General features: G+C 37.6%; 16 protein-coding genes and 2 pseudogenes across 24 annotated transcripts in view; 9 read left to right on the forward strand and 9 right to left on the reverse strand.

The window, feature by feature from the left end:
- Positions 1-12,461: 12,461 nt before the first annotated feature.
- On the reverse strand, positions 12,462-14,055 carry LOC141845769 (cyclin-D2-1-like). The gene is made up of 5 exons (XM_074733771.1): positions 13,780-14,055; positions 13,614-13,700; positions 13,232-13,532; positions 13,024-13,151; positions 12,462-12,713 (listed from the first exon to the last, which is right to left on the reverse strand). The coding sequence occupies exons 1-5, from the start codon at positions 14,053-14,055 to the stop codon at positions 12,462-12,464; spliced, it is 1,044 nt and encodes a 347-aa protein (XP_074589872.1).
- A 3,708-nt stretch (positions 14,056-17,763) lies between these two features.
- Positions 17,764-20,199, forward strand: LOC141846634 (protein transport protein SEC13 homolog A-like). 3 transcript variants are annotated; one of them, XM_074734673.1, is made up of 3 exons: positions 17,764-17,873; positions 18,187-18,273; positions 19,112-20,199. In XM_074734673.1, exon 3 carries the CDS (start codon positions 19,142-19,144, stop codon positions 20,048-20,050), a length of 909 nt encoding a protein of 302 aa, XP_074590774.1. In that variant the 5' UTR covers positions 17,764-17,873; positions 18,187-18,273; positions 19,112-19,141; the 3' UTR covers positions 20,051-20,199. The 3 variants fall into 3 exon arrangements, with proteins under 3 accessions (XP_074590774.1, XP_074590773.1, XP_074590775.1); XM_074734672.1 differs by having other exon boundaries at positions 17,770-17,873; positions 18,136-18,273; XM_074734674.1 differs by lacking the exon at positions 18,187-18,273 and having other exon boundaries at positions 17,770-17,873.
- Positions 20,200-21,428: 1,229 nt separating this feature from the next.
- On the reverse strand, positions 21,429-28,027 carry LOC141846187 (dolichyl-diphosphooligosaccharide--protein glycosyltransferase 48 kDa subunit). Its single transcript, XM_074734185.1, has 13 exons — positions 27,664-28,027; positions 27,372-27,508; positions 27,139-27,264; positions 26,567-26,620; positions 26,343-26,456; positions 24,721-24,776; positions 24,607-24,648; positions 23,458-23,533; positions 23,217-23,288; positions 22,989-23,114; positions 22,794-22,898; positions 22,137-22,220; positions 21,429-21,732 (listed from the first exon to the last, which is right to left on the reverse strand). The coding sequence occupies exons 1-13, from the start codon at positions 27,950-27,952 to the stop codon at positions 21,685-21,687; spliced, it is 1,329 nt and encodes a 442-aa protein (XP_074590286.1). The 5' UTR covers positions 27,953-28,027; the 3' UTR covers positions 21,429-21,684.
- Positions 28,028-29,307: 1,280 nt separating this feature from the next.
- On the reverse strand, positions 29,308-32,565 carry LOC141846719 (uncharacterized). Of its 2 annotated transcripts, none has more exons than XM_074734757.1 (4): positions 32,391-32,565; positions 31,035-31,347; positions 30,221-30,445; positions 29,308-29,559 (listed from the first exon to the last, which is right to left on the reverse strand). In XM_074734757.1, exons 2-4 carry the CDS (start codon positions 31,281-31,283, stop codon positions 29,449-29,451), a joined length of 585 nt encoding a protein of 194 aa, XP_074590858.1. In that variant the 5' UTR covers positions 31,284-31,347; positions 32,391-32,565; the 3' UTR covers positions 29,308-29,448. The 2 variants fall into 2 exon arrangements, with proteins under 2 accessions (XP_074590858.1, XP_074590857.1); XM_074734756.1 differs by having other exon boundaries at positions 29,311-29,603.
- A 1,088-nt stretch (positions 32,566-33,653) lies between these two features.
- LOC141846442 (uncharacterized) lies at positions 33,654-36,758 on the forward strand. Of its 2 annotated transcripts, none has more exons than XM_074734488.1 (7): positions 33,654-33,693; positions 33,969-34,019; positions 35,020-35,308; positions 35,472-35,539; positions 35,734-35,938; positions 36,060-36,156; positions 36,412-36,758. In XM_074734488.1, the coding sequence occupies exons 2-7, from the start codon at positions 33,972-33,974 to the stop codon at positions 36,500-36,502; spliced, it is 798 nt and encodes a 265-aa protein (XP_074590589.1). In that variant the 5' UTR covers positions 33,654-33,693; positions 33,969-33,971; the 3' UTR covers positions 36,503-36,758. The 2 variants fall into 2 exon arrangements, with proteins under 2 accessions (XP_074590589.1, XP_074590590.1); XM_074734489.1 differs by lacking the exon at positions 33,654-33,693 and adding an exon at positions 33,716-33,861.
- Positions 36,759-38,130: 1,372 nt separating this feature from the next.
- On the reverse strand, positions 38,131-39,718 carry LOC141846783 (CASP-like protein 2B1). The gene is made up of 3 exons (XM_074734834.1): positions 39,312-39,718; positions 39,088-39,220; positions 38,131-38,627 (listed from the first exon to the last, which is right to left on the reverse strand). The coding sequence occupies exons 1-3, from the start codon at positions 39,533-39,535 to the stop codon at positions 38,364-38,366; spliced, it is 621 nt and encodes a 206-aa protein (XP_074590935.1). The 5' UTR covers positions 39,536-39,718; the 3' UTR covers positions 38,131-38,363.
- A 2,248-nt stretch (positions 39,719-41,966) lies between these two features.
- Positions 41,967-50,745, reverse strand: LOC141846166 (putative LL-diaminopimelate aminotransferase, chloroplastic). Its single transcript, XM_074734164.1, has 10 exons — positions 50,573-50,745; positions 50,412-50,494; positions 48,424-48,491; positions 47,331-47,447; positions 46,759-46,821; positions 45,375-45,479; positions 45,105-45,155; positions 44,528-44,848; positions 42,642-42,848; positions 41,967-42,570 (listed from the first exon to the last, which is right to left on the reverse strand). The coding sequence occupies exons 1-10, from the start codon at positions 50,665-50,667 to the stop codon at positions 42,277-42,279; spliced, it is 1,404 nt and encodes a 467-aa protein (XP_074590265.1). The 5' UTR covers positions 50,668-50,745; the 3' UTR covers positions 41,967-42,276.
- Positions 50,746-53,312: 2,567 nt separating this feature from the next.
- On the forward strand, positions 53,313-54,398 carry LOC141846724 (putative serine/threonine-protein kinase WNK11; annotated as a pseudogene).
- Positions 54,399-56,695: 2,297 nt separating this feature from the next.
- On the forward strand, positions 56,696-68,247 carry LOC141845999 (phenylalanine--tRNA ligase beta subunit, cytoplasmic-like). Its single transcript, XM_074733980.1, has 19 exons — positions 56,696-56,903; positions 56,983-57,038; positions 57,142-57,248; positions 57,669-57,798; positions 57,921-58,036; positions 58,125-58,191; positions 58,612-58,653; positions 59,615-59,656; positions 59,920-59,996; positions 60,233-60,359; positions 60,461-60,628; positions 61,447-61,575; positions 61,689-61,799; positions 63,133-63,267; positions 64,426-64,500; positions 65,343-65,450; positions 66,948-67,034; positions 67,107-67,190; positions 67,964-68,247. Exons 1-19 carry the CDS (start codon positions 56,846-56,848, stop codon positions 68,030-68,032), a joined length of 1,788 nt encoding a protein of 595 aa, XP_074590081.1. The 5' UTR covers positions 56,696-56,845; the 3' UTR covers positions 68,033-68,247.
- A 678-nt stretch (positions 68,248-68,925) lies between these two features.
- Positions 68,926-76,574, forward strand: LOC141845998 (putative cellulose synthase A catalytic subunit 8 [UDP-forming]). Its single transcript, XM_074733978.1, has 15 exons — positions 68,926-69,170; positions 69,349-69,458; positions 69,611-69,803; positions 69,936-70,141; positions 70,230-70,317; positions 70,424-70,601; positions 72,260-72,526; positions 72,627-72,972; positions 73,052-73,189; positions 73,408-73,533; positions 73,661-73,873; positions 73,977-74,238; positions 74,501-74,703; positions 75,408-75,758; positions 75,895-76,574. The coding sequence occupies exons 2-15, from the start codon at positions 69,435-69,437 to the stop codon at positions 76,477-76,479; spliced, it is 3,180 nt and encodes a 1,059-aa protein (XP_074590079.1). The 5' UTR covers positions 68,926-69,170; positions 69,349-69,434; the 3' UTR covers positions 76,480-76,574.
- Positions 76,575-81,375: 4,801 nt separating this feature from the next.
- LOC141846829 (uncharacterized) lies at positions 81,376-81,964 on the forward strand. The gene has a single exon (XM_074734889.1). It carries the CDS (start codon positions 81,401-81,403, stop codon positions 81,839-81,841), a length of 441 nt encoding a protein of 146 aa, XP_074590990.1. The 5' UTR covers positions 81,376-81,400; the 3' UTR covers positions 81,842-81,964.
- Positions 81,965-83,223: 1,259 nt separating this feature from the next.
- Positions 83,224-92,110, reverse strand: LOC141846001 (2-oxoglutarate and iron-dependent oxygenase domain-containing protein CP2-like). 5 transcript variants are annotated; one of them, XM_074733984.1, is made up of 9 exons: positions 91,629-92,110; positions 89,089-89,136; positions 88,003-88,182; positions 87,776-87,926; positions 87,589-87,675; positions 85,083-85,207; positions 84,249-84,367; positions 83,519-83,625; positions 83,224-83,414 (listed from the first exon to the last, which is right to left on the reverse strand). In XM_074733984.1, the coding sequence occupies exons 1-9, from the start codon at positions 91,935-91,937 to the stop codon at positions 83,386-83,388; spliced, it is 1,155 nt and encodes a 384-aa protein (XP_074590085.1). In that variant the 5' UTR covers positions 91,938-92,110; the 3' UTR covers positions 83,224-83,385. The 5 variants fall into 5 exon arrangements, with proteins under 5 accessions (XP_074590085.1, XP_074590084.1, XP_074590082.1 ...); XM_074733983.1 differs by having other exon boundaries at positions 83,519-83,630; positions 87,589-87,663; positions 91,629-92,103; XM_074733981.1 differs by having other exon boundaries at positions 83,519-83,630; positions 91,629-92,098.
- Positions 92,111-93,788: 1,678 nt separating this feature from the next.
- Positions 93,789-97,690, forward strand: LOC141846305 (uncharacterized). The gene is made up of 7 exons (XM_074734321.1): positions 93,789-94,022; positions 94,094-94,177; positions 95,783-95,910; positions 96,461-96,612; positions 96,730-96,877; positions 96,954-97,113; positions 97,199-97,690. The coding sequence occupies exons 2-7, from the start codon at positions 94,165-94,167 to the stop codon at positions 97,291-97,293; spliced, it is 696 nt and encodes a 231-aa protein (XP_074590422.1). The 5' UTR covers positions 93,789-94,022; positions 94,094-94,164; the 3' UTR covers positions 97,294-97,690.
- A 180-nt stretch (positions 97,691-97,870) lies between these two features.
- On the forward strand, positions 97,871-99,083 carry LOC141846496 (uncharacterized). Its single transcript, XM_074734534.1, has 6 exons — positions 97,871-97,889; positions 98,002-98,126; positions 98,325-98,476; positions 98,557-98,704; positions 98,784-98,943; positions 99,030-99,083. The coding sequence occupies exons 1-6, from the start codon at positions 97,871-97,873 to the stop codon at positions 99,056-99,058; spliced, it is 633 nt and encodes a 210-aa protein (XP_074590635.1). The 3' UTR covers positions 99,059-99,083.
- A 1,350-nt stretch (positions 99,084-100,433) lies between these two features.
- On the forward strand, positions 100,434-104,309 carry LOC141846668 (alpha-1,3/1,6-mannosyltransferase ALG2). Its single transcript, XM_074734708.1, has 9 exons — positions 100,434-100,588; positions 100,686-100,801; positions 101,382-101,498; positions 101,922-102,115; positions 102,196-102,301; positions 102,438-102,585; positions 102,730-102,860; positions 103,683-103,849; positions 103,919-104,309. Exons 2-9 carry the CDS (start codon positions 100,732-100,734, stop codon positions 104,210-104,212), a joined length of 1,227 nt encoding a protein of 408 aa, XP_074590809.1. The 5' UTR covers positions 100,434-100,588; positions 100,686-100,731; the 3' UTR covers positions 104,213-104,309.
- LOC141846497 (ARF guanine-nucleotide exchange factor GNL2) lies at positions 104,265-108,548 on the reverse strand. The gene has a single exon (XM_074734535.1). The coding sequence runs from the start codon at positions 108,546-108,548 to the stop codon at positions 104,265-104,267; it is 4,284 nt and encodes a 1,427-aa protein (XP_074590636.1).
- Positions 108,549-114,067: 5,519 nt separating this feature from the next.
- Positions 114,068-116,609, reverse strand: LOC141846200 (LEAF RUST 10 DISEASE-RESISTANCE LOCUS RECEPTOR-LIKE PROTEIN KINASE-like 1.2; annotated as a pseudogene).
- Positions 116,610-138,544: 21,935 nt separating this feature from the next.
- The window catches only part of LOC141846590 (G-type lectin S-receptor-like serine/threonine-protein kinase At1g11300), a 2,580-nt gene continuing 576 nt past the window's right edge, over positions 138,545-140,548 (reverse strand). Inside the window, exons 1-6 of the mRNA XM_074734626.1 lie at positions 140,356-140,548; positions 139,989-140,251; positions 139,704-139,914; positions 139,390-139,627; positions 139,109-139,265; positions 138,545-138,981 (exon numbers count right to left, since the gene is read on the reverse strand). The exon at positions 140,356-140,548 is cut by the window's right edge and continues 576 nt beyond it. Coding sequence (XP_074590727.1) covers positions 138,685-138,981; positions 139,109-139,265; positions 139,390-139,627; positions 139,704-139,914; positions 139,989-140,251; positions 140,356-140,548 — 1,359 coding nt within the window. The 3' untranslated portion in view covers positions 138,545-138,684. The remainder of the gene's footprint in view (positions 138,982-139,108; positions 139,266-139,389; positions 139,628-139,703; positions 139,915-139,988; positions 140,252-140,355) is intronic.

The raw sequence follows: 140,548 nt of genomic DNA on the forward strand, positions 1-140,548 counted from the left end.
ATTTCAAGAGAGGCTCTTCTTTTGTTGTTCAGTTGTCTGAACCCTTGCCCTAGCTTATCTTTCATGTACTCTTTGATTGCAATACTATTTAAAATAATTTTTTGTCATGAGAATCTTTTGTAGGAATCCTGTTTCGACTTAAAATTATATTTCTGCCTTCTTTGAGATGATACCATGAGTTCCTTAGACTCCCTCACTCATGTGGATATAAATTTTTTATTTTTCTAATATCAAATAAGCCATCAGCCGGTTTTGTCCAAAACCGGCTGATGGACTTAAAGACCTCGAATGCACATGATCCGAACACCTTTTTTGCTCCTCTTGCACTCTATAATGTGTACATCAACTCAGAATACATTGCGATACATCGTGTTGGAAGCAGGAATTTTTTTCGCTCGTGCTCGGCATGTGGATTGGGGTGAAAATTTTATTTTTAATTCTACATAGATGATACTTGGTGTTCAAAGACACCAATGAGTTCCTTGGACTCCCTCACTCATGTAGATATAAAATTTTGAATTTTTTATTATCAAAAAAGCCATCAGCCGGTTTTGTCCAAAAGTGGCTGATGGACTTAAAGACCTCTAATGCACATGATCCGAACACCTTTTTTGCTCCTCTTGCACTCTATAATGTGTATATCAACTCAGAATACATTGCGATACATCGTGTTGGAAGCAGGAATTTTTTTCGCTCGTGCTCGGCATGTGGATTGGGGTGAAAATTTTATTTTCAATTCTACATAGATGATACTTGGTGTTCAAAGACACCAATGAGTTCCTTGGACTCCCTCAATCATGTAGATATAAAATTTTGAATTTTTTATTATAAAAAAGCCATCAGCCTGTTTTGTCCAAAAGTGGCTGATGGACTTTAAGACCTCTAATGCACATGATCCGAACACCTTTTTTGCTCCTCTTGCACTCTATAATGTGTATATCAACTCAGAATACATTGCGATACATCGTGTTGGAAGCAGGAATTTTTTTCGCTCGTGCTCGGCATGTGGATTGGGGTGAAAATTTTATTTTCAATTCTACATAGATGATACTTGGTGTTCAAAGACACCAATGAGTTCCTTGGACTCCCTCACTCATGTAGATATAAAATTTTGAATTTTTTATTATCAAAAAAGCCATCAGCCGGTTTTGTCCAAAAGTGGCTGATGGACTTAAAGACCTCTAATGCACATGATCCGAACACCTTTTTTGCTCCTCTTGCACTCTATAATGTGTATATCAACTCAGAATACATTGCGATACATCGTGTTGGAAGCAGGAATTTTTTTCGCTCGTGCTCGGCATGTGGATTGGGGTGAAAATTTTATTTTCAATTCTACATAGATGATACTTGGTGTTCAAAGACACCAATGAGTTCCTTGGACTCCCTCAATCATGTAGATATAAAATTTTGAATTTTTTATTATAAAAAAAGCCATCAGCCTGTTTTGTCCAAAAGTGGCTGATGGACTTTAAGACCTCTAATGCACATGATCCGAACACCTTTTTTGCTCCTCTTGCACTCTATAATGTGTATATCAACTCAGAATACATTGCGATACATCGTGTTGGAAGCAGGAATTTTTTTCGCTCGTGCTCGGCATGTGGATTGGGGTGAAAATTTTATTTTCAATTCTACATAGATGATACTTGGTGTTAAACACCAAGTATCATCTATGTAGAATTAAAAATAAAATTTCCACCCCAATCCACATGCCGAGCACGAGCGAAAAAAATTCCTGCTTCCAACACGATGTATCGCAATGTATTCTGAGTTGATATACACATTATAGAGTGCAAGAGGAGCAAAAAAGGTGTTCGGATCATGTGCATTAGAGGTCTTAAAGTCCATCAGCCACTTTTGGACAAAACAGGCTGATGGCTTTTTTTATAATAAAAAATTCAAAATTTTATATCTACATGATTGAGGAAGTCCAAGGAACTCATTGGTGTCTTTGAACACCAAGTATCATATATGTAGAATTGAAAATAAAATTTTCACCCCAATCCACATGCCGAGCACGAGCGAAAAAAATTCCTGCTTCCAACACGATGTATCGCAATGTATTCTGAGTTGATATACACATTATAGAGTGCAAGAGGAGCAAAAAAGGTGTTCGGATCATGTGCATTAGAGGTCTTTAAGTCCATCAGCCACTTTTGGACAAAACCGGCTGATGGCTTTTTTTATAATAAAAAATTCAAAATTTTATATCTACATGATTGAGGGAGTCCAAGGAACTCATTGGTGTCTTTGAACACCAAGTATCATATATGTAGAATTGAAAATAAAATTTCCACCCCAATCCACATGCCGAGCACGAGCGAAAAAAATTCCTGCTTCCAACACGATGTATCGCAATGTATTCTGAGTTGATATACACATTATAGAGTGCAAGAGGAGCAAAAAAGGTGTTCGGATCATGTGCATTAGAGGTCTTAAAGTCCATCAGCCACTTTTGGACAAAACAGGCTGATGGCTTTTTTATAATAAAAAATTCAAAATTTTATATCTACATGATTGAGGGAGTCCAAGGAACTCATTGGTGTCTTTGAACACCAAGTATCATCTATGTAGAATTGAAAATAAAATTTTCACCCCAATCCACATGCCGAGCACGAGCGAAAAAAATTCCTGCTTCCAACACGATGTATCGCAATGTATTCTGAGTTGATATACACATTATAGAGTGCAAGAGGAGCAAAAAAGGTGTTCGGATCATGTGCATTAGAGGTCTTAAAGTCCATCAGCCACTTTTGGACAAAACCGGCTGATGGCTTTTTTTATAATAAAAAATTCAAAATTTTATATCTACATGATTGAGGGAGTCCAAGGAACTCATTGGTGTCTTTGAACACCAAGTATCATCTATGTAGAATTGAAAATAAAATTTTCACCCCAATCCACATGCCGAGCACGAGCGAAAAAAATTCCTGCTTCCAACACGATGTATCGCAATGTATTCTGAGTTGATATACACATTATAGAGTGCAAGAGGAGCAAAAAAGGTGTTCGGATCATGTGCATTAGAGGTCTTAAAGTCCATCAGCCACTTTTGGACAAAACAGGCTGATGGCTTTTTTATAATAAAAAATTCAAAATTTTATATCTACATGATTGAGGGAGTCCAAGGAACTCATTGGTGTCTTTGAACACCAAGTATCATCTATGTAGAATTGAAAATAAAATTTTCACCCCAATCCACATGCCGAGCACGAGCGAAAAAAATTCCTGCTTCCAACACGATGTATCGCAATGTATTCTGAGTTGATATACACATTATAGAGTGCAAGAGGAGCAAAAAAGGTGTTCGGATCATGTGCATTAGAGGTCTTAAAGTCCATCAGCCACTTTTGGACAAAACAGGCTGATGGCTTTTTTTATAATAAAAAATTCAAAATTTTATATCTACATGATTGAGGGAGTCCAAGGAACTCATTGGTGTCTTTGAACACCAAGTATCATATATGTAGAATTGAAAATAAAATTTTCACCCCAATCCACATGCCGAGCACGAGCGAAAAAAATTCCTGCTTCCAACACGATGTATCGCAATGTATTCTGAGTTGATATACACATTATAGAGTGCAAGAGGAGCAAAAAAGGTGTTCGGATCATGTGCATTAGAGGTCTTAAAGTCCATCAGCCACTTTTGGACAAAACAGGCTGATGGCTTTTTCTATAATAAAAAATTCAAAATTTTATATCTACATGATTGAGGAAGTCCAAGGAACTCATTGGTGTCTTTGAACACCAAGTATCATATATGTAGAATTGAAAATAAAATTTTCACCACAATCCACATGCCGATCACGAGCGAAAAAAATTCCTGCTTCCAACACGATGTATCGCAATGCATTCTGAGTTGATATACACATTATAGAGTGCAAGAGGAGCAAAAAAGATGTTCGGATCATGTGCATTCGAGGTCTTTAAGTCCATCAGCCGATTTTGGACAAAACCGGCTGATGGCTTATTTGATAATAAAAAATTTAAAATTTTATATCTATATGAGTGAGGGAGTCGAAGGAACTCATTGGTGTCTTTGAACACCAAGTATCATCTATGTAGAATTAAAAATAAAATTTCCACCTCAATCCACATGCCAAGCACGAGCGAAAAAAATTCCTACTTCCAACACGATGTATCGCAATGCATTCTGAGTTGATGTACACATTATAGAGTGCAAGAGGAGCAAAAAAGGTGTTCGGATCATGTGCATTCGAGGTCTTTAAGTCCATCAGCCGGTTTTGGACAAAACCGGCTGATGGCTTATTTGATATTAGAAAAATAAAAAATTTATATCCACATGAGTGAGGGAGTCTAAGGAACTCATTGGTGTCTTCAGACACTGGGTATCATCTCAAAGAAGGCAGAAATATAATTTTAAGTCGAAACAGGATTCCTACAAAAGATTCTCATGACAAAAAATTATTTTAAATAGTATTGCAATCAAAGAGTACATGAAAGATAAGCTAGGGCAAGGGTTCAGACAACTGAACAACAAAAGAAGAGCCTCTCTTGAAATGGCTGAAGAGTAGCATTGTTGACTTGAAGAATATTTTGAGGATTTTGGGTAGAGAGGTCGGATTTTTCTTCGTCGGTGTGCTTCGCCTCAGCAGATTTGTCAAGTTCCAGTTTTCCCCCTTCTCCATGGACCTTCTCCTTCCCCTCCGACGGCTCTGACTCGTTTCTAAATAGCTTGTTCTTGAGGATGGCCTCCTCGACGGCGGCTCTGAGCTCCACCAGCGCCTTCCTCTCGGATTCCTTGAGATCCGACAAGAAGTTGCTCTCCTCCCTGAAGGACAAGGCCTTCTCCACAACCGGACCACCTTTCTCATTCTTCACCTCTACTGCAGTCGCATCCTTCTCTGCTTCCTTTTCAACCACAACGGAAGCTCGAATTGAGAATCAGCCGCGCGATTTTGGGAGAGGCGGGATTTTATTTCGGGATTTCGTTTCGGCCACGGTGGAGGATGAACAGTGAAATTCCTCGCCACGTCGGCTGTCGCGCACGAAGTTGCGTAAACTCATCGCGCAGGATATCATTCCTGTATATATATATATATATATATATATATATATAGGGCTTTTGATCAGATTGGGATTAGCTCGGAGGCTACAATATTCCTAGCTTCGTCATTGTTGATGTGCACTCAATCACGGATGTTGTGCGAATGAGAAGACGTATAATATAGCATAATCATGTGTATATTTATCGTGTGTGATACTCATTCACGATTGAATATGGAGGGCGTCTGAATCACTTCCGGACACCTCGATACATACCCGATCGTGAACACCGTGCTCACGGGAAGATGCGTAGTATTATCATAACCGTGTGTGTAGGTAAAAAAATAAAAAACACTTTAAAAAAAAATCAAAACAACAATTCATTATATATTTCATTATGAAAATATATTTATTTTAATATTATGTGTAAAAATAAATAAATTTAACTTTGTTAAAAAATCACTTAATTAAAATTATTTAAATTGAATTAATATTATTATAACATTGTAATAACTAATTAATAGTTATTATATTATAATAATCATTAAATGGTTGATATAATTGTAATATTATATAGGAGCTATTTAAACGGCTATTATAATAATATTATCAAAATTTTGTTTAATTATTTTGATTAAATTTAAATAATTTTGATCATATTAATAAATAATTATTTAATATAAAAATATTCTATGTAAATTAATTTATTTTATACGTTGTAATAACTACTTTATCACTATTACAATGATACTAAAATATGATGAAGGATCTTTTAATGATTTAATAATCAGGTATCTTTTTTATTTTTGCCTATATATAAATTGATAAAATATAAATAAAAATTATAAAAAAATTTGTGGTATTAGTCATGGTGGATGAAAGTTCTTACCTTTAATCAACAAAGGCACATGGCTCATGATACAGATGCTATTTATTTCCTCTGGTGAATAAATAGTCAGAGTAATTAGCAAGTATTTAAACAAGTTGTTAATGTTTTAAGTTTGGGATCGATCCATCGTCAAGGAAGGTGGGCGCATGATATTGTTTATGTAATGATCAGGGATCGATTTCAGAAGATGATGATCTGGGATCGATCTTGTCTTATACCTAATGCTTGTGTACCTAAATGAATTTTCCTCTATATATGTGAAATTGATTTTAGAAGGACCATTGAGATAGCAAATCTACCTTCAAAATTAATGGGACGAAATCTGAATACTTCGTCTTTCAACATGATCTTAGGCCTTAACCATCCTTCACGAAGAACTTCGATGAGTAATCTTGCACATAGAAAATAAAAATGACTATTTATCTTGCATCTCCTTAAAAATAAAATAAAAAAAAGGAATGTGAATCGACAAGCTAGTGAATGACTAAGATTGAGTCTGATCCGCGATCGATGATCTAGTCCTAGTCGTTTGCTAGTGAACAACTAAGATTAAGTCTGAAGCCTAGTTCAGTGCCACTGCACTTTCCCACTCGGCCGACTAGTTCAGTCGACCAAAACTCTGTTTAGGAGGAGAAGAGGGAAGGGAGGGGAGGCGAAGAATAAATAAAGGGAAGAAGAATTTTGATATTTGTTTGGAATGGAGTGAGTTAAAAAGGAGAAGGGGAAAGAAGGATAAACTTTACCCTGCGCTCACAAATAGCTATAATTTCTTACACTCCGATTTGAGATGCAAGAAAAGGAAAAAAAATTCAAAAATATTTTATTTTATTTTTATCTCTATTTTAAAATATTAATTCTTAAATTAACTCATTTGTTTAGGTATTTCGTCTTTGCACCGTCGCATCGTCACCGTTCAACGTCCAACCTCTCTCACTTCACGATGTCGGCGTTTGTCTTCATTGTAAATCTTTTCGAGAACAAGACTTAAGAAAACAGATATAGATAACTCCAATCTTCTTCTTTTTCTCCTCCAAAGACAAGGACTTATCCAAAGAATATGTGTTGTCTATTTTAGGATCTTTTATATCCCAACTTCTAATAGAATTTTACAATTTTTTATCCATCTCCTATATGCATAATCTTTTTTAAGTACTTTGCATATTTAACATTCGTTCTCCTTCCTTTCCTGTCAAACAAAGTAGCATATATTATATTAATAAATTTTTCATCCTTCCAAATAAGAAAAATATAAATCTTTTCTTTTCTTTTTCTTCCGTTGTCTTCTCTTTTGGTTAATGAATCTTTACTCATCCTATCCAAATAGAGCGTAAAAAGAATGCAAATAGACAAGCTCAAAATCATCTTAAACCATACAACAAAAATGATAAATCTCAGTCAGTCTCATAGACTCAATTTCTGGGGGTGCCCGGCCCAGTCCAATGGAAATTTCTCATCGACCATCAGGGTAAATCGGAAAGCGCATACGACGGCCAATCCAGATGCCCAGCATCATTTGATTGCGTTCCCCATTTGGAATAAAATTCTTGTAAATACGTCGTAGCTGGGAATCGAATCGCGGGTCGCTGGGTCACAACCCGAATATCCTACCGTTGCACCATTGCCCCGGGGACCATCTTAAACCATACAAGAAGAGGGGGCCAGGGCACTGGGAGCATTAACCGGTTTGTCTGTGAACAAGTAGAATGAATTATTGTGGACGATGTTGGGGACACAGAGATGCCAATTCCTACCTGATCTTCCAAACAGTATCAATGAATGAATGAATGAAACAGCAGTAGCAGCAGCGGAGCAGTTTGGCTGATCTGTGAAAGATCGGTCAAAATGCTGAAAGGCAGGGCAGAGATCTCGAGGAGGAAGATGTGGGCCTAACCTGCAGTCTTTGTCCCTCAGATTTGGTGTTATGATAAATAAGAATGAATGAAATAGAATCGAACCGAATCGAAAAGTAAGAGGTTCCAGTTTAGTTCGATTTATTTTTCTTAAGCTCGAGCTTAATTTTAGTTAGATTTGAGTTTTAATTTTTAATTTTTAAGTTTGAATTTGATTCATAATAAAATTAAATAATCTAAACAGTTTGAATTCGATTCAAAAAAATAATTCATTTAAAAGTTAAATGAATTTCGTTCGAACTTAACTCATTAACATATAATATTTATAATTCATGTGATATATAATTATGAGATTCTGATATCTTATGTGTGCGATAGAAATATTCTGGGCGCTGAAATAAGAACAATATCATTTTTATTTTTTATTTATTTTTTTTGCTTACAGTTAAGTCATTTAAGATTTTCTTTTTAAGATTTAAGAGTTAGTTATAATATTAAGCAAATAAAAAAAATTTAATTGCTTACGGGATGTATCGAGTTATTATCCTGTATTTCTTATCCCAAACGCCCCATGAGCAACTAAAATTTTTTTATTTAAATTATTTTTATTTAATAATATAATCCAACTCTTAAACCCAAAGTGAAAATCTTAAATAGTTTAACCATAAATAAAAAATAAAAATAATACTGTTCCTATTCCGAACATCTAAAAGTATTCCAAAATCTTCTATCGCGCATCACGCGCGTAGAATATAAACTCATGAATCAAATATTATTAAGCTCGAACTCGGTTCAATAATATTTTTGAATTCGAAATCAAGCTTCGAGTTCGACTTGTTAACTTAATCGAACGATTTTTTTTTAAAATCGAGATCCGAATAGCTAACGAGCAGTGTAACTCGTGTACACCCCTAGCGAGAAATAAATCAAGTCAAATCAAACTTTAAATTGTTTATACTTATATTCATTTAAGCTTTTTGGTTAATTATGTTTTTTGTTTTTTGTTTTTGGTTTCTTGGTTGCCAGGGCAGCAAACTTACACGGAAGGCATCTCTTGAGCTTTTAACCTACTGCAGTAGCAGCCCTGGTGCAGTGGTGTGGGACTATTGCCGGGGGGAAGGTAACTGGGTGACAGCGACCTCCAACCTAACTCGACCCTAGTTTTGGAGGAACTGTCCGTGCTGACAAACCTTCGACCTGTCTCATGGAGCCCGGCTCGGCCGCGTGACTCGGTTCCTCGTCACTAGATCTGCATTGCAAGATTAGTGTTTGGTCTCTTGAGTATCTCTTTAATATAAAATGGAATCTGTCATCTTGAGTATTCAACGGTCCTACACGTCCCACACGTCGGCTTCACAATCATCTGTGAGAAGGTAAATCGAGAAATTACAGTTGACTAAGACGGAGGAGGACAGACTTCATCGAGATTTGACCTTTGCCCACTTCGATAACTCTATTTCATCGTAACCAACTAAATTATACCTCATGAACATCAAGAAAAACATGAATCATCATCTGCCTCTATGTGACGGATCTAATATCCATTATTAAAGTAGGGCCCACATCTCACTAGAACAGTGCACCATGAAACTATTAAAAGGAATAATCCCGATATCAAATAGGTCAATTTTAATCAACGGGTGCTCGGCTTGTTCCTATCTCAAATTTTTTTAAAAAATAATTTAGATATTTAATTTTTACGATTTAATCAATTTTAAAGGTGATTAGTATAGTCTTATGAAAGTTTTTTTAATCGATCATCAGGATCAATTCCAAATGAAGTTAAAATTCAAATTGTGAATACTTTGATAAATTATTGAGTACCTTGCCGCTACATCATTGTGGGAGGAGTATTCTTATCTAAAATTTGATCCTATACAATATGAAATTGATATTGTTGAGGGAAGATTGATTCCTTGTGCTCTGTTTTGTTTAGATGGGGTGAAAGAAGGTTCATTAACAGAAAGAGAAAGAAGGAAAAAGGAAGTATTTATGTTCTCTTTGTTTGTAAGGAACGGAAGGCTCATTAACGTAACATATGGTACCTTATTTGGGAGAAAAGAAAAGGAAATAAAGGTTAAATATATAAAATTTATAAAAAAAAACATTGTAAATTTACTTTCAAAGTCTAACTTAAATCACAAAAATAAAAAAAATAGATCCGCTACATCAATAATTCCCCTAAAGTTGGTCCCACGAATATGGAGGAAGATTCATGTAGATGTATAAGCGTTAGGAGTATAACAGGATCGACCTTAGGTCATCATCTCCTATAGGGATGGCAATTAGACCCGGACCCGATGGGGAAACCGTTCCCCGAACCCATTTTGATCGGGGAATCCCCAAATCCGAGAAAGCGGGGATGGGGATGGGGAATCCCCGAATCTCGGAAAGCGGGGATGGGTCGGGGATAGTATTCCAAATATTCTCCATCCCCATCCCCGAACCCGATCCCGTCCTCCGAACTTATCGGGCCTCCGTCGGATTATGCATTAGTTGGATGTTGTTTTAGAGATAATATTTTGATTTGGAGTTTAATGTTTGGTTTATAATGTTATTTTGTAAGGATTTTATATATATTTATTTAAATTAATATTAAAAAAAACAAGACAGGGATGGGGATGGGTATGGGGATACCCATGGAAATACCCGCGGGGAAAGCCATCCCTGAAACCCACGGGGATCCCCGAAACCCGCTGGATACCCGAAATCCGACGGGGACGGGGATGGTATTTAAATTATGATACCCGACGGGATGGGGACGGGGATGGTATATGAGTTTGGGTTTCGGGGACGGGGATGGAGAAGGCTTCCCCGCGAACCCCCGAACCCGTTGCCATCCCTAATCTCCTATAATCGACCCTGACCATTACGCCAGCAATACCATGTACCCACCGTCTGTGCTACGTCTTGCGGGTTGTCTAACTTAAACATTGGAGGAGTCCACGTCCAAGAGTGCCAATTCTGATGAGTTGGGTCAAAGTCAAAATATTATAAAAATATTTTAATCCGAATTCGACTCATGAATAATTAAATAAAATATTATTAATTTAAATTCACTTTGAATTATCAAAAATTATTAATTCGATAATAATTTTAATTACGAATCAATTATTTTTCGAATCGATTCAAAAAATTCATAAAACATGCTTGATTCAAAAAGGGATGCTAGTGATCCCATTACTTCACTTATTCGGATTTGAATTGAGGGTTTTATGTTGAATTGAGTTTCGGATCAGATTCGAATTGATCTGGATTGATTTGAATTTAAAATTTAAGTAAAATAATAATAATTTATTTTTTCTTGATTATTGAGATTATATTTAATTCGGATTTAAAAATTTTAAATTAACATAAATTGAGATTAAATCAGATTCGAATTTAATTTTTTTTTATAATATTTTTATTTAGATCTGACCGGATGGATCCTCCTACTTGATAGTCTACCTTTGAGGGCCTTGTTGCCTCTGCTGTTGTGTCTGTGAATGAATGACGAGTCAAACAGCTGGAACACACACAACACAATACAATTCTTTCTTTCTTTCTTTCCGTCAAATCAATGCAGAGCCGTCTGCGTGCCCACGTTGCCGCATTCAATTCGACCGGTTCGATTCGTCGAACCGGAAAATCCAACCGCGGCGCGGAGATCGAGAGACGTCCAATCGTACGGCCCGCCGGAGGCGTCCTGCGAACGCGGACGGCCCAGATGCGACAGCTGGTCTCTCGGCAATCATATAATGTAGGTCGCGGGGCCCACAGCCGGTCCGCCACGTGGGAGGCTGCCGCTGGCCCCGGCTACGTTTCCGGTGATTAGGAAACAGAAGAGAGAGATTCGATTTGCACCTCGAATTTATCGATTATTGCAGTCCGCTCCTCTCCTGGGTTAATTTGAATATGATATATTTTTGAAAATTTTTTCTTCACTCTTATTCCTGATAACCCAGGGGAGGAGCGAAGTGCAATTATCGAAAAGTTCGAGGTGCAAATAGAATCTTTTTCTTTTGTTTTTTAGTAAAAATAAAAGGAAATAGAAGAGAAAGATTCGATTTGCACCTCAAACTTATCGATAATTGCACTTCGCTCCTCCCCTGGGTTAATTTGAATATGATATATTTTTGAAAAAAAAAATCACTCTTATTCCTGATAACCTAAGGGAGGAGCGAAGTGCAATTATCGATAAGTTCGAGGTGCAAATGGAATCTTTCTCTTCTATTTCTTTTTTTGCAAAAAAACAAAAAAGAAAGATTCAATTTGCTCCTCAAATTTATCGATAATTGCACTTCGCTCCTCTCCTGGATTAATTTGAAAATGATATGTTTTTGAAATGTTTTTTTCACTCTTAACCCAGGGAGGAGCCAAGTGCAATTATCAATAAGTTCGAGGTGCAAATCGAATCTTTCTCTTCTGTTTCCTTTACTTTTCTGCAAAAAAAAAAAAAAGGAAAAAGATTCGATTTGCACCTCGAACTTATCGATAATTGCACTCCGCTCCTCCCCTGGGTTATCAGGAATAATAAGAGTGGAAAAAATATAAAAAATATACCATATTCAAATTAAATTCGAAATTTTAAAATTTTAAATTCGATATATTTTCGAATCGACTGGAAAAATTGTCAGGAATTTGATCGAAAGCTTTGACAACGACGGCGAGTTTATTAGGAGAAATAGAGATTGATATCGATCCAAAAGGACGAATCTAGTGATCGGCGCTTAAGCTCTCTCTGTACAGTTGCCGCCGATCCGGCGGCGCTTGGGCTGCGGTTCGTCGGCGGGCGCGGCGGAGTCGCAGCTGCTACAGCCGGCGGCGGCGGCGGCGTCGAGGATGGCGACGGGGCTCGCCGACGGAGGCCCCAGCGGCGACGCGGAGGCGGAGCATGGAGGGCTGGGCTTCGACCGGGACGCCGACGGACACGTGTCGGTGAGATAGTCGTCCATGAGCTGGCGACACCGGCTCACCGCTTCCTGCCCTCCAAAGATGTAAAATGGCGTGAGAAAAATTTTAAAATAAAGGGGGGCCAAAAGCGATAATTTATTTTAAATATTTTAAGGTGTTTTTTGCAACTGCACATTTACTGTCCCCAATTGACTAAGGGAAAGTTGGCACGACTCCGCGCCAAATTCGATGTCCGATCACCGCCGGTGACAAACACCGCTGTTTTTTTAATTATTATTATTGTTATTTCATTATTTTTTTAAGGAGAAGAGAGAATAAGGAAGGGGGTGATTGTACCGGGAGTGAAGGGAAGCGGACAGTTAAAAGACAAAAATATACCTGGCTCGCCCACTCGGCGGAACGGCTCGACAAATCGCCGCCGCTCCCGGCGGAGGCGGAGGCGGAGGCCGCGCAGAGAGCGGAGGCCACTGCGATCTCCGACGGCCGGAAGCTCAGGAAATCCACCACTTCGAAAGTAGAACCGATTAGTTTTGCATTCGTAGTATTGCGGATAAAAAAGGAGGATCTTTGTTGATGTTGTGAGTACCACGGAGGGCGGAGAGGACGAGGCCGGCGGCGTGGGAGAGGAGGCGAGGCGCGGCGGAAAGGTGGGGGAGGAAGTCGAAGGGGGTGACGGCGCGCATCCGCCATCCGATGGCCGCCATGAGGAGGAGCTCCATGCGGCGGACGGTGGAGGGGTCGAACACGTAGCCGGGGTCCAGGATCTGGAGGTCGAGCAGCGACGGCACGCGCACCTCCTCCATCTTCGCCGCCACCGACACGCACGCCACAGAGACCAGTTGCATCGGCCACCCTCCGCTGCTGCCGTCGTCCCCTTTCTCCACCGCCTTCCATTTTCGAATGCAATCAAATCGATCGATGTCTCGATCAGTAATTAAGCATAGAGGCAGCCGATTGATCGAACTCACCGGAATCGAATGGGAAGAGAGGAATCGGTCGAGGTAGGTCACAGAGAGGTACGCCGTCGCCGCCCGGAATCGGTAGAACTCGTTCACCTACACAAATCGATTTAGTAATTCAACCCGCATTTTTCAATAGATGGAGATGATCGAGAAGGAGAAGCGGATCGGATGCCTTGAGGATCCACTTGACGGCGTGGTTGCGCGCGGCGGCGAGGAGGGGGCGGGCGACGAAGTGGGCGGCGCCGGGTGGCTCGTGCCCGGCCTCGACGGAGAGGAGAGAGGCCAAGCCACGGCCGTCCACGAGCGCCGCGGCGGCGGCGGAGCGGCATGGCGGGGCCCACTCGTCGTCGGCGGGAGCGGCGGACGGATCCCCCGAGGCCACGTCGCCGGCGTCCTCGAGGCAGAGGAGGTTGGACGAGGCGGAGAGCAGGTCCGACGAGAGGACCATCGTCAGGTGCGTTTCCCTGCGCCGGGAAACGCGAATCCGAGCATGGACGATCGACCAAAAGCGCCGCCGCAGTTTCTCTCTCTACCTCCCCGCCCGACTCTTCCTCAAGCAGGGGAGAGAGAAACGGGGGAGCGATGGTTATAAAGAAAGAGATACACAGCGACTTCCTCTAATATGGCAAAAAATAATAAATAATAATATATATATTACTGAAAATCTAATAAATAAAAAAGATTTTGTTACATTTCCAAACAAAATTAGTTTGCAAAAAAAAACATTTTTGACATGTGTTAATTCTAAAATTATTTTTCCATTTAAAGGTTCGGAAATTGGAAACTCGAGGGGGGTGATTAAGGTAAGTGGCGATGATGGCTGAGCTTTAAACAACAGGGTGTTAATTGAGAGTTATCATTTATAATCATATTATTTGTCTAAAGTTATCGATGATAATTTTATTTGATTCAGATTATGATGAATTTTTAAGTAATACCGTATCACTACAATATCAGTAAATGAGTTATAACTTAGAAATATAATTACCTTGATAGTTTAAGATTTTTTATGATTTTAAAGATTAACAAGATTTTCTATGTGTCAGATCATGCTAGAACTTCTGAATTAGATCTCATGTTGTAATAGTTATGATTATGTATTTATTTTAATAATTTAAAAAATAAAAATATTTTTGAAAATAAAAATAAACATTTTTTTACAATTCTAATAAAAAATAATATTCTTTTGATTATTATTATTTTTTGCCCTATAAATGTTTAGGGAAATACCTTCACTGTTCTGGCACATGCAACGTGCATTAAGTCAATGTTCTAACAATTTAAAAGTTAAAACTTAAAACTGAAGTCAAGTTTCTATTAACTTAAGCAAACATGCAAATCTAAAGAAAGTTATCACTAATTAACAACACTTTATATCATTATAAATGTACTCCTCTTCTTTGGGAACTGTGTTCGTATCAAGAACAGGAGCTATAGATCTATCACTAATTAACTCGATGATTAAATTATACTAAACTGCACTGTTAATTGCAGTACAGCAAAGGCATCTTCAAGTACCTCACTAGTACTGGCCGAGATGTAAAATATTTAAGAGAATTTAAATTTTTTTAAAAATTAATATTTTAGAGATCGTGGATGATTTATCTTCAAGATTAATCGGGTGAAATTCAGATATCTAGATTATTTAAAAAAATATTTATGGACAAGTTTGGTATTTGAGTAAAAAATTATTTATGTTAACTAAATAGGTTTTAGTTTATCAAACTTCTAAATAAATAAAAAATCTTAAAACGGATAAATTTGTAAATTAAATTCAAATTTACTGATGAATCAAATAATATTAAAATATAAAATTTTTAGATACTTGTTACAATTGAGAATTGAATAACATCTATCTTAATAAAAAAATAAATTAAACTTAAATAACCTTTTCAACTGTTTGATTTAGTTTAGATTTAGGATTGCCTTGACTATATTAGATGTTCCAGGGTGAATAGGCCAGCTCATAATAAATTTAAGAAGTGAGATGACGTTTAATGTAGTACTCTAGCATCATTAGTTGTTCAATCATCGAATATATGCACTGTGTGAATTTTAAATTATAATTATTTAGAAAAATACCCTATCTCTTACCATCACACCATATCAGAGCCCCCCACCTCAACAATCCTCTTAGAGTTGGTCCCACGCATATGAAGGGAGATTAATTCAGGTACACAAGCATTGGGCGCATGACGTTTAGATTTGGATTGTTTTTACTAACTTTTTTGTTTATTATTAGGTGTCCTAAGATGAATAGGTCAGTTCACATTGCGCCCATCAAATAAATTTAAGAAGTGAGATGACTCTTGATGTGGTGCTTTAGCATCACTAGTTGTTCAAACGTTGAATGTATGTGTTGTGCGAATTTTAAACCATAATTATTTTTTAAAAATACCCTACTTCTTACCATCACACCATGCCGACCACCCCCCACCTCAATGACCTTCTAAAGTCGGTCCCACGGATATAGAAGAAGGTTAATTATGGTACATAGGCATTAGATGCATAGTGAGGTCATAAATGCAGGTCATCACCTTCTGAGAATCAACTCTTGATCATTACGATAGTAACCACCGTCTACGCTACTTTCTAGGGTGAATAGGTTGTCTCACATTTCGTCCATCAAATAGATTTAAGAAGTGAGGTGGCTCTTGATGTGGTGATTTAACTATCACTAGTTGTTCAAACGTCGAATATATGCATTGTGTGAATTTTAAATCATAATTATTTAGAAAAATATTCTACTTCTTACCATCACATCATGCCGTCCCCCCATCTCAATGGCGGCCTCCTAAAGTCGATCCCACGGATATGGAAGAAGGTTAATTTAGGTACACAGGCGTTAGACGCATAGTGAGATCGTAAATGCAGGTCATCATCACCTTTTGAGGATCAATCCTTGATGATCATGATAGTAATACCATACGCCCACCGTTTACGCTACTCCCTAGGGTGAATAGACCGACTCATATTTCATCCATCGAATAAATTTAAGAAGTGAGGTGGCTTTTGATGTGATGCTCTAGCATCACTAGTTGTTCAAATGTCGAATGTATATGTTGTGTGAATTTTAAACCCTAATTATTTAGAAAAATACTCTACCTCTTACCATCACACCATGTCGAACCCCCCACCTCAATGGCCTCCTAAAGTCGGTCCCACGGATATGGAAGAAGGTTAATTTAGGTACATAGGCATTAAACACATAGTGAAGTCATAAATGCATGTCATCACCTTCTGAGGATCAATCCCTGACGAATATGATAGTAATACCATACGCCCACCGTTTATGCTACTCCCTGGGGTGAATAGGCTGACTCATATTTCGTCTATCAAATAAATTTAAGAAGTGAGGTGGCTTTTGATGTGCATGCTCTAGCATCACTAGTTGTTCAAACGTAGAATATATATGCTATGTGAATTTTAAACCCTAATTATTTAGAAAAATACTCTACCTCTTACCATCACACTATGTCAGGCCCCCCACCTCAACGACCTCTTAGAGCCGATCCCATGGATATGGAGGAAGGTTAATTCAGGCACACAGGCGCTAGACACATGACCAGGGGCGGAGCTATTGGTGGGCCAAACTAGGCCATGGCCCAGTCTTAGGACTTGGTAAAAAAAAAACCTGACGATCCACCGCCTCCTCCTCCCACAGTCCCATAGTCGCGATCGTCGTGGGACTGCAGACGATGACAACGATGCTGGAGACAGCATCAAAGGCATTCGTCTTCGTGAAAGACACCCACTCGTTTCCAGATTTTCCATGCGCTTTCGAAATCGCCGTCTCTTTTCCGGAACCCAGCAAGATTCCGTCCGACGAACCCTGGAACCCTGCAAAACTTTCTTTAATAATTTCTTTAATAATATTAAACTTAAATTATTTTTTATTTTTAAAAATTCCAACTCGATTTTATTTTATTTTGATTATTAATTATTAGAATTAGTGAAGATTAAAGCATTTTGGTATTTATGTAATTCATTATTAGCTTAATTTTATTGATCTCACTGAAATAAATTGAAATCGAATTAAACGATTGAATTAAAACTAAATAAAAAAATAAACAAATAATTAATTTGATTTATCGCTGGCGCATGATAAGGGTATTTATGTAATTTATGGGATAAATAAATATTCTCCGCCGCTAGGGTTCGCAATCCCACCTCTGATTCCTCTTCCATCTCCGGCGAGCGGTGCTTCAAGCTCCCGCTGCAGCTCGAGCGGTTCCTATCTCTTCGTTGCCTGCAAGTACTTCTCCGGTGAGTCATTTTTCTGGGTTAGGTGTCTCTTCCTTATCGAATTCCACTTTGTTGTTGTTGGCTTTTTTTCTCGCACGAAGCATGCTCTACACTTTTCTCTTGTTTCCTTTCTTTTTTTGTGTATTTTTCTTTTAGTGTAAGGTTTTCTTTCTAATCGAAGATGTTTGTGGGATGGATGCGTGCGAGGAAGCTCCAGGATTCGGGCATTCAAATTTGGATCCGCGTTATTTAATAAATGCCTTAATAAAAAGATTTCTTTTAGTTTTCTCTGTGTCCAGATACCTAAATAGATCGATCGCCTCCCCGTCCTCAGATCGCCGGCCGCCTCCGCTGCAGCCGCTTCGACGACGACAGTTCTCGCCGGAAGAATCTTCCCGGATCTCTTTCCCTTATCCGAATCGTAAGTTTTATCTTCCGATCGAGATCTGCTTGTTGCTGTTTTTGTTGTGAGCGTTTTTCCAGATCTTAGTATCGCGATGCGAGGTAATGGCTCGGATTTTGCTCAGATTTGGATGAATATGATCGTTACGTTTTAGATCTGGTTTTGTGTTTTGTAGATCTTGTAAATGATGGAAAGAATCGGAATCTGTTGGACTTGTACGAGATGTAATTTGGGTGATGTGGGCTTGCTAGTTTCTTTGTTCGATTGAATTATGCCTGGCTCTTTTATCTTATGAAACTATTTCAGATCTGTTATCTTGTATTTCTTCTCCTTTGTAGAATTATATGCTGCAGTATTCAGACTGAACTTAAAGTCTAATCTACCGTGTAAAGCACTTGAGCTTTTTTCCTCCCCACCATTATCTTTAATGATCTGTATATATTCTTTTCTTCAAGCCTAGTTTTGATCGGTTGATGTTTATTTTTGAAAAAAAAATGGTCAAATATGATGCCAATCTATCAGTTGTTTCTTTTACCTTACCAATCTTGATTTAAAAATATCATGTTATTGCATCATCAGTTGGATGTTCAAATTTGAATCACGATTTATATTTTCTTTACTCCAGTTGCTTCTAACTATTTGTAGTTTTGCAATATTGTTTTCCTTTTTATGTTCTTTGGCAAAAGATAAAATTAGATAATTTAATTTCTTTAACAGCCAAGGTCAGGTAGTTGGTGTAGTATTATAATTGATTCAGCTAATTGGATTGCATCCCTTTCAAATATAATCTGCTTTGATGATTTAAATGCAATATTGTTGTTACCCCCGTGTCACTTCTAATTCATCAAGCATGCAGCTTTTCAAGAAGTATTCAAGGATTGGAGCAATGCCGGCACAGAAGATAGAGACTGGTCACCAGGATGTTGTCCATGATGTGCAGATGGACTACTACGGCAAGCGTTTGGCAACAGCATCTTCCGATGCTACCATCAAAATTATCGGTGTGAGTGGCTCTTCTCATCAGCAACTTGCAACCCTGAGTGGCCACCAAGGGCCAGTATGGCAGGTGACATGGGCCCATCCAAAATTTGGTTCCTTGATCGCATCTTGTGGCTATGATGGCCAAGTGATCATCTGGAAGGAAGGCAGCAAACCTGATGAGTGGATTCAGGCGCATGTTTTCACAGAGCACAAGAGCTCTGTCAACTCCATTGCATGGGCTCCTCATGAGCTTGGCCTCTGCTTGGCTTGTGGTTCCTCAGATGGGAACATCTCCGTCTTCACTGCACGAACTGATGGTGGCTGGGACACCACAAGGATCGATCAGGCGCACCCAGTGGGTGTCACTTCCGTGACATGGGCTCCAGCTTTGGCCCCGGGTGCTCTTGTTGGTTCCGGGCAGCTTGATCCTGTACAGAAACTTGCATCTGGTGGCTGCGACAACACTGTCAAAGTGTGGAAGCTCTACAATGGTAATTGGAAGATGGACTGTTTTCCTGCTCTCCATATGCATTCTGACTGGGTGAGGGATGTGGCTTGGGCACCAAACTTGGGACTTCCGAAATCCACTATCGCAAGCGCATCGCAGGATGGCACGGTAGTCATATGGACAGTGGGCAAGGAAGGTGATCAATGGGAAGGAAAAGTTTTGAATGACTTTCATACTCCTGTATGGAGAGTATCATGGTCACTCACAGGAAACATATTAGCTGTAGCCGACGGCAACAACAATGTCACATTGTGGAAGGAAGCTGTCGACGGGCAATGGCAGCAGGTGACTACGGTCGAACCATAATGTTTCCGCCATTCCCACTCCTGCCTGGATTGGCTTATCATGCGGCTCTACAGTTTGCGATAAAAATAGTTGCTAGTTTTTCATATCCATGTTGTCTGTTGAAAGCTACTGACCTTTAGCTGCTTCTTCAATATGAAAGTCTTCTTCTGTGTTGTAGGTGTGACTGTGATTTCATATGCTTTGCCTACAGTTTGCTTATTTGGAATATTTTTTGACAAATTATATTATCAGACAACTTATTGTTAACTGTCTTATTCTTCCTTTGTTGTTTTTTTGGAGTTGCATTTCAATTCTTTAATGATTGTCTTGGAAGCTATTTTTTGTTCTTAGGGCTCTTATATTTGTTTTACAAGCGTCAATTCTCACTTGTGCTAATGTAATTTTCTCAATGATGGTTTTTATTGTTAACTTTTGTTTCTCTTCTTTTTTTTTTTTTTTTAAATTGTGGTTGAAAGCTTTAATTTATCTGAATTAGGGATGAGCAATAAGTTTGAAATTGAACAGACTGAATAAAACGAATCGATGATTTAATTAATTTTTTTGTTCAAATTGAATTAATCGAATTTTATCATTAAAATTAAATAAATTGAATCGATATAACTTTACCACTAATATGATAAAATTAAATTTAAAATCAACATCGAATTTAAAAAAGTATTTTTAAAAAATTAGAATTTTAAATTGATCAAATCAAGCTTTCAAAATTAATTAGTTTGGTCGATTAATTATCTCTTACTCATCCCTACTCACAACGTCTTACCACATTCAAGTATACGAGTTGAAATCTTCGGGGTATATCTAAGTTGATTACGATAGAGAAGAGTTGTAGAAGAGGATAAGAGTTCGAATTTCAACGAAACTTTAACAATATCTTCTTCTATTGTGGTCAACTGCAACTTCTTAATTTACTTCCTCACAAATGATCGTAGAAAAAAACTGTTAGAGTAGCGGTTTCAATAAGTCTCAACTACGTGCTTTTTTTATCTTAATGATTAGTACAAAATTTTTAGTCCCAAATTAATGTAATGAATAACCGATGCCAATTGAATAAGTTTAGTAAGGATTGAATACATTAGCAATTCTTTCAGGATTTTGAACGTTAAAGTTCATGTATGTTGCAATTGGCTGATTGATTCAACTTCAAAAGGAGTTCAACTGGATAGGGAATAAAGAAAGATATTCAAAATAAGAGAGACAAAAAAAGAAGGTAAAATAACAGAAACACCATCGTTTAGAAATTACAAGATCGATTACAACTTAAGATCTATATGATTTCTTTAAAATTTAGATAAAAACAGACAAGGAAACAGAGTTTCAACTCCAATCGATTGGGCAATATCTTAATTCAGGAACATAAAAATAAAAAACACTCGTGCACTAGAGAAAATTTTTATTTTCAACTCTTGATTCCAATTAAGATGCTCGAGATGAATAAGAACTACAGAGAAATGTTTATCAGACACCCTAATGCCAACTCCAGTTCAATAAGTAACCGAAAAAAACGCCAGGCAATCCAAAATTGTAGGTCGTCCAAAATACATAGATCTTCGAATGATGCAACAAATGAACCAAGCATCTACTCGCACTCGTCTCGCGCGTTCTTCGACTTAAGTTATCGCATCAATATGGCCAATCTACTTGTTGTAGAGGTAGACAAAGGTGAATATGAAAAATGCAGCCATCTGCCAGAAAAGAGAAGAAATTTTCAGAAGCAAATTAAAATTTCCATTAAATAGACAATCGATAGTTGTGATATCGAATAAAATTAATTAACATTACGATATCCTATAGGCTTGGGGATTGAAAATTTAAGCAGGATTGGCAGATGAGAAATCAAAATAAATGGTGCTACAAATACAAGTTATAAGTACAGTATGAATTGTTGTTAAAATTCTTTTACAATATGAAATGGTTTCAAACAAGATGTAACATATGCCGGTACTACTTGGGATTAAATATGCATGCTGTGCAAACTTTACGCAAGGACAAGTGAAAAGAGTTGTATATCTGTAATTCAATGTTCAAGATGTTTGATGTACAAGCACAATCATTGAAATTTATTGGAAGGAAAGATAAGGAAACTCACAGTTGAAAAAGATGCTCCATAATATGGGAAGGCAGTGGTAATGAATCTCTCGTACTCGTTGTGGCGGAAAGGTCGAACTGGTATCTGCAAAACAGTTACATTTCATTAGATCAAAACAATAACACCATTCTCGATTTTTGGGAGTCCAGACTGGATTATGATTAATTATGGAACAGATTCCAACAGGATATCGACACTAGTATTTCCTGGATTGGCTGCTAGTAGATATTTTTTAGAACAGAGCATTGCCTTAAAGCAGGTGCACATTAAACCACAAGCACCTAAACAATGTCAGACCTAAATTACTTTGCCTTGACTACAAAGTTTTAGGCTAAAAATGGAGCAAAATGAAAGAGTTGACAACTGCTTAATAGCTAAGAAACTCAATGAAACTTTCATCAGAATTTTCTCAAATTCTGTGTTTTACAATCTTTCATGATTAGGAGAAAACATGAATGCTTGGTTTAGCATCAGTGAAGAGTTAAATGTGATTGTAATATCCAATCACATTTCAAATTGTTGTTACGAAACTCAATCCAGTGATTGGCAGAATATGCAAAAAAAAGCCTATGTAGAACATTCGCCTCTTACCATTACAACTGAATTATAGACCAAAAATAAGGGAAAAGTGATACCAATTACAGAGATATGTCATACCTGTTTTGAAAGCGACAAGCTTGTGTATCCAAGTTTCTGGTACTCCACCTTGAATTGAAAAACGCCATAGACATCAGGAACCTTAAACGAGGTTGAATACAGGCCCTGCAATTACAAAAAAAAAATGAAAATGTAAACAGCTTCTTTGGTCATCATTCATGAAGACAAGCGAGAAGACTTTTAACTTAAATATACCTTCTGATCAGTGGATAAGGTTTTTAGTACATAAGGGCTCATCATATAAAACTGAACTTGAACATCATCTGCTACATATGGTTTCCAGCTTGATCCAGACCACTCATAGATTTCTAAGGAATATTCCTTCACCAAAAAATTCATTGAGATAAATACTTGAGCCATACGCTTTCTCCTTCCTGCTAATTGTGCATAAAACAATGGCATTTATGGATAAGAAACAATTACCAAATCATCATTGATCCTGTAGATAGATGGCTCATTTGTTTCTCCAACTTTGTGATGATGCACATTAATAGCCTATGAAAATATTTTCAGATGAAAATAAGGACCCTCAAAAATAAATGATGTCATTACAAGGAGTAAGATAGCTGATATAGATGTTCAACTGCCAGTTCTTCGACGTTTAGCAAAAATTAAAGGAAAAATGTGTTAACTGAAAATTCAGGTAAGATGCTAAATTCTTTACCTTGAGATGGCCTCTTTCATGGAAGACCCATTTGCTAATCTCTGAGAGAAACTGCTGATTACCAGACTTTTCATTCCTGTATCAAAAAGGCAAATCCTTACTCAACAATTCCATCACTTGAATTTTAAAGAAAACTCCTTTCAGGAATTCTCAAACATTCTAAAGAGTATTGATTTAACATCAATGACACCATGTAGAAAACCCATTGAATTATGTTGTGTAATAGGACATTGAACAACATATAACAATAAGGCTGTTTCATTATTGCCAAAATTGTCAATTAAGGGCAGTCAATTGTACAATTGAAACCAAAAAGAATATATGCTAAACTTAAAAGGCTGCTCTCCTGGAAAAACATGGGTAAAACCAATAGGTTCTCATTTCCTAGAATTTGACACCAACTGCTAAATTTTTTTTCAGAAAATTAATTTTGATTTGCAATTAACAAGTTCTTTGGGCATGCAAAATAAACTGTTTGATACAGAAAGATGCTTGACCCTCCCTTAGCATGCCAATACCTAGAATTACCAGCCATTTTAACTGATCATATATGCATAAATTCTAGTGTTGTTCTTGAACATATGCCAATTTCACAATGTTCATCTGACTATGCTGCTTTCAATGAAGATGAATACTTCCTTGTGTGACAAAGCCACAATCACAACCAGCTATGGAAGATAATACTCAAACAAACTTGTATGATTTGAGTCATTTGAGACATGTATGACCATAAAGTTCACACTTTTGACCAAGGTCTTATCTTCACATATTTGTATCCTGATTGAGCAGATACAACAGAACAAAATAATCTTTTTATACAAAAGAATTAACATGGGAAAAGTTTCAATCTGATGCCTTGATTCTTAAAATGCTGACTAATCTCAAGTTGCATTGGCGTATAGCAAATGAAAAACCTTAGCAAAGAATACCTTCATGGTACAAAGGAGAACAATAGAGGGGATTGAGTTCTAGAAAGAACCAGGTAATGCAGTTCCTATCTAATGTGAGAAATTAGTTTGAATAGAAAAGAGAAATTAAGTTTGACAACTATAACAGTAAACTTTAGCCTGAAAAGGGAAGACAACTCTGATTTGCATAGAAATTAGTTCATACAAAGAGCATGACAAATAGAAGGAAAACAAGACTTACTTGATGGAGCTCCCAGCCTTCTGCACACTAGATTTAAGAAAACTGAAGCATAACAAGTTAAATGAGTAAGAAAAATATTAAATGAACCAATAACTAAAAATTTATACATCATACCGATTGCTGAACATATCTAAAGAGCCAGTTATCAAGACACGAGCATTGTTTCTTGCCTGAAGATAAAAAAAAAACAATACAGTTAATATTATATGGCTCTCTGACAATAAAGGATAAGAGATGAAAAGCATCCTTAATGGCCATCAAACAAACCATTAATAAGAAGGAAACATTAGAATCTTTAGAAATGAAAAGCATCAATCTTTATACTAGATAGTAACTTCTGGTAACCAAGTTACCCATCATGTGAAACAGATATCCAAAAGCAGACAAACAAAACTGGTAGTCTCAGATATATTGAACAATCATTCTTGATAGTACATATGATTTCTTGAGGATGTAATTAAAGCAATTCTAAACCAAACATGTAGAAAAATGAGTTACAGAAAGTATTTAGTCAAAAGTGAATTAAGAAAGTGTTGCACATAAGCTAGAGCAATTATCTGAACCAACTAGTAAAAGTAATAATTTCATTATTTATTGAAGCCAAAAATAAGAGACTATAAAAACAAGGAATTCATAATTACTACTTTCACTCAAAATTAATTGGAAAAAGAGACAGCCACCTAAAAGGAAGAAATCCACTCAAGAACCAGCTAAAATCAAAGAAACCAAATGGAAACTAGTCGAGCCAGACTAGTTAACTAATATTCAATGTTAGTAAATTATTTAATATTTACATTTCATCTTTGATTTACTCTACCAACTCTGATTCCAAGTTAGTTTGATGACCAATCTGGATTTAAAATACTAATGACAATTTTTTTTCCAATATGAAGTGCAGAAACTACAAATAGAAGACAAAACTTTGGGCACAAGATTTTATCAAATATCACAAATTATACTATTACTAGCTACCTAGTTTTTCAAATATAAGAATAGGATCAAGTCTTTACTGTTACATTAAAATACTAATTTTTAAAAAGGAGTTTAACTAAGTATATTAGATATCTTAACATTTAACAAGCAACTAGTAAAAGTTTTTAATGTTAAAGTAAAACAAAGTTTTTGTAACTATTTAAACTTTCATGTCTTGCATAGCATACATTAGGAAACTATATAAATATAAATTGTACAATTGTTAGTCAACCTGAAAATTATCATAATAAATAAGTTGGAAATATTTAGCAAAATTAAATATCTAACAAAAAGTTACGACTTATGCTTGTTTTTGTAAAATATCTCACAAAAAAGATATGCCAACTCTTTTTCTATATTTGCTGTTATAACTCTTACCTATACCTAGAAATAGGATCCTAAGATCCCACAAGAATTGCAAGTTTTACAGCCTTATTTCCAAGTATAAAAACAGAAATCTTATCCTTTGGCTTTTACTACTTTCTGAATTCACTTCTCATCCGTTCCTCAAAGTAACAGTAGTAAAGTAATTCACAGTCTGCAAAACATATACTGGTCCACAAGCATATATTGAAATTTTGATTGCCTCTATTGAGCCAAAGACGCCTTCTCAGCCAATATCGAACAAATACAGGTGTTGCAAATTGCTATCATGTCCTAGTCACATGCCTTTCATCCATGGTTATTCAAACCATATGGGCCCTGGTATTACAAATCTATGAACATAAATCAGAGAATATTAGGCATAAATTTGAATACACTACCTGCACAATAGACACTAATGATATTGCAGATCCTGTAAGTGATGGAGGACTTGAAAGCTTAGTTGCTGGGTTTGCAGAATATGCAGCAGGGGAGGCAGAAAGAACTTTCAACACCTGGATCATAGTATGGGGGTCAGAAATCTCTGAACGGTTGGCCATGTAACCAGAGATAAGGCTGACATATGGCAAAAGAGAGAAATCAACAAAACAATTAGAATGATTACCAAGCTATTAGCAGCATTTAGAGAGTGGCCAATGCCTCGGAACAGAACAGGAGCCTGTTCAGATATTTCAGTTGAGAATCAGATAAACACCACTATGTATAATCAAGTTGAGCTCTTATATTGCATTTTTTTAAGTAGCTAGAAGTACCTCAAATAGTAACACTTTTTTCTCCACAAGATCATGGAAGATTATAGTAGAGAAGCATTCATGAGTCTTAAGAATGAAACTTTTTTTTGTCGTTTACTACTGAGCTACATGAATGAGACTTGAGGTTTCTAAGCTTCATAATGCAACTAATTTGGATCACACAGAAAATAATAAAGAGTCGTATGATAAAACATAGTCGGCTGAAACATTTAGCAAGGATATATAGAGAAAACATATAAAATAAGATTTCATCTTTGGATGGCATTCAAAGATCATATGCACAAAAAAACGAAACTTAGAAAGTATACCCAGTGCTATTAAAAACTAGCATGCACAAATTCAGTCAAGAAGTGAAAATTATGGTTCAGCAATTTTCACCTTAATTGAAAAACATAAACAAGAATAAAGAAAGATTCTTTTTTACCTCAATTTTCTTGTCACCCAGAATCGCAGTAGACTCAATGAAAATGTCAGAAGCAATCAGTGTATGATCACCTTCAGTTTCAGAGACTGCATAACTAGTGTGATCAATAACCAAAGCAGCGGGATCCTGAAATGAAACTGAATGATTTAGATGATATGTGTAAACAGAAAAATATGAAAGCGAGAAAAAGCATATATGAATATATAATCTATATATCTCGAATAGCAACTTGCCTCATCAAAATCAACCCCGCACTCAGTTGCGATCTCCCGAATCAGGTCAGAAGCAGACGAGTCTGCCGCTAAGATCAAATCATGCCCTGCATCCACAAACTCGAGAATTCCTGCCAGGTCCAAAGATCCACCAAAACCTACAAAAAAAGACAAACTTTAAGCAGACCTCACATCTGATGCTAAAGACGAATCAAAGGCATTCCATCGATCGAGTCAAATTACAAATCGCAACATCATGCAACATCGTAAAATTAAGAAATCCAATAGATCAATGAGTCCGAGGACATCTTACGTTGGACGGAGGGGGAGAAGAGGAGAAGGCCGTCGTAGAGGTACTGGCCGTACCGGCTAAGCGCGAGCGAGGGGTCATCGGCGAGCTTGAAGTCGAGATCGTAACCACGGGACTGAAGGGCGGAGAAGTAGAGGGAGTGGGAGGACCGGATCGCGAGATCGTCCACCAAGACGAGGAGACGTCGATCGGTGGGGCGCTCGGCGGAGAAAGCGCCGCAGCGGAGAGATAAGAGGGAGACGACGGAGAGCAGGAAGAGGGGAATCGCCGAGGCGGTGAAAGGCTTCGCCATTGTCGCAGACCGCTTCTAGGGTTTTGGGGAGGGCGAAGGAGAACGGCGCAGCGGAGACGACTCGCTCGAGCTGGTCGTCTGGTTAGAAGACCGGAGGGCGGACAAATAGTATGTCCGATCGCGGACAGGAAACAGATAACTGAGGTAGTGTGACGTGTACGGTAAAGATAGTGGCCAACAAACAAGACGTCAAAAATAAATAAAAAATAAAAAATAATAAATCTTGAAAGAGGACAACGTTTTCGTTAATTTTTTTTAAAAATTATTTTACCATTTTGAATTTATATGAAAATTACTGAAGTTAATAAAAATTATGAAATTTAAAGTGCTAAAAGCAAAGGAATAAGTTTTCTAAAATAAATAAAGGGCAAAAATGAAAAGAGCTATACTTGTTAAAATTTAAAAGGACACGTAGTTACTAGTAAACTGTAATTGTTGTTCCCAATAGTGTCGCGGTAGGACATTCAAATTGTCATCCAAGTACTTACAATTCGATCCTTAGTTATGGTGTATTTGCAATAATTTTCCTTCAAATGGGGAGCACAATCACCCAATTTACCCTGATGGCCAGTGAAAAATTTTCGTAGGACCGGACCGATCACCGACAAAGATAGTCAATGGGACTAACTAAGATTTATCATTTTTTAGTAAACCGTAATTATTATCAAAACTCATTCAGAAATCTATATTTGTTATCGAGTATAATTTATCAAATATATTATTTAAAATTATTTTTCATATTATAATAATTATACTTTCATAATTGTTATAACTACATACTATAATTATTGTAGTTATAGCAATTATAATATTGTAATTGTTATAATGTATCAGATCGATTCAAGATTTAAATGAGAAATATAAATGGGATAAGCCTCTTTAAGTAAGTTTAATTAATTACTCTACGTTCTAACAATTTTAATCAAAATTACTATAATTATAATAATTTTATATAGTTGAACAATTTTAACTAAGTCAAACTAATTTTTGATCAAATTGAAACAATTTTAATTAACATTTGACTAGTTTTAATCATGGTTAAAATAACTTCAACTAAAATTACTTATTATTCAATATGTTTATGCTGTTTAGAGAGAAAATTTTATTTAAAATGAATATTAGAAAACACTCAAATGAGCAAATATGAATAGCCACTATAAAAATAAAAGGCAAACAAAAAACACATTTAAGAACAACTCAAATCCATTTTCAGGAAAACAAGTTCGATCTACTTCACACAAGTAAGCATCAGATCATGATCACAAAAGAAGTAGAAGCTGATCTCAAAATTTATATGCCACTGTAAAAGAAAAGGCAGAAAAGCACTTTAAAAAACACATTATTTACTTCACACAAGTAAGCATCAGATTATGATCACAAGAGAAGTAGAAACTGATATCAAAATTTATATGCCACTGATTTTGAACCCAAACCAGTTCATTCGAATAAACAAACTAATTGCTATTAAAAAAAATTGTATTTCTCTACAACTTCTTTTATCTCATAATCCCTTTCCAGATAATGCTTTTGCGTATCTGCGCCATTTGTCCATGGTCCGGATCAATCTGGCACTGGCTTTGGCTCCCCAAAGATATCGGATGTAGTCTCTGGAAAGAAGAGACAGTTCTTGGCCTTTGGTTATGAGTATGTACTGCATGCCGAGAACAATCAAAAATATCATATCGAAAAATTGTATCTGAATGTTTAAAGCAAATCAGCTCATCCAAGAGCTTCCAATAAACCTACAGATACAAGTAGTGTATCACAATACAAGTACATTGATCATATCTCCATATTGAAGGATTTCGTTTAGGAGCTTGGTACTCGGCACATATCCTGATAAAGATGTCCAGGTAGCTAAGCTAAGCTAACAGTAAGTTGATCTTTTATCAAGATACCAGCAGGATCATTTGGGAACAAGCAGACCTTTCATCTATTTTCGAAGAAAAACAAACTTGCATGTTGTGAAGTCCAACAGGCCAATAGGTCATTGTAACTAGAATATGAATCTCATTTGAATTGGACAAATGAATTCAAAAGGGGAGGGGAATCTTCTAAAGATTCCAACATTAGGATCAAGATATTCAAAAACTATTTTTTTTCCTTCAACATTTTGATCACCAGTGGCTATAAGAGAATTCTAGCCTATGATTGATTAAAGCCAATCAAATTATGCAATCGGTAGTTACTATAACAAGGTATTGACAAATAAGTCGTTTGGATACTACAAAAAATCATACAAAGAGAGATAAGCTGTGTAATAATTACCAGGAATATTACACCAATGATTGCCATAATCACTTGAACGAGTTCCTCAACTTGAAATTCTTCGTCCTTCAGGCCACCTGAACCATCACCACCATCCCAGAAAGCCCAAAAAGACTTTCCATGACTGCCATTACCACTAGACTGTTTTTTCTTCTGGTACTCCCTTAAAACATCTTGTACTGTGAGCTCTTTCCTAAAATTGTTTCCGGGTTTCTTTGGTAATTCCTGTGAAGATTGCCAGGTAACTGAAAATTGGCAGATAAAAACTAGATTCCCCAAAGAGACTAACAAAGAAAAAGATGACCTAGAGCTTCATGTTCAACTTAAACATCTTTTTTCCCCTACTTTTCTTAGCCAGGACAGGTAAAAATGTTTAAGCTTAAAACTTGATTTACATGGGTAATTAGATGGATAACAAGAACGAAGAAGTGGAGGTAGAGGAAAACAACACAAGTGTTTAGAAGTGATCCATGATGCATGTCTAATTTTTTTTATTTCTTTCCCTCCTCACCCTCATCTTTCCACTCAAGTAAACCAAGCCTAAAGCATTACTAAGGCATAGTTGAATGGATGAGTTCAAAGCAAAAAGGCTGTAAAATTAGCATCTAGTAAATTTTAAGTAAGTATTTGTTTGGGAGATGGTATATTAATGTGCTTCTTGCCAATGCATATAGAAATTTGAAGAGAAAGACTCCAACGATGATTGGTTGTCAAGCAGTAAGTGCCAGTATATGCCAAGCAATGAAAGCACATGGTAGTGCAACACTAATTACATTTGGATGCAAATTGGAAAAAACTAAAGAAAACAAAATACCTCATTTTCACTCAAAGAGTCTCCTTTTTTGCCAAAAGTAAGTACTGAAGCACACCTTTTATGTTTGAGGGGATTAAAAGTCAACCTTAGGTTTAATTTATCTCGCTGAAATCTGAATGATACAGAAGGAGGTAGACGAGAAGCTCTTAAACACGGACATGCAGAACATAAGTTTTCAACACTTCTCATTGTCACTTCATTCAAGAGGATCCCTCCAGTTGGATACAAAATAGATTGAGCTGCATTCATCTCCTTAACCAGATCACTCCAGTAATATCTTGAATCGTCAAGTAAGCAAAGGTTTGCTTAGTTCCTGAGATTTTGAAATTTAGCATTAACTAGATACAACTTTTGAGCATGAAATAAAGAAAAACTGAACATCAATAAAATTATTGTGACAATATAGATAGTGTAACTCAGCATAAAATAAACAATCTGTAGTGGAAAAAATGGATAAAGCAAGCCCCAAAATACTCAACCAACATTTTTCATTGATCACCACCCCAGAAATATATAATAACTCAACTCAGACTGACAAAAATACATAACGAAGGTATATTAAACTGTTTTAGGAATTGGAATCAACATTTTTTCTATAGAAAAGTCTAAGTATCCTTTTAAGTAAGTCCTTGAATCATAAATTCAATATCCATTAAATTCTGCTGCTATCATTTTTTTCATCTTGCTTCTTTTAATCTCCCTAATATTCAAAAAACATGTCATTTGCATCACATATTAACGTTTTCTGGCCCAACCTGATCAATATTATTTCATGGATTTTTTAGGTTCACTTTAACAGTATGTAGATGAATTGGGTCAAAAAGTAGACTAAGGGAAGTCGTGGTATAGACATGGAATTGGATGTCGACCACCACTCAAGTAAACTCTGTTGAACTAAGATAAATGAACTAATGAACTTTGCTTGTCGGGAAACTGATCGGAGGCCACAAGGTGCTCAAATTGAATTAATTATGATGTTAAAAAGAGATTTATCTAGAATTCATTAGCTTAAATTCAACTCACCAAAACCTAAACCCAACCTATCATAAAAGGAGATGAATATGTCGTTACATTATTTAAAAGTTAAGAGCATTGTCATGAAGTTGATGGTGAAGTAGGATAAAAAAAAATCTTGTGCGAGATACAAAATCAACTCCTAGCCCTAAGCGACTGCGACTGCGACAGCGATATTCTAAGACAATAATTATTCAATTTCAACCAACAAAGTCGCTTCCTTTTCTGTCCCACAAGATTACGCCCAGAAGGAAGTATTGCCATCATGATGCAAACGAAATCGCTCAAGAGAAGTTGGAGACAGGAAGGGAGAAAACAAAGAGCAGAAAGTGAAGGGGGTACCTGTGTCGAGGATTTGAAGGGCGCTTTGAGAGGAGGCCACAGATCAATCGCAGAGGCCAATCGACCGGGGAGGCACGTAGGGATCTACAATCCTTCACGAGCGACGCCGGCGAATTCGCCGTTCCGAAGGAAGCTTTGAAAGATTCGCCGGACGTTGGCACCGTCGAATCGGAAGGGTAATTGCCATTTATTTATCTCTATCAACTTTATTTTTTCTTTAAAAATATATTTTTTTTATCTTTTTTAAATATAAAATATTATATGATAAAATTAGAACGGTCAAACGAATTAATCGTCATGAGCGGATTAATCCATTAAAAATTATATCATATAACTAAGCGAGTTAAAAAATCTCCAACCTAATCTAACTTAAAACGGATTGCGAGTTAGACGGGCTAACTCACGAACTTATCAAAAAATAAAAAATTTTAAAATTTTAAAAATTACAATTTAAATTAATCAAGTTAAAATTTTTAAATTTAAATTGTGATTTAGACGGATCAAAACTATTAATTCATTGAATTTTATATTCTAATTTTAAAATTTAAAATAAATAAATAAATTTTTTCAATCCGCGAAGTCAACCCAAGTCCATCATAGATCAAACCACGCGAGTCGCGAGTTTAGACGGATTAATATATCAGTTGGGATCCTTGAATCGTCACAAATTTGTGACATCTGAATTCGATCATAAAATGAATTGATAAAATTTTAATTTAATCTAAACCTTAAAACAAATCACCCATTCAATACAACCTGGATTTAATCTTAATTTCAAAATCGAACGGTACAGATCCGTCACAAATTTGTGACGAGAATCTATTGTGACAAACAGCTTTTTTTTAATCTATTTAAATTCATCATAAAATGAATTGATAAAATTTTAATTTAATCTATCTAAATTATTTAGCAGAGTGGATCAATCCGATGAATTCAATCCAAATTGACGACTATAAATAAAACTTAGAAAAAACGTCTCTTTTATTAAAAAAATATTAGAAGTTTTTTTTTTTGTTGTATGCACTTTTACCATCATTATAAAATACAATTTTTACTCATTTTAAAAATTAATTTTTATTTGTGTTACAAACTTTAAATACTTTTTGGTTTTATAGCTTATTTATTTATTTACTTATTTATAAATAAATAATTTTAGATTTTATAGCTTATTTACAAACGTTGTTCTATAAATAGCAAACATCATTAAGCTATACGTATTAAGAAAACCTAGTTACCATTTGTAGGCGCAGATCCGCCGGCCGGATCTCGCCGATCGAGCAGAAAGCTCCTCGGCGTGCACTTTGTAAGTCTTCTCCTCTCGATTTCTTCCCCGTCGCACGCTCTCCCTCCTTCCGTTATTGTACAATCATCGTTCTCAAGTCGAGATCAGATTTCCATTTTCAATTCGGCGAGACTTTGGCCGATTCACTAAGATGTCTTCCGGTTCCAAGCGAATAGCTTAGTTTCTACAGTTATGTATTGAATCAAGCAGTTTTGGGGATTTTATTTTGAAGTTTCAATGGATTTTGCTGTTTTAGCTTCTTTTGGAGGATATTAACGTCAGTCGTGCTTTTGCAGGCAATGGATTTGGCTCATGGGATCACGCGGGCCTTAGTTCCTCCTGTACAGGTCAGGAATCTCATTGTTACAAGTTAGTGATTTTAATGTTAAGTGCTCCAGTTCCTGTGTGGTTGTTTACGCTATTCCTCCTTAATTCTGGAGTTGAACTAGTTTTTGATGCTTCAGCATTGAATTTAATGTCTCAGGATAAGGCAATGTTCCTGAATTTAATTGTTTGTACACGCTCTGTGTTTTAAAGGGGAATAGTTTTTTTTTTCCCACTATTTTTGATATTTGGTCTAATTCAGATTCTTATTTACACATAAATCTGATGCAAGGCCTTCAAACTCTATTGTATTGCATTGATTCAACAAACTGCTCCTTATGGAGTTTTATCTTAGTGGTTGTCAAAGGGGTCTCCAACCCGTGTTGAAAAGTAAACTCCAAGTTTGTTTTTTGTTTAAGTGAAGTTTGTTCACAATTTCTGTTTTAGTATGAGAAGTTATCTATCGGAAAATGTCCCATCCCCATGAAGCGTATGGGTAGTTTAATGCCTTGTTCAGATAGTTAATCTTTATCCTAGGCATCTTATATTTTTTAGTGCAACAGTTGCACTTTTAATCTTTTAATGAACTCAGATCGAGTTGTAGTGAAATGTGTATTCCTAGTAATTGCCAGCAAAATGCTTCCCAAGTGGCAAGTTTTGGTTGCTACATTTCTAGTTTTATTTTGTGAAACTGTATTTCAAATAATTCCCCATGTAGTAGATGTCTTGTTGAAGGCCTTGTTCAAATGCATCTATGTTTACCCTAATTGCTTTATGTTATTTTGCCTGTGCAATAGCAGCACTTTAATCATCTACTTAACTCATGGAGTTGAAGTGAAATGCATTAGTCTTCTTTCAATTGAAATCAATAGATTTTTTATCTATCAAATTCATTATTTCCTTTGGGAGTTAAATATCAAATTCTGAGGTAGAGTATCCTCTATTCTTTTCATTTTATTTCTTGTTTGTTTATTCTCTTCACTAGGCCTTGCTGAATAGTGCTTCTCTTTGTCTCTTGGCCAGAAATTCCAGTCATCTATTATTTTGAAGTGGATATTGGGGTTTTGTTGGTACTTACTGCATCTTGTGGTCAGTCTAGTGGACCTGGTCTGCTCCCTGAATCATTTGCTACTTTCCAGCATCATCTCAGCTGGATTGCTAAGGAAGTACCAAAATCTAAAGTTGAACAATCTAAACTGTCTGGCTATTGTTGTTGACAGTGAAGAAGCAGAAGATACGATAAAGATCAAGAAACTTCTATCCTGGCTATCATCTATTGACGTCAAATATATCACGCTTTATGACTTGCAAGGTACATATGCACTTAAGATCACATTATAAAGGTAGATGTTTGTTAATATCCTAATATACTAACATTGCCACACACTTATCAATCTTAATATCCAAATATATTGTTATCTATCGTAATACCTGTTATATTATTAACCTATTTAATTACTGATTCCTTTATGAAGGTGTGTTGAAGAGAACTATTGGAAATGATTTTAAGAGCTTGACAAATACAAGTTTGAGAGAATGCAAGGTACTTTTGAATGAGAATATTTTGTTCCTTTGTTGAACACACAGACGAGACTTTCATTCTAGGCATTGCAACACTAAGCAGCTATTGAGGATTGCATAAAGTGTTGCATGTATCACATGGAAGATCTTATTGAATTGGAGATTACTCTCATCGCCATCATACTTATAAATGATAGCCATTGTTCAATCGTGTAGATTGAAGATGCAAAGAACATACATTCATGTTTTCAGATGTCAAAGATGACTGTCGAGATACTTTCCTTATCCGATGGCAAAGAAGGGGTCGCTAAAGCAGCTAATTTTCTGATTTCTAATTACATGAAAGATGATTCTTTAAGATGCAACGGGACAAAACCAACCTTCTCAGAATCTCAAGTATCCAACGCCCTAAAAGCAATAGGTATGCATTTCCACAGTCAATTCAGATTTTTTTTATAGTATTTTTTCTCTTTTCAATTTTACTGTTTGTGGTCGATGTACATTTTTTGAGTGGAAGGATTTATACTAGAATTTTGTCTTAGGCTACAATGGACCTGACCCTGAACTTCTCCTTGTCTATGGACCTGCCAGATGTCATTTAGGTTTTCCTCCATGGAGATTGCGCTACACAGAGATCATGTAAGTTTCACTTTCATGTTTTGTTTTATAATTCATGTTTATTCTGTGTTGCACTGTCCTTATACTTAACTGTTTGAGCATGTTCTAGATACTTGACAGAAGATTGATTTATGACCTTCAATTCCCTCAACTTTTGCTTTATGTAGCTAATTGATTTTCAAATTTTCAAGGCAAATCAGATTGCCTAATATTTTCTACTTACTTACCTCTCCTCTATCCAGTGAACTGAATGAGTTTACTTCTTGTCTTTTTTAGTCATATGGGTTCACTGAGGTTCCTGAACTATGGTTCTCTCGTGAAGGCTCTGTACGACTTTTCAAAGAAGAACCAGAACTATGGAAAGTAGTTGCACATTGTAAATGTAAAAATAGTTAAAACTTATGAAACACTTAAGTATTTATCCACATTAAGTGTTGTTTACTAAAGTTTGGAAGGTGTAACTATCGGATCATATTTTGTACCCACAAATTTTCTTGGTGTTGCCAAGTTGATAGAAGTTTCAACTGTTCTGCATCTGCATGCAGAATGTATCTTAAGTATTGGTTGATCCAATCATGGTGGTATTTGTTTTTAAATAATACAGTGACTAAATTTGACTTGTATCCCTTTTTAAATAATTTGTACTTGAATATTCACATGCACTTTTTTTCAAACTACGTGCGTTCACATTTTACATTATATAAGAATGGATAAAAAATCAAAAGAGTATCTTAAATTTTACAAATCATCAAAAGGGTCCTCTTTTTCAAAAAAAAAAAAAAATTTAAAAGGGTGTTTCTTCCATGATTTTATTTTAAAAATATCCTTTGATCTTGTGTTGTTGTAGCAGCTACTACTATTATTATAAAAATTACTTAGTAGTTATTATAATATGTAAAAGTTATTATTTAATAGTTGTTGGATAGCTTTTATAATTCAGTAATGACTATAATATATTTAAGGTGAGTTTAAGATTTACAACATATAGAAATTATCCCCTAGCTATTATAATGTTTAGAATGAGTTTATTATATTAAAATATTATATCAAAATATTAAAATTATTTAAATTTCATTAAAATTATTTTGAAACAGGTGTAGAAGTTATTATATAATTGTTATAACTCTAAGGGCATTTACAATTCCTATTCGTTATAACACCCTTTACTTCATTAAAAAGTATGGGGTTCACTGTCACATGTTCATTATAACAATATATCTTTTTCACTTATATTCTTTTTAACATTAACACTCATTATTTATGAGTAAAACCGTCCACTCAATCATTTTAAAATTATATATATTAAATAAATATATTTTTAATAGCCGTTAAAAATTAACTATTTTATTTAATTGTTAATTTTAAAATTTATAATTTTTTAATAAAAATTAAAACTAACCGTTAAAACTAATTGTTTAATAAATATAATTAAAAAAATAAAAAAAATGCATGTGGGGTGGGCTAGCCAGGGGGCTGACCCACACCACTGTCACTTAACGCGAGGGGTTTATAACACCCCTCCACATAGGTGTTTAACACCAAGGGGTATTATAACACCCCCATTAACGTATATGTTGAATGCTCTAAATATAAATTCACTTTAAATATGTTATAATAGCTACTAAATAGATTTTACATGTTGTAATAACTACTTAGTAGTTTCTACATGGTATTTATATTAAATAATAAATTCATTCTAAATACATTATAATAGTTACTGAATAGCTTCTATATGTTGAACAACTACTAATAGTAGCTATAATAACCTTGAAATTGGGTGACCGACCATAAAGGGATTGAGTCCATGAGGTTGATTGAGATTTATCATTTTATAATAACCTTGGATTAAAGAGTATTTCAAGGGGTCAAAGCAAGGGGTCAAAGGTGCGCTCACAAGCCTACCACGCACCTACTTCTCCTTTCGAGTCTATCTACAGTTCAACCCTTTAGATCTCTATCAATATCAATAATTGGTTTCAATGCACATTAGTAAGAATTAGCTAATAACAACAATTCTAACTAATTAATAATAAACCTTCCCAATGAATTAAATGACACTGAGCAGGATCTGAGCTGCTATACCCATGCATTGAAGATGCCATGAACACACCACAGTCTCCACATTTATTACATATTTTGACAGAAAGTCTACAAGGTCTCAAAGTAGAACTACTACATACCAGCCATGAAGTTCAAGGATGGAGATCGATAGCAATGCATGCATCTGTTTACCAACTCGTAGCAGCATCGCTGCTCTTGCTGCCTTTAGATTTGCCATACAAGCGAAAGAGGTTGAAGGCAGACATGGAGGAGACGACGACCATGCAGACGCAGACCAGGACAGCACAAACAAGCCCTTCCTCTCCTCGCTTGCAGAACTTGGCATAAAGGTCGCAGACCTTCATCCACTGCAGCTCCGGCTGGCCGAACTTCCCCAGCACCGACGCTTGCATCGCCGCCGAAACCGCAGCCAAGGTCAGATATGCCATTGCCTGAAGGAAGGGGAAGAAGACCTCGCAGGTTAGTCGAGAAGAATCAATTCATAGTTTTTCTTCCCTATTCATTACACTTACGGATCTTGTTCTACTTAACATTGCTAGAATGTCATTCATTGATTGCATTGAAGTGTGAAGAACAGAATTGTGTTTGAATTTTTGGAGATCTACACAACATAAATGCACCTTTTGCAGAGACACAAAGCAGTAAATGAACAATAAAGGCACTTGGCACTGCAGAGCTACTCAGTCTATGCATGATGATGATGATGATGCACTGAAATTAGATTCAATCGATCTTGGTTGAGGTTTCATTATACAACAATTTATACCTCAAGCTTGAAGTGATTTTAGTTGTGTTTTGTTGCTACTAACAGAATGATATGTTTTGATCATGATTACTGCTAGATCTCCTAGTTCATGTTGTTAGCAAGCTTGAGTAAACTGAGTCAGTCACCTGATCGACAGAGAAGATGGCCCAAGCAAGGGGCATGTCCAGGAGCACACTCCCCTTGGCCATGCTGAACGCGCACCTGAGGACGTGGATCAGGCTGAGGCCTGCGACTACTCCAGTCGTCGCCACCATGAACCTGCATCGCCGGAGACAGTCGAGGAGGAACAGAGAAGAAGAAGAGGAGGAGGAGGAGGAGGAGGAGGAGGAGGAGGAGGAGGGCGGCTTACACTAGAGCCTTCATGTCAGTGAACCTGGCCGTCCTCTGCAGGGAGAAGAACTCCCTGGTCTGGGCGTTGGACGCGGTCAGGGAAGCAGTGAGAACCCCGAAGACAGTGATCGCGCACCGCAGGGCGAGCTCCGCCGCCTTCAGCCGCCTCTCCGTGGCTCGCAGCTCCCCGCCGCCGTAGTACACGGCCACAGTCCCCGGGCTCACTCCACCCACAGGCGACATCTCCTGGCTCTGAAATCCCGGAGAAGACGGCCGGGGAGCAAGAGCCGAGGCTCGGGTTTTATAGAGCGAAAAGCAAAGCCAGGGACAAAAGTTGGCTCACAGTCTCGGCACGGACGAACGTCTATGCGGGACGGGCGCAGGGATGACTGTCCACGCGGTAAAGACAATTTGTCTGACACAGCTCGTGTGAATGCAAGGTGAGTTTACTGGACTGACAGCGGATTACGGTGCGGTAAAATACTTTCATATTTAATTATAATTAATTAAATATTTATAAATTAATTTTTAATTACTGAAATTTGTCAGGCTAATGATCTTACATGATCGATTCTAAGATCATCGATGAGAAGATAAATCAAGAAGATTACAATTATACATCTATATTAATTTGAACGTTAATGTATATCATTTTTAAAAAATATATAATATTTATTTCAATAAAAAGTGGAATCTATCACTCCAGATGATTCTACATGAATGATTTACACTATCGATTATCTATAAAAACTTAAATTAAGAAATTGCAATTGACCATGAAGGAAGATTTACATATCATATACATGTATATTAATACATCTCTGTTATTAACATCTATTTATTTTATTTTTATTATTTATACTTATTATAAGATTATATGTGAATATTATAACACTTATCCATATTGGTTGCACTTACATATTAATATTAATGTGGATATTTTTATAGATTAATTTATTTTAATAAAAAGATAATTATGAAATGTTAATTGTAATAGCGATGTGTTATTTGTATTTTTTAATTTACTTTGATGATTAAAATTAGTAATAGCGATGAAGATTTTATTTTTTTAAATTATTAAAAATAAAATGAGTCAAATCGAGTGAAATTTTATATTATTCAAATTTATTTGATATTAAATAATTAATTTAAATTAAGTTAAAAATAAATCAAGTGAAATGATTGTCCAAAGTTGATAGATAGATTTTGCCACGTGGCCAGTGGTAGGGAGTGTAAATCCTTTATCCGCCGTTTAAATTTGGATATTGTCAAAATAAAAAATAAACACGGGATTTCTTACCTAGTGATTTAGTTTGGAAAATTTTCTTGGTCTTTGAATGTGACTCAAATCGATACAATAGTAGCATAATTCACTCTCTCTTAAAAAAAAAAGTAAAATTAATATTTAAATTTGATTTATTTAAGTATTATCAATTGTCTCGGGATATAGTTGAGTTGGTTACGATGAATACAGTTTATTGAAATGGACAAGAGTCAAATTTTGATAAAGTCGAGATAATACTCTTCTTCTGTCGTGGTTAATTGTAGTTTTCTTATTTACCTTTTGATGATCGTGAGATAGATTGTATAAGACCGCTCAAGTGATAGATTTCATTTTTTATTGAAGTATTATCGATTTACAAATAATTCACCATATCTATTGTATATTGAATTTGCTAAGGAGCAACTGATTCATACATACCTATGAATACAACATTGCTCAAGTCCAACAAGGATTCAATTGTGTGTCATGCCTTTAGTCACTAATTGTGCAATTAAGAAGTTATAAAGAAAAATAAAAAATATTGATGATATAAAATTGTATATGTTTTTAAATTTATTTTGATGGTTGTTGAAATTTTTTATAAAATTAAATTGATCGCATCAAAGATTACTTGCATAGTAAAAATTGAATATCTAAATTATCAAAAAAAAAAACTTGGGGATACTTGTGTGATGGTGAGCACGTTTCTGTGGGAGAGGAATCGATCGGCATTTATGTTGGACAAGAAGGAGAAAGGGGAATTGAATTCACATTTAAGGAGGGACCGTTGGGAGGCTTGAAGAGCGTCACGTGACACAAAGGAGCGTTGCTGAGTCAAATATATGAACGGAAACTTCAATTACGTAGGACACTGGCCTCATTTATATTTGTACGCATTTGACAAGGATTTCCTTGCTGCCAAATCGTCCATTAAATGTCTCTTTAAACTCATTTATTGATAAAATTTTTTTAAAAAATTAAAAATTTACACATTATTTTTTTATTTATGATAATAAATATTTAATTCTTACAAATCGATTAATCCTAGATGTGGACAGTAAATTCAAAAAATACAAATAGATCCTAACAAAGCACCCCAACATCACCAATGATTCAAATCATGAGGACTGAAAATTTACTTATGAGACATAACTGAATTGATTACGACGGAACAAAATTATAAAAGAGGACAATAGTTCAAATCTCGACAAAGCCGAAATAATATCCTCCTCCGTCGTGACCAACTGCAGTTTCTCGATTTACCTCTTCACAGATAATCGTGAGACCGACGAAGTCGATCGTGTGAGACCGCTAAGATAACGGATTCCACCTTTACAGAAGATAAGAGCTGAAAATTTGCACATTAGAACTTAGAAGTAAATGCATACTGCAGGATCAATTGCAATCAGGAACAGGCTAAATAAATGCAGTTCTATGAAGTTCATGCAACTAATTCTCTAACACACATTCAGGAGTCTAAAAAAGGTAACGAACTTAATCCTGGAAATAACAAAGTGCTCATAAATATGAATCTTTCTTCAGCAAATAAAAACATGAACATGATCCGATCTCTTATGCTCATTTTTCAAACCTGATGAACTCTATATTTCATTCCAGAGGTCAGCACAAGGTTCGTCGGACTGCATTATTTGTTCTTAGGGCTCCTTTCGCGGCATCGGAGATGAAGAATGACCGATAAGTTAGCAGAAATACTAAGGTCTCATTGGTAGAGTTGCTTGATTCTTTTGGCAGCTTCCAAAATATTCTCTCTGTGACCAAAAGCACTGACCCTGATAAAGCTCTCCCCTCCCGGTCCAAATCCACTTCCGGGGGTTGTAACCACATGACCCTTCTCAAGAATCTCTGCGAAAACGTCCCATGAGCTTCGACCGGGGAACCGTACCCAGGCGTAGGGAGCATTCTTCCCACCATAAACATTGAAGCCGAGTGAAGTAAAGGTATCGACAATTATCTTGGTATTCTCTTTGTAGAAGTTGATAGTTTTTTGCATGGCCTGAACCAACAAGAGGGAATCAGAGTATGTATTGCTTATGATAGGCGGCTAAACATTGCATAGAAGCTGACCTTTAAACCCGCGGGAGAGAGACAGGCTAAACCTCCAGCTTGTGCAATGTTTGATGCACCATTAAAGCATGTGCATACGATACGATTGAAATCCTTTGCAACAGGAAAACCATCAGTGAAAAGCAGTTCCTTCGGGACCACAGTCCAGCCGAGGCGAACACCAGTGAAGCCAGCATATTTGGAAAATGATGATATTTCAATTGCTACCTGCAAAACATAAATTGGTATGTGATTCCAAACCAAAATTTGATGGTAATCGAAAGAAAGCAGTATTGAATGGACAATACTAATCTCTGTCTCAGTAGTTTCCCTAATATTTCGTGCTATTTTCTATGACTTGGTACTCATGCAGGAAGCAAGCATTCGGGTTTCAGTTTTCGAAAGAGAAAAAAAAATCACCGATGACAAGAACAACAACCTTAAGCAGAAATTATCAGAGAACTTCTAATTTGCAGCATTTGGATAAAAGTGATAAACTTTGGTGTGGATCTAGTTTGAGGTTGGTGAAGGTCAAAAACTCAGGATTGACAACCATATCAAATCTTTATATTAATTAATCTGGGATTGAAAAAAAATGATAACTAACGAAAAATGGTTTTTCAACATTAATTAAGAAAAATTGAATTAATGTTATTTTTCATTTATAATGGTTTCATATTCTTAATATTATTTTTAATAATTAAACAACAAATAATGATAGTCATAAACTAATAACTTTTTATCATCGTTTAATTTAGATAATTAATTTAAGATATGTTAGTTACCAATTCATTTAAAATTAGTTTCAGAATTCATGTTAACTTGAAAATTAATCAATCCAATTTTAGTTTATTTTATCATATTTTAATTTAATTAATTTGTATACTTATTTGTGAGGGGGAAAAGTCCTACTTGGATCATAAATAACAATCATCCATTATATCCATGGCTACCATTGAAAAGAAAAAAAAAGGAACTTTTAGCATACGACACAATCTACAATGTGTCCCTGTCCTATAGAATCACAAGTCCACACCAAAATAGTGAAAACCTTGGATATTCATTGATGGATCATTTTGTCACATTGCAATACAAGTTCTTTTCCCCCAATTTGGATGACTCTTCAAGACATGGCCAAGAAATCAGCCTAAATCAGATCACCTACTGCCAATCCCAACACAACTCGACCGATAGATACTGGGTCAGCTGAGTTTGCCAACCATGCTGGCATATACAGTATTTACCATTCATAAACAGGAATAGCTTGCATATCAAGCATATGGACAACTTCATGAGCTCTCCTAACCTTCTTTTTAAGACTAACTTATCTCCTCAAATCTCTCACTCGTTCCAACCAGGTTCTCTTCTCTCTCTTTCCCTGTCCATTCTGCAGCTCATCTCTTTCCCCTTTCCTGTGGCTATTGTCAAGTTATGGACCATCCTACAAGAGGATATCCTACCATATGGATATTGAGATATCATATCTATATCTTCTCAGTATCAGATCGATCAGATGAACCTCAGATTTAAATGTCAACAAAGATTAACTAGTATTGATGATTTTAACTTGCACAATATAATAACAATATCTGCACCTTCTATGATCAAGATTCTTATGATCCAAGTAGCATACATTCTTTTAAATAAATTTCACAAGTAGTAACATTTGGCATGTTAAAAGTCAGAAAATACCCCACAAGCTAAGCAAAAAAAAAAAAAAAAAACAATTATTCTTTAACAGATAAATTTAAACTGGAATTTAGATGTAAGTAAATACTTAAGAATGTTGATATAATGAGTCATGACACACACGATGTGTCTGGAAATGCATGTGGGTAGTCAGATCTAATATATAATAACATATCTGATATATATGGGAAGTGACCATAAGTTGACACTGGACTCACCTCTTTTGCCCCAGGGATTTCATAGATAGAACGAGGACTGTCATCTGAAATATACATAGCATAAGCAGAATCATAAACTATGATTGATCCATTATCCTTTGCAAATTGAACTAATTGGGTCAGCTGATCTCTCGTTGCTGCAGATCCTGTTGGGTTGTTTGGTGAACAGAAATAGATGACATCAGCTTGTGAGATACTTGATAAATCAGGGAAGAAGTCATTCTCAGGTACACATCTCATGTATTCAATGTTTGCATATTTCTCAATATCTTTCTGAAATAAACCAGTTTGCCCCATGATAACACTGGAATCCACGTATGCCTGTAAATAACAGACCATTAGCAAGCAGCTTCCAGCAATTTCTATATTGATTTGCATAATTTCCCATCAACAAAACATCAAATGAAGTTTAATATTGCTATTGAACGAGTGGATAAGTTCATAAACCATATGCAAACTGACACTCCTCCAGATATATGGAGAATATACACAAGGATACTATTGGTGAGACACAATATTCCAAAGCAACTTTGTTATTTACAAACAAAAAAATGAAAATATTCAGAGTTAGACTCACAGGATATGAGGGATCTTGAACAGCCATCTTCACTTGAGATCCAAAAAGAAGCTGGCAAAAATGTAAAAAACTAAGACATTTTGTGTACACTTTAGCTAAGATTATCAAAGGCACAAGGGCTCAGCAGCTTTTGATTTCCGAATTATAATGAAGAAGCATATGCATAGAACAAATGCATAAAAAGTAACAAAAATAAAAAGGTTTCAAGTAGATCAAGATGGACTTAGTAGATCAAGATGAGCAGACACTATAAATAAAGAATAGCACAACCTGAAGCCGAGAGATATCACACTTTGCCCCATCTGATACAAATATGTCAGTTTCTTCAATACCAAGGTCTTTGTAGTATGTTGAGGCTATAGTAGCTCTTAGTTTCTGCAAAAGAGTTCAACTAGCAAATGTCATGAGTAGACAATTGGAGCATTGCACATTTCCTATTGCTCTGAAAAACACAGACCAACCAGGGAAAAAAATAATAAAATCAATAAAATGAATACCCTGCATCAAGGATAACCAAATTAAGAGTTTCTAAGTTCACATAATGGCAACAAAAATCCAGGTGAAAATTAAACAGGCTGAAGAAACCAACAGAAATCACAATCAAATGTGCTATTTTCCTCTTCTAAGAATTCATGCCATGCATTCTCATAGAAGATGAATGGAGAGAAAATTCTAAGAAATATAAAAAACACAGATGGAAATTTCAAAAGATAAATATTTGACATCTCACATCTTTCTTACCTAGAGTAATGGAAGTGTTACTTTGCTTTATGGTGATGGCATAGCATTTACGGGAGAAAAAAGGTTTCAGCAGCTATGAATGTGTAAGTTGTTGAGAAACAAGTAGAAAGTTTAGAGATAGCACCCCAACTAAACCTATGTGAAAGAAGTTCACAAGCAACTTCATTCCAAAGCATATGGAATCTTAATTTATGGAAGCTTGTGATCATCTGATACTCAACAAGCAAGCAACAGTGGCACCAGAGAAACTTGTCAAACTCTTATAAGTTATGTTGTTTTGACTAGATATGGCTACGTAAACAGGTTTTACATGTTGTCTATATTATGACTATCGAAACATGCAAAACGAATATTATGCATAAGTTCTTACTCTACCTTCTTGATGAACTATGCTAGCGAAAGTTCTTGCTCTACCTTCTTGATGAACTATGCTAGCAAACAAACATCAACAATGAATAATAAGTAGGGCTATTTAATTAATCATGTAGGATATGGACAGATACTTCAAGAATGAGAAATAAACTATCAAACAATATAAAAAATACAGGATGTTTCACTTCCAGTGTCATGCATTTTTATTTATTTTTCAAGTTTTGGGATACCGCACATAGGTTGTTTAAAAAGCCTTATCGCAGATCATCTTTCAACCTTCAATATATTGTCACTGCCTTTCTAAATTTCTACCTTGATCCATGTTTATCCCTCCCCCAGATTTTCATTGTTCTCTAAGATGACATGTAGAACAGAGAAGCAAAAATAGGGTTGCCTTATGCATTTACTTGCACTTCATCCACTCTAAATGTAAGACAAGTTGTCCTTCATTTTTAATAATGATCAGAAAGGTTTACCATGAAAATTGAAATGAGCATAAATGAATGAACAAGAAACATGATGTTACGAAAATAAATGTTACCTTATCTCCTTGTTCAGCACCATAACCACTATAACCTTCAAAAGTTCCAAGAGAATGTGCTCTCTGCATCACAGAGTACAAGTTTAGGAATCTTCCATGCAAGAATGTGAAGATCCACATTCAAAGCATTACTAAACACATGTGGTTTCCTAATTAAAAAAAAAATACAAGCTAACTCCATGAAATTATTACCAAATTTCACAAGGCAGTGAATCAAACTCAACCACTCAGTTATCCATATGCAATATACAAGCTGAATCAATCTTCAGTAGCATAATGTTTGATAGCCCAAAAACTTCATGATGAAGTATGCAAACCTATTTATCAGCTTTATTAAATACAATCCTTATACAAACATTATATATGAGATTGCAAAATTTTATGACACTTCTGCAAACCAAAATGTGTTGGAATAAAAAACCACTTCAAAGCTATTTTCTACTTATAGTTACCACCATCACAAACATAGATACCACATATAAAAAAAAACCATAGATACAACATATGATTAAAATAAATAAATAAAAGAACAAGGACCATGGGGATGTTACAAAGCATGCTAAGAGAAATACCATGGCCATGGCAGAAGTTATGTCATCCGGAATGGGTTCTGTAGTATCACCAATGCCAAGGCTTATAACTTTTGCATCTGGGTACTTCAACATGTGTGCTGATCTCCTTCTAGCGATCTAATCTCAAGCCCATATGAAACTTCAGGCTTGATAATATAAATTCAAGCAATAGTGACCCAAAATAAGCATTATTAACTTAAGTAAACAAAAAATAGGTCTAGCAAACAAAGTCTAGAAACTTATAGCATTTAATTTGAAAATACCATGTTAACCAAGTTAAGAAGATAAATAAGAAAGTTTTTCACTGCATAGCTAATATTCAACCAATATAAATGTGAAGCAAAACGAAAATGGATTAACATTCTAAAAGACAAATATCAGTATCCTTTTAAGTATTATAGCATGGATTTGTCATACAAGCTTACAGGTTAGGAACAAAACAGCATTATTCTCCCAACAAAATCTTAGCATCATTTGATCACCCAGAATATCAAACATAGCTGCTGCTTGTCTTATTGCCAAGGATAAAACAGAATAGACACCGATGCCCCGAAATGTGACAGGTGATCGATGATCTAGCATGCATTTTGCGCTTTATATGAATCTAGCACCAACATACAAAAACAAAATACTATTTCAAGTTCCTCAAATCTCCACAATTTTGACATGATTAAAAATTTAGAATTCCCATTACCATGACATGCTGGCACTGTATTATATAATTTACTGTTCATATAGAATTTTGACTTGGCATTAGAACTAAATTTTACCATATAATGAAAATAGAAGTCGTATTAATCCAATGTTTGCTCATAATTAACAAACATAAGACCAACTTCCATTTAGTTGAGTCGTAAGTTGTTGAATTAGTGACCTAAGTGATACATTGATGATTGGCTTTGCATAAATGTCAACATGGCAACGTAAAGGGCTAATAATAAAATCAAGGTCAACCAGATTTGATATATATCTGAAACCCATATGGACAGGTAGTTGTTGAAAAATCATACTAGATATAGGAAAAGTAAGAACAAATGAGTGTTTGAAAGCAAGAATAGCTCTTCAAGAAAAACATTACAAATTCGATACTAACCTCTGGGAATAAATAACCTGCTTGAAGTTTAGCCATATTTGCATTTCTTGCAACCTTTGTCTTGTAAGCTTCAAACAAAAATTTCATGTTTCAGTTTGCTGAAGGCGTAAATAATCATCATTTTGAATGTTCTAGAAGAAAACACGTCTGTTACCTAGCTTAAAACTGCAGACTACTATAAGGAGGACTACAGCTCTAAGAAAAATATTTGCCGTGAATATGCACAAGCAATGAGTTTAGTGGCACATCCAGCACACTAATAGAATTAATGAATCTTGTAAAAAAAACAGAGTCATATATCTAACTGGATACATGTTCGAAAATTGACAACTGAATTGGACAGTACACAAGGAGTGTTCGAGAATTCCACATCACACCATCAACAAAACTAGAAAAATGTTAAAATTTGCAAAAAAATAGTGTGAGCAAAACACAATTCAACATCACAACCTTGTAACATGAATGATATGTCCAAAATTGGAATTGGACATCTGTTAAACTGAAAACTTGAAGAACAAGATTGCATACTATATTGTCAGCCACTTACATTGGTAAAGTTTTTACCAATTAGACAAGGGAAGGAAGAGGTGATGGTTAAGGAGTACCAAAAGAGTAGGAAGAGTTTCCAATGAGTTTCAATGAAGTAGTCTGGTGGACTACTGCCACAGTGAATGTATGTGCCAGGTTACACACAAGAAAATAACAAACTAGGACATAAAAACAGTTTAAAACACAAGGAAACAGATGACCACATGGCATATTTCCACCAACTAAAAATCTTAGTTTTATTAGGCAAGAATTGGTATAAGTAGTGCATTAATCTAGGTTGCCAAGACAAAAACTATCTATAAACCTCTCAAAGAGACTGCTTTACAATGACAAGTCAGACCAATTTACAGCTCCTTTGTTAATTTCTTATTAACTAAACGTTCAGAATGAATGAAATGTGATCAATAATGCTAAAAAAGGAAATTGTAATCAGTTGAATTCTCAGGTTATCCTATAATCTATAGACAAAAAAAACTTTTTCAAGATATTCTTGGATAGTAATTTATTTTAAGGATCCTGTTTCAACTTTCCAGTGTTTCTATCCTGAGGCTTCTCTCGATTAAAATTGCAAAAGGATAGAGGTTTCATCTACTTTGTATGAATCTTTTGTCCATCAAAATTGGAAGGATGCCTTCCCTCTGTTTCTTCCCTTTCTTCTCCTATGGGCTTCAAATGTTAAAATTAGTTAATTATTTGAGGATGGCAAGGGAGTTAATGATTCTACTATTCCTTCTCAACTGAGCCATCCTAGTTAAATGTGATAAGTTATGTGAGTTTGTTTTACATGTGCTTAGCAATTGACATGCTAAGGCTAAATATATATTTAATAGTAGGTAGCCTTCTTTTCCATTGCCTCATCTATAGACTATGTTTAAACTAACACCTTTATTAAGGTTTCTAGAGGTAGAGTGGAAGGTAGAAAAAATTACATTCACTGTAAGTTGGCTTGGTTTAAACAATCCATGAACAACCAGTCGTGAAAATAGAGGTGGACTTGTTTACAAAAATATATCTTTTTAACTGAGTATTATGGGTCTACAATCTACTCGCCACCAAATACTTCAGGATTTGTTATAATTATTAATTTTTTACATTTTGCAAATTCCACGAATTTTCAGCTACATTATGGTTCAGGGAAACTAAATAATCATCATTAACGGTTAAAAAATCATACTAAAAATTGCAAGTGGAGGATAGAATTGCTCAAAATTATAGAGCTAAAGAAAAGTGAACCCAGGATTAACAAAAAAGCTGACAGTGTTTTCGAAACTCGAACCAACTCTTCAGCCATCAAGAACAAAAACAGCAAACCAAGTAACAATTTGCCAACCAGGCGAAAAGTCAAAAGAGATTTGGAATGGCCGCAGATTAATCGAACAAGATAAAACAACAACAAACTGGCGATATCATTCCAAGACGTAGCAGGATGATATTGTTACCGGTCTCTTCCGCCGAAGAAGCTGACACGCACCTGCACACTCCAGGATTTCTGCCTGGAACTCGAAGAGACACATTCCGAGACCTGCAGCGTGATTCCGATTCAAATAAGAAAAACAAATGGTAATCGGAACCTTTGCGATGAATACTCTGATCGAAGCACCTGAAACTGTTGGTGGCGGGGAAAGAGTGGCCGCCTAAGAAATCGGAGGATCTCGAAGAAACGGCCATTGAAATCTGCAGCGCGGAGGACGCCATCTCCTTCAAACGCTAGACAAAAACAAGCTCAGCCGCCGTCGCCTAAACCCTAACGAGACTCGACGAGGCCGCGATGACTGCGAGTGACGGCGGCGAGCGTGAAGCCGAGGGTTGACGAGAAAACTACCTCGTGTCGGGTCGGATCCTCCCATCCAACTGTGGAATCCGATTGCTGCACCTGATCCGACCCAATTACATCACGTAATTTGATATTTTTTTAAAGAATAATCTATAAAGACAAAAATAAATATTTATTGTATTAATTTTATAAATAATGAGTGCAACATGTATACACCGTCAAGTGGTAAGTATGGAGATATGCATTGTTTGAGATTTTAGAGTTGAATCCTCTTAGCAACATGTATATGTTGGCTGAGGCGTTGAAATCCCTGATATATAGAGTCGTTTCATCCAAAAAATCCCTGATATGGGGCTATTTCATTCAAAAAATCCCTTTAGAAGGTTTTCTGGTATGGGATCGTTCCAACGGTGGGACCGGTCATTATAAAAAGTTTACCCACTACATTTAGCGGTGGGACCAATCATTATAAAAAATTTATCCACTACGGTTACGATCAAAAAATCCCTGATATGTGACCGTTTCATTCAAAAAAATCCCTTACGCTCTGTTTGGGAGGGGGTGAGGGAAGGGAGGGAAAGGTAAGGAAGGGGAAAAAAAATTTTTACCTGTGTTTGGGATGAGGTGAGATAAGGAAGGGAAGGAGAAAGAAGGGGAAAGCTTCCCCTTCCGTGCTCATGAATAAACAGATTTTCTTACACCCCAAATCGGGGTGTAAGGAAGGGGAAATAAATATTGAACATTTTTATTCCAATTTTACCCATCCCCTTCCTCGTTTCTATGGTGTTCAAGAGCTACGTCATCGGAGGATTAGCCTGCGGGGTGCTCTTCCGGGGCCAACCCGTTGCCTTCTACACATTAGTGCTTGCGCTCGTCCTCTCCGCCTCCGGCGCCGCTGGCGCCGTCATGCACCGCCGCAACTTCGCCGGTTACGCTAGGCTTTGTCGCCGTACTGCGGTTGTGTCCATGGTGGTAGGGGTGTGCGCCTTTCTGTGGGCTTCCTCGCGCTCTGCGCAAACCTTTTTGCAATTGGAGACGGCAATTGGAGACCTTCCTCGCGCTCTGCGCAGACCTTTTTGCAATTGGAGACGGCAATTGGAGACCTTCCTCGCGCTCTACGCAGACCTTTTTGCAATTGGAGACGGCGCGCATGTTCTGTCTTGCATCTAGACTTTGCTGAAGTTCTCTGAGGAAGACCTTCTTTCTATATAGTTTGGTTAAATTATATAGGCAACTGACCTGCGGGAGGGATCGGTCTCCGTAGGAAAGGCGGATCACCGGCACTGCGAGATCGGAGGTGCGAGGCCACTAGCAACCGGCCACCGACGGCGGGGCTCGAGGACGACCGCGTCGCCTCCGCTGACGTCGTGGGAGCTGGCGGCGAGGGAATCCGCTGGTGCGGCGGAGGGGAAGAGGCGGCTGCGGGACGACGGAGGTCGAAGACGAGGAGGAGGAAGGAGATGGAATCGAGGAGATTTTTGACATTTTATATCTTTAACTCCCATTTCCTTCCCTTTGGACCTTCCTTTCCTCCCAAACAAAGTTACTTTTCTTCTCCTCCCTTCCCTTCCCTTTCCCTCCCTTCCCCTTCCTTCCCCTTCCATTAATGAACCGTCACTCACCCGATCCAAACAGAGGCTTAGGGGGCGTTTGGTTCAAGTTATCATATATAACCTTGGTTATGTGATTATTACGTTTAGCGGTGGGACCAATCATTATAAAGGGTTTTCTGATATGGGGCCGTTTCGGCGGTGGGACCCACTACGATTATGACTAAAAAATCCCTGATATGAGGTCGTTTCATCCAAAAAATCCCTTAGAGGGTTTTTATGGAGCCGTTTCGGCGGTGGGATCGATCAGTATAAAAAGTTTACCCACTATGTTCAGCGGTGAGACCGGTCATTATAAAAAATTTATCCACTACGGTTACGATGCAGCAGAGTTGCAAAAGAGGACAAGAGTTCGAATTATGTGGGACTGCTAAGATGACGATTTTTTTTTTTCAGAAGAGTGTGAAAACTCAGATAGAACCCGGCCCATTACCGGCCCAAAATCAAGTTCCAAACTTGCGGTAGCCCCTATAAATACTGCCTCCGCTAAGGCTTGGCTTCAGTTCTTACAGCCACTCTGTGTTCTTCCTCTTACTCTACGTTTGCGCGATCGCCTCCCGGCTTCGACCTCTCCACCGCCGCTTCGATCGTTCCTCCGCCGCCACGCGCTCGATTCAGCCCTCATTTGGACGCTTCAGGACCTTGCTTTTCTTGGTCGTTTGCATTCTGCCCGTAGATCGCTCTAGGGTTTGGGTTTTGAAGCTGCGGTTTGTTCTTGCTAATGTTATTTTGGGGTGTGTGTGCGTGTGCGATTCCAGGATGCTGATCGCGATTTCTATGTCTTCGACGAATCTGTATATCAAGGAATCGAGGACCTCCTACTTCCTCGTGATCTGCTTCGTTTTGGTCTTCATCTGATCTCCGACTTTTTGATCGAGATCCTGTTTTGATCATCCCGATTTGTGCTAGGGTTCTTGGTCTTGCTGGTTCTAGGGGCAATTTTTTTTTTGTTCATGATGCCATTCGTTCGTCCCAATCCGGCGGACAAGGATGCAGAGCCGTTCGTGGAGATCGATCCCACGGGGCGATACGGACGATACGACGATTTGCTGGGCGCCGGCTCCGTGAAGCGGGTGTACCGTGGTTTCGATCAGGGGGAGGGCATCGAGGTGGCGTGGAACCAGGTGCGGCTGAGAAGGTTCGCCGATGATGGATCGGCTTTTCGCCGAGGTGCGTATCCTACGATCGCTGCGGCACGAGAACATCATCACTTTCTACCAAGTGTGGACGGACGACGAGAGCAACACGCTCAATTTCATCACCGACTTCTGCACCTCCGGCAACCTCCGCGAGTATCGGAAGCGGCACGCCCAGGTGTCGATCAAGGCCGTCAAGAAGTGGTCACGCCAGATACTGAAAGGTCTTGAGTACCTCCACAACCAGGAGCCCTGCATCATCCACCGGGACCTCAACTGCTCCAATGTGTTCATCAATGGCAACGTCGGCCAGGTTCATTACGCCATCAAAAATTACTCTTTTACAAATTTTATATACCCAATTGATTTCCACAACAATCTATTTGCTGGGACTTTCATATCGGCTTTATCTAATCGTTCATCTCCTCTTTACAGGTGAAGATAGGCGATCTAGGTTTGGCAACGGTCGTCGGGACGAACCACACGGCGCACTAGATCCTGGGCACGCCGGAGTTCATGGCGCCGGAGCTGTACGAGGAGGACTACACCGAGCTGGTAGACATTTACTCTTTCGGAATGTGCGTGCTGGAGATGGCGACGCGCGAGATCCCCTACAGTGAGTGCGACAACATCGCCAAAATCTACCGGAAGGTGACGTCCGGCGTGCGGCCGCAATCCTTGAACAAGGTCAAAGACCCCGACGTCAGGGCCTTCATCGAGCGGTGTCTCGCCAAGCCCCGGGCTCGCCCTTCCGCCTCTGAGCTGCTGGCCGACAGCTTCTTCCTCGGCCTCGATGATGACGACTCCGACGCCCCTGCCACGTTTCAACCACCTCCGCCTCAGCGCCACCCTCGGCCAAGCTCATCCGCAGTCGCCGCTAACATCGCTTGCCTGCAGATTGCATGACGGCGAGTACAAACTAAAGCAGAACATGATCGCGATGTGTTTGAACGTTTTTTTCCAGGTATTTCTTGATTTAATTTAGTCAAATTTGATGTTTTGAACTTGTTTGATTCGCTGTTTGAATGTTATGATATTTAATATCCCAAAGAAACACGTTGATTCTCTCTAATCTAACGCTGAAAGAACAGAAACAAAACAAAACAAAAGATACACCCATCTCATCGAACGAATCCAGATGATGCCCACCATGTGCTTGCTAGAATGCAAGAGCAGGACTGCCCAAGGCGTAAGTAACCAGCAGCGCAATCCTCCGCGCGCCGCGGCGGAAAGTTCGGTACCATCGGAGCGTGAAGTCGGCGGCCTCCTGGACCAGCGTCTCTGACACCTCCACGAACGAGCTCAGGTTCCTCACCGGCGGCAGGTAGAGCGTCAGTGGCGCCGCCGCGAACGCCGCGGCCAGAAACAGCTGCAGCGGCATCTTGGGTGAGAGCCAAAGAACAGACGCAGAGGAGGAAATGTGAGATGGTTTCTATAGAATGATTGACTATGTGAGTTCGTTGAGTTCGCATAAATGGAAACTTTATGGTCTTCGTCTAATTTGTTTGGTGTAGGTGGACTGGTAGCTGCTTCAGCACGTGGATTCAATGATTTTCCAGCTTGACCCGACGACCCGATTGCTACCCGACTCGGTTGAATCAATTGACTCAACGAGTTTTCCGAAGCCATATTTGGATTGGATCTATGTATTGAGATAAGTTAAGAAAATAAAGAAAAATGGAAAATGGTCTTAAATTTTCTAGATGATTACTATTATTTTTTAATTTAAGGGGAAATTATTTGTTAAATGTGTAAAATTATCTAATTACGAGTAGAGTGTGTCCTTCTTTTAAAAAAAAAATTAAATTTGTGCATGAAATTATTCTAATGTTTTTATGACTTAGTTTTAGTTTTAAAATAAATTAGTTTTAGTTTAACTTATCAAAAAGTAGTATATCAAATACATTTATATAATTTTTTTGATTAATTTAGTTAAAATTATTTAAATTTAATTAAAATAATTTTAATATAGTTAAAATTACATATAAGAATATAACATTAAAGTATTTTCAAGATAAGAATTATGTACACTTTTTTTTAACTTTTTAAAAGTAAAAGATGTATCTTTTTAATGAAAATAATAAATAAGGATGATCTTTTAATTTTTTTACTTATAAACGTGTTATTATAAAAAAATACTTTATAAACAAATATATATATATATATATATATATATATATATATATATATATATATATATATATATATATATATATATATATATATATTATTGAAGGGAACTTGCACATAAAATTATTATGGTATAATTTAAAAGATCACAAGTTTAAATTTTAAAAATAATTTTTTACAAAATAGGATATTATTCATTGGAATAAAAGGTGAAGTCGTCACTTTTGCGGTCCTTGTAGGGTGGTCTCACACACTTTTGCGGTCCATGTAAAATGGTCCCACACACTCTAAAAGAGAATAAATCATGAGAAACTTTTATCTAGCCTAATGTGTGGTCAATCACTCAATAAGACATTTTTGCATGCCATTAGAAATTGATCTCACAATTTATTGGGAGCAAACATTCGTATCAACTATGTAAACCCATAGGACATAATTAAATTAGTTATAACGAAACAGAATTACTGAAGTGGATAAGGGTCGAAGTTTTCCTTTGTCGTTATTAAAATTTTCTGATTTACTTTCTCATATATGATATGAGACTGACTCATGGGTGAGTTGTATTATTATTATTGCTTCTGGGGCATAGGTGAGTTGGTTACGATGCAACAGATTTATAGAAGAGAGCAAGGGTTCGCCAGGCAATACCCTCCTGCGTCGTGATCAACTGCACTTTCTCGATTTACCTTCTCACAGATAGTCGTGGGGCCGACCGTGTGGGGCCGCAAAGGTGGCGGATCCACCTTTTGCAAAAGAGACTGAGTATTCTCGATTTACCTCGTGGGACCGACCGTGTGGGGCCGCTAAGGTGGCGGATCCACCTTTTGCAGAAGAGACTGACTCATGAGACTGCCTGACGGATTCAACCTAGAATATTATTATTCATAATTTTATATTTTATTTTTCTAAAAAAATAGTTTTAATTTGCATCTACTTAGTTAGAATCAAATTTCATGGATCTTATCAAAACACTAGAGACTAACTACTACATGCGAACTCATAGTCACGCGAAACCATCGTGTTCATAAAAGAGAGAGAATTAAGAAAGTAACGGATGAAGCCGAACACAACCGGGTCGACGCTATTTCTAAACCCTAACGCCGCACCTCCCCCCTCCCTCTTCACCATCGCGTTCCGGCGAGCTTATCGGCGCCGATTGGGGGTGAGAGCATCACCTTCCCACTGTTTTCCTGCTGCCACACGTAGCCGTTGCTCCGCCGCCGATGCCGACAGTCAGCGTCGGAAGGGACCGCCTTTTTGCTGCCCTCGGCGAAACCTATAGTAATTGCCGCTCGACGCTTTCTATCTCCTCCTCGTTCCTTATCCACCTTGCTTATTTTTCGGTTTTTGACGATCGCAGCGAAGGAGGAGTTCGAAGAACTATGCTTCAAGTTCGGCATCGAGCTCGATGATGTTGTGAGTTGTCCATGATTTGATTTTTATCTTAATTTTTCCTAGTGCTTGTTGACTTAATCTTACTCTACTTTTTGTTTGTTCAATCCGTTTCATTTCTTTGAAGACTACTGAGAAAGCGATCATTCGGAAGGAGAAGCATCTTGAAGAAGAACAAGAAGCTGGTGATGAGGACGAGGAGGTCATATATAAGATTGACGTCGCTGCCAATAGGTAAAATTCGATTCTTGTTTAGTAGTTTTCGATATCTTAATTAATCTTTTTTAGTCAACCTGTCTTATTGAGGCGCAAAAAGGAAGTTATTTTATTCAGAATCTAATTGACATGCAAAGATGATCAAAATTGTTGTCTCTCTACTGTTACTGTGTTATAAGAAACGTTCTATAGATACACAGAGAGTATCGAACTTCATCAAGTTTTGACTTTTGGTTTCTAATTGGATCATGTTAGCCTAGTATTTAGGCTAGAGCTTTTCTTTTTTCATCTTTTATTTTTTTTATCTATTAGGCTGATGCAATGCATTGAAAGAAAGAAAAACTATTCAGTATAGTTCTGCAGTTCAAATATGATACCGATGATGGATGCCATATTGGTTTTGTAACTTCCTTTTTCTGTCTGGTTATTCAACTGCAGATACGATTTGCTCTGTCTTGAAGGAATTGCTCGAGCTCTTAGAATTTTCAATGAAAAGGAGGCTAGCCCTTTGTATACAGTCACTAATGTCTCACCTGAATCAATACTCAAAATGCATGTCAAACCTGAGGTGATTAAAATGATTGAGACAAGCTTCCTAGGTTTTCTTGTTTCAGTTTTTGTTCTTATATCTTTTTTCTTTATTTTTTGAGACTAGAACAAAGTTTGTAACATGATTCTCTTATTTAATAGACCTCATTGATCCGGCCTTTTGTTGTTTGTGCTGTTTTGAGAGGAGTAGCCTTTGATGAAGCAAGATACAACAGCTTCATTGACCTGCAAGATAAATTGCATCAAAATATATGTAGGTATGCTACATATTTCAATTCTTGCTCGTTTTCTCCATTGTTTTTGTTGGTGTATCAGTGTCAAAATTTATTCTTCTTGAAATACTAGGCGAAGAACCTTAGTTGCTATTGGGACACATGATTTGGATACAATACAGGGTCCTTTTTCCTATGAGGTAACCTATGCTCCTTGCTTTATGATAAGTAGTAATCCTTTGTGCTTTTGGACCTTATTTTGCTGCTGTTAATAAGCTTGAAATCACACAGCACTATTATGGAGATAATGAACTGAGCGTAACCAACACAAATTATTCGGAAGATATGGAATTCATTACTAATATAGTACATTATCAAAGTCTTCTTCATATATTATACTGCAGATAACATGATTCTGAATGCTATTATATTGAGATTCTAGGTAGTAGGTAGAAAATCCTTGCATTGCTCAACACGCCATAGTTAGCAAAATGTCTATGCCTTTTTTACTCTTCACATGAAATAGTTAATGAAGCTTTTAGTGCTCCACCATTGTTCTTCTCTCATATTGAGGATTTCCAATGTTCTTACAATTTTTTCCTTTGCTTTTCATTTTTCAGGCTTTACCACCTCAAGAGATTAATTTTGTGCCTTTAAAGCAGGTACTTCAATATTTATTTACTGTCGTCTTTGTACAGTATGATGCTATAAATACCGCTTAATTCTAGCTGCTTTTGCAAGATCCACATGTGATTCTTCATTTTTTTCTGTATGAAAATTTCTCCGATATGCTACATTTGAAAATTGTTAGAAATTAATGAAGTTAAAGTACTGCTATTTCACATCCAACCTTTTTCAGTGTCAAATGGTTTAGGCACACATTAACCCAACCCTCATATTTGCATGTGACAAGTCCCAATTTCATAAGGTTTTCATCATATGAACATTGGCATGCACCAAAGTGCTACATCCATCATCCTATCTAGGCTTGCTATGCAAGAGCTAATTTGTTGGTTTTTCAATTTGCATTCTGCATCAACATTTCGGGCAACATCGTATACAGTCCTGACTCTTTGGTTAGCTTTATGTTCTTTCTCCTTTTGTTCTGAGCTGCCTGCTAGGCTTGATTTCTTTTGTCAAATTATTCTCATAGTTGACGGTGTTCTGTTTGTCTCTTTGGTTTTGATACTGAGGTTATAAGTAGCTCAAATAGTTTCCCACTTTCCTTAGCCTTTTCATAACTGTACCAATTCTAACCTACCTAAAACCAATCATTTCTAATTTAATTTTACGTAATGAAGATCAAGTCAGAAACTCAGAATAGATTTTCATTACATAAGCTGATTTGTGACTAACAGTAAGAATCAGGTAATTTCTACAGATTAAGAAAGTCATGAAGATCAAGTCAGAAACCCAGAATGGATTTTGATTACTGAGAATAAACTGATTTGTATTTGTGACTAATAGTATGAATCAAATAACTGTATAGATTGGAGAAGTTTGCAATCAATAATTTAATGTCTCTTTTAGTAGTCCGTAGTCTTATTTCTAGTAAATTTTTTGTGTTAAATAATTGATCCATATAATTTTGGTTTAATTCTATTTTTCTTTGCTGCTTCCTAGGTGAAAATTTTCAGGGCTGATGAGCTGTTGGAATATTACAAAGTAAGTTTCTCTAGATTGTTTCTTCAATAAATTGATTGATTAATCACAGATTTAGAACTTCTTTCTTCTATTTAAAAGCTCTGATTCTATGTTAATAGTGGATATATGTAAATACTTCCTATCTGTTTTGAAACACAGTAGCTTGCCTTTGTTGTTGACTTGTATATTAATAATTTATTTCTTTTGTATGCTCTGTTTTGTGAATATGCAAATTTTTAAAACCATGAAGACTGTTGATTTATCACCATTTCTGTATATTGCAGTCAGATATGAAGCTTAAGAAGTTCTTGCACATAATTGAGAACTCTCCTGTGTACCCAGTGATCTATGACAGAAATAGGTAAAAACAATCATTTTGTACCCACATTATTGGCTACAACCTGACAATCTCTTGGTTAATTTGTTAGATAACTGATTTTGATTATTCTCTAATGTACTTTATACTTATATGTTGTCCTTTAATGTACTTCTGCTGGTGCAGAGTTCTAGAATGACAAAAATATTAAATTTTGTATTCTCTTTGTTATAACATAGGCACTGGCTGACATTTTTAGTGATGCATCTTGTTTTCTGCAGAACTGTTCTCTCACTTCCACCAATTATTAATGGTACACATTCAGCAATCAGCCTAAAGACAAGAAATGTATTCATTGAATGTACTGCCACTGATTTGACAAAAGCTAAGATTGTTTTGAATACAATGGTAAGCAGAAAAATGCTTTTGGATGCTAACAATTGCTAGATTATGCCTTATAGCAGTGGACACATTATGTTCTAATGGGTCTAACTTCCTTTACTTAATAGGTGACTATGTTTTCGGAATATTGCACAAATAAATTTGAGGTAGAACCAGTTGAGGTGCTTTATTCTGATGGTAAATCTATGATCTGTCCTGATCTTTCAGTTACTAGGATGGAGGTCCCTTTATCTGAGATAATTGATCCAATTGGCATCTCTCTTGATGCTTCCGAGGTATTGATATTAATTCTGCTTAAGTTAAATGTTTTCTTGTGCTGGTTAGTCATTTTGTTAAAGACTTAAAGCAATTTAATTTTGTATATGCTAATGCTCGCTGTTGCACACCGACTAGCTCTTGTAGGCTAGAAGTAGTTAAGTACTACCGTCTTTAGCTTTAAAACCAGTTTCATTTTCTGTATTTTAACATGCTAGCACATGCTCTTTAACCATTGGCAGTCAATTTAATGTTTTCTAATTCAAGCAAGTAAATATATTTTGATTGTTTTCCTTTTTTTTTTTTTTTAATCTATTTGACTTACCATGAGTTTGAGTCATCGGTTCTAATTTGTAAGTGGTACTGTGATATTCCTTTTAACCCAGTAGTTCAACTTCCACTGTCAGAGGAAAATATCAACTTTCATTTTTTGGACCTCCAATGTTTGTTTGAAATTGTTTATAGTTCAAATAACTTTGATTTTATAATATACTGAAAATTAGTAGCAGATAGTAATTTGAGACATTTGAAGTTCTAACCTACACAAATTCTACAATTGTGATACTTTAGTCAGGCATATTGTATTATTTTTTCAGGATTTATGCTTAGTAAATTTGTTCTTTCTGTTTCTTTTTACTTCAACACTTAAATTAGTTGCTGTAATCCTTTTCTCCCACTATTATCTTCTGTAAACTACCACTTGCTATGTGAGTATTCTTAAAAGTATACACTGATTAGGAATTCCTAGTAATTATGGCAGGTTATTCTTCTCATTGCATGGTCTCATACTCAAAATCTCTTCTGAAGATGCAGGATTCTAAATGTTTAAATATGGCAGGTTGTAACCTTATTAAACAAAATGCAACTGCAAGCAGCGCATTCATCATTGGCCAATGGAGATTGTAATATTGTTGTATCTGTACCTCCCACTCGCAGTGACATTCTACATGCTCGTGATGTGATGGAAGTGGGGTTTATAACCTATCTGTTAATGCTTTATATTCACTTAGCAGTTTGCAGGCAATGTCACATCTGATTATTCTTTTACTTTGAATTCACTAATTATTTTTGTTCTTAAAGGATGTAGCTATTGCATATGGATACAACAACATCCCAAAATCAAAACCTAAATGCATGACTACTGGAGGGAGACAGCCTTTGAATCGCTTTTCTGATAAAGTCAGAGCTGAGGTAGGGCGTCATGGTTGTTTTGTTTGTTCCCTTGAATGTTAGGATAACTAATTTACTTCTTAAGTTGTTTGAGTCCCTTATTGCCATTGGAATCTAGCTCTTACTGGATTATAATTGAACTAATAGTTTTCTCTGCTTTATTTGCATTCAATTATGACCAGATGTTTCTTTGCTGCTGAACTCAACATGCTATGCTAAAAACTTCTTTGAATATTCTATTTATTGTCTTGTTGATTCTCTTTTTAGAGTATTTATGTGGAATGCTTGTACTTTGTGTTGTCATTTCATGTGCTCACAACTCTGATTATGTGAGCGTTTAGGTTGGCCCATGCTTTGCAAATAAATATAAATACATTCAAACTAAATAAAATGAAAATAGTAATTTTATCTTGTAAAGTTATTAAGTATCTATAGAAATTATGTTTTCTTTAATTTTTTTTTAAATTTATAATGTCATCCGGAATTAATTTAGAAAGTTATATTTATAATTGATAAGAAATAAAAACAATGATTTAATATATATTTAGATCAAAATTTCAACTTATTTTCTTAAAAGATTTTCAATAATTAACTAAAAATCTTAAATATAAAATTTACTAATTTGATCCTAAAATGTTATTATGGATTAACTTATTTTTGTTTAATAGATTTTAAAAAATAGTTAAAATGATTAGGATATATAGTTTAAATACAGAAGATTAAACACTTATAATTATTCATTTTAATAAATTATGAATAAATACTATGCTAATAAAACAATAGTCCAAAGATTATATTCTTTGTTAGTTTCAAATTGCAATTAGATTTTACAAATTGTTAATTTGATTTCTGATAAAAATATTGTTAAATTAAAGATCTTTGGTAAAATTTTTCAAAACAAATTACTGAAAAAGGAAAAAACCTGTAAAGATCTGTGTGAACAAATTATCTGATCTTTACTTGGACAAGTTTCTGTGATGGAGCTTATCTTCTATAATACAACTTAAGAAATAAAATTCCAATCTTAAGAATTATAACATTTTTAGAATTGGTTGTCTCTGTATGCCTTGTGACTCTCTAAATACATGTGCTTGATCAGTCTATCTCATTGAACTTAGAGTCTTGGACCCTTAATGGGGCACAAGTGGTCTTTCACAGGATTTTACATGTACTTCATTTATTCTTTTTTTTTCTTCTTCTAGTTCTAGTAGCTATTCCCTTTATTCCTTTATTAAATTTTCTTGTTTGACCTTATATATGAAGAAATTGCTAAGTTCATTGTTCTATGCCTCTTGCCTGAGGAAGCTTCATTTTCATAACATCTAGTGTTTCATAAAGTTTCCATTGTCTGTAGGTTGCAAGGGCAGGTTATATGGAAGTCTTAACGTGGGTTTTGTGCTCACATGAAGAAAATTTTTCAATGCTAAGGAGAAAGGATGATGGAGATAAAGCTGTTATCATAGCAAATCCTCGTTCTGCTGACTTCGAGGTTTCATTGTTTACTTTTGACTAACTTGTGTTTTATTTGTTAACATTATATTCTCTTTAAGTTTGTTCATTGGATACCAACTCTTTGATCATCATCAAGCCATGCTAAACCCAATTATTTGATGTTGACTTCACAGATCTTACTTCTCTATTGAACTCTAACCGGGGCTATATCGCTACTAATGTTCACATCAACTAGATCATTTTTTTTATTTAACTTGAGTTTTTATTAATCTCTTTCTGCATGCATTTTCCGTTCTAATTGATAAGTTTGTCTAACTATACACTTAGTTCTTCCAAGTAGCAGTATCTTTATATGTTATCTTTTCTAGCACTGCTCATCTATATTAGCACTTTGCTACATTAATATTTTAGATTTTTTTTCTTAATTGCCCGATATAATGATTCATGAAGTGTGGCAGGATCAGGATGCACCCCAAAATCCTATACAATTTTCCTTTAGCCTTAGGGGAAACTTCTCTTTGTTTCAACCACTCAGTTTTTATTAATCATATCTTCATCAACAATCCCTTCTTGTTGAATAATAGATTTGAGATATCTAAAGCTTAACTAATTGCATATGAAACGGTTTGATTCTTAATGTGAATATAAGAAAGCTATATATAATTTCTTGACGTAGCTATTCATATATTGTGATTTAGCTGTCTAAGACTTAAGAACTGAGCTCTTCAATGTTTTCTATTTTCAAGGATTTCTGTCAGTTGTTAACTTTCCCTAAATTCTAGGCCTTGAATTTCAACTGATGGAAAAACATTACCCATTTTATTCATATGATTGATGTCTTACATAGTGTAATTGTGTATACTTATCAATTACTATGGTCATGTTCATGATTTTTGTTTATAAAAATTAACAAAGCAAGCTCATTAGTGATCAAGTTTGTTTATTATTATGATTATTATTTAATACCAAACAAACACAAATGAGCTTTTATTCAGCTGATTATTGAGTGTTTATTGATGAACATTATGTTCATTTGACACTCCCTCCCTATCCTATCTCTCTCTCTCTCTCTCTCTCTCTCTCTCCATCTCCATGACAAAAATCTGTTGCCCTGTGGCATAGCCTTCTTAAGCTTCAAGCAATTATGTTCTGTTTTGAGATCTAACGTTAATGTATGTTTGGAACCATGTCACAGGTTGTCAGAACGAGTCTGATGTCATGCTTGTTGAAAACCCTAAAGCACAATGTTGACCACCCCAGACCAATAAAGGTACATAATATTCAGGTTACTAAACAGGTTTCCTTCTTGTACTATCTTGTGGATTCTCCATCAGCTATTAAAATCCAGGACTTTCTGCATTGTTCAAACAGGTTTTGATGATGTTAGTAACTATTCACTAATTTAATAAGAACACTGAAATCCTCTGGATATATTTTGGCGTTCGTTGTAGTTTTGATAACATATTAATTCCTGATTATTTAGATTTCTCATCTGAAAAAGAGTGTATTAGATGCCAGAATCATGGGGGATGTAATTGAATTCCATTGGCTAATTTATGACGTGGAGTGAGATATGAAAAAGAGTATTTCAATTTGGCCCAGTTCTCTCTGTTAAAGTTTGCTAGTTTCTTCCGTTTCATAATCTGTGTTTTTTTTTTTTCAACTGACCACATCCTAAATCTAGTGATTTTTTCGATTTTTCTTATTAATATTCAGGAATAAACGTACCTTTTACATATGGAAATATACCAATTATGAATATATTAAAAAGATGCAGATGTCGATCACTGGATTAAATTTTTTTGCCCTTTGAGTTTGATACTATACTACCTTGGTTAGCATGGATTCTTATTATATTTGTTTTAATAGGACCACCAACTTCATGTTTTCTCCTTTGAATATGTGCCATTGCGCAAACAACCTCTTTGCTTAGAATCTTTCTGTTATCACTTCTTAAAGAGGAAAAGCTATGTTATGCTTGGCAAATGTTAGTTTGTTTGTTCCTGCACATTTAGGAGGAAAAAGTTCTGTATTTCTGTTTGAATGAACTCTGCATCATTTGGTCTGAAATATACTTTCATTCTTTTTTATATAAATCCTTTATTTATTTAGATATTTGAAGTTGGTGATGTTGTTGTGTTGGATGGTGATCGGGATGTTGGTGCATCAAACAATCGTCGACTTGCAGCATTATATTGTAATGTTTCCTCAGGATTTGAGGTAATTTTTTTTTTGAAAGAACAATTCATTCCCTCCCCTTTATGTTGAATTGCTCTTTCATTTTTGGCTAGATATTTTAGACTTTGCTCATTAGTTTCCTGAGTGACCTAATATCTAAGCTAGACTTCATAGTACTATGCTGCACTATTTCTATGTGGATACCATTTTTTATAAAATAATCTTTCTTAACACCAAATGTGGTTTGGTCCATGATTGCTTTTAAGAATTAAATTATGTTACAATCAATCTAGATTTGGGCTAACTTTCTGATATTTATTAAGTGAGAGATCTTGTATATGGGTGATATTGACTCTAAATCGGGTAAATTATATATTTGGTATATGAACAATATTGACTCTTAAAACAGGTTGCAAGTGACTTGCTTATTGTGAACATAGGGATCGTAACTATGCATGTTTAAGAGCTGATAGCGTATACCATACACATTTAGCATGGGTCTCAAAGGCTCTCAATGTTATGATGATTAGATGTCAAATGATGTTTTGATTACCCCCATCCTAAACTTTTTTCTAATGAAGTTTTGTTTACCTGTTTCAATATTAATTCTTAAACTATCAGATAAAAGGAAGGTATATTTCACACACTTTGTTATTATCAATCTACTCCATATTTTGGTTACCCTAAACTGAAATTCTTTTTGAATGCCGTGACCCATATTCTCATGTGGTACTATCAGCTGTTGTCACGTCTATTATTTTGCTAAAGCCCTTTCATGAATATCCGCCATTGAATCTAGTTGATGAAAATTGTTTTTTAAGTAGCAAGGGCTGTGTTTCTAGTAACATGTCTTTTGATTATGGACATCCTCAAAAGACATATTTGGCTGATATTATATTTAATTGTTTTATATTTATGTTCTTTATTATTGTCCTTCTGACCACTATATTTAATTAATTATGACTTTATTCTCTGAACTGTGATTATAGTGTGAACCAAAATCAGTCAATAGACAATTTGGTTTTATAGACACCTAAAAGACACATGCATGAAACTCCAAGTTACAAGTTAAAACACTAAAATGGATGTCCCTCGTATGCTTAGTATAGACTCAGGAAACTGATAGCTTTGATAATTGTTTTTTTTAATTGTACTGAGCTGAGATTTTGCAGAGAACGTCTTCAAATTTTTTGTTTGGATGTATGAACACGATCCTTGTTTATGCCTAACATACTAAGTACCATGGCTATTGCTTTACAACAATCCAATCAAAACGTAAACAATCTATGTCCCAACCATTTGGGTCTGCTACTTGGATCTTATCTGAACTCCATGTAAAACTATATCACCAACAATATTAGATTATCTATTACATTTTTAAATTAATTATGTAAAGTTTTTTCTCTATTTAATTCTAATGATTCTGCATTACTCTAATGATTCTTTCTTTTCATGGTATAGAGTACAAATTTATTTGTGAACATGAATTCTAAGTAGGCTTGACAAGGAGACATCCGATCATTTAAATTCATTATGCAGGAAATCTTGGGATTGGTGGAAAGAATAATGAAAGTTGTAAGAGCACCTCATGTTAAAGTCCCTGATAATTATCTTAAGCCCTCAGAAGTAAGAGTCCTGTATTTTTCATTTCTATACGCCACTGAGATTCTTATTCATACAGTTTGCTTGTAAATTCAGGAGCCAGAATATTTTCCTAATAGACAATGCAGCATTATATTTAACGGGAAGCAAATTGGGAATTTCGGAATTGTTCATCCTGAGGTACCGTATAGACTACTGAATTCTGCAAAACTTAATGCCATTTTAGGTTATCATCAATTTGGTTACTAGGTTACTTTTACCAAATTTTACATGCTTAGACTACTTCAGGGTGCTAAATAATAGTAGAATGATTGTAGTATATAGAATGCTTTGTTAAACTAGTGTCGTAGACAACGATTTTTACTCTTCTTCAATAACCTCTCATTTTCCAGACAAACTGATGCGTTTAACATTTTTAGAAAAGACTTTCAAAGAGAGAACTAAAAGATAACAAACTCTTGTTGATCTCTGGTTAATTGCTTGACACTGCATCTTTAATTTGCAATGGTATTATGTGGCCATTTGTCTCATAGTCAGGCCCGAGCTCGGTCTTTTAATCTTTTCTTCACTACCGTGGTCATGTCGTATTCCTAATAATCAGTAGGAATCATATCGATATTCATTTTCTTTCTTTCAAGTCTTTGTAAAGTAGTAATAACATGTGTGCTGAACAGTTTGCTTCTTTTACTCCCTTTTGATGTTTTGGATTTGCTGAATAACACTCCTCTGCTATGCAATTTCGTATATCAATGAAAATATGTCGGATAAGTTTGCGATACCGTGAGATTAGTCGACTTGAAAAAAGCTGCTTGATAAAAGCAGACATGCTTTCGGTTGGGATCCTTCAGGATACCATGTTTGATGCAGTTATACGACCGTCGTGATTACGATATCGCATAGAGATCTTACTATTATTTTCTATAAACATACATACTTTTCGCGGATATTTGCAGGTTTTGAAGAAATTCGGTATTCCAGACCCTTGTTCTTTCATGGAGATCGATATCGGGTCATTGCTGTAGGGTTACAATCTATATCAAAGGCATTCAGTGACTGGTGGGTGATCATTGTTCTCCTCATTCGTTTTTCAGTTAGAGTTTGTTTTGATTTGCTGAGTCCTCAATTGCAACAGTCCAATTGAATCAATTTTATTCTTCTGTTTGTTAAATTGTTGGATCATCACTGTCTTTTGGCACTTCTCTTGAATCCAATTATTGTATTTTTTTAAAAAACAATATATAGGGTGAAAAATCAAGATGATGTTTTGTTTTAATTAAAAAGGTATTTTTGGATATTGTTTAATTATGTATAATTATTCAAATGTTGCCAGTTATTGTATTGTTTAATTTTGTTATTTTTATTTAAATTTTAAATTTTGAATTATTTAAATTTAAAGTTGAATTTATATTGTAATAATTATGAGTTTATAATTATTATAATATGAATTTTTATTCATATTTTATTAGTTAAAAATTATAAATGTTATAATATATTTGATCGATTTAAAATTTAATTATTAAAAGGAGATAAATATATAATGTTCAATAATATATAAAAAAGTAAATTATTAAATGAATGTGACATAAAGTATTATGCATGTGTAAAGGAATATAAAATATCAATAAATTTTTTTTTTATAAAAAAATTACAATATAAGAAGAAATTAAAAAAAAAGCATTTTGGTATGTGACGGAAATATTGATTTGCTGAAATGTCGTATGATATTTAATAATTATAAATATATTGTTTTTATCTACTTATTTTCCTCAATTCCTGCAACGTCAGTTTCGAGCATCAGAGCCGTCCACGTGGTTGCAGACCATAGGCTAGGTTAACTGGGATTGGCATTTGGGTCCTTGCAGCGGATCCCACCGCTTCTCCTTCGAAGTGCACGCTCTTTGTTTTCTTTTACCGTCTCCATCGACGACTCGAGGAGTCCAGTCCATGGGCAGCTGGTAGAGTAGTAGACGCGCCTTCATCGGCTCCCGTGGTTAAAGCGTCGCTAGTCGGTGGCGATTGAACTCTTGTTGCGAGATTCTCCGGTCATTCCTCTTCTCTATCGCGTTGGCAGGCACTGGAAGGAACTGGAGTCTGGAGGAGGGGGAGGATCAGGGCTGGAGTGCTCAATCGGGTGCCCGTCGGAGCGATTCTTTACTACAGGTGTGATTTTTCTTCCTGTTCTTCTAGAAATTTTTAGCTTTTGATGCGAATGGATTGATCTTGACATTGGCCTGCTCATTTGAGGAAATATTGTGGTTTCAATTGTCGATCTGGATGTTTTTGCGCTTGTTTGTTGTGGATGTTTGTCTGGGTGATTATTGTCATGTGGGCTTGACAGGAGCAAAATGCCGGTCAGATTTTACGCGACTTGAGTTATTTGTTCTGCGGATCTGATTAAAGGTTAGATTGGGTTGGGAAACTGCAATGGAGGACGATGGTGAGACAGCGGTATGCTTGTTATCCAAAGAAATAGTTCTTTTTGTTTGTTCTGTATGCTGAAATGTGCCTTGTTTAAAGGTTAAAGTCTCTATATTTAGATTCAGAGTGTCATTTTCCTTGCAAGTGATGTTGATGCTCCATTTACCTTTGACTGGATGCAGAAACCTGCAAAGCACTCTAGCGGCCGTGAGTGCCAAATTTGTGGTGATGGTGTGGGCACAACGGTGGATGGTGATCTATTTGTTGCCTGCGACATTTGTGGGTTTCCCGTCTGCAGGCCTTGCTATGAGTATGAGAGGAAGGATGGGAAACAGTCGTGCCCCCAGTGCAAGACCAAGTACAAGAGACACAAAGGTTTTGCCTTGGATCTGAAATGATCCCAGTCATGTCTTAAAGTTGCTCACAGTCTTATTTGAAGTGCTTCAATATTATTCAGATCTTCATAAAGTGAGACTCTTAGTTAGATTCATTTGTTGTTACGTGTAGGAAGCCCTCCTATTCATGGAGAGGAGGATGAGGATGCTGATGATGTGAGAGATTTCAATTATCCAACTGGAAATCAGGAACAGAAGCCAAAGATTGCTGAACGCATGCTGGGTTGGCAGCATGAGCAAGGGGAAGATATTGGTCCAAAATATGATAGTGGAGAAATCCCTCGGAATCACATTCCCTTGCTCACTCATAGGCAGGGGGTATGCCTTTATTATTTAGTTATTTCATTTATCAATTCCCCTTGGGTGAGAAAATGCCTAACAATTTTTTTACGTTATCTTCTTGTAGCTCTCAGGGGAACTTCCATTGCAATCACCTGATCATATGATGTCCCTTGGAGGTGGAAAACATGTTCATCCTCTACCTTTCCGGTCACGTGGGTGGATTAACTTTGCTTTTATGGCTATCACTTTAAGTTGGCATTTTCTTATACACAGCTATTGCGGATTTATATGTTCTAATTATTATCCTCCTGTGATCAGCTAACACATCCAGAGAATTTGGCAATGTTGCCTGGAAAGAGAGAGTTGACGGATGGAAGATGAAGCAGGACAAAAATGGTGGGGCAATGACCAATGGTACTAGTCACCCTCCTTCTGAAGGCAGGGGAGTTGGGGATATTGATGCATCTACTGATTATAATATGGATGATGCTTTACTGTGAGTTTTTCCCTTTCAATCTCTTAGTTTTTCATGCATAACATTTTATCTTTTTCTTTCAATTAAATTTGTTAGGCTACCGACTTGGTACCTCAAGTGGTTTGGCATTTGTATGGGATTCCTGCATGCCTAGGGATTGATCTCCCATGTAGACTTAAAAAAAAAAGAATACTAGTGCGTTGATGTTTTTCCATTTATTTGTTTCTTAGTAAGAATCAGCAGTAATGCTCTTAAAGGCCATAACTCATAATAGTTAATTGAATGAACATATGTCTGGTGATGTTTGCTCTTTAAGTGCATTTTCCTTGCTATAAAATATCTATTTATTTTAATTTCTCATTTTTCCTTATGATCAATGTACACTAATATCAGGATGATAGGCAAAGATATTTCCTCTGGTTGAATGCAATATCTAGTCACTGCAAAGTTCAATTTTCCTGTCTTTTGAGCTGGCAAAGTTGGATAACTATCTCATATAATTAGGTTTAAATGCTAAGATCTAGCTCACACATTTTGTTTTTTTGGATTTAGCCTAAACTTTAAAAATGCTGATCTGGTCCAAACTTTCACATTTTAAACAAATATAGCCTTCTATTAAGCTTGCATTAGTCCAAACCTTAATTTGTTTAGGATGCAACATGATTGTTTATTGTTTTAATTATTTTGTAGGCTTAATCATCTTTTAATCAACATATCATCTTATTGAATCCAACCTACTAAACCAAAATCTACGTATTCAAACCCTGCAGTCATCAATCGTAACAGCCAAGATTCATTCAATGAATTTGAACTGGATTGTTGATTACCATGCTAGCTAACCAACTAATTTGGATATACTACATGGCCAACTAAGCAACTGATTGCTAAGGCTAACTTGGGTTACATTGTTGGTAGATTTTTCATCAGATCAATAGTTTGCTTTAGATGAGTTGTTTTTTGAAACTGCATTGAATTCATTGGTAACTCTGTTCAAACTAAAAATAACAAGTAGCCCTAAATTCTTTTACGAAGAATACATCCATCTTATATCCACTTATTTCATGAAAAAACGTGTGGTTTCATTACTGATTCAGGTATCTCAACTTTTGATCAAAATCTACTTCTAGCATTATCCTCATGCCAAATCTCTTTTTCAGCATAGAGCAACAATTACACCTTGGCTTTCTAGACTCCTGCAAATTGTTTGATTTATTGGATTTGTCAGGCCGTTTTGCCTTTCTAAAGTTTGTATATAAGCCAAGATCAATGGTGAAATAGTTAGCTTCTATATTCTATGATATTCTAATTCGTTTAACTACAATCAATTTAAAAGTCATTTTTCTTTTGATATCTTGGTGGTGGTATCTAGTCCTATAGATGAGCTCTTCTTTATATCATCCTTCCATCTTCTTTATTTGTAGAAATTAGTCTGTAGCTCTTTGGAAATGAAGCAACCGGTATCTTTATCTCTGAAGTTGGATAATTTAACTCTGTTATTTTATTTTATTTTTTACAAGCTGAAAGGATACTTTCATCACTTCATTCATAGCTGACAGTTCTGTGGAATTTCCTGTTGCCCAGTTGAATGTTTTAATCATTCTAAGATGCTCTCTCTTTCTTAGGACTTTTGCTGTATCGTTCTCATTTTAACTGTAAGTTCTCACTATTTTGTAATGCAGAAATGATGAAGCCCGTCAGCCTCTTTCTAGGAAAGTACCTATTTCATCTTCTAAGATAAATCCATATAGGATGGTTATTGTGTTACGTCTTGTTATACTCTGTGTTTTCCTCCATTATCGAATCACAAATCCTGTCCGCAATGCATATGCATTATGGTTATTATCTGTAATATGTGAGATATGGTTTGCTATTTCTTGGATATTGGATCAGTTCCCGAAATGGTTCCCTGTGAATCGTGAAACTTATCTTGACAGACTGTCCATAAGGTAACCAGCGCTGTTCTCTAAATTCTTCTTTTGCGCTAAATTCTGTAACATAATTGTTTGGGCTGGTTATGACTAACTTTCATTTACAAAAATAAAAAAGATATGACAGAGAAGGTGAACCATCAGAGCTGTCTGCTGTTGACATTTTTGTCAGTACAGTTGATCCTCTAAAAGAGCCTCCTCTTGTCACAGCCAACACTGTATTATCGATCCTGGCTGTAGACTACCCTGTCGATAAGGTATCTTGCTATGTATCTGATGATGGTGCCGCTATGCTCACATTTGAAGCACTATCTGAAACTTCAGAATTCGCAAGGAAATGGGTTCCTTTCTGTAAGAAATACAGCATTGAGCCTCGGGCTCCTGAATGGTATTTCTCACAAAAAATTGATTACCTCAAGGATAAAGTTCAACCTTCATTTGTGAAAGATCGCAGAGCAATGAAGGTCTGTCTTGTGCAGCTTTAACTGACTTATCCTCTCATGCCTTTTTATGCCTTCTAACCAAACAATTTATTCAATACAGAGGGAATATGAAGAATTTAAAATCCGTATCAATGGCCTTGTTGCAAAAGCACAAAAAGTTCCGGATGAAGGGTGGATCATGCAGGATGGCACACCATGGCCTGGGAATAACACTAGAGATCACCCTGGAATGATCCAGGTTGCTAGATTTGTGTTATTAGTAATTTTTAAGGAACTGATAAATGAAAATTAGAAATACTTCTGGTATAAAATAACATTTTGATATTCGTTATGCTTAATAATCGAAAAATTAGCAACATATATCCATTTGGTTTCTTAAACTTTTAAAATGATTACTGTTATTATCTCAAGATCAAGATAAATGTCTGTTCCTAATAAATTTTGAATGATTTTTAGGTGTTCTTGGGTCATAGTGGAGGGCTTGACACTGAAGGCAATGAGCTTCCCCGTTTAGTCTATGTATCACGTGAGAAACGTCCAGGTTTCCAACATCACAAAAAGGCTGGTGCTATGAATGCTCTTGTAAGAACTTAAATGCATGATCCAGTAAATCTCTGCTAACTGAGTATTTACTCAACACTACAAAAATAATATTTTACTTAGTTAAGGAACATTTCCTGTTTGTTGATGTCTTTAAACTCATTCACAGGTACGTGTGTCGGCAGTTCTTACTAATGGACCTTTCATGTTGAATCTTGATTGTGATCATTACATAAACAACAGCAAGGCTTTGAGAGAAGCAATGTGCTTCCTTATGGATCCAAATCTTGGTAGGCAAGTTTGTTATGTACAATTCCCTCAGAGGTTTGATGGTATCGACAAGAATGATCGATATGCCAATCGTAATACTGTGTTTTTCGATGTAAGTACATATATATTACCAAGCTTCCAATTTTATTTCTGAAGCATGGCTATAGTATATGATTTATTGTCCTTTGACTGACATTTTCTACTGCTCATTGTAGATCAATTTGAGAGGTCTCGATGGTATCCAAGGTCCTGTTTATGTTGGTACAGGTTGTGTCTTCAACCGAACAGCTTTGTATGGTTATGAACCTCCTATCAAGAACAAGAACAAATCGAAGACCTTCTCTTTCTGTTGTGGAGGCTCTCGTAAAAAGAAATCTAAATCAAGCAAAAAAAATTCAGAAAAGAAATGGTCAAACAAGCACATGGATAATACTGTGCCAATATTTAATCTTGAAGATATAGAAGAGGGAGTTGAAGGTAAGTTTTTTTAGCGTTCGAAAAATATACTGTACCTCGTCAGTTTGCACACTACGTCTGTTTACAAGTACTTAATATGGATCATGTAGCAGCTTATGGATATGGAAGTTATACTGCTTCACTTCCAAGTCATTAGAGAATATCCTTACTCAGTTAATAGAATTCAGTAGATCTCCCTATTATAATGAAATAGAATCATAATCGGGACACTTTTCATCTTCTAACGAAATCCTTTTTATCTTTCCTTTTTGGGGATAATTAGGTGTTGGCTTTGATGATGAAAAGTCATTGCTGATGTCACAAATGAGTCTGGAGAAAAGGTTTGGCCAATCAGCTGTCTTTGTTGCCTCAACATTGATGGAACACGGCGGTGTTCCTCAGTCTGCGACTCCGGAGTCTCTTTTGAAAGAAGCCATCCATGTCATCAGCTGTGGTTATGAGGATAAGACAGAATGGGGAACTGAGGTACGCAAATAGCCACATTGCTTATTCTTCTTATTTTATACTCAGGTGCCTGTCTGCTAAAGTTTATATCTACTGGCCTATGTAATGCAACATTCATAATGGGATTTCGAATCAGCTTCTTACCTTACCTCTATTATTTACAGTTGTAAAGCATCTCATTTTCATAGTCGGGACAACTAACGTTATCAGTGCGCATTTGCTGACTATTAGGATGTACAGTTCAGAGGATGTCCTGATATTCTATGTCGAACTTGTCGTGAACAAACTGTGATTCTATCTTCCAGAAAATTCTACATTAAACAAACTGATAGATATCTTTCATCATTGCCCTATCAGTAGAGGCTCCCGCCAATATCGATTTTACTTGTTACAATCTCAATACTTCTGATATATCCAATTCAGGACTTGAGCAGACCCTTAATAGTGTTTGCTATTGATGTGCTCTAGTATCTACCTTATCGGTAGTCTCTCAAACATCAAACTCTGTGCTCATTCTAGTGACCTGGTTGTTCATATTCTTTCCTTTCGTCTTTTATTCACTTCTCTATTTGTTTCTTACTGGTATTGGATTCACTATTTGACTAAGATTTGCTCCACAAAAGGATTGGTATATTACCTGATCCTGTGTTATTTTTTTCTATGACATTGTTCATTCCCCCGAATTAAGTTGTTGAATTCTTAGTAGAACTTGTCTGTTGCTGCAGATCGGATGGATTTATGGTTCTGTGACACAGGATATTCTCACTGGATTCAAGATGCATGCTCGCGGTTGGAAGTCGATCTACTGCATGCCCAAGCGCCCAGCGTTCAAAGGTTCCGCTCCTATCAATCTTTCCGATCGTCTGAACCAAGTGCTTCGATGGGCCTTGGGGTCTGTTGAGATTCTCTTCAGCCGTCATTGCCCGATATGGTACGGTTACGGAGGACGACTGAAGTTCTTGGAAAGATTTGCATACATAAACACCACCATTTACCCATTGACTTCAGTTCCCCTCCTATTGTATTGTACACTTCCAGCCATTTGTCTACTCACCGGAAAATTCATCATCCCCCAGGTATGAAACTTTCTAGTCGTAAATTCGCTGTATGTTTTCGCAATTCTTGCTCGGGTTTCAATAGCTTGATAAGAACTCTCAATGAGGTTCTTTCAACTGGTTGCTAACTAACTAGACTAGCTCCATTGAATTGCAGATTAGTAATGTTGCAAGTATCTGGTTCATTTCTCTCTTCATTTCCATTTTCGCCACCGGTATTCTGGAAATGCGATGGAGCGGTGTCGGAATCGACGAATGGTGGAGGAACGAACAGTTTTGGGTCATCGGCGGCGTCTCATCTCATCTCTTTGCTGTCTTCCAAGGTCTTCTCAAAGTTCTTGCTGGTATCGACACCAACTTCACTGTTACATCCAAAGCTTCTGATGAAGATGGGGACTTCACTGAGCTCTACATGTTCAAATGGACCACTCTTTTGATACCGCCGACGACCCTGCTGATAGTCAACCTGGTCGGTGTGGTGGCGGGGATCTCCTATGCGATAAACAGCGGATACCAATCTTGGGGTCCTCTCTTCGGGAAGCTCTTCTTCGCCTTTTGGGTGATTGTGCACTTGTATCCCTTCCTCAAGGGTCTTATGGGGAGGCAAAACCGCACGCCGACGATCGTCGTCGTTTGGTCCATTCTCCTTGCGTCCATCTTTTCCTTGTTGTGGGTCCGTATCGATCCGTTCACGACTCGAGTAACTGGACCCGATGTCCAGAAATGTGGCATCAACTGCTAGAGAATGCATCACAAAAACTAGATACAAGTTTTATGCATGACTAGTATGTGGAGAAACATTAAATTAAATTATTAATATTTTTATTTTTTTTAAAATTTAGGTAACTCATACGATCCGATTTGGGGAACGGTACTATTTCGTAGAAAATTTTAATTTATATTTACCATTTATTTCAATAAGTTTATAGTTTAGGATATAAGATTTACTGTAGCAGAGTTCTGCAGAGGATATAAGATTTACTCACTCTAATATTGATTTAGTATTTTTTTTATTTATATTCATTCAATACATACTAGGTTAATTAAATAAATATATTTAAATAATTAATTAAGCTAAATTAATAAATTTGAATATATATATCTATTCAACTCTTTAAATCAGTGAATAAAAATTATAAATTATTTATAAATAATATTTACGAATAAAATTGATAAATCATATTAATTAATAAATTTTTTATCGGTATAATAATTTTTTTAAAAAATAATAAATAAATTTATTATTAAATTTAATAATTAATAAAATAAATTTAAAATTATAAAAATTTTAAAGAATTCAGATCAAATTCATAAAAATAAATAAATTTGAATAATCATTTCAACAGTTTAATTTATTTTAAATTTGATTTGATTTGACTTAATTACTCTATAAAATAAGTTTAAATACCACAAAATTTATGAAAACTATTATATTTAAATTAGCTTTGCCTAAAATAACTTTAATTAAAATAACTACTTTAACTAAAATGATTTTAGAGCAATTTTGTCCAAATTTTATCAAAATTATTTTATTTTATTTTATCAATTATTATATATTATAATAATATTTAATTAAAATTATTTCACCATCAAACCTATTTGATCAATTTTGATTAACTTATTTTTTAATAGATTAGAGCCAATTTTTATCAATATTAAAATAATCTTAAGTATATATACAGTCGTAATTTTATTTAAAGTTATTATAATTTGTACTAGCACAACAATATTTTAAGATGATATATATATATATATATATATTGATATTTTTTCAACGTGAGACTAAAATAAGAGATTTTTTTTTGTTTTTTTTTGCCAAGACATAAAATATTCCCCACGCCGGTTAATTAAAATGGTCGATGAGTCAATGTCTTCTCAAAATACGTGTGCAATTACGTACCTTAGAAGCACATGAGGAAACATTAGAAGAAAAAAACAAATTCTCTTTAAAATCTATCTCTATTTTTCTTTAATTTTTTATCCATTTAAAATCGAACGAAAATATTAGACTTTCCTTCTTTTTCTCAATAATAAATTAATGAAAGATTAAATGAGCTTATATTTGAATTAATAATACATAGTAATTATCATTAAAATCAAACTTCAAGTGGTCTAATACTATTAGTTTGTATTAAAAGAGATTTATAATGTTAGATGTAGATTGAATGCGTAGATCTAATAATCTGATTTGTTAATATTAATGAGTTGTTAACTAGTAATGAATTTTATGTTGGATAGTCCCTTTAGAATGGACTTGATATAAAAGGAAGAAGTCGAATCCATTTGGGTATCTAGTTGATTTGTTGACTCTTCCTCGTTGAGATCAAAATTCGGTTGACGTTCATTCCTGTAGAAGATTTCATTGTGCTTGCAAGAACTTCTCTGATGATAAATAAGGGATGCAATGACATTAACTCTCGATTTAGATCAGATATTTTAGTTTGCTATTGCATGCAATTTGTCAGTGTATGCAACCGAGGTCACTCCTTTCCATCATTCTTCAACCAAGGTCACTCCTAACAATCCTACCACCATACTCCAACCAAGGTTACTCCTTTCCACTACGTTTGGACGCACTACCTGGAGCACAACATGTCTTGAGAGTTTATCATAGATTTTACCGAAAGTTCTCTACCATAATCCTCATGGTTCAGCTCTCTTCTATCTTCTTTATTTTTTCCTAAAGTTCTCCATATGACTTCACATAAATCATGACTCTGATATCAATTATTAGAACTAATGGAATCAACATATCTCTATAATATTATGATATTGTCAACTTTGGACCTAAGTTCTCATAATTTTATTTTTGAATTTTTATCCAAAATGAAAAAAAAAGACGTTAAGTGACCCTCCCGACCCAACCCTAGACACTCTAAGATTCTTTTTCAAACCTGCTCCGATTTCGAGTCAAGAGATAGATAAATAGATATATCTCATTGCACTAATCGGGTTGGCGACCAATAAGTCTTTTTATGACTAGATCCAATCTCCTTGTCCCTATAGAAAGGAAAAATAATTTTACGTTCTTCCTTTCGGGAAAGGAGGATTAAGGAAATCTCTTTGATCGTTACTTTCTCCAAACCTCCGGGAATGGAGATATCTTCCATTTTATAAATATATGATATTTTAAATATATTTTTAATGTGAAATTTTGATTGTAATCCTAACAAAATTAATAAAATAAATCTATATGAAAAATGAGTGTCGTAGCTTTCAAAATATCGACTAATGGGAATCTGAAATAAAACATTTCCCAAGCTGGCTAATTAAGATGGTCGATCTCAAAGTCGTGTGCAGTTACGTGACGACTAAACATGGAAACTAAAGGTGTCTTCTTTGACTCCTCGAACACTTTCTTTGAATTAACTAACGATATGAGGTGATACATTCTCACTTGATTATGACTTTCTCAATTTACGACATTAATGTAATTTGACCATGATTAAAAAGTCTAATAAACAATTAATTGTCATGAAAAATTAATTTACTAAACTATAATTGAAGTTTAAATCGTGATGCAGTTTCTTTATTTATTTAATCTGCATTCGTCACAGCGTGCGTGGAACAGAAGATCACCCGAGTCAACGCGACAACTCATCGTGCGACGCTTTGTCAACGCCCACTAAATCTTCTCGCTGAGGGCGAGAGATGCTTGTCCATACGCCAATAATACATCCCAACCGTTCTAGAAGCAGGGTGATTAGTTTATACCAAACGACATGTGGATTCGGTCGGCGGTCTTTCCTCGGCCGGTTTTTGATCACGATTTGGTCGGAAACCGACCGCAATTTGGCCCACAGTGGCCACGTGCCATTGGCGGCGGTTTCCGACTGAATTCGGCCAGATTCCGGTCACAATCCGGCCGGAATCCGGTGTCGGCCGGTGCGCCGGTGAGTTGGCCGTCGATCGGGCCCGATCTGGCGGTTGGTGGTGGCCGGACGGCGACGCGACGACGGCGGATCGGCGGAAGAAAACACTGTGCATTCCCAGTTTTAGACGGTCAGATTTTCAGGATCACGATGTCGCAGACGCGCACATAGGAAACCGTCGCGCAGCAGATCAAAATTATATATATATATATATATAAAATAAATCTAATTTTCTCCTTTCTCTTTCTCAGCTTCTCTCCTCTCGTAGACTATAAATATTTATTTTATTTTTATTGAATTATATTTTTTTAATATGATATTAATTTTAATATGTTTTTATTGAAGGAAGGTAGCTGGATGTATTTATTTTATTTTTATTGAATTATATTTTTTTAATATGATATTAATTTTAATATATTTTTGTTGAAGGAAGGTAGTTTGATGGAATAAAAAAAATTATTAATATAGATGTTGAGATCTGCACCAGGAAGCTTCGACCGTCTTCTTCAACACCAAGACTGCTAGAACAAAGGGGGAGGGGAGAGGAGATAGGAGAGCTTGAGGGCAACACTTGCACATAAGAGGAAGGTGAGATGGAAGGCCAGGAGCGTCCTGGCACGACCACTCCGATGCTTAAGTCAGTTTTTTACGAAGGAGGAGGAAGAAGAAGAAAATGGAGAAGCGTAGTGTGAGATTGCATACCTCTCTCTGATAGCCAACTGACCTTTTATATGGTTTGATGGCGTGAAGTCACATCCAAGACGTGGCCAAAGTCCCATCGCCGTTATGAATGTGTCAAAAAACAGGGTATGGTCCACCCTCATGCCCCCTAGCTGCCTAGCGTTCATAGGAGTGTGTTTCCTTATCTACCGAGGATTTACCTTGAAAACACACTGATATGTCAGAAGAACATTCATAACCGTACGATAGGGGAGTGGTCTATTCCAGGATTAGAAGAGGCGGATGACGTAGGAGATCGATGGGGATTGCCCCAGCTTGGCTGCATATCCGCGTGAGAGCGGGTCGGTTCGGTCTCAGGTTACACGTCCGAGCCGAGCGGATCCACACGGGCGAGGAGGAAGTGACGCAGGCGATAAAGGGCCGAGCCGCCTGGACCCACTCGAAGCATACAGTGGTGTCCGAGCCGAGTGAGCTGGCTGCAGTTCGACACCGGCGTCTCGATAGGGGAACCGCGGGTGATAGAGGACCGAGCCGCCTGGACCCACTCGAGGTATACGGTGGTCCTACGCCCAATATCTTCCGTCTGATTCGACTAATCGGGCTCGACGTACACACCCGTAACAATAGAGAATATTTGATTAGTAGGAGGATGGATATCTGATAGATATGGAGATGATATAGACAAAGATAAAGATACTCAAATCTGATCTATTGTCGTTTCTATATATCAAAGGAAGATTTATGGTTCTGAATTTAAGATTTAGATTTTTAGATTTATGATTTAGGGGAAGTAAAAATTTAAAAAAAATGAGAATTACAAATCAGCTTTGATTAAACTTTAATTAAAATTAGACTTTTAAATCATCTTTGAATAATGAAGTTGTGTTAATTAGATAGAAGTTTGTTTGAATTTTGATTTGATTCCGACAAAATCTAACTGCTGGGAAAGGATCCTGCCTGTTAGATTCTAGAAGAGATCCACGTTTACCACGATGGAACCACCCAAAGCGTTGGTCAGCAAGTCAAACCCCTCCTTTAAATAGCCCACAAATCTCCACACAGAGATCAAGAACAGAGGAGGGAAGAAGAAGATCGAAGAGGGGAACGATCATGGAGCAAGAGATCGTGCCGATCCGCTTCTACAAAGGGATCAACTCCTACTGGAGGAGCAGGAGATACCAAAAGATCGACGCCTCCGCTTCGCCGCCGACGGGGAAGAAATCCAAGACGGCGACGTCGCGGCTCGGCGGCGGCGGCGGCAGCAGCGGGCGGTGGTTCCTGCGCCTCCGGCGGCGGATAAGCTTGAGCCGGTTCCGGATCCGGATCCCGTCGCCGGCGAAGATCCTGACCCGGCTCCGGGACGCCTACGTGGACTGGATGCTGTCGGCCGCCCGCAAGGCGCCGGGCCTGAGCGAGCCGGCCACGTGGACGAAGCGGATCCCCAAGTCCCGGCCCGCGAAGACCCGGACCAGCGAGATCGAGCGCCGGCTGATGTTCGAGATCTACAACTCCCTCGTCGTCGCCGGAGAGATCAAACTGAAACAAGCATGATCGTTGAGAAACTGCATCAACGTCGGTTCTATTTAATTTGTTGCTCTGAATTTGTTGTTTTCCTTGTACATACGCTTCGCTGTCGCTTCTATCAGTGGAAGAAAAAAAATTAATAAACAGGCAAGCAACGAATTTGGAAAAACTACGCCGATCATACTTTTCCGGCCATCGTCTTGGTCAACACAGATAAATGGCAAATTTCTGGAGCTGCATAGAGAATATTACTCGAGGACGACTTTGACCAGGGATATCGGGCTCCTGCGGCGGCGGCGGCGGCGGCGCCGGCTGAGGTTCCACGTGGCGGCGCGCTGGATTACGTGTCGTGCATGCAGCAGCGCATGTCCCATCACGAGAAGAGCACGTGTTAAGTAAGCATAGCGGAATGAACAACTTGCACGACTTATCCCGCACTACTCACGCGCGACACCTCCTATCCATCGCCCGCCGCTGCCTTCCCATCCAGCCACTGTCGACCGCCGCCTTAGGCGCGATCGATGCGCTCCTCGCTCCGTCCGACGATAGATTCCAACCCTATAATGATCGAAATCCAACAAATTAGACCAAAAATGCAGTCGACAATGTCGGATGTCAAATTTCAACCAAATCGCAGTCGGAGATCGACCAAGGAATCCTCGATCGATCTCCGATCGCAATTTGATCAAAATCCGACCGTGATTTGACCGACAATATACGCCGATCATTCCTCGATCAATCTCCGACTACTATTGGGCCAAAATCCAATGCCCAACACTGCCAACTGCGTTTCCGATCAAATTCGTCAAATTCCGACTACAATGATCAAAATCCACCACCAAACAAAGCGCGACAAGCGACGCATCAATCGCGCCTGAGGCAGCAACCGACAATGGCCGAACAACGCGACAATCGATCGAAAGTGTAACGCATAGATCGCGCGGGATAAATCATGCAGGATATCAATTCTCAATATATATATTATTAATATTGAAAAGAATCAAAATACTATTAATGTCTCTTAGAGATAAAATATCTATTTATAATTAATATAATATAATTTATTAATATTGATCAAAGTTAAAATATCTATATTATAATAATTATAAATTCGTAATATTAAAAATAAAGATAATTACAAATCCATAACTAATTACAATACATCTTTTGATAATAAATCAAGAAAGATATCCTTTTAATAATTTCAATAAAAAAACATCCTTTTAATTTTTTACCCAAAGCCCTTCACATTTAATGAGCTTCAAAATCTACCTGTGGAGGGTTAGAGACAAAAATTCTCTGTATTTTCCACTCTGCTGTCTCTGGCATCGGGTCGAGCAGGCTCTCAAAGGGAAGAACAACCTGTTCTTATTTTTCTGCAGAAAAAAAGAAATCTATGTGAGAAGGAATTGCTAGGGGTGAACACTGGTATATACAAATAACCTCTCGATTACAAACAGCTCGAAAACAAGGTTAACTTTCTTGAACAATTCGAGATCAATCTGGGCAACAACAAGCACGATATTTTACAACCACTGAGTAGAATGGAATACTTTATGGCACCTTAAGTGCTAGCTCCTCCGTAACCCCTGAGAAATGTCTGCCAAGTAAACAAACAAACATACTGGTTACTTACTGCAAAGGTCTGATGGCCGATGCTGAATTTAATTCTATTGATTTCTAAGAAAATTTCCAATCGAGTACCAGTTTGGTGGTGGCCACCGACAGGCGCTGCCGTTCTTTCTTCTCGCGCTGGCACTCGCCGCACCAGCTGGAGAAATCCTTTTGGAATTTCCTCATCTCTCTGAAGACTGAGCTGTAGAATAGATCGCACAGGGGTTATTGCATTGCACAATTTGCTTTCTTATCAAACAAGAACAATGGAGGAACACAGGGAAACAGAGTAAGTTTTGCACTGATAATCTGTTTGTTCATATTGATATGCATGTCGATGATGCAGTATCATACTACTTCTGAGAAAGTAAGGATCACTACTAGAGCAGTGAAAATGTATTAGCTGCCCAGCCCTACCTCGGGAGCTTCGAATTGTGTCTCAATAGTTTTATCTAACAGGTCACTCTGGTGCACCAAGTTCCGCTTGCACATTTAAGATGGTATGGATGATTCTCTCATCACAATCTGAATCAAATGTTGGATAATGTGATGACAAGTAAAGAAAACCACTACCGAAAGTACACTGATAGGATCTAGCACTAATCTACTAAATCCAATAGCTTCTTCCTTCACCATGACGGTATTAGTGCTTCCATATTTCCAATCTCTTGCCAGGAAAGGTTTCAACAGTTCATCCATAGGACATTTTATTTGTGAAGTCTTCAGATGCCTCAATTTATAAACAGTGAAGAATAGAGCTATTGAAAAAGAATTTACCATCAGATCACCATGCATCTCGAGAATAAAAACATAAATATACCTTCTACACCACAAAAGCATGTTGATTCTATGTCCAGAAGTTGTGGGAAGAGCTCCATGTCGGTGACGCCCAAGATGAAGTACAGCTTGACCAGGGACATGAGAATAATCAAAGATTTCCTACAATAAAAGCAAGGAGAATTTTGGGCAGCATATCAAGGAAGAATATAATGATGTTCAGCCAACAAACTTCTGATAATGTTTATGAAAAAGGAATTTAAATGTCACTATGATTTAAAATTCTTCCTGAAGGTTGAAAACCTATCAATAATGGTGTAGGAACAAATTATTAAAGCAACATGTCTATAAAAGAATTTCCCTATATGTTTAAATGGCACTTTAAATGTCATGAACATCAACCAACAGATGGGATGGGTTAACTTGAAACAAAGAGTGCAAATATATTGTTGCGATCAATTTAAAACAACTTCAACCCACCTTATTGACAACAATTTTGCATGGTTCTATTGAATTACATTCATTGATACAATCATTGTGTTCTGTTTCCCAGCATTCTTGAAGTCAGTGTAGCCATTACTGAGCAGGCAAAATTTCAATTTTTTTAAAGAACCAAATTATAAATGCATGAAAATAGCAAATACAAATGCTCCAATTCTCGATATGATTTGTTGACTAGTTTCTGCAATAACTTATTAGCAACATACATATGAACAAAGGAAAAAAAAAATTCCAGATGCCCTTCAATGAGTTCCAACTACCTAAGACTTCATGTATGTTTCAAGTTCAAGGCCAACATAGAATGATGAAATGCTCCAGAATACATACACTTCCACAAACAGATATGTGCAAAAATACCACCCATGTAATGACAAACCTCTGTTTGTGTCTCAGTATTCACATGCTTGTCACATCGAACTCCCCGAAAAAACAATTGGCCACCAGAAAAATCTTTGCCCAAACACACATTTAGAGTGACTTCTGAGTCATCCACATGGAAACCTGGATCATAAAAACTGCAATGACTTAAAAGAAATTTAAATGAATTTATTCAATTTGGCCACGCTAAAATAAACATCAAACTGTAAAACCCAAATTGAGAAGATCTAAACCCAAGAATATGATAGGAAGGTAAAAGGTATTTCGTCATTTACTGTGAGACAATAAGAAAACAGCTATGCAGCAATATGTGATGTTTATCAATTATAATGCTGATAGCAATATGTACTCAATAAGTTAAAGGTCTAAAATCAAAGTAGCTAATAAGGTTGTTGCCAGGGGGAATGATAGTAACACGCAGGAAATTGCCATTGGTGTTGAAATAAAAAGATAAGAATTAATGAGGAAAAGGCAAATCAGGAACAAATTATGAAATTTGAAAAGAAAAACCATTCAGAAACAAATCTCACCTAAATGAAGATAACATTTTATTATCAGAATTCAGGACCATACTCATGATCACTAACTGCTTTCATCAGTGATGAGATTCAATCACACAAATGAAAAATGCACAAATTCGAGGATAACATTCCAAGATGTAATGCCAGCCAGTGGGTATTATTAATCTATATGAACTTTTAATCTAAATTCAGAAAAGACAAAAAGAAAACTTTGCTACAATTGAGGGGCCAAGACTGTCATCAGCTTCAACAATCAGAAGAGGTGTGCAAAAAAAAAAAAGTTATAATGGAAGACATGTCTGTAAGAGACACAAAAATATCAGCCTCTAATTTCCCTTAAGTAAGCTAGTTAGAATGAGGAGATAGTACATAAGGATCCATACATGCAGCTGCAGAAAATTACTCCAGACTAAAATCATCCTCAAATTTCATGATTCTGAGATAATTTTAGCACTATTATAACCTGTGCAATTAATGACTCGAAAAATTGACACCAGCATCAGGATTGGTTCAACATGGAAACTTATTGCAGGTCAGATAGGATTGACAGAATCAGAATAATCCATGTGATAAAGGAAATTGATCAGAAAAGGAAGAATGTTAGATTTTGTTGGGACTTGAATTGAGTATGTTTTTTTAAGCACATATATGCTTAATACTTAGAAGAACTATACTGAAAGTATAACTAAAGATATTGCAGATCATTGAGTTAAATAACTAGAGAACCAGAAATTGTTGGGACTTGAATTTTATTTTGTACTCTACATGACATTATTGATTTGTATATTTACATAGATTTAAATGATTTTTTCACATTTTGCTTTTGAAAAAAGTAGGGTAAAAGTCAAAAGGGCGTCTCTTTTTTACTGAATCATAAAAGGAGTGCCTTATGTTGATTTATTTATCAAAAGAACGACCCACCACTATAAAACGACACAATTGTTTGCTTATATCTCTTGCCTAAATCCTGAATTGGTCGGACGCATTGTAGTAGCTACGAAACCATAGTTGCTACACAGCTGTAGTAGCTAAGAAATCATAGTTGCTACAACATGGAAATTTTTTTTTAAGACATTGTTTGGAACCGCTTTAAACGAAATTTTTTAGGCTTGAAATTGGACTGTTATGGATTACACCCAGTAATCAAATATAGATTTTTGAACGAGTTTCGATTTGATATATTATGCATCACGTAGTTCAACTTAAGTCAAAAGTTATGACCTCTCAAAGTTTTGAGTTTAACATTCACATTGTCGCAGCTCAGTTGTAGCAGCTACGAAATCATAACTGCTACAACGTGAATGTTAAATCCTAAACTTTAAGTGGCCATAACTTTTGACTCAGATTGAACCACGAGACGTACAATATATCAAATCGAAGCTCGTTCAGAGATCTACAATTGATTATGAGGTGGAACTCATAACAGTACGATTTTAGGCTAAAAAAGCATCGTTTAAATCCTTTTCGGAGGCTCCAAACAATTTGTCTTGAAAGTTTTTTTTGTTGTAGCAGCTACGGAACCATACTACTACAACTGTGTAGCAACTACAGAACCGTAGCTACTACAACCACATAGCAGCTATAGTTTCATAGCTGTTACAACGCGCTTGATTTAGACAGGAGACAGGATAATAATGAGAACAGTATTGGAGAACAATTGTGTCATTTTACAAGAGATGGAACGCTCTTTTAATAAAAAATCAACATAAGATGCCCCTTTGACGATTCGGTAAAAAAATGGATGCCCTTTTGACTTTTACACAAATACTTCTTGATGATTTGGTGTAAAAACAAATAAATATATTTTAGATTTATTTGGTATACATTATATATCTTCAGATTTTCTATATGTCAGTTATGCAATGATTATATGTTTTCAAAATACTAATCGGTATTTTATGACATTTTTAAGATAATCATAAGAATCTGAATTGACAGCTAATAACTTTAGCAGTACTTCTTGTACAATATTCAAGTGGCTACCTAGTTCAACATCCTTGTCTTTTCCATACTCAACCACAAAGCCATGATGTGAATCTAGAGTTGATCCGCCAACCTCTGGAAAAAATACTGCAATTGCATAAAATAGGTCCTAAGAAATATTGGTGAAACAAAGTGGAGTAAAAACAAAATTACAATTCCTGTTATGCAAAGAAGACATGTTTATCACCTCTAGCTATTGGAGATATGTATTCTTCCATAAGCTTGTTAAGCATGGCTTCCAAGCCAAAGTCGTCAAGCACAGCACCATACTTATTCATTGTATTTGGTCGCATTATTTTGAACTTGATTGTGTTAACCCATTTTTCAAAATTGTCCACCTAAGGAATAATTAAATTATTATAGGTTATGCGACCAAATGAGGTATTAGGAAATGGTTGCAAGTTTGCATAATACCTCATCCAATAACATCTCGCAGAAACTTGGCTGTAGCATAGAAAATGTATATATTCCAGGTGATGGTTCAGAAAGTATATTTCTGAAGCTCTCGTCTGTGTTATCATTGATTGCTTTAACAAATGATGGCATAAAAAATGCTGATGGATGCAGATTGTATAGTTCTTTATGCAAAGGCTGCTTTAGAAACAGAAAGAGAGTTAAAAGTCACATGCATTGTATTATAATTTATTAGAAGCTAGAATGCCTATGGAAGAAGTAATTCATTAATGCAAGTAAAAAAAGCAATGTGTAAATATTTAATAAGTAATCAAGACTAAACAAAAAGCTATAAAATTTTCATCCCAAGGGCTTCAACCATATAGGTCAGTGTAAATCTAATCACAGTTGCACAGCACATGCAGTATGTTATAAGGGGGAAATATTAATAAATAAACTTGTATGTGTATTCTTTAAAACAGAGACAAGGTTCGCTAAATACAGACAAGCATATCGAACTTCTTGTATTTGAATAAACACAAGTCAATCTCCATGCGGCCACACCCATTCACGCGTCATTTGGAACAAGAAGGAAAAAAGTTCAGGAAGAGGACAGGCAAATTGAGTACTCCTCCCAAAGAAAGGATGAAGATCATTATCAACTGCAGATAATGCCTCCAGTTGAAAATTTTGATAACCTAAAATTAGTTGTAAAAACGAAATGTGATGTCTAAGAATGAAGAACACCAACCCTCAAAGCGTTGGGAAATAGCATTATGTACTATGAGTTACTTGCTAAACCTAAATGTGTGTGTGTTTGTGTGCAAACACTCCAAACTCCAGTCAGGATGCCTGCATTATTCAGAGAAGTTACATAAAATACCTACAAACAGTACAATAGATCTGAAAAACAAATCATATATTGTTTAACATCTTATCTCCAGAATATAAATAGCATTGAGCCGAAATCCCTAAAGGAGTTATTCCACAAAATAATTAGAAGCCTAGTCAAAGAACTAAGCTTATGAGAAACACAAATTTTCAAAATGATATGCATAAATCAAAAAAACTGAACATTAAAGAGATTAACATATTGAAATAACAAACCTGATAAGCAGACATCAATTTATATCTATACTCTTTGTGTCTCTGGACCTGATAAAGCAAGTAATCACTCATGATTACTAGAAGTAAATGAGACAAGATAATCCAGATCAGACTCAAATAAATGACAAGAATATAATGAAATAACAAGGTATGCCCGCCTAGAAATGATGAAAAATTAAATATAAGAAACTGCAAACACAGGTCAGCAAGTACTTCATAAACAATTTCCTTTTACAAAATAAATAAAAAAACTTCCACATGATTGCCACCAGCCAATTCCATCTGTTATAGTCAACTAGTATAATTATACCTCGTTCGAAAAAAATTATCCAAATATGTTTTTGATTATCCGATCATTGTCATCTTTCTCCAAACAGATCAAAATTAAGAAACACAGATGAGCAGGATGTGAACTGCCTAAACTTTATGTCAACAATCAAAGCATACAAACACTCAGAAAAGGCTAAACAGATCTTTATTTATCCTCTCCAATACTCCTAGCAATTTCAAAAAGATCAAGCGGAATGTTCCTTATTTTAGGATGGATATTCATCTTTCTGCATTCTTCATGTAGCTACTTGAAATGATGAAACTAATCCAACCAATACATTCATAAGTCAACCTCTTTCAGGCATTTTAGAACCATCTAGCCAGTCTCACATTATTTTTTTTGAAAAAAAAAATCAGAGGTAAACAAAAGTAAACCATAGCAATGCACATTGTACAATTGTTCATGACACATTCCTTTTACAAACTCATTCAAGACATTCATTACAATAACAACTATTCTCCAAAATATATCCTTTTTTAGTGTTGTTTCCTTATATTCAAACCATAAAGTATCCAGAACCTTAGGTAGATTCATTAAGAATTTTCTTTTCTTCAAATTTAAGACACGGATGAGGAACATGCAAGTTCATTTTACATATCTCACTTTTAATGATCCTACTTTTATTCAACAAAAAAGGTATTTTACATCACTTTCTTAATTATATTGAATTAACAAATAAAATGTATCTAAAACTTGTGCATAATAAACTTATTATGCATCAATTTTACATTTTTCTATTCTTCTCCCAGCATTGATAAAATACCCATTCAAATAAGTAGTTTCCATCATATACACATCTCACTTCTTAGTCATCCCACCTTAATGATACGAAAGAGATTTACATTAATCACTTATTCTGTGAAAATTAATTGAAAATACCTGAACTCCTACTCCTAAAAATACTTGTGCAACAGTTTTAATCGCCTTTTTCATTCTTCTCTCTTCATTGCAAAAGTTGCACTTCGAAAATGCATTTCTTGATAACATCCAATTTAGAACCTCTAACCATATCTGATTAAACAATGATTCAATGGTCCCATCAACAAATCACAGACACCGTTAATAACATCATGCATAGCTATTTTACATAAAACATAGATTGACCTTCTAACAGATTATATATATCTTATAGTTCCATTCTGACCCTGATCACATATAAAGCATGGAAATCTCAACCTTATAGTTTAGGGTTTTTTTCCAAAATAGTTACAAGAAATGAAAAATACAGCATGGAAGTGGTGAATAGATAATAATTAATAAATGATAATTCTCAAACATCATGAATGGTCAAACAAACCATGTATTTAATTTTGGACCTTTAGATCAAGGAAGAATTGTTCACAAGACACAAAAGCTCAGCAAGCATTAAAAAGTTCCTTTTGCATTCTAAAAAAGAATGTTGTTATGATCTCAAACATTTAATAGCATTTAACTTTCCTTAACTAACACTCATATTTCTGAAATCTTTTGTACCAAAATTCTTACTTTTCCAAATGTTGAAGTACAAGTTATTTTAGTTTCTTATATTTCCCTATGCAAACATTGATATGTTCTTGCAGCCTAGTAGACAAGAAACAAAAATGCAACCTAGTAAACTAGTAATAGATAAATGTACTGGGATAGTGTTTCCTATCTATGCAAGTTCACCGAGTTTTTTTGCCCAGTCCAGCTTTTGCACTAGTTATCATTAATTTCTCAGTTTGGGCAGCAGTCACGGAACAAAAGAACAGTTTGTTCATAAAGCAAACCACATAGAGATTAATGAATAGTTAACAATTCGAAACCTACTTTTATCAAGCAAAAATTTTTCAGTTCAGCAGAATGTGCCAAACAACAAAAAATTAAATATGAAAAAGAATGCCATCCATCTAATGATCATCGTAGAAGAATCTGACAGGCGATCAAACAAGATAACAAATCAATACAACGCCAAGTTTAGCGCAAACGATATTCATTAAACTAGAGCAGACGCACGTCGTACTACACGCCACAGAGGGCAAAATCTCGTCGAGCAAGGGCAAGCCAAAAAGACTGTTGAATACCAATCAATCAAATAAATTGCTGCAGACGAGTTGACTAATTTAATATTCAGTCTTGCAGGAAGGCACACGAGAGTATTCCCATTAATTTAGTAAAAAGTTCAACTCTTTTAAGTCCTACTTCAGCTGCGAAGAAGAAGAAGAAGAAAATGAACGAGAAAGTAGTTCACCCTGATTCGCTCCCCCTCGGGCAAGTATCGCAAGAGGATCTCCTTCATGAACTGCACCTTGACATCCCGCGGCACCTCGAGCATATTGGGCGGGAGGTGCCGCTCCAGGGAGCTGAAGATTGCCGGGTCGAAATCCGACTGAACGTCGTCGTACCGCTCCGGCTTGTGCTCCGTATTCGGGTTCAGCCTCAAACGCCGGTCCGCGTACGTCGGCCTGGCCGGCGCGGCCTTGCCCTTCGCCGGTCCATTACCGTTCCCATTGCCGGCCGGGGGACCGTCCCTCCGATCGACGGCGCCGTCAAGCGACATCGCTTGCTGCCGGAGGCTCCGGCGTCCGGTGGAGGGAGATCGGATCACTTCCGGCGCTCCATCTGGGGCCTGAAACGAATCGGAGGAGACGGGTTAGGGTTAGGGTTTCGGTGGAAGGTGGATGGATAGAGAGAGAAAGAGAGAGGAGAAGGAAGGATGCGGTGTCTGATATTAACTGGGATATAGGAAAAAGCCACTGGCTGTCGCCACTTATTACGGGATTGCCATTGAAGAATGAAGGTGGTGGGAGAACGTAGTCGTTGGCTACTGGTGCAAAATTAGGGTTTCTTTCGGAGGGGACGGGGTGGGACAAATCCCCTGTCGGTGGCCAGATAGCGTACACATATTTTGATGCTTTGTGAACTGGACACGTGGGCGGATTCCCATAGCAAGGTAAATTCCATTTACACCCAGTTTATCTTCTTTTTTTTTGTTTTTTCTAAATATGTTAAGAAAAAATATCAAGAGTATTTTTAAAAAAATAATATTAAAAATTATAATATATAATAAAATTATTACACATTAAATATTATTATATTAAAACATTTTCTATCATCATAATATTAAATATAATAAATAAAATGTTTATGAACATAAATTATAAATAAAATCATAATCATAAATAATGTTTTTATTAAATTTGTAAATAAAAAGAATTCTCAAACTAAATAAATAAATTTACAATATCAAACTCACAAACAAATTAAATAAATTTAAATATATAAAATTTTAAATAGTAAAATAAATTTGGATTGAGAATTGAGTAATATTTAAACAAATTAAATCTAAACTTCTAAAAAAAATAAATCAAACTTGAACAACTATATTAACAATCTGATTCATCTTAGTCTCTGCTTGACTTGACTCGATTATCCCTATCTATTTCAGTAAAAAATGAAATTCATCATTTTAACGATCCTACATGATCGATCTTATGATTATAAAAAAACTGTAGTTGATCATTATAGAGGAGGATATTAGACCATCTCCAACGGGTGCCCTTTTACACCAAAATGGTGTAAAAGTGGCACCATTTCTCTCCAATGGATACACCAAAATGGTGTCCATGAACAGCGCAGCACCATTTTGGTGCTACACTGTTCACTTGCACCAAAATGGTGCAAGTGTAATATTAATTAATTAATTAATATAAAAATATTTTTAAATGCTAAAAATACTATAAATATTAATGCATTAAGTAGAATAAATTAATGTATTAAATATCACATGCACGAAAATATTTTTAAATATTATAAATTAATATTATTTAATTTAATTGAATTAATTTTGTAAATTTTATATATTATAAATTTATATTAGTTATTGACTTAAATAAGTAATATGTAAAATATTTATTATATTGCTAAGTTTATAAATATTTTAAAATTTATAATATTGGTAATTTCATAACAAACACATATTCTTTTTAGTGTAGGAAATGGTGTCTCTTGGTTGGAGTTGAAAAAAAAATTTGGTGTTGAAATGACACCAAATTGGTGTTGAAAGAGCACCAAAATGGGTTTTATGGTTGGAGATGGTCTTACCTCGATTTCACTGAGATTCGACTTTTATCTATTTCAATAAATCTGTTCTACAGTAACCAACTCAACTATACTCCCGGAGTATATTATCCCTCTCTATATGTGTAATTTGAAAAAATGTATGAAGTAAATTAAAAGGGTATTCGTATAAAAACATGAAAAGCGAGGGGCAAATCGGAAATTGCCAATAAAGAAGTCCGCATGCAAAACACGTGAGAGGCAGCTGTAGCTGATCCAACCTTGACCCGAGTCGCACAGCATAAAACGGCTCCGACGGTGCTATATCAACCCCCGTGCGTTTCGATACCCTTCGCTCCACCGCATCTCTCCCTTCTTCCTTCCTCTGCTCCTCGATTCCCCTACGCCGCCGTCGTCGCCGCCTTCGCATAGCCATCGCGATCTCGTCTTCCCTTTACTGCTCGACTTGACTCGTCGACCGCCGGGGCGCCCGCTTGCCCCTTCCACCGCTCCAGCCCCGTCGAGGACCGATCTTGCCTTTCCCACGGCTGTCTGTTTAGGGGAATCTTTGGCCGTTTTACTTATTGTAGGTATAATCTTGTATTTTTTTTAAACATGGCTCGCTCGGTACATGATTTTTTTTTCTTATTCTGATAGCGTTCTTAGTTTCACGGGGCCGAAATTTTGGAAGCTGTACCGACAGGCTGTGGGATTGAAAGGGCAGACTCATGGCCGATTGGGGTTAGTCGTCTTCCAATTATTGAACTTGCAATCGATTGATTTAAGTTATGGTTGGTCAAGAAACGGATTAGTCCTTTTTTTTTTTTCTGCAGAAGCTATTGTTAGTTATTCTTTTGATATCTGGGGCTTCCTAAATTGGTAAATTTTAGTGAGTTGGGAATTGTTTATTCTTGATGTATAATTATTGTTGTTGATTGATTCTTGTGAGTCATCAGCTAATTGGTCAAGTTAGGAAATCAGTTCAGTTGCCTCTTCCTCAACATTAAATTGCCAATCTAGAGGATACTCAGATCACTCTTCCCTTTAAGTTTTGGCTCTCATCCTTATGGTAATTTTTAATACAGGATTGTTATGTTATACATTCTTCAACATGGAGGTCAAGTTACGGATGCTTGCACTATGTTCTGCAATTTTATCAAAGAAAGACAAGTAAAACCATAAATAAATCAACTCCAAATTCTGCTTGGGATAAAAACTTATTTGATAAAGGGTTGATATATTTTTCATGTTTCTTGCCCTCTTGCTTGTACTTTTTATTATGCAAGTGTAAGTTACCTTATTAGTTCAGAACATATTACAATTAAGTATAGTAATAGAACTACCCATGTTCATATTTCTGTCAGATCATCCACCCTCTAGTTCTTTAGTTAATCGTATCAAGCTAGTGCCCATTGGTTATAGATAGGTAATGTTTAGTTTCGTATATTTTGGTCGGCAAAGGGAGCATTAAAGTTCTTGTGAGGCATGTGGGATTATAATTTACTTAGAAACGTAACCCATTGGTAGGGAGAATATTCAGGTACCATGTCCATAGCTACTAGTGTATCTCATCCCTATCCAATAGAGGACCTTTTTTGCGCCCCCCCCCCCCCCCCCCCCCCCCCCCCCTTCCCTTTCAAATAACTATCATACATGTGCATTCTCTACTTATTGTATAGATTTGAAAACACATTGTTCATGTTAGATTTTCTTCATTCCACTAAATATTTTCCTTCTTAATGTTCAATTTTTTGAGACAAGAAGTCCTATTTTTGCATTGAATAGATTTTATTTCGAGCTATAAAAGAAGTTAGTATCCCATGTAGTAGAGTATCTCAAGCTTAATAATATTTTGTGAGTTGTGAGATTGAGTTTTTTAACAGCATAATTGATTTGTACTACGTCAATTGATATCAAAGTCAAACTCCTGGTTCGGGTTAGAGAGAATGAAGTAGTGTAGGTTTTTATTTTATTTATGTTATTTTGAATAAAAGGTTGTTTATATTTATTTAGAATTTTTGGGACAACCAAGTCATATGCTTAGAAAGAACAACTCTTATTTCGAGTCTATAGAAGGGGTATATTAGGCATTTCGAGCTTAATCATATTTTTCTCTTTGTGAGTTTGAGTTTTTTTTTTTTGTGGTATGGTTAGTTCACACTGCATCCAATTTCTTGCTAAATTTGTATGCAATTCAATATAATGAGCAGAGGACATGCATTGTTTTCAAACTTGTATCTTGTTGTTACAGTGCTACACATAATAAAATCTTCCTTTTTCCAAGTCTGCCACTATCTGTCTGCTAACATGCCCTTTGGATACTTCGTTTTCATTTGCTTCTCTCAGATGATGAAGATTTTGAACCAGCAGCTCCAGGTTTAGTCACTAATCAACCAAGGACTCAGTGGGACGATGAGGATGTGGAAGATGCAAATGTTAAAGAATCCTGGGAGGATGAAGAAGATACTGTAGAGGTAAATTCTCATCTTTTACTGATGTTGCTAATATTGCCCTTCGAGATTTGTTCAAAAAGAAAAAACTTCTGTGAGATAATATCTAATTTTCAGCATCATTCAACAAGCAATTTCTCTGGCCATGGTGGCATTAGGAGTAGGAAATTAGAAAAATAATTCTTTGCCAAGTTGACATCTTGTGTTATTATGTCCATGCATTTAGATTTTGTAATTCCATATCAGTCTTTTTGAAACTAGTTACTCAGTTGTTAAAATGATGCTGTTAATGAGTTTGCAAGTTGATTTATTGATTCGATCTAAAACCATTTCATGAAATTTTTTTAGCGTGTGGACTATTCATGGGTAGTCTCATGCTATTCAGGAAATGAAATTGTGTTCAACTCTAAACGTTTTGGATACACTGAAAAGGAAACAGTCACCATCGGTTCTTGTTCAAGGAATTGATTTTTATTGTATGGACTTGATATTAACGATTAGATTCATGCTATTCCAGAGGCATGCCCACATGATGTTTACATGTTTTTGAAATTGACATTTTGGAATTATGCAGGTACCAAAGCCAGAACAAGCGGCAAAGACTACCGCTTCAAAGGCAGCCGTCAAAAGTCCAGGGAAGAAAGACAAATTGCCTGAAGCTAAGACATCTGATGTAGCTGATGAAGTTCTAGCAGATCCTGTTGCTGAGAAACTTCGCCAACAAAGGTTATGTTTATGTTTCTTTGCTACTAAGATAGCTTAGCGCGGATTGGGTTTGTGTGAAAATTTCCTTGATAACTTTTCTGTGTAACCCGCACTGACATGCATAACCAATCGTAGCAGACTTGTTGAAGAATCTGATTACAAGTCGACTGCAGAGTTGTTTGCCAGGAAAGGTGATCAGAAGACCCTAGACAACTTTATTCCTAAGTCAGAGGATGATTTTCTGGAATACGCCGAGCTCCTTTCTTATAAAATTTGCCCTTATGAGGTAGAACTTGTAGTTCTTCGTTGGATCTCCTATACTCGTATGGTACCAACTATCTTTTACCTCCCATTCCCTTCAGAAAAGCTTTCATTACATCGGCCTTCTTAAAGCAATCTTGAGGCTTTCCATGACTTCACTAAAAGCAGCAGATGCGAAAGAAGTAGCTGCCACAGCTTCGGCAATTGCAAACGAGAAGCTCAAGGCAGAAAAAGAAGCCAATGCAGGAAAGAAAAAGCAAGGTAAGTGTATCACGCACTTAAACTGTGTTTCTTCAGTTCTTTTGGAAGAGTATGATGATGGAAGGGGGTTGTTATGATCCAACAGGTGCAAAGAAAAAACAACTTCTCGTAGACAAGGCTGATGATGACTACAGTGCTACTGCTGGTTATGATGGTGTGGATGATTATGATTTCATGTGAGAGTTCTAGTGTGTTCCGTGTAGTATTCGATGTGGTTAGTCGGGTCGGAGGGGGGAAAAAACAAGCCTTTCTTCCATTTCATGAGCATCTGCCTAGGCTTTTCAAGTTGCGCCTGAGTTGCAGTAGTATTTGTTGCCTGATGAAGCTATAACAAGTTCCATGATTGAGATTACTTTGACCTTGGGTCGAAATATTCATATGTTACGTTCCTGTTCAATGGAGAAAAGAAGAGCTAAATTGTTCATTTTGTGAAGATGTGCGCTTTCTTCTGAGAGACGACGCCTTCAATTTTTAAGATTTCTTTTAGTAATATGAGTTTAATTGTGGACTTGCCAAAATGTTCCAATACTGAAATCTTACATCGTTTATTATAAGATATGTCTCTGTTTTTTTTTAATGTGATAATTTTAAGAATGCCCTTTTAAGTTTTACCTAAGAAAAAATATTTTAAAATCATAAACGTATATAGGTTTTACAATTGAATTATTCCATCAAGTTTATGAAATTTAATAAATAAAATAAATTATATAAAGATCAAAATTTACCTCTCTGGATGCAAATATAATGAGCAGAGGACATGCATTGTTTTCAAACTTGTATCTTGTTGTTACAGTGCTACACATAATAAAATCTTCCTTTTTCCAAGTCTGCCACTATCTGTCTGCTAACATGCCCTTTGGATACTTCGTTTTCATTTGCTTCTCTCAGATGAAGAAGATTTTGAACCAGCAGCTCCAGGTTTAGTCACTAATCAACCAAGGACTCAGTGGGACGATGAGGATGTGGAAGATGCAAATGTTAAAGAATCCTGGGAGGATGAAGATTTTGAACCAGCAGCTCCAGGTTTAGTCACTAATCGACCAAGGACTCAGTGATGAGGATGTGGAAGATGCAAATGTTAAAGAATCCTGGGAGGATGATGACGATACTGTAGAGGTAAATTCTCATCTTTTACTGATGAGAAGATACTGTAGAGGCATGTCCACATGATGTTTATATGTTTTTGAAATTGACATTTTGGAATTATGCAGGTACCAAAGCCAGAACAAGCGGCAAAGACTATGACTTCAAAGGCAGCCGTCAAAAGTCCAGGGAAGAAAGACAAATTGCCTGAAGCTAAGACATCTGATGTAGCTGATGAAGTTCTAGCAGATCCTGTTGCTGAGAAACTTCGCCAACAAAGGTTATGTTTATGTTTCTTGAAAATTTCCTTGAAAACTTTTCTGTGTAACCCGCACTGACATGCATAACCAATCGTAGCAGACTTGTTGAAGAATCTGATTACAAGTCGACTGCAGAGTTGTTTGCCAGGAAAGGTGATCAGAAGACCCTAGACAACTTTATTCCTAAGTCAGAGAATGATTTTCTGGAATACGCCGAGCTCCTTTCGTATAAAATCTGCCCTCATGAGGTAAAACTTATAGTTCTTCTTCGTTGGATCTCCTATACTCGTATGGTACCGACTATCTTTTACCTCCCATTCCCTTCAGAAAAGCTTTCATTACATCGGCCTTCTTAAAGCAATCTTGAGGCTTTCTATGACTTCACTAAAAGCAGCAGATGCGAAAGAAGTAGCTGCCACAGCTTCGGCAATTGCAAACGAGAAGCTCAAGGCAGAAAAAGAAGCCAATGCAGGAAAGAAAAAGCAAGGTAAGTGTATCATGCACTTAAACTGTGTTTCTTCAGTTCTTTTGGAGGAGTATGATTGATGGAAGGGGGTTGTTATGATCCAACAGGTGCAAAGAAAAAACGTAGACAAGGCTGATGATGACTGCTGGTTTTGATGGTGTGGATGATTATGATTTCATGTGAGAAATCTAGTGTGTTCCGTGTAGTATTCGATGTGGTTAGTCGAGTCGGAGGGGGGAAAAAACAAGCCTTTTCTCCATTTCATGAGCATCTGCCTAGGCTTTTCAAGTTGCGCCTGAGTTGCAGTAGTATTTGTTGCCTGATAAAGCTGTAACAAGTTCCATGATTGAGATGATTTTGACCTTGGGTCCAACTATTCATATGTTACGTTCCTGTTCAATGGAGGAAAGAAGAGTTTAGTTGTTCATTTTGTGAAGATGTGTGCTTTCTTCTGAGAGACGACGCCTTGAGAAAATGCTTTTACCTCGTAGTCCAATGCTCATCATTAAATTTTACCTAGTTAAAATAATTTTTCAATGATCAAACCAATGATGATGATTTCATAACACTCACTATATTTTAAATAATATTATTTGATCACAATCAACTGTGTAGAAGCTAACATGTAGTTTCTACATTGTATAGAACCTAGTTATTAGCTTCTACAACGATTACTTTATATCATTTTAATTTTATTTCTTTGAGAAATAACTCAATTAAATAATATTTCAATAAGTATAACAAATGATGAAAACTTTATAGCACTTAATACATTTCAAAAAGAACATAATCTAACAATGGTCAGATGTGTAAAGCTAGAATGTCTAGCTTTTATACATTATAGAAGCTATCAAGTGGTTGCTACAAAAGAGTAGGGATAAGGGTAATTTGAGCCATTGATGTCAGATCAGAGATCCAATTTACTTTAATTACAAATGAGATATTTATTTGATTTTAATTGAAAAATAAGACATCATTCTTGATTATTGTCCAAATGTGTATAGGCCAACTTGTACTTTTATTTGGAACCCTCTAGCCATTAATTGTTGTTAAATGTTAATTATGATTTAAATTTAAGTTTGTGTTAAATTCTTCAGCAAAAGTTGTAATCCGTCCCTGTCATACAGTCTCATGATCATCTGTGAAGAGGTAAATCAGAAAGCTACAGTTGTCTACTATGAGGGAGGGAGAGCATTGCCTCGACTTCGACGATATTCGATCATTGTCTACTTCAATAAGTCTGTCTATGCAGTAACCAACTCAATCAAACTAAATTATAAATATTCATTTGAGGGTTGATTATAATATCGTGGGCCTATCAAATGGGCCTTGTGATTGTGATTAGGTTTATCCGGATTTAATTTAGATCTATTTACAAATTTAATTAAAATTGAGCTAAATTTGATTTATTTCTGCTCCGGTTCAGTAGTCGTATTTCTGCTCCGGTTCAGTGGAGGTTTTAGCTATAAGGAGTTATTTAAACCGCTCCGGTTTTTATCCGACCTCAACCTTCCGTCCTCCCTTCCCTCTGGTGCCCACTTCCCTCCAGGGCGGCGCCGGATCGTAATCCGATCGGTCGCGCGAACCATCCTCCGGCAAGCGGCGGTGCTTGTTCCTCTTCTGACTTGCAGCAGCGTCTCACCCAGACCGGATCGGGAAAGCGGAGGTACTTTTAAAATTTTTTGGGGGCTGTGTATAGGTCTATCGATTCGATCTATTTCGTCATAAATTGATCAATTATACTCGATATCGAATGGAAATAGATCAATTCTTGGCGATAAAGGGCATTTTGGTGAGTGAGGAGAGGAGATGGAGAAAAATGTTCAGAGAACGGATAAGAAGCTGAAGATCGCAATAATCCACCCTGATCTTGGAATTGGTTAGTGTGTTTTTCGCCTTACTAAGATTTTTCCTTTCTGCAGAAGAAAAACTATAAAAATTATCTCTTGTAGGATTCAAAGTTGACTTGGTTAGCATAAACCAGTTTGCAATCTTCATTTCCCATATTTGTTAATTCTCATGTATTTAATTATCTAAGAACATAAGGAAATGATTTGCAATCTTCATCTTAAGTCAAATAAAGGTATTATTCTATGGACAACAAAGTCAGTTGGTGCTCTGATCGCGCCTATTATATATCCACTTAGCAAATATTTCAACTCTGCTTATGAAAAATCCAATGAGAGAAGAAATGAATGAGATTTAACAATACATGAAAGAGTACTCGAAATGTAAATTTTAACCTTGGAAAAGTTCTAGATTCAAACAAAGGAATTATGTAGTCTAGTAAATCTAATTAATTTAGCTTGACTCTATTAGGTTTTGTTAAGCAAGTAAAACTGACTGCACTTGCTTGTTACTTGGTTTTTCATTTTTTTTTATATCTAAAGATCCCATCACATTTGGCTTATTAAGAGTCCATAAAGAATACTGTTAATAGCATTCTAATCTGTTTGTAGGTGGTGCTGAAAGATTGATTGTTGATGCAGCTGTTCAACTAGCATCTCACGGTCATAATGTCCACCTTTTTACATCACATCATGACAAGAATAGATGTTTTGAGGAGACTCTTGCTGGTGAGTCTATAGTGGGTTTACCAATCATGCTGCAATATTTAGAAACCATTAGCAATTGAGTGTTTCAATTCCAAGTTGAATTAGATACTTCTCAATTGTTAGATTGCAAATTTTCTACTCATTGTGAACTTTCTAGATGGCATATTTAAAGGAACGATGAAACGACAGGTTGTTTAGCTAATTCTATGATGCAAATATCAATCTCTTCTTACTTCTCTAGAGGATGAATAGTTTTGATAAGTGCAAACAATAATGGATGCTGGGCCAATTCATTTTATCACCGTATATATCAGATGACATTCAACTTATATTCTGTCCTACCGCAAGATGACTTGAGCATTTGTTTAGTTTTGGTTTCTGCAGTCGCACTCTGAATCAAGTAATGAATTACTGATGCTAATATTGGTATCACCATCTGTTCAGGTCCCTTTTCTGTTCATGTACATGGTGATTTCCTACCTCGCCATATATTCTATCGGTTCCATGCTTTATGTGCTTATCTTCGATGTATTTTTGTTGCACTTTGTGCTCTTCTATTGTGGCCTTCATTCGACATTATACTGGCGGACCAGGTCTCTGTTGTAATTCCTTTGCTGAAACTAAAACGCTCAGCTAAGGTATTTTTCTTAATTTTATGATTGAAGGGATTGTAATCATTCTGAAATCCATGTAATGTATCTTACAAATTCTTTTTCAGATATTATTCTACTGCCACTTTCCAGATTTGTTGTTAGCACAGCATACAACTATGCTTAGGAGGTTATATCGTAGACCAATTGACATGATAGAAGAAGCAACTACTGGTTTGTCCTCTCTTTTTGTTTATAAATGCTCTTCTATGCCTTTTTAGCACATGAACACAAAGTTATCTACACGCACATACACGCGCCACATGTATATTCTTGTGCTGTCCTGTAAGAGAAATTATGATATTTACAGGTATGGCGGATCTAGTCTTAGTGAACAGTAAATTCACAGCATCTGTATTTGCCAAAACCTTCCACCGTCTCCATTCAAGAGGAATTCTTCCTGCTGTCCTCTATCCAGCAGTCAATGTGCGACAGTTTGATGGGCCTTGCACTTATACGTAAGTATGTAACTGACATTCTCCTGTATAACTTGTTATCTACAAGGGTTAAAATACAATTCTAGTTTCTTCAGATCATTAATTTCTTTGTCTGCATGATGTTTGCTAAGTCTAACTGATTTTAGATTTCTGTGCATTATTCAGGTTGAATTTCCTTTCAGTCAACCGCTTTGAGAAGAAAAAGAACCTTGAATTAGCAATATCAGCATTTGCATTGCTTCAGTCCATTGGAAATGGACTTCCTAGTCCTGCCAAAGCCACCTTAACCATTGCTGGTGAGTATGCAGTTCTGCTGCTATTATTATTACTTTTTGTCTATTTTTCGTTGCTAGTAGGCATGCCAATCAATTAATGTTTGGCATCCATCTCTTAGATGTCAGCACTTGGCATGATGTGATACAGAGCCTAAGCTTATATGAAAACTAGACATGACGACCATGAGCAGAGCAGAATCTCTCTGTTTCATGACAAACAATTCACTCAGTGTGGACATAGAAGAAAAGTCGGTCTTGCATATTATGCTTGCTGACATACCTCCAACATGGAATGACATTACTCTAAGGGTGTCAATCGGTTGCGCCTGCAATAGACATAGACTGAGTCCTCTTTAACTAGTGTCGTGCCAAGCACAACCTAGACCAATTGAACACTAGCCCAACACAATACCGGGAATTGTTGGCCTGAGGCCTGCCTAGCTTGACTCATTGGTTTTCCTGAAGAGAATTTTGTGGCTTTATCACCTCAAGAGCCTCACTGTGAACTTGTCCGGTTAAGCTACATTCAGTGTTTTGTTTTCTTAGGTTCTATGCTTATGAAAGTCCAGTGTTCTGGTCAATAAGATTGCTCTTAACGAACCACCGCAGACACAAATCTCTGACAGTAGCCTTCTTCTCAGTTGGGAAGGACACTCAAGTTTCTGCATTCAAGCTAAGTTAAGCTTTTGAGCGATTCATCAGTTGAGATAAAATAGCCACCTAATGCATGCCCCCTAAGCCACCATCTGATCACATGTTTTCTGTCTCAACTAAACAAGCATGCAAAGCTCTGAAACTTAACATGGGAAGTAACGTTTTCAACTGATAATTTCTTCGTCGCAGGTGGTTATGACAAGCGCCTGAAAGAGAACGTCGAGTATCTGGATGAATTAAGGGGATTGGCAGTGGAGGAGGGGATATCTGAACAAGTTAAGTTTGTCACTTCGTGCTCGACTGCAGAAAGAAACGAACTACTTTCACAATGCATTGCTGTTCTATACACGCCAAAGGTAACATTTATCAAGTGACTAGCTAAAAATTCAATCTATGTTACTATGAAGTTGTTTCTATCGATCTAGGATGAACATTTCGGTATCGTACCTCTGGAAGCCATGGCGGCGAAGAAACCTGTGATCGCATGCAACAGCGGGGGACCTTTGGAGACGATCAAACACGACGTAACAGGGTTTCTTTGCGAACCCACTCCTTTTGAATTCGCACAGGCCATGTCGAAGCTCTTGGCCGACCCCGAGACCGCTGTAAGGATGGGTGAAGAGGCAAGGAATCACGTCACGCAGAAGTTCTCGACGGAGACCTTCGGCGAGCAGCTGAATCACTATGTTCTTGACATTCACCATCGTAGAATTGAGTAGAGAGATATCCTTTTGATCATGTTTCTGCAATCATAAGTTGATAACTATAATCTTATTCATCAGGGAACAGTTCGTCCTTCAATGAAGGAGCAATCCACTGGATCTGAATGTTTGTTATGTCCCAGAGTTCATTCTCCTCTGTCTGCACCAGAACCTCCTTCTGTTTCATCTGTACTATCATCTTCTTCAGCAGCGCAGGCACGATCTCCGGCAGGACGCCGACGTGGTCTCCGAGGTCCTCCTTCATGCAGGTGTCCATCCTCCTGAGCATCCCCAGCCAAAACGTCCTGAACCCAGGGCTCTGCGACAGAGGCACCAAGAACTGCAAGAACACCTCCACCAGCAACTCCATGGCCAGCTTGAGAGTCCCCTCCATGCTCCGCATCTCCCTCTCGGAATTCTCCCGCCGCGAGTACTCCAGCATCTTCTCGTGCAGGTCGTCCGCCATGGCGAAGATCACCAAGTTGAAGCAGGCGAGGCAAGTCGCCGGCGCGAAGTCCAGCCCCTGCGCCGCCGCGAAGCATTTCCCGAGCTCCGAAATCGCTTGGTTCCGGATCTCCTCGCGTCGCACTAAGCTCGTCTTCCTCAGCGCCTCCACGAGCTTCATGAACAGATTAGCGGCGAGGTTGCTGCCTCCCTTCTGAGCCTCCTCGAATGAATTACTACCACTGCTGCCGCTTCCCGGATCGGAGTAGCCGGAGTTGTGCCACTGGACCAGCAAGTTCACCGTCTCCGCCATTAAACTCAGAATCTTGGAGCTCTTCTCCAGCGGACTGATCTTTAGCGTAGCTAATCCGAAGGCAGCCTCGATGCAGAATGCGTAATTGTGTCGATTGATACTGGTTCCTTCGCTCATCAACTTGATCAAAGCTTCCACTCCTTGATCGAACGTCTCCGGATGTCTACCGGAGACGTTGAGGAGGTGGAACAATGTCTTCCAGCCGAAGATCGTCTGTATATTTTTGCCGTGCTCATTGAGGATCACGATGGTAGAATCCATGATGCTCTCGCAGCAAGTGTCCAAGATCTCCTTATCGAGCTTCCACATCAGGTTTATCGACTTGAAGATGAGCTCTTCTGGAGCTCTGTCCAGGCGAGACGGCAGCGAGGCGAGCTTGATGGCGATCTTGAACAGCGCGGCGATCGCCTTCTCCGCGAACGGGCAGGGGGAGAAGAGGGGGAACTGCGAGGCCATGGCGAAGCTCTCGTGCAATTGGGGCCAAAAAGAGGCGAATCTGTGGATGTTGACGAGAGCAATGGCGACCAGAAGATCCCAACAGAAGGTGACGATCTCTTCTTCTTCGACGGGGGTGCTAAACTTCTGTCCCTTGCCGGCGGCTGCGAAGATGAGCGCCCTCCCCAGATTCTGCAGGGACTCGTCCGGGAACTTGGCGCTCTTGGTGAATATGTCGCCGATCTGACACTGCTGGATGATCTTCAGGTTGTTCTCGAACTCGCTGCCGAAGTTCAGCATCGTGTCGTTGTTGTCCAACGAGAGGAACTGCGAGAACCGGCCGATGAATCCCGACACGGATTGCTTGCTGTTCGCTCCCCGGTGGGACGCCGGGAAGATGACGCCGGATTCTCCCCTGTTCGAGCTGGTTCTGGAGTCTGGAGCCGCGGCGTTGTCCGGCTCGATCAAGGACTGAGGCAGCAGCTTCAGCCTCTTCAGTTTCAGCAGGCAGTCGATCATGTTCTTCCACGCCCCGCGGATCGACTCCCCGAACTTGTTGGCGATGGTGAAGAGCGCCAGCGTCGCCATCCGCGGCTTCACCTCGTTGCTGAACGTCAGCAGCGTCTCCTCCGCGGTGGCGTACGGATTCAAGATGCCGGTGAACTTGCAGAAGCAGGAGAGGAGCTGGTCGAGGACGTCTTCCAGCCCGTATCGCGCGATCCTCGCGATCGATATCAGCCCTTCGAGGCTCTCGTGGAGCAGCTCCTCGTCGTCGGCTTGCTCGAAAATGGCGGCGAGCGTGGCCACCGCCGGGCCTGAGATGACCACGAATGCTTCTCTGCTCAGCTTGTGCTTGTAGTCGCACTGGATGAATGGCTCGGCCACTCTTGATGCTTTGATCAGATCATTCCATTGCGCAGAGCTTAGCTCCACCGGCGATCCACCGGTCCCGGAGAGCTTGATTTCATGGGTGCCGATCGAATGGAACAGTTCAGAGAGGTACTCCCTCGGGAGATCCATTCCGCCATTGATGGCCCTGTTGTTCCTTATGAAGTCCTCCTCCGTCATCTTCTTCTTCACCTGCGGATTGTGCTGGTCGGTGTTGAGCATGATCAAGGAGTAGGAGAGGATCAACACTGCATCCTTGCTCGCGAAGATGTCCGACGAGTTCTGCTCGTAGAACTGGTCCGCGAAGGCTTCGATGATTCTGTGAATCTTCTGCGACTCGCCCGGCAGCCTGAACGTCTCGAGGTAGCTCCGCAGGGCCGTGTCGAGAAGCACATGCACGAAGTCGAAGGTGCCGGTGAACTCCCTGAGCACCTGGATGTGGAACTCGTCGGGATCGCCGAGGAAGTCGCCAATGCTGTTCTTGTCCAGGCCCGGAGTGTACCGGAAGAAGAAAGCGAAGCTCTTGGGATCCGGCGGGTTGGGGACCAGATTCGTGATCTTCAGAAAATCGATCCCTTTCTTGTCGTCTCTGTTGTAGTGGTTTGCGGCGATCATGATCTTCTTCTTCTTCACCTTCCTCATCCTCACGAACTCGACCCACGAGTCCGAGTTCACAGAGCTGCTCTCCCCGCTCTTGGCCACCCAGAACGGCTTGTAGTCGCCGGCGTCGACATTGTAGGCCTCGCGAGCGGGGATGTGATCAACTTCGATGTTGTCGGCGATGGTGCTGATGAGGGCGACGAGGCCTTCGAAAGCTTGTGTCTGCATCGTCGACATGGGGCCGCCGGCGGGGAATGCGATCTTGCAGAGCAGCTTCCCCAATTCCTCGAACACATTGTGCCTCATCGGATCGCAGTCGTAGTTCACGTACGTTTCGATCACGAAGTTGGGCTGGTGGCAGAAACCGGCGATGCCTTCCACGGCGACTTCTTGAAGGTGAACGCCGCTGCTTCCGTCGGCGATCCTCAAGAGTACGTACGTGAAGAACGCTTCCAGTTGCAATCTGAGGCACCTTCGGAGGAAGTTGTAGAGGTGCAGAACTGTGCTGCAGATCATGGAGAGGACGAGGGGGCTGGAATGGGTGGAGTAATGGATCAGGTGGTGGAAGAGATCGTCCTGGACGATTCCGAGAATCTTGGGGTGCCTTCCGATGGCGTCGCCGCCCAATTCGATGGCGGAGTTGATGAGGACGAGGGCGAAGAGCTGGACGTCCTCGTCGTAGCTGATGGATCCGATTCCGTCGGAGACGTCGACGACCACCTCGCCGACGTTGAGCAAGGAGCAGAGGAAGTGGAAGATGTCGATCATGCAGCGCGCGCCGTAGGTGGAGGCGGGGGCCGGCGGATCGTCGTCGGCGGCGTCCAGCCTCACGTCGGGGAGGCGCGCGAAGATGGACTGGACGAGCTCGTGCATGGCGTGACGCGCGCTCCGCTGGAGGAGGTCGCCGCGCTGGGCGGACTGCTGCACCACCTGGAAGCAGGTGTTGACGACGCAGCAGACGGCGTGGTCGGAGAGGAGGACGGCGGCTCGGGCGCGGAGGGCGGCGGTGAGCACCTGGAGGACGCGCATGAGGACGGCGTCCTCGGCGGCGGGGTCGGTGTGCTCCAGGCGGCAGTTGGTGATGGCGAAGACGACGGAGTGGATGGCGTCGCGGGCGCCGGGGGTGTGCTCGTCGAACACGTCGTGCTTGAGAATCTTGAGGATGGCGGAGAGGGCGACGCCGGTGGCGGCGGCCGGGACGTCGTCGCTCTGGATCACGTCCAGGAAGGGGGACAGATAGAGGGAGGGATCGGTGGCGCGCCACTCGCCCCACTGCCGCGGGTGGAAGAGGAGGGAGCGCAGGGACTTGAGGGAGTGGACGAGGTGCTGGTTGGCGGCGTCGTCGGGTGCGGCGATGATGCCCTGGCCGCCGGCGAGGTTGTCAACGAGAGGGTGGCGGATGACGGCCAGAACGGCGCCCACCTCCGCGTTAAGCATGCACGATATGGCGATCTCCCGGCGCCTCGGCGGTCGGCCGGTCTTGTCCATGTCGACGGTGGCAGTGGCGAGGAGGAGGAGGTGGTGGTGGTGGTGGTGGTGCTGGTTCCTTCTACCTAAATGAAGGTGAGAAAGAAGTCTCTCTTCGTGTGGCTCTGCGATGAATTCTATTTTCAGAAAAATCAAAATGTTTTGACCAACTAAATCTATTTTGTTAGATCTCGAGTTCTTGACCATTTCCGTTATTTAATTTTTAAAATACCATTAATAGTTTTTTAAAAATATTTTGATTTGTTTTTAAAATCTAACTCAATAATAATTAATATGAACATTGTATAGGTAATTAGGAGAAATATTATATTATTCTCAGGATATAGTTGAGTTGTTACAATGGGACATAGCTATAATTTTGAAATTCTTTCAAGGAAGTAAACTTTTAAAATAATGGAATCACTGTTTGATATACTTGGTGCCAAAGTCGGATCATGCGGAAGGTATTTCGGATTATCGACCTATCTCTTGTTGTAATGTGTTATATAAGGTAATTAATAAGGTGGAATTTACCACCCAGCGACCCCACACAATCAGCCCCATGACTATCTGTAAGGAGGTAAATCGAGAAACTGCAGTTGGCCACGACGGAGGAGGTATTACTCGGTTTCGTCGAGATTCAAACTCTTGCTCTCTTCTACAACTCTGCTTCGTCGTAATTAACCAACTCAGCTATGTTCCGGAGGCCTACAAGGTAATTGCTAAGATACTAGCTAAGACGGTTATCATTGGTCTTGGAGTACTTATTGAATCCAGCTCAAACGACATTTGTACAAAGAAGATCCATGGGAGATAACATCAACTTGACACAAAAACTCCTAAGGAAATATGTTCGCAAAAGAATTTCGCCAAGGTGTATGATCAACGTAGACTTGAATAAAGCGTTTGATAGGGAGGATTGAGAATTCCTTATAGCCGCTCTCGTTGGTTTTGGATTTCCCCAATGATTTTGTGCATGGATTAGGAAATGTGTAACCACGACTTCGTACTCAATCTCCCTCAATGGTGGCATCTATGGGTTCTTTAGTGGGAGGCGCAGGTTGAGGTAAAGTGATCCTTTATCCCCTTTACTTTTCAGATTATGTATTGAGGTGTTATTTAGAAGAATGCAAGTCATCTCCTCGCTGCCATCATTTCACCATCTTTCCATGTGCAAAGAGGTTGGCATAATACACCTTGTTTATGTCGACGACCTCATGTTGTTTGCTCGAGCCGATGAGACTTCAATCAAGCATATAGCGGACTGTTTGGAAGAGAAGCTGGGCTAAGGGCAAATCCATTGAAATCCCACATATATATTGTTGATGTGGATGATAGAGTAAAGAACCGGTTACTTAACCTCATTGGGCTTCAAGAAGGGAAGTTTCTATTTTGATATTTGGGTATTCCACTAGCGGTGGAGAAGTTGAGGAGTGTTAACTATAGTCCATTGCTTGAGGCAATCACAAGTAAAATAAATGTGTGACCTAAGCACACTTTTTCATATGTTGGACGTGTAGGATCCCTAAGGATGTCTGTATTTCCACAATGGCATGATATTGTCCACTTTGGGCCTAAACCCTCATGACTTTGTTCTTGGGCTCTCCCCAAAATGTCTCATTCCAATGGAGATATCTTCCATCCTTTTAAACTCATGATCTTATCCATGTGTTTTAAATGTGGGACTATGTTTGCACCTTTGCAACCCAACAATCCCCCCCCCTCAAACAAAGGACCACAGGCCCCCCCTCAAACGGAAAGCCTCCGTTTGATGTCTGAATCCTCGACCCACCAGGACTTCCTGCCTCTCGGTCCACCCTGACCTACTAGGACTTCCTGCCCAGCCGCAACTAGGACTTCCTGCCCCTCGGTCCACCCGACCTACTAGGACTTCCTGCCCAGCCGCAACCAGGACTTTCTGCCCCTCGGTCCACTCGACCTACTAAGACTTTTTGCCCAGCCGCAACCAGGACTTCCTGCCCCTCGGTCCACTCGACCTACTAAGACTTCCTGCCCATCCGCAATCAGGACTTCCTGCCCCTCGGTTCACCTGACCTACTAGGACTTCCTGTCCGGTGTCTGGTCCTCTTGATTCAGACACGGGATCACCCACTTCCTTTGTTTAAGGTTCAATCCACATGGTTAGATCCGGATCATGGCTCATCCGGCGATTAGTCCGGTGAAGAGCGGTCTCGCTCTGATACCAATTGTAGGGTCCCTAAGGATGTCTGTATCTCCACAATGGCATGATATTGTCCATTTTGGGCCTAAATCCTCATGACTTTGTTCTTGGGCTCTCCCCAGAAGGTCTCATTCCAATGGAGATATCTTCCATCTTTTTAAACCCGTGATCTTTTCCATGTATTTTAGATGTGTGATTATGTTTGCACCTTTGCAACCCAACAGGACGATTGGAATTGGTAAAAACAGTATTACAAAGAATAGAATGTTATTGGTTATTTATTCTCCCTATCCCCGTTGGAGTCATTGATAAGATCCAAACTATTTGTAGAATATTTGTATGGTCTTCTAAATACCCTCCTATATCTTGGGCTTCCTTATGTCTATCAAAAAACGAAGGGGGTATGATATTCGAGATCTTGTGCATGGAATAAAGCTTTATTAAGTAAGACCTTAAATAGAAGATTCAATTTAAGACAGATTCATTGTGGGTACGATGGGTGTATCATCATTACATCAAAGGGGTTGAATTTTGGCAATGAGAAGTTAAAGCCTCCGATTCACCACTCATCAAAAGGCTTGTGGATATCCGGAGCAAAATCTTGGGTGGAATGAATGGAGTTACTGAGCGTGTTGAAATCGGGATGGCCGAGAATGAGGTCGAGTGACCGAGAGCGTTGAGGTCGGGATGGCCGAGAGTGGGGTCGAGTGACCGAGCGCGTTGAGGTTGGGATGGCCGAGAGTGGAGCCGAGTAACCGAGCTCGTTGAGGTTGGGATGGCCGAGAGTGGAGCCGAGTGACCGAGATGGTCGAGAGTGGGACTGAGTGACCAACAATAATATAACAGTTATTTAATTGCTCTTTTATACATTTCGATAATTTTTTAAAAATAACTAACTTGATGAAGAATTTTTTTGATATAAAAGTATTATATGTCTAATATTTTTGATCAAATTGAATTGAAATACTTTTCTAAATTTTAGTAGCTATGAAGTGGCTATTACAATATTATAAAAAAAAGGATAATATTTTTTAAAATGAGAAATATATTGAATTGTTAATTATTTTGATTTTTCTAAAAACATTAGTCCTTTAAAAAAAATTCGAACTAATTACTGCATCTGTTTATTTTGTGTGTGAAATATATTCTTCAATATGATAAACATTGAACAATGAGGAATAGAAAAGATATCTCTCCTAATAGTATACGACTCTTTTAATGTGACATTTGCTCAACCAAATTAAAGAACATTCACATTTTTAAGACACATGATCAATTAATGTAATAAATAATAAAGTCAAACATATTAAGAGATTGTCACAAAATTAAGTTTAGATTGTACATGTGCTAAACGAATTATATCACGTTAGTAGTACTTGGACAAAGCTTACACATTTGAATTATAAAAAAAACTTAAATTGTTATCAAATAAATAATTAATGTAATAAATAATAAAGTCAAACATAATTAAGCTTATAAAAAAATAATTCCAATTAATCGCAGTGACTCAATCCCTGGAGATGACTAATCCGGTCCCACGGAAGTTTCCCACCGGCCACCAAGATAAATCGGGAAGCGCACGCAGCGGCCAACCCAATGCCCAACATTCTTTGATTGCGATCTCCATTTGTAGCCTATAAATACGTCGTAGTTGGGGATCGAAATCACCTGGATATCTTACTGCGGCACCATGGCCCCGAAGACCTAATTAAGCTTGTAAACCACCGTGATAAAGTTGTGTTTTAGAGAATAATTAATAGCTTGTAGCCGGGTAAACCACCACAATTAAATTTTTTTATAATTCAGATACGATCCGATTAATCTTCGAGATGGCCGGTCTGACCTCATAGAAATATCTCACTGTCTATATTTTAGATTTTTCATTTCATTCGAGAAAAATAACTTTTAATTAATGAATAACTAGGATTCAAACGGTAAATACCATAAATCATGAATACTCTAACATTGTATCATTGTCCAGTGGCACAATCAAAGTTTTTTTAATGATAAAGACATTTTTATTAAGCCTAAGAAATAGAAAGAATCGATTATATTTTATAATTAAAATTACTCAATATTATTCTTAAAATTGTTATAATAATATTTAAAAAGATATTTTGAAAATATAAGATGCTCTTTTGATGAAATGTTCTTTTAATAATAAAAAAATAAAATGTGCTTTTTTGATTTTCTTAAAATTAAAAACTTAGTGTTTAGAATTTTTAAAAAGAAGTAAACAATCAAACAAACTATAATAAAAGGAAAAATACTAAATTATATTAGGCAGTAAAACCTAAAAAAAAAGGAAAAAACTAAATCAAAAGCTTAATACATAAAAAAAATTATATTAAAAAGACTTCAAATCACTTATGGGATGGTAATGAATATAACTCATGTTAAAATTTATTTTGACTTATCATAAAAATAAAATAAAATAATTTAGTCTTTACTTCATATTATAATACTATATTTTAAATTCTTTAATAATTTAGTAAATTTTATTTTTTAATATATACAACAAGATGATTATAATGTGCAATTAGTGGAATAGATTCCATAATATATAATTGTCATATTATTTATTGAAAGTAAAATTAATATATATTTTTATTTCATTTGTATTTATTATTTTGTCGTCAAATATGATTATTTCGTAGAGATTGAAATGAAGTTCTAATGACAATAAAAATTACATCAAAAGGTTATCGTAACAATATAATTATGACCTACAACGTGTAATAGTTATGTAATTATTATTCAATAGTTACTATATGTATAAAAAATTAATTCAACTTATTAAAAAACAATTATATACTATAACAAAAAGATGAAATCTACCACTTCAATGACATCATGATCATTTGTGAAGAGATAAATTGAAAACACGTGAATTTAGAGCCAGACCAACTACCCCAATAGCACTCATCCATAAACCAGTTACGGGTACAGATAGCATAAAGAAATGTAACCAACGTTTATTAGAAAAAGCAACCCCGAAGATTTGGGACCAAAAACGATTAGCAGTAACCATTGAATAAGTCTCTTCGGTTTGAGTTGGGTTAAAAGCATGAAATGTATTTGCACCGTCATTATCTTCGAATAAAGTATTTTCTACAGTGGCACCATGAATAGTGCATAGCAAAGCAGTGCCTAATACTCTGGCAACGCCTATCATATGAAATAGATTTAACGTCTAATTATGAAACCCTTGGAAAAAGAGGATGAATCTAAATATAGTTGGTATGCTAAAACTTAGTGCAAAGAACCAACCAGATTGACCCAACACACATGGAGCATCTTTATATGTACAACATTTAATATTTTTTACACACAAAGAGCATCTTTACCAGTACAACATTTAATATTTTTTTAAAACATAATATATTATGATCAAAAGTCAAATATTTACATGTCAAAAAAGGAGAATTATTTGTTATATTATTGAAATTCCAAATGGAATGAATATTATAAAAGTCAGTTTGATAGGTATAAGTTGTACTCTTTAACAATGTTAAAGATAAAATTTACTATTTCAGCAGTCTCATACGATCAATCCCACGATCAGCCTCTCTTCAACAAAAGGTATAAGTTGTACTATAATTTTATCCGATAGACGAATCAAGAGAAAGGTCGTCTACGATTTAGCTTGTTCAAGATCGAATTTGATAGGTAGAACCATTGTTTTCAATCAAATTATGGTCGACTCTTGCGACCGATCCAATTGTGACGCAGTGGATTGACTCGCCCACTTTCCGGCGACCGTGTCCGGCGAGCACATCGCGACGTTGTGCATCAAACTGGCCTCATCTTGGAACCAATTGGCATCGCCCTCCGCCTTGTCGCCGGAATCGCACGCCGCGTTTTCGATCGCCACCAGTCCCTCGAGCACTTCCCTGACGGCCGGCCTCCTGTCGCCGTCCGACTGCAAGCACCTGAACGCCAACTCCGCGACCATGGCGATCCTCATCCTCGCCGCCTCGTCCGACGGCTGCCAGAGCTCTGGATCGACCAAATCGACCAGCTCGTTGTTCTGGATCTTAGCGATCGCCATGTTCGCCAAGTGGACCTCGCTCTTCTCTCGCAGGAGGTCGATCGCCGGCTTCGACGATATGAGCTCCACCAGCACCACCCCGAAGCTGTAGACGTCGCTCTTGCCGGTGAGCTGGAAGCACTGGTAGTACTCAGGGTCGACGTACCCCGGCGTGCCCTGCGGGGCGGTGGAGACGTGCGTCGCGTCGGCCGGAAAGAGGCGCGAGAGCCCGAAATCCGCCACTTTGACACGGAAGCCGTCGTCGAGCAGTATGTTGGTGGTCTTGACGTCGCGGTGGATGATCGGAGGCTCGACGGCGTGGAGGTACGCAAGCGCGTCGGCCGTCTCGATGGCGATCCGCAGGCGCATCGGCCAAGTGAGAATCCGCTCGGCGGCGCGACGGCCGTGGAGGTGGTCGGCGACCGTGCCGTTCGGTACGAACTCATAAACGAGGACGAGTTCGCGGCTGCGATGCGAGGTAGAACCGTAGAGGCTGACGAGGAACTGGTGGCGGAGAAGGGAGAGGATCTTGACCTCGTTCATGAACTGCTCCACCTTCTTATAGTTCTTCCCGTACAAGCGCTTGACGGCGACCGTCCGGCCATCTCGGAGTTTCCCTAAATAGCAAATTAAGGAAAGAAGAGGATTCAGCCGACGGCCGGCCGGCGAACATGTTTAAGCAGCAGTCAGATTAGAAGCCTACCTTTATACACAATGCCAAAGCCTCCATCGCCAAGCTCTCTCGAGGAATCGAAGCCATCGGTAGCCTCCACGAGTTCATCGTAGGAGAAGACATGGGTCTGGAAGTGATCTTGAATATCGTCATCCTTCAGCGAGGAAGCATTGCTAGTGAAGAACTTGGAGGCGCCATCGAGTTTCTTCTGGATTTTGTGAATCTCCAAACGAGGAAGATGGCGGCGCACGTGAGAGCGAGGAATCCGGCGGATCCAGCAATAACTGTATCAGAAGAAAATCTATCGATCGTCAACAAAAACCAGGCATGGGATGGGATTAGGGTGGGGGGTTCGAGCAAGAGCTTCCCTTACCCGCTGCTAACAATCTCCTGTGCTTCTTCTTGCCTGCAATCAGAACAGAGAATAGAAATTGAAATCCAGGAATTGGTATCGCGTAATCTGATCTCAGATACTCACTGTCACTGCTGCAATCTAGGAGATGACGGCCTCCACTGGGGCAGAGGCAGATATTGCCCTGCCACGTCGAGGTGTTGTTGGCGTCGTAGCCGCACCGGCCGCCGCTGGCGGCGCACTTGTTGCAAGCCCTCGCGGTATAATTCGCCATCCACCCGGCCCGCAGCAGGGCGCTGTAGTTGCTGCCGGCGCTGATGTTCGAGTCGCCCATCACCGGCACCACGCCGACGGTGCAGTTCGGGTCCGGCGAGCGTGTGCGGACGGGGTCATACTCGCCGCCGAACAAGACCGTGTTGAACCGGGGGCAGGACATGTTCTGGTAGCTCCTCGGGATGTCGCTCTCCGGCCCGGTGCAGTTGTAGAGGAGGAAGATCTGCTTGTTGGAGGCGCTGACGCTGAAGGGGAAGAACCCGGTGGTGTTTATGCCGGGGAGGAAGTCGCAGGAGTCGTCGTCGCGGATAGTAAAGTGGACGGAGCTGTTGGAGTAGAAGATCTGGAGCGCGTAGAAGTGGATGTTGAGGACGGTGAGATAGAGGTCGCCGGTGTCGTTGATGCAAGTGAGGCCGAACGCCGGAGGGCCGCAGTAACTCGGATGGCGACCGATGATCCAGAACGGGAACGTGACCTCCTGCTGGCCGCCGCATCGCTGGGGAGCGCAGTCCTCGTAGCGGGGCTCGGCGGATCCCGGCGCTGCTCGCTGCAGAGAGGAAACGAGAAAGAACAGGGCATGGATCCAGAGGTTCCTCCTGGTCAGCGACATGCTGATTCTCTCTCCGATCATCTTCTCCTTCCGCCCCTTCCCTTCCCATGTTCAATTATGTAGCTCTGAGTTTGACTTTCAAAGAGGAAAGGTGTTTCGTTGACTTTTGATTCCGTTCACGGCGATCACACATGATTTGGATGGAGCTCGATCGAACCCTTGCGGAATTCGAAACGTGGTCATTGGAATTTCGATGCAGCTCGCGGTGGAAGGCGAAAGACAGGTCGATTCAGACAGAGAAGAGAGAGAGAGAGAGAAGGGATTGAGTTTGACTTTGACTGGAGAGGTGGCTCATTGGATTTGGAAATCCTTTAGTCGGCGATCTCAGCGCCGACTAATTGCTGTTGGCCATGGAAATCATTATGCACTGAGTGACTTCCAAGATATCATCTTGTTGACCGGAGTACTTTACTATAAATAAATTCTCAATTTGAATTAATCACTCGTTCAAATAATTTAAATAGATTAAATTAATAATTTTATGATAGATCTGTCCCATCTAAGTCCATGATTCGTGCAGATCGTCCATCGATTCGAATTAATTGGCAGATTGGGAATTTTTTAATTTAAAATAAAAATAAAAATTTAAATGGATTTATAGACTTAACCCATCTCATTCATAATTAAATTTAAAATTTTCACTACTATATATATATATATATTCATGAGTTAACACTGATCCAACTTACAATCCCACCCCATTGTATCATAAATTTTTAATGGATTAATCTACTTTATCATGAGTTGATTTATTTGATTGTACTAATAGTAAACTGAAGTATGATGTTGTTTATAATGATAAAATATAATAAAATTTATTTAAATATAGATGATAATAAATCAAAATTAATTTTTATTATAATATTATATTATATTTAATACTTTCGTATTGGTCAATTATAATTTTTTAATTACCTTCTCATATATATAGATGCTCGTGAAGCTGATTGTATGTGGTCATTGCAATGACGAATTTCACCTTTTATTACAATTATAAGATGGAGTAGAAAATAGTATTTTTTTAGTCCCTACGAGATGGCAGGGATGGTAAAGACACTCTAATGCATATGGGAGATCATGGTTTGATCCTATGAGATATGATTTAACATCGAATTTAAAAGAAAAATTATGTTGAGCGGTTTCAATCAAAGTACTTATGTGTGCGAAAAAATTAAGAGTTTATCCACATTGAATACTCGCTTCATCATTGAAACAACCTTACAAAGATGATAAAGATTGATTGTTGATGTATTACTATGAACATTTTGGATGTTCTCAATGGGCGAACCAAGGGTGGGTTGCCCGCATAGCTGAGTTGGTTACGACGCAGCAGATTTACAGAAGACGACAAGGGTTCGAATCCTGGAGAAGTCAGGCAATACCTTCCTGCGTCGTGATCAACTGTAGTTTCTCGATTTACCTTTTTACAAATGGTCGTGAAGCCGATCGTGTGGTGCCGTTAAGGTGGCGGATTCCATCTTTTGCAGAAGAAAAGGATGAGTCACACATCTCGAGGACTTAGTCAAGCGAAATTTGGATATTTGGATTATAGCTACGTTTACAACGAATACTACAGGGTTAGCTGCAGACACATTACAACTACGTTTTTGAAATTTACTCTGGAGGACCAATGAAAAATTATTGAATCGGACAGTCGGTCGTCTCCCCGGACTAATCATTTCAACTAGAAATCGGGTTAAAAAAACAGTTTCTCAAATATAAAATTGAAAATAAAATATTCTTTTAATAATATTTGAAAAAGAAGAAACGTACTTGTACTTTTGAAAAATTATTGAATCGGACAGTCGGTCGTCTCCCCGGACTAATCATTTCAACTAGAAATCGGGTTAAAAAAACAGTTTCTCAAATATAAAATTGAAAATAAAATATTCTTTTAATAATATTTGAAAAAGAAGAAACGTACTTGTACTTTTGACCTTTTGATTTAATATTTACGTTCTCATGTTTTTTAATTTGAACGTTGACAAAGCAATTCATTCTACGAATTGAAACGTATTAATTTTTTCTTTCTTTGTTTTAGTCTTTTGACTAGAACAATGTAATTTCCAAAACAAGAACAGAGAAGAGAGGAAACAGAATTCTTCGGAAGTAAAACCGTAACTGCTCTGCAAGAAAGAATGCGAAGCCTAGGAAACACGGCAAAGATAGAGAAAGCAGACTATTACAGCCGGGGAGGGCCGAGACAGCCGCCGGACGTTGAGTGATATAGAAACAGAGGAAGACGAAGAAGATAATTAAGGGGCGTTTGGTTTGATCATTTTTATTTTTATTTTCTTATTTTTTAGAAGTTACTGTTTGTTTTGTATTTTTCAATCTCATTTTTTAGAAAATTAGAAGTCATTTTCTAAAAAAAATAATTATAGAGAATGAAAACTAGAAGTCATTTTCTAAAAAAAGAGTTATAGAGAATGAAAACTGTAATTGAAAAATAGAAAATGAAAAAAGACGGTTACAGTGCTGCACACCTCTTCATCGCACGATTATTAATAAAATAATTCATAAAATTGATAAATATAATTTATTAATTTTATTTTTTAAAATTTAAAAGAAATATATATATATATATAAATAAAATAATTCATTAAAATAATAACTATAATTTATTAATTTTTATTTTTAAAAATTTAAAATAAATTATTTTAAATTTATAAATATTTGAAGTTATGTAATGCTATATTAGAAGGTCAGGTTTGACCCCTTTCTAATATGATTGATCCCCTTCTTATATAATTTTTCCTTTTCTATGATAAGATGATATTTTTATTAAAATAAATCTATTTTATTTATAATTTTTTATATTAGTAAATGAAATATATTTTTTAATTTTATTTTTTAGAAAATAGAAAACAGTATATTATACCAAACATATTTTTTGTTTTCTAAAAACTAGATTAGAAAATAAAAAAATAGAAATAAAAAATAAAAAATAGAAAATAGAAAATTTTTTCCAAACCAAACGCCCCTAATATTTTTGGATGATTCTTATTACTAAACCCAAAGGCTTATTTATATAAGTTAGCCAAATAATAATGAAAAGGCTAAATATTACATACAATCATAATAATTATAATTGTAATAAAGAATATAATAAATTTAAAAATATTATATTTTATTATTGATTCACGTTGATCTTGATTATAATATCAGACATGGTAAATTTTAATCGATTACAATCAATCCAAAATTAATATCCATTATTGCCTCAAATAAATTCAATGGGAGTGCTTAGATGCTGAGTTTGATAGACAACTATTGGGTTGCAAGGGTGCAAACATAGTCCCACATTTAAAGTACATGAAAAAGATCATGGAGTTAAAAGGATGAAAAGTATCTCCATTGGTATAAGACCTTTTGGGGAAAGTCCAAGAACAAAGCCATGAGGGCAAAGTGAACAATATCGTACCATTGTGAAGATATTTTGATTCCATCGGTACTAACAAGTGGTCCTAGACTAATCGCCGAATGAGCTATGATCCAGATCTAACCATGTGGTTTGAACCTTAAACAAAGAAAGTGGGTGGTGTCTGAATCAAGAGGACCAGACACTAGGTGAGAAGTCCTAGTAGGTCGGATGGACTAGCGGCTAGGTGGGAAGTCCTAGTAGGTCGGATGGACCGAGGGGCAAAAAGTCATGGTGGATCGAGGATTCAGACATCAAAAACGACGTTGAGGGGGGCCTGTGGTCCTTTGTTTGAGGGAGGATTGTTGGGTTGCAAGGGTGCAAACATAGTCCCACATCTAAAGTACATGGAAAAGATCATGGGGTTAAAAGTGTTAGTACCGATGGAATCAAAATATCTCCACAATGGTATGATATTGTCCACTTTAGGCCTAAGCCCTCATGACTTTGTTCTTGGGCTCTCCCCAAAAGGCCTCATACCAATCGAGATATTTTCCATCCTTTTAACCTTATGATCTTTTTCATGTACTTTAGATGTGAGACTATGTTTGCACCCTTGCAACCCAACAAAAAGGATGGAAAATATCTCCATTGGTATGAGGCCTTTTGGGGAGAGCCCAAGAACAAAGCCATGAGGGCTTAGGCTCAAAGTGGGCAATATCATACCATTATAGAGATATTTTGATTCCATCGGTTCTAACAATAACTTGGTAAATTATTGTTTGGATAATGACTAAGTTGATCTTCCGTAGAGATGTAAACAACTGAAAGTTATCAAGTAACCATATATTCTCGGATATAATGAAAATCAATTTCTATATGCTTAGTACAAACATGAAAAATTAGATAATATCGTGTTAACTATAACTTTATATTCAACTTCAGTGCTTGAGGAAGAGATTGTAGGTTACTTCTTTGAAAGTCAAGAAATAAGATTTCATCCGAGAAATATGATATAACCACTAGTAGAATGTCTATCTTCAGGAAATCAGGCCAATTTGTGTCACTATAGACAATCAACTCTATTAGTACCAATGGAATTAAAATATTTTCACAATGGTATGATATTGTCTACTTTGAGCCTAAGCCCTCATGATTTTGTTCTTGGGCTCAACCCAAAAGGTCTCATACCAATGAAGATATCTTCCATCTTATAAACTCATGATCTTTTCTATATATTTCAATATGAGACTTTGATTGTATCTCAACAATCCTCCCCTTAAACAAAGGACCACTGAGAGTCCCCTACCATTCTCCTTATGGTCCGGGTCTAGATTCCCTCTACTGAGAGCCCCCTACCATTCTCCTCATGATCCGGGTCCAGACTCTCCCTACTGAGAGCCCCCTACCATTCTCCTCATGGTTTGGGTCCAGACTTCTCCTACTGAGAGCCCCCTTACCATTCTCCTTATGGTCCGGATCCAAACTCCCCCTATTGAGAGCCCCCTACCATTCTTCTCATGGTTCGGGTCCAAACTTCCTCTACTGAGAGCTCCCCTACCATTCTCCTCATGGTCCGGGTCTAGACTCCCCCTACTGAGAGCCCCCTTACCATTCTCCTCATGGTTCGGGTTCAGACTCCCTCTACTGAGAGCCCCCCCCCCCCCCCCCCCCCACCATTTTCCTCATGGTCTAGGTTCAGACTCCCTCTACTGAGAGCCCCCCTACCATTCTCCTCATGGTCCGGGCCTTCCCCTACCTCTTTCGTTTTTCCTGAGGGTCCCACATGACTTTACATAGACCATGACTTTGATATCAATTATTAGTACCGATGAAATCAAAATATCTTTACAATGGTATGATATTGTCCACTTTGGGCTTAAGCCCTCATAGTTTTATTCTTGGGCTCAACCCAAAAGGTCTCATACCAATGGAGATATCATCCATCTTATAAACCCATAATCTTTTTCATGTATTTTCAATGTGGGACTTTGATTGTATCCCAACAAACTCTAGTGAGAACTGACGATATAAAAGAAGACTACGTAAAATAGTGCCTTTGAGATAGTGAAGAATTCTCTCAACGTTGGTGTTAAATAGATAGGCACGATTGACAACAAAAACAATGTCGGGTTGTGCGATGATGACATATTATAGACCACCAATAATACTTTGATAGATTTGAGGATCAATTATTGTAAAGGAGGATGAAGGTGTAGTGAAGCCACCTCCAATTATCAATGTGAAGATTGAACATGTAGCATCCATTTTAACTTATTGAAGAAGTCCAGTAATATATTTGCGCTGAGAAAGAAGACAACCTTCAAAATGTGGAAGAAACTCTATGCCAAGGCAAAAGCGAGTGTTACCGAGATCCCGAATGGGAAACTCTTGATTAATAAGATGAAGTAAAGTAGCTATGCCTTTGATCAGTATCGATTATCAAAATATCATCCACGTAAATTAGGAAAAAAGATTGTAAATTTTCTATTTCATTTGTAGACTAGGGAAGAATCAATTTTTGAGCCAAAGAATCATTGGGTATAAAGCCAATTAGATAGAAGATAAAATCATGCACGAGGTGCTTGCCGAAGATCATATATAAACTTCTTAAGTTGACAAACATGTGTCGGGAGTTGCGAGTGGATGAATTCTGGGAGTTGCTCTAGAAAAATAGTTTCTTCAGGTTGATTGTAAAGGAAAGCATTTAAAGCATCTAATTGTAGTATTGACCAATTGGAGCTGATAGCAATAGATAGTAACAATTGGATAGTCGTAATTTTAATGATCGGACTAAAAGTATTATTCAAATCAATATCTAATTGTAGACTAAAGCCTTTAGCGTAATGTCCAATAGAGTCATCTACACAATACTTGATTCGGCAAACCCATTTAGAGCCCACAATATTCATTGACGAGGTACGAGAAACCAGACTCCATGTTTCATTGCAAAGATGAGCATCAAACTCTATAACCATTACAACACGCCAATTTGGATCTTTGAGTGCCTGTGTAAAGTTAGTTGGTTCAATAAAATTTGAAAAAGCAATTAGAATCCATGGAAAAGGATCACAGGTACAAATTGGTGGACATCGGGCGTAAATCTTGCTTAGAGGAAGTGTACGACAAGGTGCATCATCATCAGAGCTACTTGGAGATGAGTAGTCAAATCGATGGGAACTAGGATTAAAAAGTAGGCCATCGCTGTCTGCTAAGTTTGTAGGAATTAGTGGAGATGGAGCGAGATCTAAAATTCCATCCCCCCTCGAACCTTCAGTATTGTTGATGCTTCAAAAGCGGTTTGGATTGTTAGAGGGGAGGAGATGAATAGCTTAACATACAAAATGAAATTTGAAGTTCTCTTGCTAACAACTTAGCAAGGACACACACATTCAATATAAAATGCAAATGTAAACAGAAAGAGGCACAAATGTTTACTTGGTTACAATCTTTGGATTGTTAGTCCAAGAATTATGAAAGCTCCACTATCTTCTCCTTCTTCGAAAATGACCTGAAGGTGGAGAAGCTTTTTACAACGGTTAAGAACAAGAGTAATAAAAGAATTGAAGTACAAAATGAATTTGAGAGTGTGTTATCTGGTTCTTCGAGCTTCAATCCCTTTTATAGACTCTATCTCAACCTGACTGTTGTACTGATGTGACATCTCTCGATCTCCCAGAAGCCTTTTGATCGATTGAATCTTTATTGACATAGCTTCAGACTTTATCCACATTAACAATGGCTTGATAACGGCTCTAGATGACTCAACTCTTTCCCGGTCGCTTGGAGGCTATTGATGTGGTGGTTCTAATTCGTTCTGATGATAGGTCTAGATGACTCATCGGTTGGCACCTGGACTGCTTCCGATTGCTTGGAATATGGTCAACCTTTGTACTTGACTATTCACGGAGCTCTGCTTCTCTAGTCGCCTACGTCATACTCCAATCTCCCCAACATGTAGTTGTCCAGAACTTATTTGACAACATATCAAAACATCACTAGGGATTTTAACAAGTATGTCCTATTGGAGCAACCTGTGGGGATTCTAGTATATTCTTCGATGATAATAGAAAGGTGCCTTGATTATCAGGAGTGTCTAAGATACCAACTGCAAATGAAAAAAGAAACTCATCAAAAGTAACACGCTGAGAAATATACATTCGCCCAGTTGAAATATGCAGGAAACAATACACATGATGCAAATTGCTATTACCAAGTAAAATACATTATTGAAAATAAGGGTCTAACTTGTGTTTAGAGTAAGGTCATAACCAAAGATAACATGTGCAATCAAAGATACGTAAGAATGAGTAATCGGGAGGACAATTATAGAGTTTTTCCAATGGGATTTTGTTTAGAAGCAGTGGAGTGGATAAACGATGATAAAGTAGATTGAGGTTTGGACAATGTCATCCCAAAATTTAAGAGGAATTGAGACATGATTAAGAAGAGCTAAGACTGTTTCAATTACATGGCGATGCTTTCACTTAGTGGATCCATTAGTTCAAGAGTGTGGGGACAAGAGACTGGATGAAGAATGCTAGAGGAGGTAAGATGGTCGTGAAGTGCCTGATACTCTCCTCCCCAATCAGAATGAAGGGAGAGTATTTTACTATCAAAGTAGTGCTCAACATGTTTTTGAAATGATAAAACATATCTAAGAGATCAAACTTTCATTTCATAGAAAAATCCAAGTGAACTTGCTGTAGTTATCAATCAAAATAACATAGTAAAGAAAATATTGATTTGATAAAAGAGGAGCAGGACCCATATATCAAAGTGAATTATTTCTAAGGAAAAAATAGATGTACTAGTAGAAGACACAAAAGGTAACTTATGAGATTTTGATTTCATGCAAGCTTCACATAAATGAGATGAGGAGGCTAAAGAAATTGGTACCATAATGATTAATGATATTATGAACAAGACCTAAAGACGGATGACCAAGACACGCATGCCAAGAGACTTTCTCAATGCGTTCTCCAACAAATACATTGGTAGAGGTGGATTGAAGATAAATAAATTTTTGCCTTAAGGACTTCCTCAGGCTCAGGAAATACTGAGTCTGAAACACCAGGAACAGCAGTAAATACTGAAACAGCAGGAAATACCAAAACAGCAGTAAATACTGAAACAGCAGGAAATACCAAAACAACAGGAAAGCCAGAGTCTGAAATCCTTTACTCAAGAGCATCAACAGCAGCATTTACTAGAGCAGCATCAACAAGAGCCCGAAGTGCCAGCTCAAAAGCCCTAAGTGAGAGCTCCAAAGCAGCAACCTTTCCTAAACCAGCACCACTAGGAACTCCAAAAGATCAATACTAGCAACTGTACCAGCAGCATCAGCATCCCTAGTAACAGTATCTGCAAGAGCGGTATCCCTATTACCAGTATCATCCCTATCACCAGTAGCAAGTGAAGCATTTACTTTATCAACAGCAGCCTCATTTACTTTTTAGCTACTGTTGAAGCAGCAACAGAAGATTCTACTTTATCTACTGTTGAAGCAGGAACATATGATTCTATTTTAGGAACAACTGCAACAGCCCCAACAGAAGATTCTACTTTGTCAACAACTGTACCATCAACAACAGATTCTTCAACAACAGATTCTTCTACTTTAGGAACAACTGTACCATCAACAACAGATTCTGAAGTGAGAGGTTCAAAACGACTTTCTCTCCTTTTGCAGCCCCAACTGATTATACTTTAGCTCCTTTTCAAGCCCCAAAAGAGTCTACTTTTTTATCTACTTTTGCAGTACCTAATTTATCTACTGTTGCAGCACCGACTTTATCTCCTTTAGTGAGAGGTTCAAAAGCACCTAATTTATCTACTTTATCAGCTCCCAATTGATTCTACTTTAAAGCAAGAACGTAGTCTTCTACTTTGTCAACAACTGCACCAGCAACCCTAGTAACAGGAGCTGAAAGGCATCAACACTAGCAAGCACCACCCGCCTCATTTACTTTATCTACTGTTGAAGCATTTACTGATTCTACTTTAGCAACAGGAACAGCCCCAGATTTTTCTACTTTAGCAACAGGAACAGCCCCAGATTCTTCTACTTTAGGAACAACTTTTGCAGCACCAGATTCTTCTACTTTTGCTACTTTTGCAGCTCCAAATCTGCTACTAAAAAACATCACAAAAGTGTATTCAAGTGAAACGAATTCTTCTATTTTTTCAGCACCGAATTTAGGTACTTTTGCGGTACCTAATTGATCTCCTTTTCAAGGAACAAAAGAGTCTACTTTGTCACCAACTGCAACAGCAACACCAGATTATACTTTAGCTACAGCTACTTTTTCAGCACCGACTTTATCTACTTTTAAAGCATTTACTGAGTCTACTGATTGATATAAGAATGAAGCCCCAACTGAGTCTACTTTGTCACCAACTCCAACAGCCCCAACTGATTATACTTTAGGAACAACAACTTTTAAAGCATTTACTGAGTCTACTGATTCTACTTTTTCAGTACCGACTTGATATAAAATAAAGGAACGAATTGATCTACTTTTCAAGCAACGAATTGATCTACTTTTGCAGCACCAACTGATTCTACTTTATGAACAACTTTTGCAGCACCAACAGATTCTGAAGTTAGAGGTTCAAAAGCATTTACTTTAGCTCCTTTTTTTAAAGTAACAAAAGCGCCTCTTTATGCTTCTTCTTTTGCTGGGTATGATTCTTATTATGGGAGTATGTCTTTATTTCCAGTCTTTGTTAATCCTGTTTGTATTGCTCGCTACTCTGTTGCTCGCAACTCTTTTAACTAAGTAGGAACGGTATGCGAAGGATTGACTATCCAAAGCTGAAGAGTGCTTGTGCTGCGTACTATTGTAAATATACGTAATACACTTGCGTATACGTGCGTAACGCGTACGATATGTACTCACTAACAGCAGCAACACTAGGAACTCCAAGAGCCGAAGACCCAGGAACAGGAACTTCAAAGGCATCAACACTCGAAAGCAACTTCACCAGCAGGAACAGAAAGCACCTATAGGAACTGCAAGAGCATCCCTACTGGACTCAGTAACAGTAGCAGCAACAATGGTATACTCACTAACATCGGCAACAGTAGACTGACTAACATCCGAAGACCCAGGAACAGGAACGGCAGTAGCAGCATCCCTGTCCTCACTAGCAGCAGTAGCACTAGACTCCGCAACACTGGCCTCAGTAACAGCAGTAGCAGAGGGCAACTACTATGTATGGGCACTGTGCATAAGGAGCAACTATTATATATAGGATAGCCGCGTGCATAAGGAAGGAGCAACTATTATATATAGGATAGCCGCGTGCATAAGGAAGGAGCAACTATTATATATAGGATAGCCGCCCTTTTACCTAAGTGTGAAGCTCTTTTAGAAGAAGCCTTAAGTGATAGCTCTAAAGTGAGAGCTCTAAAGCCAGTTTTGAAGCTTCTTTTGTTGAGTATGATTCTGATGGGTATGATCATGTCTTTAGTTCCATAGTTTATGAATCCTGTTTGTATTGCTCGCTACTCTGTTGCTCGCAACAATTAATGTAATTTATTTTATTAGTACGGGTAGCATCCCTAGGAACAGTAACAGCACCAGTAGCATCCCTATCAACAGTAGCATTCCTATCAACAGTAGCATCCCTAGCACCAGTGTCAGCCCTATGAACAGTGACTGAAGTGCCATCTCCAGTGCCATCTCCAGTGCCAGCTCTATAGTCTGCAGTGCTAGCTAAAGAGTCTGCATCAAAAGCAACTAGTAAAGCCTCAACAGTAGCAAGAGGAAGAGTAGCGTCAGCAGCCCTATCTACTCTAGTAGGAACAGTAGCACCAGCAACAGTGTGAACAGTAACAGTAGCAACAGAAGCAAGTATTTACTCAAAAGCATCTAATCCGTACCTAGTTGAATTATTCAAGAGCCCTACCCTTTCCTCGTGTCTTTACGCAACACTAGCTGCAACCGAAGTTTTCTCGCGCGCTGTCGTCCTTCTAATTAGTTTTTTGCCCCTTTGCTGTCCCCTCCTTTCTGAGTTATACAAATTTGTACCATCTCTAGTTGTACCTCTTTAAGCATAAGTTTGTACCCTCAAAAGTTATACCCCTTTTAAAAGCAAGGGGTGTAGTGATTTGAGGATTGAGTTGATTTTAGTAGAGAAGGATAGGGTATTTCATATATACGAGAGATAGGGTCTTAGGCATTAATCTCTTTTAGCTTTCAGGGAGTTGACGATAGAGGAGAGAAGAGGAGGGATGACACTTGAATTTCGTTTGCCGTATTTAGGTATTCCAGGAGAGCGGATTGATCGTTACAACAGCTATTGATGTGAAAGGACGTGTTCAGTATTTCTTTCATTGATAGGACAGGACAGGATTGCTCTTTCAATGGGATTTGAGTTTCAGATAGGTATTGTATAGAGATTGGGTCTTAGGGGTCCAAAACTAAGAGGATTCCTTCAATAGAGGAAGAGAAGAGATCAAGACTACAGGGGTAACAAAGGAATATAGAAGAGAAGATAGGAGTTGACTATAGAGGAACGGGTGGGACACAAGAGAAGAAAGAGAGGCATTTGACTATAGAGCAGAGGGGTTGCGAATGGGGATTCCACTTGGGGTTCAAAAGATAGGCGAGGGGAGAAGAGCTGAGACGAAAGAGACGAAGGGGTGAACCTTAGGAGTCAGTATCTCTTGTAGAACTTCTTAGAGTAAATGAGATTTCAGTTGTAGAAAAGGGGCGAACGATAGGATAGACAAACAGAAGGGTATTTCTAGCATTTCAGATGAGCATTTGACTTGTGCGAGGGGGGACAAAGGAATTGATAAGAGTAGAGAGGACTTTATTTTAGGTAAATTCGGATTAGTCGTAAATAGCCCCAAAGGCTATTTCTCTGCCTCAAGGAGATAAATAGCCCCAAGAAGATAAATAGCCCCTTTGGCGTAGACTAACTGGCCTTTGGGGCTATTTATCTCCTTAGCCTTTGGGTCTATTTTCGACTCAAAGAGGCGTAGCAGAGGTACAACTCTTATATTATATACAGTTAGTCTACATAGTCGTAAATAGCCCCTTTGGCTATTTATATGCCTCTGCGTAGCCGAGGTACAACTCTTATATTATATACAGGCTGATTAGTCTACTTAGTCGTAAATAGCCCCAAAGGCTATTTATATGCCTCTGCGTAGCCGAGGTACAACTCTTATATTATATACAGTTAGTCTACGCCAAAGGGGCTATTTATCTTCTTGGGGCAATTTATCTTCTCGGGGCTATTTATCTTCTTGGGGCTATTTATCTCCTTTTGCAGGCATTTACGTATATAAGTTGCTGCGGAGCCTGCAGCGGAGGTATGGAGATAAGCCCTCGTTCCACGATAGGCTGTTAGTCCATCTGACGTGTTCAACGGGAGGAAGACTTCATCATTATACTTCTAATTTCCTAACGCTCAAGGGCCGACTATAAGGGCCGAGTGGTAGATCAATCGGTTTGTTTTGAATAGAAATAAAAGAAAGAAAAACAAAAGTTCATTCCTTCTAGCACATGGTATTTCGCGCTGCAGTTTAAGTTAATGATTTCTCCTTGGATAGAAAGGAGGCTGCTACTCCAGGATAAAAGCTACTCCAAGACGAAAACCACTGGACAACAACAGCAGCAACAGACTCGTACGGGATTTGAGTTCAAACTAATATGCCATTCTACTATTCGACTAAGGAAGGTACCTAGAACTCTTAATCTTGGGCACCTGCTTATTAATTACTATTGTGCCTCCCGAGTCAATAATGAACTCTTTCCTATTACTTTAACCCTCTGACAGAGGAGTGGAATGAAGAGCCTTAAATCAGTCCTTTCCGTCTTAATGAGGTCGGGATTCTTGTTGAGGCTATATTTCTTCTTTTTCTTTCTCAGCCGGCAGCTATTGGCATATTCGTTTTCACGACTGTTCGGATTTGGCTGCTATTTAAGTAATGCCATTCACATATGAGACTAGAAAGAGCTACAGGGATAGAATTAAAGCTTGAATATGCCGCCCCTATTATAGTATAGTTAAGTTGAGGGAAAATGAGAATCGTATCTATTATGTGCATTTTATTCGGCCCTTCAATTTACTACTATCCGATGGACTTGCTAATATTATTAGACCATTCACTATTCAAAACTACGAAAGATCTTTCATTCACGATTTAGCAGCGGATAGCATTTGCCTATTACAAGAGAGTGTAGCCATTCCAGACTATAGACGATAGCAATTCCTATCGGAAAAGTGGTCTGAGTGCGGGCCTCTCGACCTAGGACGACCGATTGATTGGTCCCTTCTACCGCAATTTACTTTTATATTAGGCTAGATTCCGTACATAGTCTCAAGAGGGGGCAAAGGGGGTACGAGATCTCTCTTTCCGTCTATATAGACTCATGGGCTCTGAAGGGTTCTTCATAGTATGACGAATAAGTGTTCGAAAGTTTCTTTCTCACACTTCTTCGCTTCTTGAGAAAGCTAGTATGGAAAGAGGAAAGTACGTACCAGATTGGAAAGAGGTCTTTCAGTCAGAGTTACATAACAGGAATGTACCACTCCACTATTCTTTCGAGCCGGACGATGACGTCGCTATCGCTCTCTTTGCTTTGGAAAGCACTAGCACCGATAGTCTTTTGATTGTGTATAAGGTCTGTTCTCTCTTCCCGTTCCGTACCCGTAGGTCGAGTACATATTATTAGATCTTCTTTCTTCCCCAAAGCTATAGCTAGCTCAGTAGGATGGTATTAGGAGTTCAGGAGATGGAGATCCAACCGAGTACGCGTTCGGCACGGGATCAGACCTTGAATAAGCTAATCAAGTGTCGTATGAGTGAACATGGAAAGAAGGTAGGGTTAGCAAGAGGAAGGAGGTACTAGGGACGACTATCTATTGCGACGGGTGCCATGAACTCATTTCTCACCGCTAAATAGTAGAGACAACAACAATTCCACAATACTATCTTGCACTCTCTCGCATCTTACGTCTTGTCTTATTAATAAGTGCAATATGGTCTCAAGTCTTGATGATCGAGCAGGGCATCTCACTCGAACTCAAAATGCTACACCTGAGAGTCTTGAGTCTGACGTGCTTTAGACTCTGGATTGTTCTGTCTTTAGAGTCTTTATTGTCTTTCTTTATTGTTCTTTTTTCTCTGTCTGGTCTCTTTTTCTCCCTCTCGTAAGTATCATCAACTCTATCTTCTACTTCCCTCCCAACACTCCAAATCAGTGTAATAGGGATCCGCTTTCCGCTTTCGGGACTGGATGTACTACAACGAGAGTCTCCTGCCTCTAATCATAGGTTAGAATTGATTGACTACTGCGATTGGCTGACTACTGAAACGACTCAATATCAGTTGTTAGCCTATAAATGAGTTATTATTATTCTCTGATGATATTAGCTCTTGATGTTCACTTTTTAATTGATGTTGACACTGATTTTAATATTACTTCTATTGAGATTACACTGGTGAGATAATTTATAGTTTAATTAAACAACAAAGATTGAGAAATTATCCTAATTAATGATAATAATTAAATCACATATATAAAAATGTTACCTGATTTCAGAAAATAATAATAATCAAAAATAGAGATACAAATTTATAAATATGTATTATGTATAAATGGAGGACTCAAGGAAGAAAATGAAATTGAGGTAATAACTTATGATCTACTCTATTTTCTTGGCTTCTTAAATAAGATTAAATTCATGCACTGTCTATTTTGATTATTCACTGAGTATTTTGTACTCACCACCCAGACCCTAGGGTTTTCTGTCTCCTCAAGTAGTAGATAAGGATATTGCTTAAAACTTGGAGTTATGTCAGACTGCCTCTATCTCACAGCAGCAGGAGTCGTTGGTTGAGACATGATTAAGAAGAGCTAAGACTGTTTCAATTACATGGCGATGCTTACACTTAGTGGATCCATTAGTTCAGGAGTGTGGGGACAAGAGACTGGATGAAGAATGCTAGAGGAGGTAAGATGGTCGTGAAATGCCTGATACTCTCCTCCCCAATCAGAATGAAGGGAGAGTATTTTACTATCAAAGTAGTGCTCAACATGTTTTTGAAATGATAAAACATATCTAAGAGATCAAACTTTCATTTCATAGAAAAATCCAAGTGAACTTGCTGTAGTTATCAATCAAAATAACATAATAAAGAAAATATTGATTTGATAAAAGAGGAGCAGGACCCATATATCAAAGTGAATTATTTCTAAGGAAAAAAATAGATGTACTAGTAGAAAGCACAAAAGGTAACTTATGAGATTTTGATTTCATGCAAGCTTCACATAAATGAGATGAGGAGTCTAAAGAAATTGGTACCATAATGATTAATGATATTATGAACAAGACCTAAAGACGGATGACCAAGACATGCATGCCAAGAGACTTTCTCAATGCGTTCTCCAACAAATGCATTGGTAGAGGTGGATTGAAGATAATAAATGCCATCTTTAATGTCTCCTCGGAGCATAATAGTTCCTATCGTGGGATCCTTTATAAGACAATGATGAAGATGAAATTCAAAAAACACATTGTTATTAAGACAAATTGATGCACAGAAAGTAAATTCTTAGTGATGGAAGAAACAGGAAGAGTCTTGCACATGCGAAAAGTTCAACCACATGAGTGAAAGGATGTGTTTCCAAGATGAGCCATTACCTATTGTATCATGTCGGGTCCATGATAAGGCGAAACTTTTGTGAGAATATCAAACTCTGGTGTAACATGATGAGTTACTTCAGAATCCGGATGTCATTCTGGGATTTTCAAGCTAATGAAACTACAGATTGAGATGACCGAGTTGTAGATTGCTAAAATGATGGTGGTGGTTGATTTGAAAATGTAGGTCCTCTTGAAAAATTTGAATCAAATCTTCTATAACGACTTTGAGTATAATGACCATAGTTGAGGCAAATCAAGCCACGCCCTCGACCTTGACCTTTGTTACCTCCATTTTGATTTTGATGAACATGCTACCGATGAGACTGATTGTGTCGATAAAGTTGTGGAGCTTTGTTAGTCATGCGTGTGGATAAAGATAAAGAATTTGACATCCTTGGAGATTGTATTTGTAGAAGTCTTTCATGAGAGGATAACATATTATGAAGTTTCGAGCGACACTTGCTCTAGGCGAGTCATAACACTTGGAACAAAACTATCACATTGAGAGTCTAACCTTACAAGAACATGCAGTAGTAGGTCAGGTTCAGAGACTGGATGTCCAATAGTAGTTAAGTTGTTAGCAATGATCTTGACTGATTGCATATAATCATTGATAGAGACATCTTCTCATTGCATAGATTGTAGTTGTAGACAAAGCTATAGAACTCTCACTTGAAAGTGAGATATGCAAAAGAGTGACCCAGGACTCCCCAAACTTAATGAGAGGTGTTGAGCCCAACGAACATAAGAAGTATTGACTTAGTAATTGATGAGATTAATCAGGTCATGACTAATTTATCCTTTTCTTCTGCAAAAGGTGGAATCCGCCACCTTAGCGGCCCCACACGATCGGCCCCACGACCATTTGTGAGGAGGTAAATCGGGAAACTGCAGTTGGTCACGACGCAAGAGGGTATTACCTAGCTTCGTCAGGATTCGAACCCTTGCCCTCTTCTACAACTCTACTATAATTTATCCTTTTCGAATCAAACATAGGTGCAAGTGAAGTACCATAAACATAGGTGCAAATGAAGTACCATCAACATGTTAAAAAGTAAAACATGAATCTAAAGTAAAGAAAAGAAATTGTATTTTTAAAAGTAAATAGTTATCATTACTAAATTTGATGGGTAAAAAGGGGGCCGAGGTATGCCTCTAAGATTTGACGTAGAGATTTCAGACTCTTTTTTTTTTTGCTATTTCTTTTTTATTTTATTTTATTTTCTTTCTTTTTTTTTAAGAGAGAGAAAAAAACTACAAGAATACTGAGGAAAGATAGGAAAAAGAAAAGAAAGTAAAATATATATGTTCTGGTTTTAAAATAGATAATACATGTTATTTGGATAAATTTATGTTATTGGAGGAGAAGAAAAAGATTAGATTATCTATCTATATCTTTTTGCGTCTTGTCCTCAAAAAGATTTACGGTGAGAGTGGACGTCGAAGTCGTGAAGTGTGAACATTTGCACATTGGACGGTGACGATGCACATTGTGTGAGGAGCGATAACACAAAAACGAGATACCTAAATATATATAAGTTAATTTGAAAATTAATATTTTACAATAAAGATAAAATTAAAATAAAATAGTTTATATCCTTCTTCCCCTTCCTTACATCCCAAATCTGAATGTAAAAAACTTTCTCTTCCCTACATCCTAAATTAGAATGTAAGAAATTTTAACTATTCATGAGCATGCAAGGGTAAAATTTATCCTTCTCTCTTTTTCCCCTCCTTAACTCATTCCATCCCAAATAATGATTAAAATTCTCATTCTCTTTATTTGTCCTTCCCTTCTCTTCCTTTTTCTTCCCTCATCTCCTCTAGAACAAAGTGTAAGGTTTGAGAAATAAAAAAATGAATCATCTTCTGCATAAAAGGTGGAATTCGCCACCTTAGCGGTCCCATACGGTCGGCTCCACGATCATCTGTGAGGAGGTAAATCTAGAAACTGCAGTTGGTCACGATGGAGGAGGGTATTGCTCGGCTTTATCGAGATTCGAACCCTTGCCCTCTTCTACAAATTTGCTTCGTCGTAACCAACTCAACTATGCTCCGAGGGCTAAAAAAAATGAATAATTGATGTGCTGTTATGAATGCATCTTGATGAATCTAAGACCGTTAATTATATCTAGGCCGTGATCTAGATTCCAAATCAATGATCCAGAACGCCCTTTGAAGGAGCTAGGCACAGACGAGGTGGCGGTTAAAGTGGCATAGGAGGCGGAAGAGGACTCACAGGGCGGCGACGGCGGCCAGCAGCTTTGCTTTGCCCCACGCACAAGAACTTAACTTGCCTGAAGATCGCTGTTTTGTGGTTTCAAAGTATATATAGGTAAAATAATACCACGTAGAATAGCCCTAATGTAAAGCAATTCCGGTGAACAAAATCTCAATTAATTTTCATTAAACAACTAGTCCTTGATCATGGATTAAACAACTAGGAACAACAAAAGACACTGAGAAGCATGTACAGATTCCATTGGAGTAGATGAAGACAAGTGCGTATATGAAGGCCGAAGATCTAATACGAGATCAAACACAAGTATATGCCCATTCTTGATAATTTATCTCCCTTCGATGGTGCTCATGGTCAATTTTGGTGCCCGAGAATACGATATTGGCATCGATCAGCCTTGGTGAATCTGTTCTGGAGATATATGCAGGTTGCTGAGGCAATGGTATAACTGGATTCTTGTTCACCAGTATTCTTGCGATAGCATCCATTGTTGGTCGGTCGACGGACCTATCTTGAACACATAATAGGCCGAGTTGAATGCATTTCTCTGCTTCAGACACGGGGAATGAATCGATCAGTTGTGGATCTACCAGTTCACAATATCTTCCTTCCGCCCAAAGATGCCATGCCTACGAGATCTCAATATATGAGTAACAAATGATTTGCAAATATATTTGGAATGGTTCTTTGATCATCTGATCAGTCATAACAATCATAGAAATATTTGGAATGGTTCTATATATATATATATATATATATATATATATATATATATATATATATATATATATATATATATATATATATATATATATATATATATATATATATGCTTTCATAGTATCCTTATCACAGAAAATTTTATTTCTACAGTTATAATGATTATACAAACAACGTAACTCTGAACCATTCATGTATTCTAGATGACTCTTAGCAAAATTGACAAACTCTTCAACTCCAGCATAAAATTCAACTCAGGTAAATCCATTATCTAATATATTGTACATCCAAGTTTTATTCATATACATTGTAATCTTCTACAAAAATAAATTTGCATTGAATACAAAAAATATGTTAAAATAAATTTGCAAGTAGTTTAAACAAATTCTAAAGCACTTAGAATTGCTACTGGTACTTCATTACTATCAATAAAGTATGATATCACAGCCAACTAGAGGGAGTAAATACAAGCTATCTCATCATGGCTATGCGGTTAAGTTATATTAAATTTAATTACATAACTAGAACATACACGATGTATTTTTTGTTATCAACAAGGTTAATGTTATTCTATTTGTGTTAATGTTGTAAGTCTACCAAATAATAGTTAATATTAATATTTTTAAATTTGTAAGTCTCCTAAATTTATAAGTCCAATAAATTTGTATATCAAATAAATTTTTAGTTCCAACAAATTAATTAATACTTATTATAATGTTGGTTGCATTATAATAATGAAAGAATTCTACTATTCTATAAAATTGAATGATGAAAGGATTGATTAGGTTGTATGGGGAGGACGACCTCATGGTCGGCATGTTATTTTAAACATAAGTTCTACTTTGGCATCGTGTACTACGAATCATAGATGAATCATATATTTCAAAATCAACAAAAAAAACTCTATAACATCATTACAATTATTTAGTGTCAATACAAAACATCTAATGTTCATATAATAATCTAGTATCAATACAAACAATAAAGAAATATATAATATAAATGACAGAAAAAATATCACTTACAATACTAATAAAAGAATAAGGTCAGAGTATCTGGAACGGCGTCTCCCGGACAAGAAGAGAGGAATTGTATATTAAAACAAACACAAGTAGATTACGTCATAAAAACCCTAAACCTTACAATCCTATTAAACAAGCACAAATGACATGCTTAGGTCCGGCCCGACTACAACGATCTCACCCAAGCCTAGCCTAACGTCGCTAAGCTTGACTAGGCCTGCACAGATACCAACAAACTCGGCCAAGTTTAGCTCGACGTCGACGATCTTAGTTAGGCCTGAATAGACGCCAACGAACTTGGTCAGGTCGAGATCGACCACGGCTAGCTCAGGCAGACCAACCCTGATGCCTTCGAGCTCATACAGGTCGACCCTGACAATGATGAGCTTGCCAAAGGCTGAGCTCGACCCCGACGAGCTCGCCAAAGGCCGGGCCCGACGCCGACGAGCTTGGCCAAGGCGACCCCGAACCCGCCGAGCTCGGCTAGGTCAGCCTCGAACACAACGAGCTTGGCCAGGGCAGGTTCGACATTGGCGAGCTTGACTAGGTCGGCCCCGAACCCGCCGAGCTTGGCCAGGCCGGGCTCGACGCCGATGAGCTCGCCAAGGCTATGCCCGATGCTGGCGAGCTCGCCAAGGTTGAGGTTGACGCCGATGAGGTCGCCCTCCAGTCCCGAGGCCACCGAACTCTAAAACCCTAAACCTAATATAAATCGAGGAGAGACTTACAGGAGTCGAGAATGTCGGAGTTGAAAACGTCGAAGTTGGGAACGTCAGAGTCGAGACCACAATCGGGAGCCGAGAGTCAGAGTCGGGGTTGAAAAATCGATCGAGAGTCAGAGCCGGAAAATAGCAATTAGGATTTAGCGTTGCGTGAGGGAAAAGAATCAGGGCCAAACCCTAAAACTCACGATTTTAGCGACAGAAATTATTTTTCGTTGCTAGTTAGTGATGATAATTATTTTTCATTGCTAATTTAGCGACAAACATTAATTTCTGTCGCTAGATTAACGACGGATAAACATTTCTGTCATCAATTTAGAGACAGAATTTAAATTTTGTCATAAATATAGCGACAGAAATGTTTTTTCCTTCGCTTAATTATATAAATTTAGTCACTAAATTAGAAATAAAATTTAAATTTTGTCATTAATTTAGCGATAAAAAATAATTTCCATCGCTGATTTCGTCGCTATTGTGGGATTTTGTTGTAATGTTGGAATGTAAGAAACTTCCTCTTCTTTACCCTCAAATCGGAAGGTAAGAAATATTAATGATTCATCAGCATTTTAGGGTAAAACTTACCTTTCTCTCTTCTTCCCCTCCTTAACTCACTTCATCCTAAACAAAAGTCAAAATTCTCCATCTTCTTATTTATCCTTTCTTCCCCTTCTCTCACCCTCTCCCAAACAAAGTGTAAGGTTCAAAAAATAAAAAAAATGAAAAAGATGAATCATCGATGTGCTATTATCAATGCATCTTGGTGAATGTAAGACCGTTAATTATATCTTGGCCATGATCTAGATTCCAAATCAATGATCTAGAACGCCCTTTGAAGGAGCTAGGTATAGACGAGGCGGCGGTTAAAGTGGCATAGGAGGCGGAAGAGAACTCACCAGGCGGCGACGACGGCCAGTAGCTCTGCTTTGCTCCACGCCCAAGAACTTAACTTGCTTGAAGATCGCTGTTTTGTGGTTTCAAAGTGAATTTGGAATACAATAATATATAGGTAAAATAATTCCATTACACTAAAAGGTGGAATTAATCATCTCCAACGACTCCACACGGTCGGCTCCACGACCATTATGAAAAGGTAAATCAAAAAACTGTAGTCACTATAAGGGAGGACATTGCCTTGGCTTCATTGAGATTCGACTCTTATCCACTGCAGCAAATCTGCCCCGCAATAACCAACTCAATTATGCCCCGATGACCAAAATAACCCTAATGTAAAGCAATCGATGAACAAAATCTCAATTAATTTTCATGAAACAACTAGTCCAGTCCTTGATCATGGATTAAATAACTAGGAACAACAAAAGACACAGAGAAGCATGTATAGATTTCCTTGGAGTAGATGAAGACGAGTGTTTATATAAAGGCAGAAGATCTAATACAAGATCAAACACAAGTATATGCCCATTCTGGTTGCATAGGCAATGTGATTCCTTCAAATTAAACGAATATATACTATAGGGTTTGAAGAAGATAATTCATCTTCCTTCGATGGTGCTCATGGTCAATTCTGGTGCCCGGGAATACGGGATTGGCATCAATGTTGGTGAATCTATTCTTGAGGTATATGCAGGTTGCTGAGGCAATGGTAAAACTGGGCTCTTGTTCACCAACATTATGGCGATAGCTTCCATTGTTGGTCGGTCGACGGACCTATCTTGAACACATAACAGGCCGAGCTGAATGCATTTCTCCACTTCAGAAACGGGGAATGAATCGATCAGTTGCGGATCTACCAATTCGCAACATCTTCCTTCCGCCCAAAGATGCCATGCCTATGAGATCTCAATATATGAATAACAAATGATTTGCAAGTATATTTGGAACGGTTCTTTGATCATCTGATCAGTCATAACAATCAGGTTAAAAAATATGAACAGGTGGGAGGGATGATCTACTTACGTATCCAAGAAGACTGAAGGACGAATCATTCATCGAGTATGAGCTGCCGGAGTTTCTTTTACCAGAAATGATCTCGAGCAGAATCACCCCAAAGCTATATACATCAGACTTTTCAGAAAAACGACCATGCAAGCCATATTCTGGGGCCATGTAACCGCTGTTATATAACAAAGTTATCAAGAAACACACAAAACATACACTGTCGTTTAATTGTCTTCATAGTGTGTTTGTTACAGACAAAAAAGATGTGAATTGAGTTGATATAAGATGATAACACTCACTATGTGCCTACTAATCTCCTTGTGTTTTGTTCCAGATGATTTTCTCGAGATATCCTTGCCAAACCAAAATCTGAAATTTTGGGATTCATATTTTCATCCAGTAGGATGTTGCTAGTCTTCAAATCTCTATGAATAATGCGTAGTCTTGAATAACGATGGAGGTAAAGAAGTCCTTGAGCAATGCCTTGTATTATACAAAATCTCTTATGCCAATCTAATTGTGCCGAAAGATTTGAATCTGAAAATATGATAAGATTCAAATTTAACTCATGAAATTGAATCAAATGAGTGATAAATATGGTAAGATGACTAACCGAATAAGTATTTATCCAAACTTTTGTTGGGCATATATTCATAGATGAGTAGTTTCTCATTTTCATGAATGCACCAACCTAAAAGCTTGACTAGGTTAGTATGTTGAAGTCTGGCAATTAGCTTAACTTCATTTTCCAACTCCTCAAAGCCTTGTTTTGAGTTCTCAGAGAGTCTCTTCACAGCTATATACTGACCATCTTCTAGTCTTCCCTGCAATAGATATGTAGTTTTGTTTCGAATAAGATCGCATAAAGCTTAAGAAAGGAGAAGTTGTTTGTTCTTACCTTGTAGACAGAACCAAAACCACCTTCACCGAGCTTGTTTGTAACCACAAAGTCATCTGTTGCCTTACGAATACTGAAAAAATCAACCAGGGGGGCATTAATGACCTCCTCATCAAATCCAATAGTATCACGAGCTCTTGACTGGCGCGATCTTCTTGCTTTTCCTGCATTCGAGTAGGCAACCTTATTGCTAGTAAATCTTCTCCAAGCGAGGATGAGGGCGGCGCACGTGAGAGCGAGGAATCCGGCGGATCCAGCAGTAACTGTATCAGAAGAGAATCTATCGATCGTCAACAAAAACCAGCCATGGGATGGAATTAGACGCCCCGGGAGAGGGGGGTGTTGATCGAGCAAAAGCTTCTCTTACCCACTAACAATTTCATGTCACTGCTGCAACTTCCGAGATGGACTCCATTGGGGCAGATGCAGATACTGCCCTGCAACGTCGAGGTGTCGTTGGCGTCGTAGCCGCACCGGCCGCCGCTGGCGGCGCACTCGCTGCAATTTCTCGAGGTATAATTCGCCATCCACCCGGCCCGCAGCAGGGCGCTGTAGTTGCT

The sequence above is a fragment of the Curcuma longa genome, chromosome 15, assembly GCF_044706935.1.
Source record: "Curcuma longa cultivar G26 ecotype Majalengka, Jawa Barat chromosome 15, ITB_CL_G26_1.1, whole genome shotgun sequence".
Taxonomy (NCBI): domain Eukaryota; kingdom Viridiplantae; phylum Streptophyta; class Magnoliopsida; order Zingiberales; family Zingiberaceae; genus Curcuma; species Curcuma longa.

Bases quoted from the DNA above. Each gene is read 5' to 3' on its own strand.
- LOC141845769 (XM_074733771.1), bottom strand. From the start codon at position 14,055: ATGGTCCTCTCGTCGGACCTGCTCTCCGCCTCGTCCAACCTCCTCTGC. The intron at 13,701-13,779 runs GCATCCGATCCG...CGATTTGTGTAG, and splicing joins CCGTCAAGTGGATCCTCAAG to GTGAACGAGTTCTACCGATT. The intron at 13,152-13,231 runs GTACTCACAACA...CTACTTTCGAAG, and splicing joins CGTCCTCTCCGCCCTCCGTG to TGGTGGATTTCCTGAGCTTC.
- LOC141846634 (XM_074734673.1), top strand. From the start codon at position 19,142: ATGCCGGCACAGAAGATAGAGACTGGTCACCAGGATGTTGTCCATGAT.
- LOC141846187 (XM_074734185.1), bottom strand. From the start codon at position 27,952: ATGGCGAAGCCTTTCACCGCCTCGGCGATTCCCCTCTTCCTGCTCTCC. The intron at 27,265-27,371 runs GCAAGTTGCTAT...GTTTCATTTCAG, and splicing joins GCGGGGTTGATTTTGATGAG to GATCCCGCTGCTTTGGTTAT. The intron at 23,289-23,457 runs GTAAAGAATTTA...ATATTTTCATAG, and splicing joins ATGAAAGAGGCCATCTCAAG to GCTATTAATGTGCATCATCA.
- LOC141846719 (XM_074734756.1), bottom strand. From the start codon at position 31,283: ATGAATGCAGCTCAATCTATTTTGTATCCAACTGGAGGGATCCTCTTG. The intron at 30,446-31,034 runs GTATTTTGTTTT...CAATCTTCACAG, and splicing joins ACTCTTTGAGTGAAAATGAG to GAATTACCAAAGAAACCCGG. The intron at 29,604-30,220 runs GTAATTATTACA...CTCGGCATGCAG, and splicing joins TCATTGGTGTAATATTCCTG to TACATACTCATAACCAAAGG.
- LOC141846442 (XM_074734488.1), top strand. From the start codon at position 33,972: ATGGATTTGGCTCATGGGATCACGCGGGCCTTAGTTCCTCCTGTACAG. The intron at 35,540-35,733 runs GTACTTTTGAAT...TCAATCGTGTAG, and splicing joins CAAGTTTGAGAGAATGCAAG to ATTGAAGATGCAAAGAACAT. The intron at 36,157-36,411 runs GTAAGTTTCACT...TGTCTTTTTTAG, and splicing joins TTGCGCTACACAGAGATCAT to TCATATGGGTTCACTGAGGT.
- LOC141846783 (XM_074734834.1), bottom strand. From the start codon at position 39,535: ATGTCGCCTGTGGGTGGAGTGAGCCCGGGGACTGTGGCCGTGTACTAC. The intron at 39,221-39,311 runs GTAAGCCGCCCT...CCGGCGATGCAG, and splicing joins ACTGACATGAAGGCTCTAGT to GTTCATGGTGGCGACGACTG. The intron at 38,628-39,087 runs GTGACTGACTCA...CCCTTCCTTCAG, and splicing joins CCATCTTCTCTGTCGATCAG to GCAATGGCATATCTGACCTT.
- LOC141846166 (XM_074734164.1), bottom strand. From the start codon at position 50,667: ATGGCGTCCTCCGCGCTGCAGATTTCAATGGCCGTTTCTTCGAGATCC. The intron at 48,492-50,411 runs GTAACAATATCA...TTTTGTTTGAAG, and splicing joins TTCTTCGGCGGAAGAGACCG to CTTACAAGACAAAGGTTGCA. The intron at 42,849-44,527 runs GTGAGTCCAGTG...TATGTTTTGCAG, and splicing joins AAATCCCTGGGGCAAAAGAG to GTAGCAATTGAAATATCATC.
- LOC141845999 (XM_074733980.1), top strand. From the start codon at position 56,846: ATGCCGACAGTCAGCGTCGGAAGGGACCGCCTTTTTGCTGCCCTCGGC. The intron at 58,654-59,614 runs GTACTTCAATAT...GCTGCTTCCTAG, and splicing joins ATTTTGTGCCTTTAAAGCAG to GTGAAAATTTTCAGGGCTGA. The intron at 60,360-60,460 runs GTAAGCAGAAAA...TTTACTTAATAG, and splicing joins AGATTGTTTTGAATACAATG to GTGACTATGTTTTCGGAATA.
- LOC141845998 (XM_074733978.1), top strand. From the start codon at position 69,435: ATGGAGGACGATGGTGAGACAGCG. The intron at 73,190-73,407 runs GTTGCTAGATTT...AATGATTTTTAG, and splicing joins ATCACCCTGGAATGATCCAG to GTGTTCTTGGGTCATAGTGG. The intron at 73,874-73,976 runs GTAAGTACATAT...TGCTCATTGTAG, and splicing joins GTAATACTGTGTTTTTCGAT to ATCAATTTGAGAGGTCTCGA.
- LOC141846829 (XM_074734889.1), top strand. From the start codon at position 81,401: ATGGAGCAAGAGATCGTGCCGATCCGCTTCTACAAAGGGATCAACTCC.
- LOC141846001 (XM_074733981.1), bottom strand. From the start codon at position 91,937: ATGTCGCTTGACGGCGCCGTCGATCGGAGGGACGGTCCCCCGGCCGGC. The intron at 89,137-91,628 runs GTGAACTACTTT...TTGCTTTATCAG, and splicing joins CCGAGGGGGAGCGAATCAGG to GTCCAGAGACACAAAGAGTA. The intron at 83,631-84,248 runs GTATATTTATGT...TCTATTCTACAG, and splicing joins ATGCTTTTGTGGTGTAGAAG to CTCAGTCTTCAGAGAGATGA.
- LOC141846305 (XM_074734321.1), top strand. The intron at 96,878-96,953 runs GTAGAACTTGTA...CATTCCCTTCAG, and splicing joins ATAAAATTTGCCCTTATGAG to AAAAGCTTTCATTACATCGG. The intron at 97,114-97,198 runs GTAAGTGTATCA...ATGATCCAACAG, and splicing joins TGCAGGAAAGAAAAAGCAAG to GTGCAAAGAAAAAACAACTT.
- LOC141846496 (XM_074734534.1), top strand. The intron at 98,127-98,324 runs GCAGCTCCAGGT...GGAATTATGCAG, and splicing joins AGGATGAAGATTTTGAACCA to GTACCAAAGCCAGAACAAGC. The intron at 98,944-99,029 runs GTAAGTGTATCA...ATGATCCAACAG, and splicing joins TGCAGGAAAGAAAAAGCAAG to GTGCAAAGAAAAAACGTAGA.
- LOC141846668 (XM_074734708.1), top strand. From the start codon at position 100,732: ATGGAGAAAAATGTTCAGAGAACGGATAAGAAGCTGAAGATCGCAATA. The intron at 102,302-102,437 runs GTTTGTCCTCTC...TGATATTTACAG, and splicing joins GATAGAAGAAGCAACTACTG to GTATGGCGGATCTAGTCTTA. The intron at 102,861-103,682 runs GTGAGTATGCAG...TCTTCGTCGCAG, and splicing joins AGCCACCTTAACCATTGCTG to GTGGTTATGACAAGCGCCTG.
- LOC141846497 (XM_074734535.1), bottom strand. From the start codon at position 108,548: ATGGTCAAGAACTCGAGATCTAACAAAATAGATTTAGTTGGTCAAAAC.